The sequence below is a fragment of the Telopea speciosissima genome, chromosome 6 (assembly GCF_018873765.1).
Source record: "Telopea speciosissima isolate NSW1024214 ecotype Mountain lineage chromosome 6, Tspe_v1, whole genome shotgun sequence".
Lineage (NCBI taxonomy): Eukaryota > Viridiplantae > Streptophyta > Magnoliopsida > Proteales > Proteaceae > Telopea > Telopea speciosissima.
This window is the reverse complement of record NC_057921.1, coordinates 64199757-64341899: the sequence shown is the minus strand read 5'-3', so window position 1 is coordinate 64341899 and position 142143 is coordinate 64199757. Positions and strand designations below refer to the sequence as shown.

Here is a 142143-nt window from a genome sequence, read left to right as displayed (position 1 = left end):
GGATCCATTGTTTCAAGAATTGAAAACCGATCCATCGATCGAATCGGCCGAAATCAATTTAAAATTCCTCTTTTACCTTTTGAAATTTGGTTTTGATTGTTTTCCATCCTACAATGTTTGAACCTGCACTTTTAAGTGTGAGAACTTTAATCCTACATCTTTTTTAATGAGAATTGTAATCCTACATTGGAAGTGAAAGAGTAAGAAGGGTTGGTTCCTTGAATAGAAGGCTTTATTTCCTGTCTTTGGAAGTCCAAGGTTTGTATTCACACACGCAAGCACGGAGCCAAGGCCAGTGTGGCTTGTTGAATGCCTGACAGAAAGCATAAGGTGTCAGGGTCAGTCATAACTCAGGACCCCTTCTGATACCCCTAGTCTCTGTCTGATGCTGGACTGGGTGTTGGCAGTTCGCTGGCGTGTCCCAATGTCGGTGGTGCCTCTTCTCGCCACTGGATTTTTAGTGTGGTTGATTTAGCACAACTTGAGAATGTCCCGGGGCCAGTAAATGAGTGCAATAACTACAGGAAGGCATGCAGGATAGTTTCATAAGATACAAGTACGATCTTAATAAGAGTGATCAGTGGCACGACTCAGCCCCACCAAACATTGTTCATGACTTAATTCTATTGTTTGTGGTTGCTTCATACAAGAGGATTAAGCATACAAGATAATTTCTATATCTCAGTTTCATTCCAACACTGATTCCAGCATTGGCACTCCTAAAATCCCATCACAAATCAAAATAAATGAGATAGGGTTCCCTAAAAGGCAACTGTGTGTGGGTTTTTTTTTGGGGGGGGATTTTGGAGAATGGTATCATCTACATGGAGCCCACCCACATGGTGTCAGAGCAGAGACAGAAAATAATAAATAACTCCATGGGAGATGAAAATAGTACCCTGGCATTGTGGGAAACTTTTTCCCAGACTAAATAGATGCAATGGTTGTCTTCTAATTTCAAGCCAGTCCCTAACTTGGTTATCAAAGCTCCAAAGGTACAATTAACCCCCACTCTCTGCAGGAAAGCAATTCATTCAAATGGTTAGGATTCAACCAAACAAGCAATCTGAATTCAGCAGGCCAATCCAAGGGCTGACTAAATACCTTGAAACTCCAAATTGATGACCATGTACATGTACAATGTCTGTAACAATGTGCATCAAATGGAATACAAAAAATATAGAATCAAAAGGCCTATGTTGTGATGTGATGCTAAGCAAATATTTACCTCTGGTAAAATTGCAGGAATTAAATACAGCACTTTTAAGCTTCATTGCCTTTTGGCCAGAAAACTAGTGATACACCTTGCAGTTGCCATCTGCATACTTGATTCTGGCCAAAACTTATTGACTTCAACCTCTTATGAGCATCAGGCCAGCGGCAGCGACAATGAGTGTTAAGGGAAGACCAATCCATAAAGATACTGTGTATGCAGAACTTGACTTGCGAACCTGTTCATACAAAATCAAGTTTGCAGTTGAGCTCAAAAGGGAGAGGTTTCCAGCTACATACAGTGCTAACCCATGCCAAGATAAGCCATGCCTTCTTCCATCAGCTGATCTGCTGATGCTGCCACACGTGCTCCAAGCAAAAGAACTGAGACAAAATGCACATGCAATCAAATTACACAACTAAATATGGTTTAAGCCATCAAATTCTTCATATTCAGACACACATGGAGGTAAACTCACCCATGGGACATACAACATTGGTGAACTGAGGTAATGAAAACAAGCTACAATCAAGGAACTTTATAGTGAAGGGAGAGCTTCTGATATTCATCCACCAGAATAGCTCATTTCCCATATTTTACAAATTTAATTTCTATTGAATTAATGTGTACTTCAAATTCCTCAATTTAAGATTGAACACATGTCAATCAGATCAGTAGTCCTTACATTAAACTACAAATGAGGCAAAAACATCAAAACTGTAAAACTTGAAAGTTGGAATGTATCAGCTGATCCAAGTTGCTCCAGTTATAATGAACCAGTGCTATGAATGGTAACAATATACATCCTTTAGGAGTAGAAAATGTCTCAGATTTTCTGCGCAACATATGGCAATGACACCCTGATTGCCAAACTTCATTTAGGCTGTTCTTTTCCATGAAATGCAAGATGTCTCATCTTTCTTGACAAGGTAAACTAACCACAATATTGTTAGACTGATATAGGTGAAGCCCTTCAGAGAAAATAGGAATGTCAAGATAGTCATCTTCCACCCTGCTTTTGCAGTTAAAAATCAGTGTCACCCATTTCCTGCCTTCCATATAATCTCTCAAAATGTTTCTGCAAAGGCTTCTTGGATGATCCTTGTGGGAAGGATATGAAGCATTCAGATGCAAACTATTGAATATTGTCAAATTAGGAAACTATAGTGCAAGGCAAGCAAGACTTGGGCAAGATGGTTGGTAGTGGTACTCTCATAATTTAACACTTTGAATAATAAAGAATAGAGTCTCACAAATTGTATTTAAAAAATGACAACATTTTATTCTTTCCTTTGTGATCCCTCCTCTTCTCTCTTTAATATACCATGGGTAAGGGAAAATTGCAGGATCTTTTTTTTTGAAGGGGGGGGGGGGGGGAAGGGGGTGGTAGACAATTAGCAAGCAAATTGGTATCAGCATTCACAGAACTTATCAATTAGCAAGCAAGCATCCATCTTCAAAGCATACCAATCATGTGTAACCTATGCTGAATGTACTATTCTAATTGAATAGAATACCTGTTTAGGGTGCATGGTAGATTTTCAGAGTGTGATATAGCAAATATAAGAAATATATTTGGTGTGGGTAATAAGAATCTTAATCAACAAAATATAAGAAAAATCATTTTCATCACAGAATTTTTTTTTACTAATATCAACAACCAATAGGTTTCGAATAATTATCCTGGAAAGATTGCTGTGAAACTTGTTCTGCATACAGAAATATAGCACCATTTTTAATACTAAATGAAGATGTAGGAAGTCACAGGCTTGTTAACAATGCATAACATGCAACAAGCAGCAAAGAACTATCAAACTATAGATATTTCATCTCAGGCGTCTGATTTAATAGGATTAAATGCATGCCTTCAGCCAGCCATACACAAAGCCAAAAGTGCAAAACCAAGATATAGAATTAAACAGTGAAAGCCTTAGAAAAGATTACAGATTAATGAACTCAAAATCCCAAATTGAATTTTTTCAGTAGAAGAATGTCTCAAGAGTCTCAGGAAGTTTCAAACGACGCTAATCACAAATTACAATCTTGAATTGGCATGAAATTGAAGCCAGGACTCGAATATTTTTTGGGTCTCTACAATTTATCATTAGAAATAAGAAAAAGGTAAGAAATAGAAATCTCCAACTGTTGTTGTTTTATTGGGTGGATGGGGAGATGAAACAAAGAGCTAGATATTTTATTTCATATGTACAGTTTACAACCACAGCATTCTTGTTGATGAGATCAAAGATAGAATGGTTGATCAAATCTGTTTCTCTCAACCTTGCATCTCAATTTAGGAGTCACTAATGGTTTATTCTTCCAGCCACTTTATCCTTAATCTAGATATTCAGATTGCATCATCCTTTGTACTGGCATTCACCTCTGAGGAAATAAAATTACTCTGTTCCTTCTTAAACCAAAGTGTGAACCAAATTCCAGAAAAAAAAAACTTCTTTTTTGAAATATCCTCATTCAGTGCTAAATTTAAAAAACAGTCTGTGAAAGAGCCTCCACAACAATACATAATTTAAGACTGTGGTTCCAAACAAAAGGTGTGAAGCAAAAGAATGCTCCAAGAAGATGTGGTATGCTAACTCATATTCATATTGCACCATAACCACAGTGCCTTTTTTTACTTTGGGTGATATCCAATAGGTAGAGCACATTGTGTAACGCTTTCCAAAGAATGTTTTGAAGTGGGTAATGCTTGAGCCTTCCAAGTAGCTTCCACTTAGGTTTGTACATGGAAGTATGGCCTTCTGGGGTGAAATAGGTCATAGGATATGCATTTTATTTTTGAGGAAAAAGTAGGATATGGATTTGTTAGTTAACTACCAGAACTTGCATGAGGACAAAACCAGTTGCAAGATTGTTATATCGGAAATCTTGTTGACTATATAATAGGGAAAAAACTGATGATGAATCCCTATTATTGATTGGTTTCTAGGGATATCTTGAGGAATCTTGAAATTATCCAATAAAGGGACCCATGGATCATCCTAACCTGTGTGTGTTATTCAATTGCCATTGCAAAGTCAGATTTCTTGTTTCTCCCCCTTGATTGGGGAAGACCAAGATATACATATATAATCATAGATCTCATGTAAAGGTAATTTCCTAATGAATCCGGAATTTTAGCATCTGTACTTAAACTGAAAAGGATCCCACTTTTCTGAATGCTATCTAAAGATTGCCTTGAGATGTTCAAGAGAAGATGAAGCAATCATCCAGGGATGATCAAAGAAGAAGATCAAAGATCTTGAAACCACTGATAAGACTTAAAAATCTTGACCCTGCATTAGTAGTTTTGGATGGTTTATTTATTTACTCTGAGGTCTGAGCATCTGGTGGCATTGTGAAATTGTGAAACTGTGATGTGGGTCACCAAACACACCACACCTAACCAACCACACACCCTTGCCCACTCAAATCTCATCAAATCCCAATAGAAAAAACGAAAAAAATAAGAACTCTGGAATCTTGAATAAGGCAGAAATGAAGATCTTAAGTGATACTGAAGGTACCCATTATTAAAGGTTTTATTCTGTTTGAATGTGACCAACTCTTAAATCTCAAGAGTGGTTTGGTCCCCACAAGTCAATGAACGAGCCAACATGCCTTGGCAAGCAACAACTTTACGTGCTTGTGAGTTGTGCTTTGTGAGCTGTATAGCTACAGCTCATAAGAATCGTAATCCGAGATAGCCCACATGGTTCTTTGAATGACCTTAATTGGTTCTTATGCCGTCCTAATATGCAGCAAAGGTTGGGGAGGACTAGAGTACCTATAAACTATAACCAGCCTCGTGTGGGTCACGTAGGGAGCATTTCTTAAGGAAATATGAAGAAAACATTAGTCCTACAGTAGTTCCTACATCATTGCCTTGCCACATAGCATCTTATTTAGAGTTGAAACAGAAATTTGAGTCTTCCAAACTGAGCGGCTAAGCCTCCTGCTGATCCACATTAAAATTTGTTTTCATATCATGTTGGCAAATTATTTTCTAATTGAAATCAGTATCCATAAGACAAAATCCTCCAGAAATCACCATTGGAGTAGTTAGTTAGAAGAAACCATGTAGTGTAAATGTGTAATGGTGTCTCCCTTGCCAGTTCCCATCCACAAGTGAAATGCAGTTTTGAAGCTTCAAAAATGCATCCCAAAATGCATCCCATGTCCTCCTCTTGGATGTTTTTCTCTCATAATCTCATATGCTCCACTCATACCACTAAGGCTCAAAAGGAAAACAGAATTTTAGATCATAAACAATCCCTGTAAGTTCTCATTGACCATTTACAACCTCATTAAACAAGAACAGATCAATCATGTTGAGATCCCAGGAATCAATCTTGCTACCCATTACACCAATGCAGGAAAGGCGACTCCAGACATCTTACTGCATTATATGTAACAAATACATTTCAATTCTGCTTTGACCATTACAAAAAGATCAGAAAAAAAAAAATAATACAATTCTTTACTAAGTACCCACTTATCATTGATCACCAACAATCCACAAATCACAAAGAATCAAATAACTATCACAAATTGTGAAGAAAAATAAATGGATTTTTCTTCCCTATTTGGGATGAAATATATGAATTTGTATCTATCAACTAAACCATTTAAGTACGGCATGTACATACAGAGTTTTTACTTTGATACTCCCAACATCAGAATTCAGAACCCCCTTACGGGACTCTGCCATACCTCCACAGATTGCTGGTCCTTTCTTGTAACAATCATTTTGTTACCTCCAAAAGCCAAGTTGGTAATCCTGCATCCTCCCATATCATTGGTCCTCCCCATTAAATTCCTCCTGAAAACCCTTTCGTCTGGTCCATCTTCACTGCTTCTTGTTCCAATTAAAACCTCAGACCACAACTCCATATCTCCTCCTCTACTGCAAAACACCTGATTTCCATGGCTTTCAATCTTACAACGGGCACCTTCTTTCTTCCCTTTAGTCCCCATTCTTCCTTCTCCAAGACAAATCCATGGATTGTCAACATCAAGCTTCCTCATATCAGCGAAAAACACATCGCCCGATTTCACTCCCACCTTGAAAATTGCAGAGAGATTATCCGAGACCGTGACATCAGAAAAGCAATCTTCTTTTTCCTTTACTTCCCATGTAACGTTACCAGACCGGATATCCCATAACTTGATGTTGCCAAGCACCCCCGAAGGCCCTGAATGAGACCCAGATGCCATAAGCACATTGTAACCTGAAACCCACTTCAATTTGGTGGCTGGGATGGCGGAGTCAAGATCGGCACCGTAAATCTCAGAGTGACCAATCTCTGCAACAGGACGAAAGCTCCCTTGGAGATCAAAAACCATAATTGAATTCGAATTCCGACGCCCAGATTCAAAGCTGGTGAAGAGAAATTCGGGGGAAGAACCAATCGCCTGGACAGTGGAACTGGATTTGGTTGGATTCTCCCAATTTAACGTTTCTCGCACAAAACCCTTGTGAAGGTCAAGAATCTGGAGGCCAGAGATGTCGGTGGCACCGGCGGCTGCGACGGAAGGCGATAGGGCGAGGATTGAATCAACGGCATTGAAGCGGGTGAGAATGGTAGATTTCCGCCGTAACGACCAATCAAAAGAAGTAATCTTGCTGCCATGCGCGACGTGAACCGACCCATCTGTGGTGGTGGATATGGCAGAGGGAGGATCCCTACCACCAAGAGGCAAGATCAGAGACTTTTCAAGATTGAAGGCATCGAACTGAGATGGGTTCGAGAGAGAGGAGACGAGGAGATTCTCGAGACCGTAGAATTGGGCTTCGAATACCAAGTCCTGAAGATCAAAATCCTTAGCCTTGGATGGAAGATTACCTGTTCTGAGAAGGGATAGGAAGATGGAAAAGATCTCTGGGTCTCTGTCCACGAATCGAACACCTGATGGAACTGCAGATCCATCAGAAAGCATGGAAAGAAGGGATTTAGAACCAGCTTGAGCGAGGGTTTGTCTGGTGGTTTGAAAGAGCTGTCCACCAATGTCGAGAGTAACGATGCTAGACTCTGATTTCTTAGGAAGAAACCCATAAGACCGATGAAGATGTTCTCCTGCCAAAGGAGGCATTATTCTGAGCCGTCCCTGCACAACCCTCTTGAAAATTTTTTCTCAAGAACACACAGGAAACAATTCCAAGAGAAACGGGAAGAAAACTGAGACGAGATCCCAAAATTGATACAAAAGAAAGGGTAACCAAGTCCAGAGTCAAAGACGGCTTCTTTTATAAGAGAAAAAGAAGCAGCCGCTGTTGAAGGAAGAGAGTGGAAAATTGAGGAAGGCTCTTCGGTGTCTTCGCCTCTTTCCCTTCTAGAGTTGTTCTGCTTCTAGAAAGAAGGCCACCATTGACCAAAGCTTTTTTTGGTTTCTGTTTTTTTAATTCTCTGGCCAGTTAAGCAACAATATAAGCCAGGGATTTAAAGGTACTTAGGCCTGTGGGAGAAAAATATATGATTTAAGCTGGAAAAAAATATGAGATTTGACAGATCATCAATCTCGAACACCCATTTCATATATAGAAATCAATAAATCTGGGAGATGTAATTGTCATTAAAAGTTAAAAATTTGAATTTTTTTAGGGAACTTTTCCCTTTTTTTAATTCCTAAAAGAAAATTTTGAATTTTATTGTAGGCTTTGATATAATTTTCTATCTACATTTTGACATTTTCTCATATTTCTAACCAACTGAGCATAGCCTAAAAGAACATTATGAGACTCAAGGGCCCAAGGCCAAGATCCAAATACTAAGATAAGCATCTTTGGATGAAGGATTCATTGACTGGCAAACCTTAAAACATGAATTATTTAAGAAGCATGACATTAGCACATCCATACATGTAATCACAAAGGAGAATTATGCTATTATTTTTTTTTTTTTGGGATTATTAAAATTAATATTCATTAAAGAAAAAATCATCTTAAAGATTGAATTTCCCTTCACCCGCTGAAGACTTAAGATGTATCATTATTTTTTTGATCGAATTTTCCTTAAGTCACAGTGTATGAGAATTCATCCACCTTAGGGCTTTGGATGCACACGAGAGGGTATCAAGAGGGTACTTTAAAGAACATATAAAAACCCAATGGCGGTTTGTGAATCCCTAGGATGTTGAAGTGAACTTTCACCACATAGGGAAAGAAAACTTTTTTTTTTTTTTTTTTTTTGGTATTCATCAAAATTAATATTCATTGAACGAAAAAAAAAAATCTTATTAAAGTTGAGTTTCTCTTCATCCATGGTGGAGAGAAAACATCGTTGGTATTTGACTATTTGATTGAAAGGTTGATTTAATGATAACCAACCTAACTCATCTGTCTAAGAATCCAATCATAGAATCACATCACAGTGGATGAAGAATCCATTCATGACTTTTGGATTTATGTTCTAGTCCGGCCATGAGTGTACATGAATTTCAATAAATCATGAAACTTGGCATGGGAGAGACCTTATCTCATGTCATATTAATTTCCTTCTTCCTACCAAAAAACAAAAATTACATTTCGGTGGATGAAGAGATTTTTTTTTTCTATTTGTTAGCAATTTTTTCATCGAAGGGTATTCCATGAAGGGGAAAAGAACCATTAAAGGGTATCAATTAAATTAATCTATAGGGAATATCTATTACACGATCTATAAGAAAACTTCATCAATATGTGTGAGAATAGTGTTCTACAATATATCTTTCTTTTGGAAGATTTAAGTATAGGGAATCGCCACTTAAAATAGGAGTTAGATTCCACAAATAAAACATGACTTCAAATGAATCAATCAAATTTAAAGATTGGGTTCAAGTCAAATTGCAAACCAAGAAAGATGTTAAGCACTCCAGTCCTTGTGGTTAAATCTTTCTTCCCTATTTGCATAAATATTCCCAAAATAAAACCTAAAATATCACAAACTCACGAAATAAAGAAAGGAAATAGTAGCGCCACACCTTGTGCAATTGGCTACAAAAATCAATATAAATAACCGATAGACTAAAAACAAAATACACTAATACAAAAACCCTAGGCCACAAACGAGATATATTTACAAAAAATGCCAGTAGAGATTGAACATACAATACCTTAACTAAATACATGAAATAATAAGAATATAATACGAATTAAAAATGAGATTGTCCAAAAAACAAATGAAGGGGTATACATCACATACCAATCCCAATCCTAGTCAAACCAAACAAAAATGCAAAGGAAATAAGAACCATCACCATGGTTTTAAAATTTGGGAATCTAATCAAAGAATTGATTGCGATCGATTCCTATTGATTACAATTTGTATTCAATTGATTCCGGAATTGATCGATTTTCGATTCCGTTTCTTAAAACCATGATTGTTCTATTAAAAACCTTAGACACCAAACGAGATATATTTACAAAAATATCAGTAGAGGTTAAACATACAACAGTATCTTAACTAAATGCATGAAATAATAAGAAAATATTACGAATTAAAAGTGAGATTGTCCAAAAAATAAACGATAAAACATGTCACATACCATAATCACAGTCAAACCAAACAAAGATGCAAATGAAATAAGAATCGTCACCATGGTTTAAAAATTCGGGAATTGAATCAATAAATCGATTGCGATCGATTCCTACCGATTACAATCTATTGTCACCTGATTCTGACCAATACTAACCCCGATTCGATTTTTTATTCTATTTTTAGAAAACCATGATTATCTTTTTTTTGATAAATAAAAAAAAAAAAATACCCGCAGGCCTCTACAAATCCATCCTAGACTTCCAATGCTACACCAACTAACCCTACTCTACACTTAATTTAAGTAATAAAAATGAGCGTAATTACTACTGGAGAGGGAGAAAAAAAAAGACAAATAAAGGAGCTTTGTGTTAAGCTCGGAAGTTGCCAGGGTTGCCAATTTAGACCTTTGACTCTGAAGAAGAAGAAAAATAGATAGACATCTTCAACGTCACTTAGACTTCTTACACTAGCAACCAAAAAATTCGTATTATTTTTTGTTCTAGATGTATAAATACTACACTTCGTCTTCTTAACTAGAATGAATAGAAAGGCAATCCAAAAGGAGAGGAGAGGAGGGGAGGGGGACCTCAGTTATGGACTCTCGCCCTAAGAAGAGGAAGTTCTACTTCACTCTTTCCAACCTATACGGCATTTTTTTTTTTTTTTTTTGGGTAAAAAACCTTTAGGGCTTTATATAAACAAGGTTTCATGATTCATATACATAAATATTTTTTGTGCCAAGGTGGGCCTACCACTATGGTGGCCCGGAGGGAGATTGAAATAATTATCACCTCCAATTTGCGGGCATCTCCAATTATTCCAATTCCTCTAATAGGGGGGAGTGGACTCCACCTTGGGCAGTGTTTTTGGGCAGGGGGTAGGGTGATCATTTCCACCCCATGTGAGAAATTGGAGGAATTGGAGGGGACAGCGAATTGTAGGGTACAACGATTCAGGGGGATTGGGTGCCCAATGGGACCCTAGAGTGATCAAGATAGGGGTGTCTCGGTGTGGGAGGGGACTCGAACTGAGGACAAGCCTCGACCTTGCAAGGCACAAACCGATTTTTTGCCCATGATTCACATGAGTCTTGACTTCATGGGAGGTTCATGTTTAAACCCAGATAAACCCTTTTGGCAGAAATGCAAGGGAGAGAGAGAGAGAGAGAATCCAAAGGGTGTGGGAGGGGACTACTGGAGGGGTGTGAAGGGGAGAGGATGAGGGGTAAATTAGGAATGTTAAATTAACACTGCAGAAAGAGTAGTAGTTTGCTTTCATGGGGTAATAAAAAAGAAAGGGAAAAATATCTCTACGTGGTGGTGTTTCCTACGCCCTCTCACAGGGCACCGTGAGATGATGAATCTGTCCCCTGGGTAGATACCCAGGCGTGCTCACCCATTGGTCCAAATGTTTGTATAGAGACCATGCGACCAAGTAGAGTTCTCTTTCCCATAAAATAAATAGTTTGAGGAATGGGAGTTCGAGCAAATATAAAACAAGTATAGAGGAGTAAAAGTAATCAACCATTTATTTCTATTACAGTCCACATGGTAATAAAGGAAAAGATTATGCTTATGTCACCTACATTACTTAATAAGAGTTTGAAAAAGGGGAGTGGTTCACGTGCACCCCTTTATTTTTTTATTTGGGGAAGAGAAGGCCACCTGATCGTGCAACGCATGCCACCCCTGTGCCCTGACACAGGAGGCACGTGAAATGACCATCACATCCCCTGGAGCACCTCCTGGAATTTCAGAAATTATCAGGGGTGTGGCAGTCATTTCACGTGCCCCTATGTCAAGGTGCGGGGGAGGCATTCAAACCAAGACCTTAAGACATTAGGTGAAGATAAACCAAATGTGTATTAAAATACATCCACGGTCCAAGAGATAACCAATGTGGAAGTATACCTCCATTATACCTTCCAACATTTCAACATAAGAAGAGTGAGAGAAGGGAAATGAACCTTATGTTGCCCATTGCCTACACCCAAATGTTGTTCTCAGTTGGAAACTCTGACTTCTTGGAGAAACTTGGAATCAAAGATTGCTTCTCTTCGCCAATAGGAATCGAGGCAAAGAAGAATCTGATCACAAATCTTAAATTTTCTTAAAACGAACTAGTTGCATACGGTTCTTTTCGCTTCCATTTCAAAAATCTTACTGGAATTATCTCTACTTGGTGGTGTCTCATAAGGCACCGTAAGATGATGTCTCTACCTCCTGGATAGATATCTAAGCATACTCACACATTGGTCCAGACGCTTGTGTAGAGACCATGCGACTAAGTACAGATCTCTTGCTCACTTGTTTTCAATAGTTGATCTTAACACTTTGGGCTTCCGCTTTCTCTTGGGTTAGTCAGGTATAGGTCAAATCGGTTAAAAAGGTGCTAATTTCTGAATTTTCAATTGATACCAGCAACATTTATCGGTATCGATCACGGTTGATAGCTATACGGCCGATCGAATACTAATACTTAAAACCATGGTCAAAACCATAATTGATCATGTTTTTAACCCATCTAACTTGTATCACACTTGATTACTTAATTCAATTCAATTCAATCTTATTATAACTAAATAGGGTCAACTAGGTGAATCTTTCTTCTCCGGCCAATTGGTTCTATTCAAAACAAAATTTTCAAGGCGTCACCCAGGCGCCTTGTTGATGTTGTTTTGACGTCCAAGCCCCCACCAACATCTCAAACCGATCCTAAGCTATGCACGCCTTTTGTCACCAGTTATATACTCATTTTAGACATACTTCTGACTTTGTTAGCTCCGTCAATTTTAATTAAATCAACTTTCTATATTAGAGCATTCAAAGGTCTTTGTTACACATGCTTATGTCACTTTAAACGATTCTTTTCGCAACTTATCATATACCAAAACTACTCTTAAAGTATTTATAATTTATTCCATTCTTATTTCCTTACATTTTATTAGAATTACTCTTATATTTCGTGTAGTGATTTACTTAGCTTATGCTTAAATTAGGGTTTATTATTTATTTATGGGGTAAGCAATTAGGGCTTAGTATGGGGTATTGCTCTATCGTGTCTTGTTCATTTTAAGCTATTGTGTCATTAATTTTAGGTCGATTTAATAGTGTCTTCAAAAGTCATGAACCATTGCCACCATGGCCGAGAGATTGATGAACTTATGCACCGAAATGAGGTTTTGTAAACCCAATTAACCCGTTCACCTCAAAAAAATATATTTCAAATCAAACAATTTCAGAGAGTACAACCATGAAACTGTTGGGAGTTGGTCCATGTGGAGTCCAGTACCACTCCCATGTGTTGGCAAGCCCCAGTTTTCTTTACTGAGTTGAAGAAAACAAAGAGACACTTTGAAAGAGTATAGAATTCTCAAGAAGGAAAAAAATAGAGGTCTTGGGAAGGCCAAGAGGCAAACTTGTTGGAGAAGAGGACAAAATAAGAGTTTTGAATCTCTGTTGGGTACAGAAATTCTGTAGGAGATTTTATCTCACATTTGGGTTATTCTTGAGGCTATTTTTTTTAGGGAGAATGTTCTTTGTTCCACAGCGCAGGCTGCACCCAGGCACATAGGTCACAGAGAACAGCGCCCCTTTATATCTTTCACGCTCTTGATAAAGTTGGGTAATCTAAACTAGTGTTTGTGTTTTCGATTGGTTCTTCAAACTATTTGAGAGATATACTCAGGACTTTTAGAGGTGAAGTACATAGTGACATCTAATTGGTGCTTGTGATGTAAACTTGTATTTCTTTTAAGTGTTATTGTTCTTCTCTCATTCTTGTTGTAATCTCTAGTTTCTTTGCTTCCAGTATTTGCATATACGTTTTTGTGTTGCCCGTCTTTCTGTAAGCTATATTTTGATTCACACATTTGGGAAGGTCTCTTTGCTTCCCGACAGAAACTTCCAAAATCGCAATTTAAAATATAAACACCACAGCCCAAGGTTGCATTTTTGTAATGGCAAACAGTCCCTGAGAGGCTTTTTTAACCGACGGAAACTCAAGCAGGCCAACCCTAATCGAACTCAACCATCTCTGTAGACGAAAATGAGTGTCCTGCTGCTCCTGCATTAAAGAGGCAAAAGAAAATCAGTTCTGAATTACCAACAATAAAACACTAAAATCTGGAGTAGAGGAGCCTCGGCTGTTGCTGGCACTAGATGGAGTACTGAATTCCATAGCTTAAGAGGAGATCATGTCTTCGACAGATATACAGGTTAGAAGCTTGACATAAAAGAAGAAAATGTTTGTCCTCTGGCCATATTACATATATGAAACTATAAACAAAGACGTTATTTTTAAGTTTCAGGTTTGAAATTGAGGAAAAGAAAATTTATACATTATCTCATGCTACAAATCCTTTGTATTCATAGATCATTCCATTTTGTATAATCTATCTGGTGGGGATGCACAAAAACAACCCTCCAGTTTCAGACACTTGGGTTACGTGGTAAATAAAAGCAGTTATTAGTAGGAAGTTCCTCCCCTTCTCCCCCAACCTCCTCTGGTGAGGATCTCACAATTGCTATTGCTCACTTTGTATTATCTTTGACTTTGACTTCCATTGGAGCTGCTGACTCAGCTTCGTATCCCTTCTGCCACTTTGGCAAACTCCTGTTATCCACAAATGCCGGAATTGATGACTGGACATGTTTATATAGATTAGCTGACTCCTGGCTGCATCATACGGAAGAAGGCCCACTTAGGACAGGGGCCAGACTCTTTGCCAACAACCTTCTCATTGACCCACCAGTCTGATCCAATGGTGGGCTTGTTAGACACCCCTCCATCTGCATTAGAAAACTTGAATTCTTTCAGAGACCCTTGTGCGAGAGAAGCGTGCTTCTGCTTCTCCTGTTGCTCCTCTTCTTCATCCCCTGAAGCTCTCTCAGGCATGTCATTAGATGTTTCCCCAATACGGCACTCAAAATCCTCCTCTGCTTCACTGGAAACACCATCCCTTTGAGATGTGGGCGTTGCTGCTGCTGCTGCTGCATCTGGTAGAGCTTCTGTTGCACATTCAACCAATGTTCCAGGGGCCTTCTCCACACAGCCTGGAACCCTTGCAACCTCAACATCTTCAGCAGTTAACTCAAATGAAACTCTCTGACCAATCACAACATCACCATTTTGGGATCCGTTTTCTGAGTTTGCAAGAGATGCAACCTCTGACATCCGACTGTCAAGAATAAAACTGTCTCGAGAGGTTGGTCCAGCAGCATCCGGTGTTAAAGAGCCGGAGCCTCGTCCTGGCCCCCAGTAGCGGTTAGAAAGCCTATCAATGCTTAAGATCTTGGGGGCCTCCCCTGTGCCAAAATGAAGAAAAGGGTGTCCTCCAGCAAAGAACTCGCAATCAGGGTACGGAGATGAGGTTCCAGAACCTGAGATTGCTGAGCTAGGCGATATGAGGTGCCCAACTGGACTCCCAGGGTACAAATGATATGATTGGAATTCATAGTTGGAAAATGGGAATTTCTGACACGTCTCGCTAGTTTTGTGATTGGGATCTAATGATGAGGTTAGCAGATGAGCAAATGGCACCTCCGGCGATGAAGGCGTTGTCATCTGCACAGTTTCAGGAGGAGGAGTGAGGGGAGCAGTGGACGGTTCAGTTGTGAAGGTTGAGAAGACAGGGGGCGATACTAACTGAGCCTCATGTGCATACGGCCCAATGGCAAAAATATTGGCGGGCCCATTTGGAGAGTAAGAAAAGGTGGTGAGAGATAGTAAACCAGTTGGTGACTGGGTAGCAGAAGGAGGTTCTGATTGAAGAAAAGAAGCAGGAGACGATGGAGGAGCAACAAAAGGTAACATTATGGTGGGTTGTTGGTGCATTGGGTTTTCGGTGGCAGGAGCAGCAGTTCCTGGAAATGTTCGTTCAGGAACGAGGACAGCATCGCTAATTCGCTTGCCATGTCTCTGAGATCCAAAACACCAGTACAGACTCCAGCAGCTACCCCACCTTCTCTTCTGCATATGCAATAACATACATGAGGTTTTAAGAAAAGTAAAATTTGTTGAACGAAGCAATATGTAGTTTCTTCTGCAGCCGACATAAAATCAAGTAATTCAGAAGGCAATTGAATACGAGAAAATTTTAATTACAGCTTCAGGAAATCATTCACAAAATTAAACTGAGGTAAGGATAATTCATTAAGCGGTGCATAAGCTCAAGTGACGAAGGTAACAGATTTAATAAAAGAAAATAAATAGGCTAGCAACCAAGCAAACCAATAAAAGGTTGCAAGGAAAATTTTCATGACGTTTTCATTCACCTGTAAAAATACTCAAGTTATCACATATGTGCCTACAGTTCAAGAATGGCTGAACAAATTGAGTGGACGAGTGCATAGTGATATGCATACAAAAGACATTCTCACAACAATAATATTCAAAAATTCTTTCAAAAAATTATTGCTCAAATATAATTCATACTCTAATTGACTTATCATTTCTCATATACAAATGTTAATATATTTTTTGACTGACCATATATAGCTGGGCTTGAAAAAACTTATTACTCATAAATGATTCATACTCTAACTGACTTACCATTTTTCATATACGAAAGTTCATATATTTTATGAAATGGCCATATATATTGTATAGCAAATATATAAATGGACTGGGCTGGGCCCGCCCTAACATGAGCTCTAAATGGCCTTTGGAACTGGAAAGGTGGGCCAGGCCTGAAATTGCCACCTCAGATTTGACCAATAAAAAGCAACACAGAGGAATTGATGGTCTTCGAGAAGTGCAGAGCCAAGTTCTGAGCAATACAGCACTCTTTTCTCCAACATCAAATGGCATAAAGAGCGAACACTACTTCATAAATTCCCCTATGATATTTATGAAACCCTGTGGGTAGATCGATAGAATAAACATAAAATGCCCCTTTTCACCAGTGAGAACGCCTACAAGTTACAATAGCAGACAATGAGATTCTCCTAAACAGTGTCATTTCATCCAAGGAAAAACATAAACAGTAGCCAATAAAATAAAAGAACAAACCAAAAATCAAATTCAACTGAACAATCCCTTGGAACATTCTCATTTAGTGTTTTTCTGCTGAATAAATCCAGAGTGATCATTTGTTTAATTCATAAACCTGTCAAGTTTAGCTCAATTCATGCTCTGTCACTATTTAGTTCAGGGAAAGAATATGAATGGCTTCCCCCCAGCCCCAAAAGGGCGTACCCAGAGCATGAGAATCCTGCCACTGTGGGGTCTGGGGAGGGTCAGAATGTATGCAGCTTTCCCCCTGCTCCAAGTTGTAATAGTCCCCTCACCCCCCCCCCCCCCCCCCCCACCCAAAAAAGAAAAGAAAAGAGGGAAACTACTCCATATCTCCATATTTTGACATCATAGCCTTGTGATTAGATATTTTAGGCTTCCCTTTGCTTGAGACAGCCATAACTCTTAAAATGTATACCACATATGCTTTCAGAAATGGTTCCTACCTTATCTATGTGGATTACTGCAATTTTCATGGAAATAACTCTCTACAGACACTAGATATAAGCTGAAGGTATAACTCATTCAACTCTATTCCAAAAGCCATTCCATTAAGTTGAAGGTATACCTTATTATTTTAAGAAGGTAAAACTGTCATGTTAAACATACTGAAGCTCGAAATTGGGGATTATAGCAGGCTGACACAATAACTAATGCTAAAAAATTACTTCTGAAAGTTAAAAGAGAGTCAAGAGATGGTGCCCATAAGAAGTGTCAATGCCCACCTCACCATCCATGATCTGCAACCATGTTGGATCCAAAATCCATTGATTCTGATCAGGAAAGAAAAGAAGAGAAACCCAGCGCACGAGGCTTACCTACTGCTTCGCAGGAGAAGCTGTTTCCAAGTTTTGAACCCGCAACCAACAGATTGAAATAGCACAACTTAACCATTGTGCCAAAGCTCGCCCACTTATACACAACCTTGATTCTTTTTAAAATTGTTATTCATTTTAAAAAACAAAAAAAAAAGACTGGACATTTTATCAGTCCACATGCTTTGACAAAGGTGTGACCTCAAGAAGGTTCCTACAGTTAGAAGGGGAACTATGCCAGCATGCTTTGACAAAGGTGTGACCTCAAGAAGGTTCCTACAGTTAGAAGGGGAACTATCCCCTGGCAATTTCCCCATCTCCCAACCACAACCGTCACCGCCCAAGGAGAAAAAAAAAATCCCAGCTCTCCAAAACCTTGGTTTTCCCATTGAATAAATAAAGTTGGTTTTCTCTTACAAAAGGAAATAAAGTTGGCATTTTCAAATACCATAGGAAGGACTACGATTTGCCAGCCAAATTCCAACTCTCCAAAACCTTGGTTTTCCCATGCATTTTCTAAGCTGCGGCCCTCTTTGAGTGTTGACTTGAAAGCAATGTGTAGTGCAACTAAAAACTAACAAAGAAATGCATCTGTGTGAAAGTTGTATTCAGACCTAATGAAAAGCCAACACGTATAAAACTTACCGAGATTAAATTTGATCAACGTTATTATCTGAAAACATGAAGAAGAAGTGATCCCTCAAAAACACTATCAGTTTCTGTGGCACAGTGAGAGCTTTACACCTTACAAGACAGACTCTCAAAAGTATTAAAATCTACTTCATAAAGTTCTTCAAGAGAAAAAAAAGAAAACTTTATTGCATACACAAAATATCCAATCAGTAAGATATTTATGTACATAAAGACACATACAGGTTCAAAGATAAGTTCATATTTATATAATCTAGAATGTGAAGTGAGGCATGAACCCTAAACAACAGTCAAACATTCAAAATATTGAGCCCTTTATATCTATCTATCTTCCAAAGAAAAAATATTTAGCCCTTTAATATAACAGTAACTTTACACGGAAAAAGAACAGGCATTGATGGAGTTTAGAATTTCCACGGTAAAACAAAACAGCCATTCGTATTTCAAATTCGAATAGAAAATATGTGGCTTGACATAGCATGTCTCTTTCTATTTCAAATTTCGCAATATAAACTATGCTTTGAAAAGAAAGTCTTTGTTCTATGCACCAAAAATATGGCTTCTTCAATTACACAAACAAAGAAGTGAGTTTGTAATTACATTTTTTTTTTCTTTTTTCTTTTTTTTTTTTTTTGGGGGGTGGGGGAAGGAAAAGGTTTGAGGCCTAGAAATCATTTCAATCATCAAGGTTTTGCTAGAAATTCAAATGACAAGGCACCTCAAGCTAAAACACTCATTGGAAGTAGTATCCATTGAATTATCAAGTGCGCAAGGTTCTGTTTTTCTCTCTTAGCTATGCTCAAGATGGTGATGGGCACAATTTAAGATTTGATTGATTTTACTCAGGGGAGAAAAGGAGGTATAACCATAGAATTTCCAAATAATCCTTCACCAACCTAAATATGACAAATCCCAATCGATTCCCTTTCAGAAAAAGAATTATAGATTAAATTTTCCATCATCATGGCAAAACAGACTACAACCTACTGACAGGGAACATTCCATTAGAGTACGAGAACCTACCTTGAGGGGAGGGGGTGTTGGGATAAAGCACCGGACAGTTATTGTGCGAAGCCAGAGATCCAACAAAACCCTTTTTTTTTGGTCGACACCAAGATTCATTCTGGGATTCCAAAAAATAGTTTCATATACTAAAGCATACGAACTACTTCTAAACTACGTCTACTACCCAGGAACCAGAGTACGCAAAAGGAAAACTGCTGAAACTCCAAATCCACCGCAGCCCAAACCCATATCAGTCCTCTAAATATAAGTCAACCCTCGTCAAAAAATCACAGAAAACAGAGGAAAATTATCGAAACAACCGTCAAAGACGAAACATATTAATCCAAACCAAGCCCTTGAGCTACCTGCAGTCAATTATCAGATCACAAAGCAAAAGCAGAGCAAGAAAGAGACGAAGACAATCATTCCAATAACGAGCATAAGCTGAGTAATTCAACAGATCTTAAATTTTGGAACATATTAAGATACACCTTCAACTAGAAGTGCACAAAAGCAAAAGGAATTAAGTTGAAAACCAAAAAAAAATAAGATCAAATGAATGAAAGAAGCGATTTACCTGAACCGTGGTCTGCTGAACTCGACTCTCTGCGGCGGCGATCGCATTGGCGGCAGCATTTATAGTCTCCATACTGTTATTTACACCTCTCATCGCTCCTTCTCTTGATCGAATAGACCTAATTCTCGAAAATTAATTCTTTCTTCAATCTCCACGACCGTCTCCGTTCAAAAACTCACCGGAAATGTGTTAGCAATACAAGTCGGAACGAAAGAGAGGCAAGAAAGACCAGAGGAGAAGAAAGTAAGAAATTGGTGACACATAAAAGGTCCAAAAAATCTAAACACCGTCTCTCTCTCTCTCTCTCTCTCTCTCTCTCTCTCACAGTTATTTTGTAATGATCGACCCTGAGGTCAAACACGCAAAGATGTAAACTTTGATTTCTAAATAATTGTTATTAACTTAATCCACTGTTTAAGGACATTATCTTTTCTAGATTTTAGTAGTGGTACCTTAATTAATCATTTGCTATTAATAGGCTTATGACAGCAATTTATCCATTAATTTACTTATGTACCCCTTACGTTACTCTTAATATATTGACTGAGGGTATTAAGGTAAGAACATGTGTCCACTTGCATAATATACATAAGGTTGGATTTTAATCTTCTCCTATTCTTAAAGCTGGGCAATACAGTAGTGCTAGATGGAGATGTCGACACCTGATAGGCCGGACATCCAACGGTCCGAGCTCACCATAAGTCAATGAGTTTGGACAGTTGGATGTTCGAACTGCCATGTGTCGACATCTCCACCTAACACTGTCGCACCGCACAACTTTAGGGAATTGAAGAGGATAATTTTTCAGGTTCTCTCCTATGCTCGTGTGCAATTTCGAGCATTGAAGGGGGTATTACAAGAAACCTGTGAAAATAGGGGGGATATTTATGATATTTTACAGGGGTTGCTACAGTAATATGGGTGAAGGCACGCAATTTGGATTTTAGGCCGGTGTTGTGGTAAACTTAAACCCTTTATATATAAAGTCTTAGTTTTCTTCACCAATGGTGAAGAGAGAATCTCTTAACCCATGAGATCAAATCATCTTTTTCGATCAAAGAAGGATATTTAACGATGAGACTGACTGTTCCAAGGGTCCAATCACAACATAACCATGGTGGATGAAGATATTCTCTCTTCACCTGGGAGTATGGGGAAAGTTTTTCTTTGCTCATAAAATTTCTTAAGGGACATGTATGATCTCATTTTATTTCTTACGTCTGAAATGTCTTTTTCACTATTCCAGGAATTCTATCCAAACACAATGAACGAAGAAATTCTTGCTATCATGAATGAAGGAAAAGTTGATTATGAAAGTATTAAATGATGCACATTAGATTCTTTCCCTTTAATTGGCCAAGGGGGATGCATACGGCACAACACATGATTGATTTGTTTGTTTTTTTGTTTGTTTGTTTCTTTAAAGTGAACAAATCATTCTAATTGTTAGAGTTGAGTTGTGAGGATGTGCTTATCCACAAACATGTCTACAACTACAATTTTATATGTTTCTGTTTGGGCTTTGGATGCATAGGAGTTGTGGACCCAAAACCAATATTGAGTGGGTTGCTTGGCCTTGATGTCTCCAAAAAATATATATAAAAAGCACGGACTAAGTTTCCCTCCACCCATAGAGGACAGTTCACCCATCATCATAGGGTTCATAAACCCCTCGTAGAGTTTTTGTTTGTTCCAAAATACCTCTTGATACTCTTTCCCGCCCCCATTCACCATGGGTGGAGGGAAACTCGGTCCAAAAAGTATTATTGAATGGGAAAGTTCAATGTGATATGGTAAATTAAAGTCACCTTAAGGGGTAATTTAGGAACAACAAGTGGAGACATAAGAATTATATATTTTTAATTAAGATTATATTAGTCATAATAAAAATATTTAAAAGTGTCATTAGTGATTTAGGTGCTTTTTCGTCAGACAAAAATAAAAAAGAAAAAGAGTGCACGTGTGGTGGTCCATTTGTTGATGGCGTTGATGGGTACGCCCAGTAGTGCGTAAGATTAGGGTAGAGATGGGACCCACTTTCCATCTATAAATTCTCTCTCTATTTTTTTAACTAACTTTGCACGGTTGGGTTTGTTCATCCGTTCATCTGCTTTTTTCTGACTCTTTTTGGTCTCTTTTTTTGACAACTGATGTGTAAACCCCAACTCCCTCTCTCTCTCTCTAATCTCTATATAGGAATGAACCAAAAGGGGTATCAGGTAATAACTTTTTTAACCTTTACATATCTTTCGTTAGGGTTTCAATAAAGCATAGCCTTTTTTATTCAGCTTTTGTATGTCTTTTATTAGATTTCATCAAAGTTTATAACTTTCAAGGTTCCACTGGGTGGGTCCTCATATCCTGTCCCACGTGGCTAAAAAAGTTATGCCTAATCTCATGATTGCACGTTGTATAAAGTTATAATCTTTTGAGAGAGATCGAGGGATTTTCATATTCTTTAGTGTATCTTTAAAGTGTATCGGAGGATGAACATTGTACTGAAAAGATTAAAATCTAATGCACAAGTGAGGCGCATCGTCCAATACATTTTTAAAATATATTAAACAATACATCGTATTTGAAATGATAAAAAAATCAAAAAACAGATGGTAGCTTATAAGGATGGGGGGTGGCAGGTGGCATAACAAAGGTAAGCTCCTACCAGATGAGCCATTGCAGCATTACACGTGTGTCTCAAGTTGGTGGGTGGGTGGTTGTTCTGAAATAAATTAAAATAATTAAGAATTGTCCGGATAAACACTAAAGGCATTTACATTTAACTTGCCAAAGGCCTATTATGATTTAGGTTTTTAATGAAGAGTCATCATAACCATCTATCGTATATGGATTGTCTCTACTTCATTACAAAAAAATATTTATGGGTGTGTTTAACTATTTAGATTTTCTTTTGAGTTGACTCGTCTGGTGTGACTCAGGTGATGACTCGGTGATTCTTCTTCAAACTCATGATTTTCGAGTTGTGGTATGGATCGGCTGTGACCGATAATAGTTCTTAATCGTTATCAACCAAATACCATATCGGTCATATAACAAACAAGGTAATGACGGTTAAAAAAAAAGAGAGCAAGGAATCGATATTTTGAGGGGCCAAAACAGTCTAATCGGACCTGATATTGATATCGATCAAGGCAGATATGGGTACCGATATCTAAGTCCATGGTATGGATGGATGGATTGGACTATGATCAATGAATAATGGAAGGTGTTAATATTAGTACCCAATTTAAGTTATGTTGTACATTTATGGAGAAAGATCCCCACAATACTTTTTTTTTTTTTTTGATAAAAGATCCCTACAATACTGAAGAGGATATTCTTCTCATGCTTTCTCATATAATGGGTTCTGGGGTTCATATTGATACTCTCTCTTTCTCTCTCTCTCCCTCTCTTTTCAGACAAAATGTACATCTTCTACTAAACGAATTCTTATCATTGATTTTGAGTTCGCATACATAAATATATACTATTTATACCAAATTTCTTACTTAAATAGAATTGAATACCTACCATATACGACCATGCATCTTGTTTCTTTAGCCATATGTGTATGCACAAACACCTTCTCATAGTCTCTCGATTTCTAAAGTTTTATTTTATCACTTGACAAACTCTAATTGAATAAAATCTTGACATATATAGACAATGGATGTTCAAATCTACCTTCCACAAAATTTGACCCTCATTGCAAACAAAGTCCACCAATCCCAATGTGGAAAAAGATTTCATTGTTGACCTCCACCTTTTTTAAAAAAAATTTGGGGGTAGGGTGGGTATTTTTATCGGCTCCATTTTCCCAAGTTCCTCTAATAGAGGGGGTGGATCCCACTCGGGTAGTGTGTTTAGGTAAGCGTAAGATGGTCATTTCCACCTCCTCTATTAGATGAACTCAAGAAAATGGACCTGTCCAGGAAATAAAGCAGATAAAATATGGGGTGGGGTGGGGTGGAATTCATGGAGGAACTCTGCTTCTAAGCCATGGCTTTTAAACTTCTTATATATTCCTTTTATTTTTCTCCATTAATCATAAGGTTTTACACTTTTACCTTCCCTTTTGAGAGAGAGAGAGACAGAGTAAAATCAAGGTCAATGGTGGAGAATTTTCAAAGATCTAATGTTGGCTTGAAGAAGAAGATAGTTTGCGTTGAACTAAGAAAGTCATGGAAAATAAAAAGCAGCCACTAAATTAAGCCCATTACCTCTATCTATGGTTACATTTTTCCACTTATTATATATTTCTGGTTTTTGCCGTGTTTGAGGATTCAAGTTATCTCCATGAGCAGGAGTTAGCTGAAACACAAATTCGGGTTTTAGGAGGATTTAATAAAATCTAATGGTGTGGGCCCTTCGCTTAGCTGTAGTGGGCTTCAGAGTAAGTTCAAACTACAGCTAACTCAAGGCCCATCCATATCTATCGAGGTTGTCCATGTCAAAGGGCGGTGGGCCGGTGGGTTCAAGGTTGTTCCAACCTTGATTTTAGGAGGGAGTCATATGTTGATTCCACCATTATAGTTTATACTTTATAGTGCTCTATCAACATCATACACTTGTGAGTGAATTGTGATTAGAACTAGCCAGATTTTTATATATATGATGAGCCCATTAAGAGAGTATTTTTTTTTTTTTGGGCAACAGATTGCTGCCTGGTTGTGTAGCCCCTGTCCTAGCACAGGGAGCCAATGAGAGTGCACAGAGGAACATCTACCTGGATGAATATTTTATTTTTTTGTTTGGCTGAATAAATAGTTCACATCGTCTTGTGTCTGGGCGTAGAAACCACGCGAGTAGGAAGAGTTCTTTTTCCCTTTTAGGCAACAGATCGTTGATTGGTTGTGTATCTTCTACACTAGCGCAGAGGCCAATGAGAGTGCGTGCAAGAGCATTTATCTGGATGAGATTTTTTATTTCATTGGAGGTTGAATGATGTCATTCTACGTCATCTTGTATCTGGACACAAGAACCACGCGACCAGTCTTCGTTCTTTTTTTCCTTTTAGGACAAGAGATCGTTGTTTGATCGTGTAACCCATGCACCAGCACGGGGGGCCAATAAGAGTGTGTGTAGGAGCATCTGTGTGTGTATGTGATTTTTTATTTTACTGGGGGTTGAATGTTCATTCCGTGCCTCACACCCTTCGGTGTCAAGGTGCAAGAGCCACACGACCTAGCATAGGATTATTGTAATTTGTGACAACGTTAAGCTAATATTAGTTCCAAGTTCTAACTACTTAAGGAGCCAAAAAAAAAACACAAAAAAACCTACTTAAGAAGTTTATTTTAATTAAATTAATGGATTAGTAGGAAATAAAATTTAATGAAGTAATTAAAAATGCATTAATTAGGTTTTTCTCTAATTCTCGTGTTTATGATTTCTATGCTTTGTCGTGTATGATAATAATGATGACGTATTAATAGGGACAAAGCAAGCAAGGAAATAGACAAATAGTCAAATGGGCTGATGTGCAGTGAATCATTTCACAGGGGTGTCTATGTGTTGTTCTGTTCCGTTAATGCTGCAGAGAGTTGGGAGCTCTGGTTCACCTACCCGTATGTGTATCCTTGTCCTACAGTTAGGTGTTGACATGTGTCCTCTTTCTTCTATAAATATGACCTTTATCCGACAAGCCAACAACACGTAATATGCGTATACGACAAACGTACACATATGGGGTAGGTGATCTCGGCTCCAATGTAAGAATTTTGAAAGTGAGAGTCGACCTAATTGAGCCAAACTATAACTAATCATTTGAATTAAATTTTTTTAAAAAAAATTAAAATTAAAACAACTCAATAAATTCAATATGTTTTAGGGAAAAAGATCTCTCCTGATGGTGTTTCCTACACCCTCTCATAGGGCACTGTGAGATGCCGTTTCTGTAGTCTGCCCTCAACTAGGTAGATACCTAGGCGTGCTCACCCATTGGCCCAGACGTTTGTGTAGAGACCGTACAACCAAGTAGAGATCTCTTGTCTATGTTTTTATATATGAAAAAACGAAACTATATATAAAACTGAACAAAGGTCCAAAACCAACCATGTGACACCCTTGCCTCAATCCATTCACTATTAGGTCTACATTCGGTAACGAATTCCTCTTAATTCCATCACTATTATGGCTTGTAGACGTACAAGAATGTTCTCTTCCTTCCATGGCCTTGTTTCAATTATTAAATCATAATTTTTTTTTAAAAAAAAATTCCATGAAAGGAAGAAAGTTGATTGTAAAATTTAAAAGGGGTGGGGAATAAAAAAAAGTATCAATAAATCTTAAAACTTTTGGAATTTTTTTCATTACCCAATCAAATCCGTATTGCAAATTCTCAAACCCCCTAATATGTTGAAAGGTTGTTAATAGTGTTACAATAGTTTGTGACGTTTCTAGAAATCATGTGACAGGCTTGAACTGTCCATTTTCATAGTTTTTTCAATCTAGACCGTGTATTCCTAAATTAGATCATGTTTTCTCTATTCAACCGTCAGAATGGATACATAATCTGTTTTTTTTTTTTTTTTGGATAGGCGATACATAATCTGTTAACATGACAGAATAAATATCTTGACAAGTTTGAAAAATTTATCAATCCACGTGACAATATTATTTTACCTATTTTGAGACAGAACATAAAAAATCCTGTATGAATTATTCTTATTTCAATGACATCATAATATTCAGGTTGGAACCCTCAATTGAACTTATTTGTCAATGGTATCATCTAGGTAGGTTCTTTGGATTGAGTTCCTCTTCAAGGAGCCCAGCACACTCAGGGGGCATCCAGTCGTTGGGCTGTGCCACACACATCCCTAGGCGTGCACCAAGATGTGTGCAGTACACCCCAACCCTTGGATGCCCCTTGGGCACTCCCTGAGTGCTGAGCTCCCTAGAGAAGAGCCGGATCCGTTCGTGATTCCAACTAAAAGTATGCACAAGTTATACTACACGTGTTGCACATGGGTGTGAGAGAGAGAGAGTTCTTACATACGCCAAAGGGATGAGATTGTATCACCATTTGATCAATCTCAAGTAGTTACAGTAATCTTGAAATTACATTACTGCCCTTTAAATCGAATTAAAATCTTCTCCAATTCCATGATCGCCGAGTGCAGTGCAGTTCGAGGTTGAGAGATCGACACCTGGCAAGCACGGCATCCAATGGTCTGAGGTTGATTGAATCAAAATTTTTTTTTTCTTTCTTCTCGAGCTCGGCTAGATGTCGATCTCTCAGCCCCGAACTGCACAGCACTAAATTTTAGGGAATTGGAGGGGATATTTTCCCCTTTAAATCCTTTCTAAAACAATTTATTTAAATTAAATCAAGACTCAAGATTCTCATTAGAAGAAAAAAGAAGCTAGATTCACATAAACGCGGGATGTAAGAACCAGGGGTTTCCCTATATTATTATACGGGAGAGGGTTCTTTGAGCAAGCGGCATAGAGAAGCCCATCTATCAGGTGTGGTAAAATTGTATCGTACATTAGAGGGCAGCAAGGACATTTCATGTGAGAAAGAGAGAGATAGGCATAGAAATGCTAGTGTACTATACACCAATGGCTTAGAAAACCTTTTCCCTTATTAGATACACATGGGAGAGGGTTCTCTAAGCAAACAGTATAGAGGAGCACACCAATGAGGTGTGGCAGAATTGTTTTGTACATAGGAGGGCAGCAAGGTCATTTCATGTGAGAGAGAGACCTTATAATATGTAGATGATAAGATGATCATGTTTGATGCTTTATATGCATTTAGTGGATGGCTTGCTTCAACACTAGCACAAATTGGCTTACATAAGTATAATTTGACCTCAGGTTTTAGATTTTGCAACCTATACTCTCTTTTTTTCCTTTTCCTATTAACTTCAACCCTGATGTGTCAATATAACCAAATTTTATGAAATTTTGACGCAGCTAGAACATCTAGAACATCTGATATTATTCCTAAAAATGATTTAAATAAGGGTTCAAAAAGAGTTTTCAAAATAATTTGAAAATTACTCACCATCATATCATTTTCAAGAATTATCATTGGCTTGCACGAATTTTTGAGTACACATATGAAATGATAGTATTTTTTAATCGTAAGATAAAAAAAATTTAAAAATTAAAAATTAGGGATATGAATCCACACGACATCTGAGTTTTGTTTCCCACCAATGAGAGGGTGGAAAATCGAATCATCCAATATGAAGTTTTAATGAAGAGAGTGTAAGGCACATGAAAGATGTGAGAAGGTGTGTAGTTATTGCACACCTACACGATGGAACTTCTTGTTACTAAAGTGGTAAATCAAGAAGTTGTAACATTCTTTTAATTTATCATTATATTATTCTCAAAAGTTATCTAGTGCGGTATTTAATATAAAGTTTAAAAAAAAAATAAATAAATAACTAATACAATATTTACTTGAAATGATAGGATTTACCCTAAAATAAAAACTAAAATTATAGCTTTCAAAATTCACCAATTTAGATTTTCCCAATCCTAAAAAATAGACATGGTATATGAGATTCGAGTTCAAGCTGGGCCAAGTTTAAACCAAAGTTCTCAATAATAAACCAGGCCGGCCCGGCCCACATTAGTGTTGGCTGCTGTGAGCCCCAATCCAACCTCGGGTTATCCACTTCCGGGGCAAGCTAACGCCGGGCTATAGAGAATCCTAATCCCTACCTCTTCAGACTTCAAAGTTCAAAGCGAGTGAGTGACAACAAATTCATGGCTTCCATGACTTCTACTGCTGCATTTTTGTGTTCTTCAACAAACGGGCGATCACCCATCTTCTCTTTCTCTTCATCTGTAGTTCTATCTCCCCAAAACTCCAAGTCTCGTTTCTCCACATCGGTTCCTCAATTGGGTTTTGGTTTATTTCCGCCATGGAGTGGCTTGAAACTTCTGGGTTTATCAGTCACACAAAAATCCTTGAAAATTGGTACTTTTTCCCATTTTGGTCGTAGTTAGAACTTTTTTTTTTTCCCCATTTATGTTTTCCCCATATTGAATGAATTATTGGTTACCACCCCAGTCACGACCCCACGAATTCTAGCTTAATTTCGATGAAATTCGATTCAAGTTAGAATTTTTTTTTTTTTGGGTGTCTAGTTTTGTTTGGTTACTGTGTTGGTATCTCTGAAATACTGTGTTTCAGGAGTAAATAGAAGAAGCAGAGGCAAGCTTGTCTATGCGTCTTTGTTTGGAGTTGGTGCTCCTGAAGCGCTTGTAATTGGAGTCGTGGCTTTGTTGGTATTTGGACCCAAAGGACTTGCAGAGGTGAGGTTCTTCATTTATTTATTCGCTTGCTCAGTTTTCACTTTTTTGGAGAAAAACGTAAAGAAAACTTTTGTTTCAGGAGAAAAATATGTTTATATTTCGAGTTATGTATTGAGTTATCTACTTTCAGGTAGCTCGGAACCTGGGAAAAACTTTGCGTGCTTTTCAACCTACAATCAAGGAACTTCAGGTAATGGGGCAAGTTTATCCTTCGATTGTAATTTCTTGCTCCTGCGGGAGATAACTTAGTAATATGGTTGATCTCCGTTTTTAATATTAGGAAGTCTCAAGAGAATTCAAAAGCACCCTTGAACGGGAGATTGGTCTTGATGACATCCCTACGCAGAATGCATACAGGTCTACCAACACCAACGCTACCTCAACCTCATCGCCATATGCAGACACTGAGAATGCAGAGACCATGACTGACGAAAGTGAGTATGGATATACAGTAGAAAATATTGAGTTTATTAAAAGAAGTTAGTAGCATCTAATCTTAAAATGTTTCTGGGAAATTTTTGGTTGTTAATTAGAATTTATAATTGAAATACATTGATCCAAAGGTTAGATTTGCAGTTCCAGTTTTGTCTAACTATCTTGATTTTTCATTATTTCTACATTATGTAAGCATATGAAAGCTTTTGGGTGTAAGCTCATGATCATCATTCTTAAACTTGGCTACCCATTTTCTTTTATATATAAACATTGTTTGACGTCTTTATGTGAAATGATAGCGTAAAAGAGGATCTGCTTGGTGTGAAAGAACAGATTTATAGGCACCCCCCCCCCCCCCCCAAAAAAAAAGAAAAGAAAAGAAAAGAAAAGAATGTAGATGTTAAGATTTAGTTTCCCTGATTAACTTTGTTATATCATGGATGCTAAGCATCTAATATGGTTGCATGTATTCCAATGGATGGATGAGCCTCTTTATGGACTCAAAGGCGTGGTTCCTTCAATTTAATCTTTCTGATGATAAGAATGAACACAGCTCTCCAAGAGCCCTAAATGAGCCTTGATATACCAAACCAAAACATAGAAGTGCACATTTGTTCCCCTTTCCCCCCTCCCAAGGATGCGAGTAAGCGGATTAAACACAAAAGATGATGGTTGTGTTGAACACTTGCAATGTGCTACCTGGGGTATAGGCTTTGAACATAATATTGGAGGATCTTTAATCTTTATAGCCAAGTTGAATCAAACAGTGGTTTCAAAAACTCAATTAGAAGAAAATAAAGAAGTTACCCGAGTTTCTACCTAAAAATATCACATTGTGCAAAATGCTCGGGCAAGTCATGATGGATTAGGTTTTTAATTCATGTCACAATTTAGTTAGGCAAGGCTCTGTTCTATAAGAGGGAATTTAAAAGAGTTATGGAATTATGCCAGCATCTGGATCTGTTCCTGTGCCCTTACCGATTTTGGCTTCTGATTTTTCATGCGTATTGGAAGATGGTAGATCAAAGTAGATTGCTATCAGTTAGGCAAGGCTCTGTTCTATCAGAGAGAATTTAAAAGAATTATGGAATTATGCCAGCATCTCCATCTGGTCCTGTGCCCTTAAAACCAATTTTGGCTTCTGATTTTTATGCGTACTGACCCACTGGAAGATGGTAGATCTTTCTGTTTATTCAGTTGTCCTCCTTGTTGATGAGTAATGTCCACTTTTCTTGCAGTGATAAGTCTTTATGGACTTCCAAAATTCAAGAAACGTAATTTAAACTTCACTTAGGTCTTCCTGAAATTACTCTAGTGCCACCCTGCTTTGGATGTTAGATGCATACTTCTCCCCTGATGGTGATAGAGAGCATGCATGTGACTTAAATGTTCCTTTCTTGACAATGGAGATTTTTTAGACGGTTTATGTCGATAACTTCGCTTCTTCAATTTTCAGCCTTTTCTTTCTATTTTATTGGGGTTGGTGGTGTTTTCAAAGTAAAATCCTTAACAAATCGACTATAAGTGATCAGAGGAGGCTCATGTAAGGGTGCAGTGAACTCCTGAAGTTGAATGACCTTCAAACCCTTCATGATCAATGTCCAGAAAAAGGGCAAGCTGAATATATTTCTATGACACGCTCTTCCATATGAGCTGTGTCAGTGGGAATTCTGCTGCTCCTTTCCAGAAGTCGCACCGGATTGTAGGAGAACAAAGATTAGTTGCTGGGTGTGAACCTTCTCTGTGGAAACAACTCCAAACTGAGGAAGAAAACAAAAAAGGAATGATGCTGACTCATTGGATTGTTACACAGCTACACCTGCTGGGAGTTTTCCACCTCCTAGAAATTAAGTGGTCAACAGTGATGAACTTGTCAAGGTACGGGTCGACTTTGCAATAGATTTTGGAGGTGACATGGGGTCTCAACAAAATTAATCCATTAACCCAAGTCACTGGCTTCGCTTGCTAGCGTTGTTATCTGATATAAGCTTTTCCACACTTGTGTGTGTGCTTTGCTATGATTTTTGGCAGTAAATCTTTTAACTACTATTTGATCATATGATCATTTGGTTGCTGAGTATGGTGACCACTCAATGGCATAAATTTGCCCCAAATGGTGGCAATTGGCTATGACATATCAAAGGTCTTCATATAATTGATGCACCCAAAATCCTTAGATACAATAATCAGATCACTGTTCTATTCAAGGCCTTCCTACTCCCATGGCTATAGAAGGGAGAAATTGTGTCGCTAACAGCATATTGTGAAATTACTCCTGCAGCGGTAAAAATTTTCAAAATTGCATGATATGATATAGTAAACATTTTCAAATTACAGTAGAGGCCCATCTTATGCATTAGGCCTTGTATTTGGATGCTTAAATGCTCCTCGTTAAGAGCCTTTAATCATTGCCATCACTTGATTGTTAATTAGTAATAGGAAATAATAATCTAGCTGCACATATATCATTGTTTGTTTGCCTTTGTTAGATCTATGAATTTTGCATCTAAAACATGTCAGAAAATAGAAGAGGAAAACTGAAAGTCTGAATATGATGGCAATGTCATTTTCCACTATAAACAGATGGTGCTCCATCTACAAAAATAGCGTACTCTACTGAAGATTACTTGAAGGTTACAGAGAAGCAGCTAAAAGCATCTGCCGCCCAACAGCAAGGCCAAACACCACTTCTAGAAGAGTTGTCTCAACCCGAAGCTCAGGCCCAAGGTTTGGGATTCGAACTCTTATTTCCATTGAGCTCTTGTTTGTTTCTTTGGTTCTTATTATACAATGCAATTTGTAACAGCTCTTACTCCTGAAGTTGCCACTACAGCACAGCAAAGCTCCAAGAAAGAGACATGAAACTTCTCTAGGTAAAATGAAACAAAGTGATGAAATGCTTCATCCATCAACTGACTTGGTTATTACCAAATTATGTGGAGGAGTTCTGAGACCACCTGTTTGATGGGGATTGAAAGACTCGAGCAACTTAATGAATTTTGCAGGGGCATGTAGAACAGATATATTTGTATAGTAGGAATCGCTTCAAGAGAGAAGAGGTGATGATCTTTGGTTTTTGAGTAAAATTTCGAGTGCTCAATGTATTGGGTTTATGAGCCTTATGCTTTTATTTACTGTGAAATAAATATGCACTATATTTATTTTTTGTTCCCTCAGTGAGTTTGAGTGTACAAATGAGTCACAGAAATACAGTATTTTGATGTAAAATAAGTTTGTTCAAAATCAACTGAAAATATCCTAAACAAGACAAAAATCCATAAAGAATTTAAAGAATGTGGGTAATATTAATGAAATGCAAGCAAAAAGTTGAGGAAAACAATTTAGAATCAATTTTTTTGGATGTTTCCAAAGAGGAAAAAGTGGTGGTACGGTTGATCAATATACAATTGCCACACGTGGAGATGGAGCATGAGGGTGTAAGTTCCATGAGGTGATCGGACTTGAAAAACTCAGCCAGATTTCCACTTTAAAAAATTGAGAAGGTTCACTGAGGGTTCAGTACGTTCTTTTATCCTTCATTGTCATCTGTTTGCTGCTGAAATCTGAATTGTAATGCTGAGGGAACACCTACACATCACAGACCAAGAACTGAGCAAGAAAAAGGGTCAAAGCAGACTCTGAGGTGAACTCTCCAGCACTTAAATCAGAACTCCGAGCAACAGTTAATAATCTTCTCTCTCTGCATTTGAAGAATCGGTCACTGTATCAAGTTTAGCAGTAAGAAGGTAAAAGATGAGTGATTTCCCGTATAAATGCCTTGCATTCCACTATTTGAACTGTGTGATACAAGATACTGTAAATTTGACATTGACATTATGAGGATGATGAACAGGATATCAAAAATATTTCCTTCCTTTTATATATTATGAAGAAAGAATTACAAGCCGCACATAACACCTTTTGGTGCTTTGAATTTCATTGGGTTCGGTGAGACTCGAACTCTAGATGGTGTCTACTACTTTTTTTCCCTGTCATGGATGGTCTCCACTTGAAAGCCCAGAGGCATTGTATCCATAATTATCAAAAAACTTGTCGTCCAAAGCGCCGTTCCCAGCATCAGGTCCTTTCAAGCTCGGCACCGGTGAAGCCCAGGGAGTAGGTGTTTGAGGGTTGGAACTGGAAGCTTCTTGATTCAGTCCAAGGGCCGCTGGGTTTTGTGGTGAGTTTCCAGATGGCCTTTTGATCGTAGAATTGGCTGGTGTAGAGAGGGAGGTTGACTGTTGCTGCTGCAGCTGCTGCTGATTCTTCTGAGGTGGTGACTTGGGTCGAAGGGCCTCAATCTCAGGAGTTGTCAAGACAAGATGAGGTGAATCAGGTGGGGGGTTCCGTCCTCCCCCTCCTTGCCAAACTTTTCCATCTTTATCAGCAAAACTCCTAACATATGCCTGCAAAGGTAGTTAGCATTTAGAATCCATTGAGCCATAAAATAAAATTAAAGAAAATATTAATAGGATTAGCCAGTATTGTTAGCCCATTGGTGTGTTTAAAATGAATGTCAACTAGTTTTATTTATGGGATTTGGTACCTCGGTATTAAAATTTGAGGATGATAACTCTTTGCCAACAGTAAGCCAGCCTGATCGAATGTTATGATCTTCACCAAAGAGTTCAATCCTCCTACGTCCAAGGGAAAAATGCTCGATGATCTGGTATAGATCTTCAGGTTTTGTTGTTGAACCTGCAATTGAATTAGAGAGAAGTTGGTCACAAATTTAGTGTATGAAACAAAAAAATAAGCAAGATACCTGAATCTTTATTCCCAACAAGATGGCAAGTTAACATAAAATGATAAAATGGAGGGATACATTGGCATATGGTGCAGCTCCACACTGATATTTTTCACAAACTAATTATATACACAGCAAGCAAATGAGGCATAACAAGCCAAGATTGTGAAATTCAAATATGAATCATGGATACTAACCATATGGAGGTTCTTCAGCGATAACTATATCTGTGTCAATATTGGCATGGATTATATGACCATCAGTGCTACGGCGAACAGTTCCTTTTATGCCCATCAAACAGTGTTCCTTCATCGCAGAAAAAGGGAACCAAAGTCAGGAAAAAACCACCAAGGAATTGAGACAGTTTGGGGAAATCTGATGTGGTAGAACAATTAAAAGCAGGAGCAACGTGACAGAGAAACATTACCAACCTTTGAATGCTGAAACAGAGTATGAGAATCATGCCGCAAGCCTGGCATAGCATTTGTTTTGTTTGTCTTCACCCAGCATATATCCTCACACCTTCGGAATCCCCACTGCACAAATGGAACAATTATGATATAAAATACCAGACAGAGCATTTAAGAAGTTAAGAATCACTGCACTCAACCAACTTACACATTGTAAGATACAATAGAAATACTAGTCCTAGAGAAAGAAGTTTGGAAGAATTGTGCCCCCCCCCCCCCCTGGAGGAATATCTAATCTTTTAAAAGAAACATACATGTAGTTAAAAAAGGAAGGGGGGGGGGGGGGAGGGAGAAAGAACATCCACATACGTATCCAGAAAACATAATCATAAAAACCTTGTAAATGCAATTGATACTTTCATCTGTTTTCCAGAAAACGAGACAAACAACTGTTCTACCAAAGAAGATGAACAACTGTAGTTATCGGCATGATACAAATGTCCCAAAACTATCAGCTTTACCTTTCCTTTTGTTTTATTTTCAAATCTTGCAATTAATAATGAGAAAATAATTGGTGATATTGAAATGTAAATTTTCATTAAAGGGCTTCCCAGACAAACAATAAGGTCGGGTTGTCTGTCATCATTGTAGAGAGAGAGGACTCCTAAGGAAGTACATTCATGCAAGAAGACAAATAAATAACTTAAAGGACTACATGTACATGGTAAAAGAGAGCATTTTGGTAAAAATGCATTTTTTGGGGCCACAAATGATGTTCCCTGCAACCAAAAATATGCTACATCATAACAGCTTAACTGCTAAAAAAAAATCCTAGATCTTAAGAACAATGTCCAGCTGCATTAAGAATACAATAGAATCAAAGGGAATGAGGCTGAAGGCCATCTGTCATTTTGTAAACCTTTAAGCAGTAAGATTGACCCAACAGAATTAACTTTGAGGTCCCCAGCAGGTTCTAGAAAGAGCTAAAAACAGAAAACAGTTCTCTCCAGCTTCAATTTCTATTCCCTTTAATAGCTTATTACTTCTTCAATTTTAAGCACTTCCAGAAACACACTACAAACACATCCCATATCCATAATGGCCCTTTTCCAGCCAAAAGTATACATAGCAATTCCAAACACAGATGCCAAAACACAGCCTAGGTGGTAACAAGTTAATGAAATATTAAGCCTTATGGTTCTCAACTAATATAGATACCTTCTTTAGACATTGACGGCCCTGCTCAAGACCAACACCATCACCAACCCATAGGAAGATAAATGAAGGTGTATCTGCAATTGCCTGTAAATATGAACGACGAAGGTTTAGACTTTATATCTGTGTGCACAATGAAGGTGACTGATGTCAGGGAAAAAATTAGAAATTAAATAAAAAAATAAAAGAACAGTTAACCATCAGAAGTTTTGACCCCATATCCCTTAATATTCAATGTCTGGATCTTGATGCAAGGGAAGGGATGGGCATAAAATGTACCTCAATTTTAAGGTTCAGTATCTCCTCAAATGTCCAATACTCCATATGGTCAGCAACACCAGGAGCTCGATGAACATACTCCTCCCAAGGAGGGTCAACAAGAATGACATCAAACTTAGTTCCAAAAAACTCAGGGGACAACACAAACTCATGCAGGTCACATTTGTAATACATAGGAGGGGAAGCCGATTTAGCTACAATTTCATCCTTCTTCTGGATAAGTTCCCGCAGCTTTGGGTAGTCTTCAACAACACTGGTAAGCTCCAGCTCCCTGATGAAATTCTGGGGTCGCATACCAGTATCAACAAAATTTTGGGAGTAGTCATTTTGTTCTCCTCTGGAAGGAGCTTTACCAGGAGGTCCGCTGCTTCTAGGAGGAACCCAGGTCCCAGGAGCCTTATCATGAGGTGCTCCTCGTCCCATTGTTCCCACAATATTAAAACCAGGGCCAGGCAGGCTTGGAGGTGCTCCTCTTACAGGACCTGGTTGATTAAAATACATGGCAGGGTTTGGGCCAGCCCCCATATTGGGGGCAAATCTAGGTCCTGATGCTCCAGAAGGAAGAGGAGATAGGCCAGGTGCGACAGCTAACATGTTCATATCAACGCCTCGAGGTCCAGGCCAAACAACAGGTCCTGGAAACGAAGGAATAAATACACCAGGGGCAATGGGTGCACCTGGGCCCGGGGACATACTAGGTCCCAGAGGCTGCAGGGGTGCTGGTGGCAATCCAATAGGCCCAAAGGGACTTCCCATCATGGGTAGTGGCATTCCAACCCGCTGCCCATCCCTTCCTGTTGGCCTTCCCCTCCCTCCTCTTCCAAGTCTATTCCATTTTACTCCTTGTGGAACAGCTCTATTAAAAGAACCAGACCCCTGGTTATTTCCAAATGGGGGTTGTGAACCATTACTGGAACTCTGGACACCACCATTGCGATTAAAACCCATAGAACCCTTCTGTACTCTTCCCTTCCCACCTTGCATGTCAATGTTATTCCTCCCCAAATTCTGATCCAACATAGGCAATCCATCATCTGGATATCTCTCCTGCATATCATCTCCAGGGCCATAAATATCAGCAATTCTTCCTCTATCATCAGGCTGATGCCCCCAATCCTCGTCACTTGTGGCTGAAGTAAAATCAGGATACTGTCCAGAATCATTTCTTCTCCCAATAAATGTAGGTCCGGACTCTTCTCTCTCATAATCAATAGACTTGGTTCGGATCTCTATCACATCAGAATTCTCATTGGGAGTACCAAAGTTTGATGAAATTTTTGCACCTTCAGCCCTACTTCTATCTTTCCTAAACCCAGGCCGACCAACAAGCTTTTCATTTTCAGCCCTCTCTCGTTCACGCCTCTGCAAGTCCCAGTCCTTGTCATGATCGAAATCAACATCTCCATCCCTCGTCTCTTTATCATTACCACTGTAATGCTTCTTTTTCCAATTATCTTTGGAACTTTCCCAATCCCTGTTCCTGTCACTCCAGCTACCATTTCGGCCTTTAATCTTGTCATCCCTGTAACCATCTTTTTCCCGTTCCTTCCCCTTCAGGCTAACACTTCTTTCATTATCTGAATCAGAGTCATCTGATTCAAGGCGGCGCCTCCCACTCCTATCAGGACTATGGGACCTTTTAGAGTGCCTCAGATCCCTACCACTTCTGTCTTTTGCCCGTGCATGCCCATCCTCATCTATATTAACAGATCTCTCCCTGCTTTCAGCTATTTCACGGCTGATCTGTGCAGGATCACGCTGATGTCTGTGCTTCTCGATTTTCTCTGAATGACTCCTTGAGCTAGACCTATGGGCACCAGACTCCACATCCTCCACCAGACCAACCAATTTCTCCCCACCTCTCCGCTGCTTATCATCCCTGATATCGCCTGATCTTTCTTCACGAGTAGTAGAACTTGGCCTAGTCTCTTCATTTTGAGTCTCAGTCCGGCCTCTGCTCTTGCTCCTCTCCCCATCAACCCTTTTCTCCTCCCTGCTGCTGGCTTTGATGCCCTTATCAATGTGGAAATCCAGAACCTTGCTTTTCAGCTCACTGGATTCATCCCTTGCATCTATTGTTCTGTCTCTCGTACTCCCATGCTTAAGATCAGAATGTTTCCCACTCTTTGAATCAGATTTATCCATGTAACTGCCCTCATCTGTTTTTCTGATGGAGTCAGATTCATCCCATCTTCTCCTTGGATTTCTCTCTTGCTCACGAGATCCACGGTTTTTCTCACTGTAGTTTTCTTTTCTATCTGAAAACCTGGAACCTCTATCCTGCATCTTTTCAAGCTCACCATCATTGAGACTTTCCACCTTGCTTCTACTTTTGCTCTGGGAGTCCTCGTGAACTGAAGACTTTGAACTTGTTTTTCTTGATGAGCTCCTCTCACTTTCATCAGCCAGAGGATGACCTTTGCTGCCTGAAGTATCTCTACCCTTTCTACTGCTTTCTGATTCTTTATCTGGATGTCCATTGCTTGATTTCTTCTCAGTCCTGTCCTCTTGGATTTTTTTCATCTGCTTGGAGCGTTGTTCCTTTCTTGTATCATTATTATCTTCATCCCCGCTACCTGCTCTACTCGACCCATCTGACCGCTTTCGACTTTCATTTCTGTCACCTAGGCTCTTCCTTCTACCACCATTATCCCATTCATCAGCTTCTTCTGCATTGCTATGCTTTTTCGACTTGCTTGATCGGTGTTTCCTTTTATCATTGCCCTCCCAGTCTTCCTCATCTCCAGCTCTATCAACCTTCATATCTGAATTCTCCTCAATATCCCATTTCGTATAACTCCAACTGGGTTCCGGCATATCCATTTCAACCACAGGCACACACCAAAATTTAGAAGCCCTATGTCAACCTCCAGTACAGACTAGAGGAACACAAAAAGAAAATTTCCTGAATCTTCTAAAGGAAAGATGTAATGTAGTATAAATCAATCAATCAACCATCCTGAAACCAGAAAAGGATGGGGTCAGAAAAGGGAGTTCAGCATCTCTTTTATAACTAATAATTAGATAAATTCATTCACCAAGAACTCCTCGTGTATAGAAGACAAGTAGTAAACCAGACTCGGATCCTACAAGTTTCCGGCAAAACTCCATGGGATATCACGTAAGCTAAAGATCTTAAGTACACAGTTTTATGGTATCCACATTCTCCACAGGCTCCAAGTCAAAACCCTAAAACTTCAATCAAAAGACAAACATAGACATAAACAGAGGGAGCGGGCGGGCGTGCGAGTGTGCAAAAAAACCAAAACCCAACTATCCAAATCGGCCTGCTTTACATCGAAACTCAATAAACCCACGAAAATTCAGATGGTAAACAATGAAATCGAATTACGCAAAAGGCCAACAAACAAACAAGTCTAATCGGAACTAGAAAAATACAAAAAATAAAGGAAGAGAAATGGAATTACATAAATCCATGAATACCAGAGCCATTAACTCAAATAACAGGAAGAATAAAAGTATAATATCGGATCATCCAGTAGAGCTAAAAGGCAAAAGCATAAGACGAAAGGACATATTAATAGGGAGATTACTTACACAAATAGAAATCGAAGAAAAGAAGCGTACCTGCTGGGCTTATGTTGGGGATGCATAGGCTATACTCTATAGTAGAAGCCCCAGAAAACCCTAGAAAGGGTTTCCAGGTTAGAATCCTCCACGAGGATGAAGAGGAGGACTGTTCAGTGTTCACTGGACAAAGAGATACCAGAAATGCTTCTTCTTCTTCTTCTCATACTTTTATTGTGTTCGAACATAGGGATTAACGGGAAAAAGGATATATGATGCCAGAAATGACACAAAACACCAAGATGGCCTGCGCCGGGGTGTGTATTGCTGTGGGACCCATATTTTTACCCCAAAAAAAAAGAAAAAAGAATTGACCCATTTTAAACTTAAATGCAGTTCTACGTTTGAACAGTTTCTTACAATTGTTTTATTACCCTTTGGTTTCTTGGATCGGATCCCTCTACGGTGCGGGCTTTCCAACTGCCTTGCTGCACAGAGACAGGGCCGCACACAATGTCTGTCTTACTCCTGCCTGAGTGCCTTGCCTGAGTGTGGGTAAGACAGTCATTGCACACGGCCCTATGTCTGTGCAGCACGGTGCAATTGGGGCAACGGCTAGTAGAGGATCCGGATCCTGGTTTCTTAATTAGTACAACCAAATATTAACTTGAAAATTTGTCATATTCTTCCACTTCATTGTACTTTCCTATACTCATGTATTCTTTCCCTATACATTCCCTCACTTTCTGGGCAACTTAAGGCTATGTTTGGAAGCCAAGAAAAAATTCAAAAAAAAAAATTGATGAGAGGTATAGACACAAATCAATGATTGTGTCATCATATTTTTTGTTTTATAATGTTTTTTCTTTTATTTTCTTGGCTTCCAAACTTAACTTAATAGATTATCTCCCCCCCCCCCACAAAAAAAGGGTAACCCAGCCAAGTCATGATTCAACATTTTGGAACCAAGCTAATTTTGGAGAAGTTTTGTGATAATGGAACTAACCAAAAAAAACATTAACGCTGCAAAGATCTATGTACCAATCGTAGTAGAGTGAAGGTATAATTTACTAGTTATGTTATCATTAAAATTGATTAACACATAATCTATACCAAAAAAAAAAAAAGTCACTTCTTAATCGTAAAAAACTTGTGCAAAATACAAATAGTTATACCAAAGAAGAGTTTCAGGGAAGGTTTTTCTCCGACGCCACTGTGAGAAAATCTACACTTTTTCTTTTTTTTTTGGTAAAGGGGAAGTTTATTGATGAAAAAGGGGAGTACAACCAATAACTTCATTCCCACAGAGGTCCTGAAACCACCGAATGGAAATGCAGATAATGATATCATCCACGTAGAACCCACATGAATCAAAATAAGAGTAGACTATCAATGTAGGTCCCACCTCGGATTATCTCTGATAGCACCTGCTCCTGTAGAGATTTCTCGATTTCAAAATGTATCGAATCCTTGGGTAGTAAAAAAACACAGGATGCTATATTTTCAGAATTGAATTTCATATTTGACTGAACCTCGTAATCATAAGAAAATAGAGTTTTTAGCTATGATCCTAGTAAATGAAAAATTGGGATAGGTTCATATAGGATCTCCCCCCCCCCCCCCCCTCTTTCAAAATCGGATGTGAAGGTTTCCTCTCATCCGGCTCAAGTAGTTGCACCAAATAAAGTTAATGCACCCTAGCGTTGTGCACTTATTTCCACCATTTTTTTTATAGAGGGATGTATTTCTTGTTCTAGGGATAAAATCAACGGTCATTACCACATGAGAAAATGATCCACACACTGACGGTTGTACATAAGTCATAACTACATCATCTTATCCCCTTATTGATCACATTAGATGTTTGAACGCTTAAAAGAGTTTGTGTGGGCCATTGGAAGTGATCCCTTAGATTCATCTTCTTTGCTGTGTGCAAGAGTTCAGACTTCAGACTATTAGATTATTAAGAAGGGGGCACTAAATGGTAAGGGCCTGCGCCCATGACTAGTTGTAGTCGGATCTTGGGATCAAAATCATCAAACCCCGTTTTTGTGGATGATAAGTTGAGAGGTTTAAATATAAAATAAGAAAAAGAAACTGTTTAGGAGCGTGAAGTGAATCAGACAAGAATGGGATGAAATGACCATCCTACCCCCATTAAAGATGAAAATCCCATCCCTGTTAATGATTCTACGTGCATTCCCATTAACCACTACAACACTCCCCAGACTCTGAACTCTTCCTCATTTACCAAAAAAAAACCTCTTCCCATATAATATATGCATGTAGGTAACCAAACAGGCAGATTGAGTGATACACTTAAATGGATGCAATCATCACCAGAGCATGGTTTGAGGAACTGATATCGGATCAACAATATTGGCTGATTCGTATTGATATCGGTGGAAACCTATACCAATTCCTGGCCAATCCCATATCAGTGGAATGATACAGACAAGGGAAAATTGTGAATAAATCAATTTTTTTTTAAAGAAAACGTGACCAGACACCAATACCAATATTGATTACTAACCCTGCACCAGAGGGGATATAAATTTTTATGTAAAGCTTTCACTTGGAACATTCTAAGAAAAAAGAACCATAAATGGACATAGGTCTCACAAATACATATGCCAAATGTATTCATCTAAAGCAAGGTACATTAAAACAGAGAATGAAAATTTTACACTACGGTCAAATTATGCTTAAAATTTTTCAGAGCAAAATTTGCAAAACATATGATCCACCCACAAAATTTTGGGAAAATTACCTAGATCTAAGAAAAAAATATTACAAAACAATTCAAATTTTCCCCATGTGATATTTGATACAGTCAAGTCTGAGCCTTAGTTCCAATCCCAACCAGTTGAAGATCAAGAATCTGGGCGTGAAAAATGAAACACAGCATGTGATCAATAGGATATTCCGGGAAGGCAACAAAGCCTTGGTGGTTACACACACACATCCCTGATCCCCCCCCCCCCTCCCCTCCCCTTTTCAAAAAAAAAAGCTTTTTGATGATGTAAATACATCTTCCTCCAATTTAATTTTAACAGCCTAAGACAACTAACACAAGTACTGCTATATGTCACAACCACTACCTCATAAAATAAGTAATCAAACCTGGAATATTGACTGTCACAGGCAAATAGTTTGTATCTTACACTCCAAACAAACATATAACATACCATCTCTCCCTTCCCTCACCTCTTTTGCACTCTACAGTTTTTTCGTCATCATCTTTTAATGCTCAGTACTGCCTCTGATAGTAGAACCTCGGCGGTGGCCACCCACAATCACATCTTTTAACCGAGAAATTGGACCCAGCATCCGGTTCATCTTCTGTCCACCACCAAAAAAACAAAATATGAGGGGGAGAAAAGAGTAAAAACTTATAGAAAGACTAACAGAAGGTAGAGGATATCTACATTTATCATCACAGAACCACAAATAGTAGCTCAGAGATCACGGCACTTGGCCCTCAGTATCCTCCTGAGCTCATCAGTTCGAACACCAAAATTACTCCCAATATATAAGTCTGATCAACTCCAAATTAACAGCAGTAATAGACCTCCCTAGGTTCTTCACTATCCCCAAATGTGATCTCAATCCAACAGTAGGACATAGAGATATTGTATGAATGCGTAAGTAAATTCCAGAATTAGAAACAAACCAAGCCTGATGTAATCCAATGGACAGGACTGAACTTACAGCAGTGTCCCAATTAGTAACTAATGATGATCTGACAACAGCAGCCAATTGGTATCATGGATGGGATTGAGGACCTGTAGAAAACTTCAATAACTCAACCACATCTGATGGCTAGATCACCACAGTTATGAAGGTGAATCAAAATTAGAAACCTCAACTCAGATTTAGCAACTTACTGGCACAAAAGTTTCTAGCAATTGGATGGTCTTGAAATTGCTGTAGAAGAAAGGCAGTGATAGTCTCCAACAGAACACAGTTGAAGGTATTAAAAAAGAAACTCAAAAAGAAGAGAAGGTAGAGAAGAAAGGATATAAAAGAGAGAGGCAAGAACAAGGGGGATATGACCAAGGCCTCTCACCTATCCCCTTGGTCAGTCTCTCACTAACCACTCCACCATGACTGTCTCACACAGCAACAAGCAACAAGCTTTCTTTCTTCAATACTCGAATCGTCGGGTGTAGTGTACACAGCCCCCTCTTTTATTAATAACAGAAACTGGATCCCTCCTTGCGTGGGAAAGGAGATCTCCTTACAAAATGCAATCTAATCAATTAGAAACTATCCTAATCGTAGGGTGTTGTGTAGACAGCCTCCTCTTTGGGACCTTCGCACATCTTATGGTCTTGGTTTAAAGGTTTTTGGAGAATCATAGAAGTGTTCTTTAACTTGCTTTCAGATGTTTTATTCTTGTGCTTTCAATTATATATTTTGCCTTATAGAGGCTTTGAATCTTGAGTGGAAACACTTAAAGACTCTTCAAAGAGTTGTAGTAGGAAATAAGGTATCTTGGGCTTGTTATGAACTGGGAAACGGAAGATTTGTAGTGAGTCATGTGGAAAACTGTATGTAAGGGTTAATTTTGATCCAGGGAAAACAATTGTAAGAAGGATTGATCAATGTCATTTGGAAATGGATCATATAGTGGAAAGTCCAAGTGTGTGAGTATCCCTTAATAGTGGATGTAGACAAGGTTGTCAAACCACTCTGAATTATATTTTTTTTATCTGTGTCTCTTTCCCTCTTCTCACTTTTGTTACTTGTAATTCCTTACAACAATTTCATTCATCCTTTGATTTGGGTAAAAGATTTATCATATCATTCCACATCACCCAATTCACCCCCTCTAGGATTGCCTACCGATCCAACACAATCAACTTTTAAGATGGTGACTGCTGAATCGAATAGTGCTGTCTCACTAATACTTCTACCCACAGCATGTCACTGTAGCACCCATTCATGAAACTGAACAATACAATAATTTCCACAGGAGCAGGAGGTGATACACAAACCGAAGTGCTAAACTTTACTCATGGCTTTACTCATGGCATCCATAGAGTTCATTCTTTTCTGCACATCAACTGATCATCAGGGTTTTGCTCTACAATGATAACATAGCATTCATGCAATCACAAATACAATGGTCAATTTTCGGACTGGAATGCAAAAAGTTCCATTGTGGTAGAACATACATGGACAGTTTTCTACTCTCCAACCTCATGGCAACATAAGAAGAGGACTTGAAAAGCCTAAGATACAAAGTTAAAAGATAATGATTGTTTCCTGGATTATCATCACAGCCATTAGCTCAAATTTCAAAATCATCATACACAAATAACAAACAAGACTCGAGACAATGACTCAAATACCATATTAGATTAATTGCCTGTTTCAATGAGAAGTACTTCTATAAGGATAGACATCGGCATACCTCGTCCTTGATGCTGAATTGCGACTTAAGTTGTTGATCCTGCCACCGCTGCCCAATAATTACCAGGCCCATCAAGGCTGCAGCGACAAAGATAGACCAAAATGCATTTGCCTCCTTTGCATGAGCGTACAAAGAAGCAGCCCCTCTCTTCCACCAGGCTTCACAAGGAAGGTCACGCCCATTATACTCATCCTTTTTGTTGTCACTTGTTGACTTTGACAAATCTGACGTAGAATTTAAGCTTTGCTGAGAAAGATCACAGGGTTCGTCAACGACATTGTGCTCATCATACACATTTGATCCACTATCATTTGCTTCAGCATGAAAAGAACTGAATTTAGCAGCACTATATATACTACTATCATCATCAACCAGATTAAGCCCTTGCAAACCTACGCCTTCTTCAAACTCTGTATTACCATCAGACAACCTATTACCTTTTTCATCAAAGTACTGCATTCCAGGCAACTCCTCAGGCACGGTCAATCCTTTCATATCCCAATTTTCATCATTTTTCTTGTCAGATTTGTCCCCTACCTCCATCTCCAATCCGAGCACCTTGTTTGAAGCAATAGGCACATCCTTTGTTTCATTATCAATCTCACTGTTATCTTGCTCACTTGGTGGGAACACAAAGTGACCAGACATGAACATTGCACGAGAGGTTTCGTGTTCATCCTCAACAAACTCATGGCCCTTATCATCATTAGATTCAAATCCTTCTGGACCAGGAGCAGCAGCATACGTTGAGGCCGTGAGTGACACAACTTCCCATTCATTTCCACGGGAATAAGTTTCCTCCCCCTTTTCATTATCTGCCATTTTCCAAAATTCGGATTCCCTGCATGATCAACAACAATGACCGAAATTGGCCTAGTCATACCCCCCAACAAAATTTAGAATCAATGTTGAGTCATTATATCCTTTCACACATTTTGACTGGGTAAAAAAAACACTGAACAATAGCAAATAAACATAAAACAACGTAAAAGATGGAAATTTTCATAAAACAAAAACCAAAGTGGTGTGAATAAAGGGTTTAACTAAATAAGTATGAAACACCTTCAAATTTTGAAGCACAAAATTGTAAAATTCAAAACTTATCCAACGGAAATATGAGTCCATATAAACGTTCAGATGAATAGGAAATGAAAAAGAAAACAATAAACAACAAGGAAAACCAAATATGCTACCTTCCAAGTATACTCCCAAAGGCAAAGTCTTAGTTCACTAATTCAATACTAAATCATAAGAATGAAATTTATGAACCAATTATCACCGAAAGAAATAAAATACAGAGACAACTGAAGCGATTATTTCATTTCTAGCACCAACAAGGACTTCACAAACATTTAAAATGATAAATTCAAAGAACGAGAAATCAATCAGTTACTAAAATTTTCTGAATCATGGAAACAAACAACAAAAGAAATAAGTTAGAGATTAAAAAGGAGAAATGGATAGAATTGGGAGTTGGGACTCCCCCCCCCCCCCCCACCCCAACCCCCAGAATTTCCCTTCCAAATACAAGCAAATTCAAGGAGGAGGCATAAACATATCAAGTCAAACCCTACACAATAACTAACCCACAGTGTTCATTTCGTTCATGTCAAAGACGCTTGCTTTTGCATCAAAGCAGGAGGAAAGTAGAATTTAAATATCATTAAACGCCTCAAAAGGAAACGGAAATCGGAAGGATTTCAATTAGAAAGGGAAACTAATACCTGCAACGAATCAGAGTCAACAACTTTTATAGATCCGATCTGCAAAAACAACAATCAAAACGGCGTTTTTCGACTGAATTACCTAACGTGCAACCAGCGACAATCTCCGATAAGATTTAGACAAGGAAGTTCGAGCCCACTGTGCACACTTCAGGCAGGAAAGAAATCGGAATCCCAAAGAAAACGGTAAGGGAAGAAGCATGACTTTATAGTGGACTCCACGGCAAGAGATAAAAGGAAACCGGTTTCACCGGTAACATATGCGTCGTTTAATCGATTTTACCGGCTATTGTAAGTCAATGCTTTCGTGGACTCCTCAGAAGGGGAAGGAAAGAAGGATAATATCTGCAGTTTCGTTCATCGAGGATTACTTCTTGCTTTGAGCGTAACATGTCTTTGGCGTACGGGAGAGTCTGGAGACAAGGAAACATATCTGGTGTTGCGCGATCCATCTTTGTTTCACTGGTCCGGAGGAGCATCCAATAAAAAAGTCTTATAGATTGGCATCAAACATAATAGTGTTTACGAGGGTGTCAAATCGGACGGTTATGAGCAATGGATACGGTTCCTAACTAGTTTCGGTTCCAACTTCCAAAGGAATGCTTCGTTTACTAATCAGTTCCAACTTCCAAAAGAATGCTTCGTTTACTAAACGGTTCCAAAATTAGGATCCAGCCATGGACGGGGCCGGTAAACAATCGGTTCCAATCAATTCCTAGAACTATCCTATTTAGTAATGAGACGGGTAGATTCCAGGTTTTAGCAAGTTGGTTTCAAGACGGTTCTTAGTTGTAGACCCAAATTGATACTCTTAGGTTTTATTGGTTCGATTCTAATGTTTTATTTTCACCTAGATTCACACTAATAAGTATAAATGGAAGCCAAAATCGAACCAAATAGTATTTGGTTCGATTTACCCAGGTTGATTTTACTTCGCTTAAATGCTAAATCAACAGTTAATATATTCAACACCGTGTTAGCGAAATCGAAGAGTTTTACAGGTGTAATGATTTTGGATTGGTCCAATCAAGGTTCAATTTTTAGTTTCTATTTGGTTCATCAGTTTTCAGTTTTGTTCAATGTATCAAAAAGCGAGAATGTTCTTCAGCAGAGGCTGCATCCAAACACATGGGCCTGCTACTCAGGGGGGCAAGGTGATCATTGTGCCCACCCCTATGTGCCTAGGTGCAGCCTGTGCTGTGGCACAGAGAACAACACCCCATAATTTTAATTGGTTAGATGATTAATTGGTTTAGAGCTGATGTAGCACATGAAGATTTAGGGCATCTAGGGTTGGTTCAAGCCTAATAAAACTTGCCCAACACACAACTTTTGGTTTGGATTTTGTGCTTGGGCTTAGAAATCATAACCCAACCTTTATGGATTGGGCTGGTCTTATGAAATGAAACCCAAATAAATCTCCGTGAGTAAATTGATGTAGTAGTAGTATTTGGATTTTCATTTTCTTTCCTTCCTGTGTACTATTCCCACAGTGACTGTGATATCACCATTCAATCACATGCCAACTAAACTGCTATATATTTGGGAAAAATCATTAAAAACTCTAAGAAATTGGATAGTTTCATATACCAGTTGGCCTCTCCACTTAATAGCTTTCAGCAGAATGAACTCAAATGTCTTGTTTTGTTTCAAGTATTCATGTTTGAAATGGAGTGTGAAGCCAATGCAATGATACAACAACAACTAATTAGCCTTATCCCAACTATATGGGTCGGTTACATGGATCCATGGAAAGCCAAAGAAAATTCAATAGGGAAAGAGAACATTACATGGGCGTGTGTGGTGTATTGCCCCTGCACCCAATAATAGGGTGCACGAAATGATCACAGCACCCTCACAAAATTCCATCCTTTTATAGGGGCATGGTGGTCATTTTATGCATCCCTGTGTTTGAACACATTTACACTGCATGCGCCCCGTTAGCATTCATTCTCTTGAATAAATAGTACAAGTACGAAGAAAGGAACACAACAACATCTACAACTACTTAGTAATATCTCATCTAAATATGGGGGCCGGTTACATAAGTCATTGCCCTCCATTCAGTTCTATTCAATGTCATACTTGATACAAGAATTAAGTTATGCATTTATTTCCTCATTACTTCTCCTAAGGTCATTTTCGGCTTGCCCTATCTATAGTTACAGTTACTTCACATATTGAAAAGGACTCCACATTTTGACAAATTACTATAACCATTTATAAATGAAAACTTATTCCATTTCTCTCCATTCCTCTTAAGCTTAAATTTTCCACATACAGTTTATCATCTAAAATAGTTTTCTAAAAGTCTTATACGAAATTAACCAGAAACAGTAGTAAGCAGTAGACACTGAAGAAGACACACAAGCATACAAGCATACAAGAGAAACAGAGACTAGAACTACTACTCCATTAGAAACTCCTTATCTTTCTCCAAATTCTCCATAGCCTGAGCTTCCAAGCTGATCTCTACATCAATACTCCTTCCCCCACCCTTTCCCTGGTAAAGGTAAACCATTCCATCAAACTTATTGTTCCTCCCACTCCTCACCGTCTCCGGCTTCCCCCACCCAAAATCGATATCGTAAACCTGAAACCTCGGCGAGCTCCCCACCGCCACACAATTGATTCCCGCATCTTTCCACTGGAACAGCTTCGGTGACGCTTCCCACTCTTTGTTCCGACCCTCGATCGTCTTCGAATCGTGCATCTCTATCATTTTCTGCACCATCGACGCCCCAAAAGCTGGCGAGTTCTCTAGCAACGCTCCGGTGGCCGTCACGGTGAAAATCGCCTGAATTAGGTTACCGAAGTAGCTTTCCGGCATAGGTGGTTCCAACCTCTTCCTGCAGTCGGCGAAGACGGTGAAGACCGTGTAGTCTTCCACGTTGAGGTGGCGTGCACGAGTGACGGCTCTCCATATGTGGACCCCAAGCGATTGGAAAGTTGAGAATGACTTGGAACCGTTTGATAAAGAAGAGTTGAGATCAGATTTGATCTTGTCAATGACGGAGCCGGAGAGTCGGAATATCTTCTCTCTCATTAGGGGTGACGTGGCTTCCTCCTTTGATTTGATGACGTCAGCATCCAGTTGGGATGGGTCCGATGGAAGGTCGAGCTTCACACGTGTGTTTCTGGCTTTAGAACGGTCGTGGAAAGGTAGGATCGAGATTGAACTGGATCCACGGCAGATCTCCGCCCAGGAGTTCATGAAGTGCCACGTGGAGTGACCGTCTAGGATAGCGTGGTTGAATGCGCACCCGATTGCTAGTCCGTCTCTCACTTTGGTGAGCTGCACCCACCCAAGAAAAAAGACAAAAAAAAAAAAAAATTTGGAGAGAGACAAAAATAAAAAATAAATTTTTTTTTTAAATATTAAATATTAAAAATTTACTTTGTACTTTGTTGAGGACTTAGTTAATGAACTGCCGACTGTGACTTCACACATTTATTCCACTCTTCTGTGTGTGGATATTGGTGCCCACGTAAAATAATGGATCTGGCTCAGATGAGAATTTTCTCTGACTTGTGGCGGGAGCTGGAGATTCAGCCCCGCAAGCGACCACAAAAATAGAGGTGGGTTGATCAATTCATAGATGGGTCTCATCTGTGAAATAATCAACCTCTATTATTTTGAGCGGAGGAGAGCCAGACCCTCCACTCCTCTCCTACAAGGGAGTGCCTATCTCATGCAAATTAAAGGATGATGTTGACCAAAAGCAAATCGGATGGATTACCTGAACAGCTAACAATGGGCGGCGGAAACCTTCCAAATTAAGAACTCCGGTGTAAGGAACGATCTCCTGCAACAACAAGGAAGACTCATCTTCTCCGAGCTCGGCAATGCCGACATCATCAGCCACCGCCTCCACCACCTCAACACCAACATTGTCGGCATCACAGACAACCCTCAACACACCTTCCTCATCCATCTCCAATCTACCCGCCAATGGATAAAAATCTACAAGTATTTCACCAAGAGCTTCCTTCATCTTTCCAACCATCTCTTCCCAATAATCAAAATTACTATTCTGACCCTTGTACAGCAACAATTTCTGGTTGTAATAGAAGGTCACATAAGGAAGATCGAATGTAACCAGAGGACATTCTCGTCTACCCAAATCTTTACTTGGACGAACCATATCCTTTTTCATCACCTTCACCATCTTATCTTTCTCTGCAACTTCCACCTTCTTCCCATTCTCAATTGCCATGATATGAGCTTTTCTCAATTTTTCAAATACAAAGAAAACAAAGAGAGAATTGTAACCTGCTTATTCAACCTGCAAAAGGAGAGGAAGGAGGTGAAGTTTACTTATAGAAGATGAAGATCGAGTTTCTTTGATAAGAGATGGTTGAAGTGATCATTAATGAAACCACGAGAGTAGATGTGATCCAATAAATGCAATTTTATTTTTTCTTTATCTCTTTATCTATGTTTGTTGTTGGGTTTTGGGATGGGATTTCGATGTTGGAGTCAATTCTTGGGCCCTCCTTGAACCAGAAAAGGCAGCAAATATTACTCTGCATCTCTATGTTTGTGTCTCTGCCCGGCACCCTCGGCCAACTGCTTTTTACACTAATAAAGAGATATTTAGGTTCTTTAAGAATTTACTTAATTAGTCCGAAAGCCTTTTGACTTTCTGAGACCTTAGGTTGGCTAGATCCTTTCAAATTATATATTTTTGGTAAAAGGGTGGGTATGATAGTGATACACTGTAAACTAACACCCTCTATATATGTCAGATTTTTATCCTCTCAGTCCGGTGCATCATATTTGAGAATCCAACCGTAAAAACATAGACAGTGGTGTCTTTTTATCTTCTCAAGTGTTGAGTGGATGGTTGGATTCTCAAGTGTGATGCACTGGGCAGTGCAACGCACTTGAGAGGATAAAAATCCATTTGTGTTTATTTCTCTCTTTCTCCCTTTGAGGGATAAGGGAATCATTTCAAGGGGGAGGGGGGGGGGAGAAAGTTAGACACATAGGCTGCTAGCTTACGATATACCACTAGCATACCCATCCCCTCTCCCTTATCTTTGTTATCTACCTTATTATGCTTTATGAAAGCTACAGTAGGGAGATAACCTCAAAATAGTTCTGGAGAAAAAAGTTACTAAAGAACTAGATCGGGCAATTTAGATTGGAGTCGATCGTGATCTATTTTAATTCTAAGCATCTTGGAGTGGTCGATTCTAAGGTTTTTGAGATTAGATCGTTAGATTTTCATACTAGAGAAGTCGATTCTAGGGTTTTTGGGATCGAAATAAGTCAATTTTAATCTAAATTGATCATGACTGATCTTGAGTTTAGACATTCTGAAGCAACCAATTCCAAGGTTTTTGGGGATGAAACACTAGATTTTCAGGTTTTAGAAGCCGATTCTAAGATTTTTGGGACTGGTTACGATCAATTCAAATCCAACCGAATTCAGTTTATAAAATTTGGAAACAATAGAGTTTTTTTTCTTTGGTCTGGAGGGGGGGGGGGGGGAGGGCATAATTTTCTTTACCCAAACAAGCCTTTCATCCTGTCTTGGGGACCATGTCCTAGGTTGACTGGTTTTATCAAACAATGTATAAAATGAACTTAACCAAACCAAACGGCTGGTTTTATTATCAATCAATGAAATGTATTTAACCAAACCACATGGGCTGGTTTTATCAATCAATGTAATGTACTTACCAACAGCCTCATTCTTCACATCCGATCAGTGGATCCATCAGGTCCATCTTTGTGTGTTGGAAGATTCATTAAAAAGAACAAAAAAATATATGGAAATCGTAAATAATCACACAATGCACACTAGGATTTACATGGTTTGGCAAGATTACTTACGTCCAATTTGTTCTCACACCTCTCTTAGATTGCATCATAAGAATAAAAACTCTCGTTACAAAATTTATAATAAAACCCTACATAAGAATTTTGCCAAAATACCCATATAACCCTGGATTTTTCAAACCCTAAAATTTCTCGTATTGAAGTTATATGGCATTTAAAATTGATTAAAAAAAAAAAAGGGTTTCAATCAATCAATTAATTATGATGGTTATGTTGAAGGGCATTAAATTGGAATCTCACGCTCACACGGTCCAGCCAGCCTTTCTTGGTTTCAAACGGCTTTCGCATGCATTGAGTAGTTAAGTTGTTGAATAGGTGATAGGTCCCCCCTACGAACTTCCTTTTTTCAATCAAAGAGTCCGAGTACCACGAGGGAGTGAGTCCTATGGATTGGACATTAGTGGAACAGACTTCATTAGCTTAACAAGTTTGGTAATAGTTGGTTGGTGAGGACAAAACCTCCCCAACACTTCACTAGTGTAGTAGTGTGACATGTTGCCATCTAACTTTAATCATCCAGACCTTATTTGGGAATTATGAAGAAGAGAAAGTTAATGTGAAGATTGTTGTTTTTTTTGGTGGAGAATGTGAGGATTGTTAAGGTCATAGTTAGTTAATAAGGATTGGGGGAAGTTTTCATACACAGTCGTGTAAGCATACTGAGTCATGTTCCCTCTCACAAAGAGTTGGAAAAGTTATAAATTCCCACCAATTAATTAATGCCTTGAAACTCTCATCCTTTCATATCATATACACAGTATGAAAACTTTCTTCAAAAGGATTTTATCAAAAAAAAAAAGTTAATCAAAAAGGGAAATTTTTTTTAAAAATTTATTCGATATAACATGTTTAAAATGGCTCAGAATTCTATCAAGATAGTTAAAATAGGGAAAAGAAATGCTAACCGGTTCAATGCCTCAGTGTATATTAATGCCTAGGCATAACTGAGCGGGAAATGATCGGCAAACCCCTTGGAAATGCGGAAAGAACTAGGGGTGCATCTCTCATTTTGTGTGCAGTTGTGCTTGGGTGCAGGTACATGCCGAGGCATATCACTGCTTAGCGTTCTTTCTTTCATTAAAAATACAATCAAACATTTTGAGAATGGTAAAAAATAGAGATAGGAGTTTTCAACGTTTAAATTTGAAAAGGGGAAAAGAACGCTACCTGGTCGCGTAGGCCCACGTGGCTCCTACACCTAGACATAGAAGCATGTGATAGTACAGCATTGCCCCCAATGAAAAGGTGGAAATCCTGCCCATTGGCCAGCGCACGCGTGCAGACTCTAGAGGCCCAAGCAGCGGTCTCTTTCCCATTTGAAAAATACACAACAAAAAAATGATATAACACAAACTCATGTCTTATTAATTAAATATTAATATTTGATGTAATAATTATAAGTGTATCTAATATTAATTTATTTTTTGGGTATTTTTTGTTGTATAATTGGGATCATCAATTCAGAAAATGGCAACAACCAAAAAAGGACGACAAGGAAATGGCGTTTAAAACGTGTTTTAACTAACTATGATTAAGACACGAGATACCTTGGAAAGAAAATTAATGGAAAAAAGGTTTTTTGAGGTGTGTGTCTCTTTGCTTCACACATGAAATGATCTCGTTGCTCTCGTTTGCACGATTCTATTTTACTACACCTCATTGGTCTGATCCTCCTGTGTTGCTTTCTCAAGGAACCTTCCAATAAATATATAAATAAAAGAGTCAAGCAAAGATGATTCCAGTCTGACCATAGTTCAAAGAATCAAAACCTGGTCTGATAGGATCAGATTGGCTGGATTCTATTTTGATTCCGGTTTATTCAAATCGGCCGATTCATATATTGGATTTCTAGGGTTTAGGCCAATTCCAACTGAAACGGGATAGAGATCAACAAAAAGTTGATACCGCTACCAAATCCACGTACCTGAACCTTGATTCAAACAGAGTCATAATCTATTAAGCACCGACAAGTGGTTAGTGCCACGAGAAACACAAATGACCCATGTTTGAACTGGTCATTCATAGGTTTAAATCCTTGAGTTGAATTATTAGATGGAGTAAGGGACCGGTTTTTTGGATCCACCATTTCGGTCCTTCATGGGTATAAGTATGTGATTGATCATATACATCCCACCCATTAATGACAGCAATTAAATAACTTGATAGTATTAAACCAACCCAGTCCCAATCCCAATCTCTATCTTTTTTCTTCAAAAAGTGGTTTATATTCCTACCCCCAGACATAGGACCGCGTGAATTAAAAAATTTCATTCAAGTAGATCCTTCTTGCACGTGCTCTCATTGGCCCCGCACTGATGCAGACGCTACATGACTGGACAACGATCTCCTGCCCATATATATAGTAGCTCATACTATTTAAAATAAATAAGTGAAATATATGGAACAGTAAAAATTCTTCACTTGCATTAATACATAATTTGGTTTTGGTAATGTTGAGATGTTGGGGTGAAATAGAGCTATAGTCTTTCTTATCATTGAGCAGCTCTCTTCATTTAATGCCTTTTTTATTTTTGGTTGGACCCTTTAACAAGTAATGAGTTAAAATTTGATCAAAAAATCAGGTATTGATAGATTAATTACTTCCACCACTGAGTTTGTTTGTATCTCTTATTGTTTGCTTCTTCATTTATTTATTCTCTATGCTCATGTTTATTCCTTAACCACCATCAATTATAGGTTAAATTTGCGCCCAACGTTTGCCTCCACAAATTGGCTCTTCTCTAGCCGTGCAGGAGTTGGAGGATTCAGCCCAGCTAAAATAGGGGTGTTTGGGTCATTGCACAGCTGGACCCCAATCCTTGCCAGCAAGGGGGCTAGTGACAAGAACGTCTCCCTAAACTTGAATAGAATTGGAGGAATCCCTAAAGAGAGACCAATCCTAAGCTTCGACATACTTAGTTCTACATGTAGACAGACAAATTAGGCGCAAACTTTCATATCATGTTGGAAAAAGTATACGCTAGTATTAGGTGGAGATGACCCAAAAGGTATATAAAGATAATGAAGGTCCTTGCTTAACCAATGTAAGACTGCAACCCTATAACTCCTAATATTTCAACACTTTTGGTGACTAACTTAACATTCAAGATCTACTACTAAATCCCAAATTCTTGTTAAAAGACTTCAATCTTTGAATGGAATAATGGGTCCTGGTTAAATTTCATTCAAATGACTTTGCGCACACACCCGATCACCCAAGTTAGCTATTACTTCATAACCACCAGTTTACAGGACAGAGCCAATGGTTCTTCTTTCTCTCTGAGAAGAAGAGAGGATTAAAAAGATGGTTTAAGTTCGTTCTCGGGAGAAACACTAAATTTAAGGAGAAATGTTTTCAGTGAAAGGTGGTAATGACCCCCCCCCCCCCCAACAGAGAACTCTGGCCCTAAATTTAAAAGAAACATGGAACACAAGCCTCGCCAGCCTAAGGTTTGAGGTTGGGCCAAAGTGAAGTTTTCAACTTGGTTGTGTGGGTTCTGGGTCTGGAACCAGCCCAGAATAATGCATTCTGAGATTGGTGGCATTGCAGTTCCCTATTCGAAAACTTTCAATTGTGAAAGATGAACTGTTTGCTGATGAATTATTGCTTAAGCTGGTCTCTGTTTCAATGGAAATTTCAGTCAGAGCTGTGTATTGTGTCCCCTAAACATGGCTTCTCGAAACTTTTTTTTTACAGTTCCAAAGCAGGAGTGTTGAAGCAGGTTCAAGCCAAACCAGTGCACCAGGGTCTAACATTCCAGTAAGATTCATCACTCTTCAACAACAAATCAACAATGGATTTTTATGCTTCAATGAATTTATTTGAAATTTAGTTAGTCTTTATGATGCCCTTCCAGTCAATATCCTGGCAGCACCGGAAGCTGCTCAGTTAGGCTTCCTGCACTTAATTTGAAACCCAATTCTTGAAAGGAAATTAAATTGAAAGGGAAACCAATTCTGTGATTTCTTTGAGCAGTTTGATTGAGGATTAACTTCAAAATTATCATAAAACAGGTGGCTTTCATGATCTTTTGAATCACATGAAGTTTCCGATACATCAACTACCAAATTGAATCAAACTGACAAAGAATAATCAAAATGAACGCGCTAAGCTGGAAAGTTTTAATTTGATTCATCAAAAGCACTATAGCTCGTCCGATTTCAGTTGCTCTGCTGACTCTGTAGAACTATAATCATAGGCTTTACTCTTCTCAGTGTGGAGCTTCTCGAGAACTTCCTCTAGAGGAGGATCTCCAGGTCTCCGGAAGACATTATCACCTATCTTTATCTCATATGCCTCCGGTTGATCCAGTACAAATTCTTTCAACTAGCAAACATAGACGACAAACAAGTGTGATTTGAGTCCATAAACAAACCCAAATGAAATTAAAGCAAAAAATGGAAACAAATACTTATCTAATATCATAATTCTTTAGAACTAAATTTTACTTCACTTTCTAGTCTCAAATTCTTAAGAAAATACTAATTAGAATACTAGAAACGCATTCACTGCTGCTAAAGATTAAAAGAAAAAATTCCTTTTATTTTCGAATTTAGTTCGTTTCCCTAAACTTTTCTGAAGTTATGAACTGATATAAGAAGATCTTAAAAAGTAGCCTACCTCTGTTGTGTCCTTCCCTCTTTGCATTGTGAACATTATGGTACTGGTATCAACAGTCATGAACTTGACCTCAATTGATCCGGTCTTGAGAACCTTGGTCCATTTCATAGCAATCTCCGAGACCACATCCTAAACAAACCCATTTCAGATTCTCAGATTTGGAAGGAAACCCACAAGTCAACATTATCAAGAAGAGGAAGGAATTGACTATGAGCACAGGAGAAATTAGGGGAAAAGAAAGAGTTTTTTTAGGGTTACCGGCGAACGTCGAACACCTAATCGAAGCTTGACGAAACCAAAAGAGGGGCCAGACTGCTGCTTCATCATTTCGGCCTGAATCTGTGATGGATCCATCTTACTGAAATCCGGAGGAGGATCGAATTCGGAATCTTGCGATGGGCTGGATTTTTGGCCCCATTGCCTCCAAGCATCGTCCTCTTCATCATCGATCACGTCTTCCAGCTCGTCTGGGATAGAAACCCTTCTCTTCCCTCCCTCTGCAACTCTAACAATGCCACCATCCTTAGCTACAAACAACAGAGTGAGAAGCAGGAGAAGATGAACCAGAGGTAAAGCGGAGGAAGGGCTGGTCTGCTTCCTCATAATCTTTCTTTTCTTTCTCTTCCCTAGAATGACAAGAACTACGGAGCAAGGATAAATGGAAAAACACTCGGAAGGTCGGAGGCCTGAGCACAGAAAGAGGCCAGGGTGTCGTGACTCGTGAGTCGTGCTCAGACGTGAATGGTTTTCAGATGGAGAATCTGGAGACACGGAATTAAAAATCGGTAGAACCGACCTAAGTCTTCCCGGCGAACCAGGTTTTTTTTTTTGTTTTGTTTTTTTCCATTCTTTTGCTCTTTCAAATCTACATCTACCAAAAAAAAAAAAAACTCTGGAAACAAAAAATAAAGGGGTTGTGTTCTGTGCCGCAGCGCAGACTTGTGGGCAGGATGGTCATTGCACCTACCCCATATGCCTGGGTGCAGTCTAATCCAACACAAGTCTTTATATATATATATAGATAAAATATAAAATATTTTTTTTTTGTTATATTGACAATAGTGTATCGAAGAAATATAATTTGATCGGGGATAAATAGATCTATTTATCCCTGTCTCATATTCATAAGTTTGGATGTTTATTTTACAAGAAGTAACTGTTTTTTGTATAGATCATGTATTAATCGATTATAACTATAGAATACCCTTTTTTCACGAATTATTACATTTATCCGAGTGATCCACAAACGATGAAAATCTCTCTTTTGCTTGCTCCTATCCTGATGAGCCGAAACCAAAGCTCTCATTTTTTGTTGAGTAGTTGTTCGAGTAAGTCTTGAATGAGCCATTGCTTTTGCCAATTAGAATTGAAGGATGATATCAAATCGGTCTATTTTCGGCGTCATATACATAGTTAACGCATTCGTCATAGTTAGCAACTTCGTATCAAGGTCATCATCGATATCGTCACTATCATCAATATTGATATCATTGAACATTCTCCCAAAAATAACTTTATCAGTTCAAATTGGATCATTTTGTATTTTCAAAAGATCGATACCTAGGTTTTGATACCACTAATACGCTATCGATTATTGATATCATTTGCAATCGATATCGATACAAATCAACTAATACAACCAATCTAATATCGATACCTGAAACCATACCCTTTGCCTCATATGATTTGAGGAATCAGAGTGGAATCAAGCCTATTCAATCGGATTCGCTTAGCTCCCTTCGCAGCTCAATTTGAGTGATTCAGGAATCCACTTTTGAGTAAGGGTGTCAATGTGTACTATGTATCGTATATTGATACCGTTTCTGTATCAAATAAGTTCGATATGGTATTAATATGAGATTCTTGTACCAAGTTGATTTTTGGTACAGTATCGACATGGACATAATGCTGAAACTACACCATACCCTTTGCTCCATGTGCAATTATGTTATTTTTTGACAAACCCATGTGCAATCCTTACGTTCTAAGAAGTTATCTCATTGAGAGTTTATTGAAGTGTCTTAGGAGTGAAACAGGGCTAACCCAGTTCAAACCTGAGTCGTCTTAAGCCTAAGCTCAACTCGGCAGGTTGAGACTTTAGACATTTTAGCTCAGGCCCAATCCTGTTGAACTCAGTCCAGCCCAGCTCGAACCTAATTGACCCTGATCAAGTGAGGTTGGCCATGATAGACTGACCCAGATTTTTTTGGTGAAAAAAAAAAAAAAATACTCCTAAAATACTCTTAAAAGTTTAAAGCTTTAAACGTAATACGTACTGCATAGTCATATAAAAATCAGGATCAGGCCGGGCTCATACTGAGCCTTCAGCCAAGGCCCAGCCCAGGCCCGCCTTGCAGGCTGAAAAGCCCAACCCAGGCAGGTCCTATCCGAGCTCAGGTGGGCTGGAGTTTACAGGGCCAAACTTACTAGCTGGGATCTCTTGCTATTTGCTAAGAGTATAAAACTTCAATTGCCATTAATTTAGACTTAAGATTAAATAAAGCGAACTTAAGAGAGAGAGAGAGAGAGAGAGAGAAATGGAGCCTACTGCCTATATTGTCTCCCTTATTTCTCCTACACAAAGACAGAGAGAGAGAACTGATGCAAACAGCCCACCCGCCCAGGAATACTAGTTGTAGTAGTAAAAGACCCGAACCGACCCGAAACAACAGGTTAAGAAATTAGAAGTCATCACCACCGTATCCACCATCATCATCGCCATAACCACCGTTATCTGAGTCATCATCATCCTCGACTCTCTCCGCCACATTGTCGGCGATCTTGTCCTCCACGTAATCAGCACCTTCCGCTAACGCTAGCCCACCTAACACCCCTGCAACCGCACCTACGGCCAACCCCGTTCCCATCCCGTACTTACTCTTACTCTTTTCACTCTTCTCCACCCTCTCCGCATATCCACTTCCACCCTGCCCGTAGGATCCATAGTCGTAGGATGGGTATCCTGCTCCCGCAACAGCATAGGGCTGCGGCTGTGGGGGATATGAGTACCCGTAAGCTGGCACAGAAGGAGGAACCGCATAGGGTGCAGCACGGTACGGATCTGGCTCACCATAGCGAGGATCACGGACGGTAATAGTGGCATCGAGTTTCCCCTGCGGACGGCCTGATGGCCGAGTGAGCCGCAGAGTGCGGTGGTGTGGCTGTCCAAAACCCACATCATCGATTATCTCCTTGAGACGGAGACGTGCGGAACCGATCAAGGGTTTGGTATCGCGTGGTGCATTGACGTGGACGATGTCGATGAAGAGTGTGGTGGAGTCGTCGAGAGGAGAGAGGAGAGAGATGAGAAGTGTCTCGTCCCATTCTGGAGAGGTGTCGCCGCTGGGGTCGACGCGGGTGGATAATTTGGTGTTTGGGTCTACCCAAACGACGGCGTAAGGCTGGAGGGGACCGTAACGCCAGTTGACGTTCTTGAGGTCCTTTGCTGAGGAAATGCTCACTTTCACCTCTAATGGACCTCTCGACACCATCTTCTGCTGCTGCTCTGCGACACAGGGACTTTAGAGAGAGAGAAAGAAGCCTTAAAATCAAAGACCAGAGGAAAGAGACACAACGTGGTGGTAGTGGTGATCACGACTATCCAACGAGGGCAGGGTCGGTGATGGCTCTGGCTTCTACGTATTAATATAGACTTCTATGTGAACAAGAGACCTGGATACTCCTGAACCGGGTGGCACCACAGTCGAGTCTCAACCAGTCCAGTTCAGCCCAGCCCATGTGGTTGGTGATATCCGGTTTCGGAAGTCGGGCCTTAATTGATTTTATATATGTCATAGCCCATTGCGTGAAAGAAAAAGGTTATATACCGTTGGAGATTGGCTGTGTTTGGGAGGATAGAAATCAGTAGAAAAGAAACGTATCAACGGACATCAAATTCCTTTTGTATCTGATGTGAGATCAGCCCACCATATGGTTGATATTAGGGATGTAAATGGATCGGATTCAGTTTGGATAGTGCAATATTATTATCCGCATTCGTTTAGTTTTCGGACAGATTCAGATAGTGCTAAACGGATATGGATACGGACATGGATGCGGATCGGATATTTTATCCGTTATATGTAAATATAGCTTTTCGAATAGCTATAGCCTATCCGTATCCATATTCATTTAGCTTTTGGATGGATTCGGATAGTGCTAAACGGATACGGTAACGGATTTCGGCTATTCATTTACATCCCTAGTTGATATGGGATCGTAACATACTACCACATTTTTAAATCGACGTCTACGTAAGTCTACTACAGATTAGGCAGCATTTTTTAAGTGGTTCCATTTTATTTTAGAATTTTTGTCTAGTAGCACGTAGCTCTTTACTAACAGTTTTACTCTGGCACTAGGTTGTCCCTTTTGTGTGAGGGTTAGAGACCTAAGATTAGCTAGTCTAATATTACTGATACAAATCTTTAAGAGAACTCAACCCCATAAACTGGCTTACAAGATGAGGAAACTCAATATCATATCAACGACCAACGCCAAATTCCTTTTATAATCAATGTAAAATCAGCCCCCATATAACTAATATGGAATCATAACATAATCCATTCTGGTTTAATGCAAAACCCAATCTCAAATGATGAAAGTCTAAACCTAGATCATTTTATTCCGAGACCATCGATCGTTACCCACACATTGGGCTCAAGTTGTGATTTCCTCGTCCACCTATCATAGTATATTAGTATTTGGCGGGTTTGGAACTTTGGATTGATCTGCCTGCCCGGACCCCTAGTTTTTTATTTTTTATTTTATTTTTTTAATAGATAGTGATGAGTCATCTTTTCGTATATGCTACTAAATAATCATAATCATTTACAGCTTAATGGGTTATCCTTTATTTAAAATAGTAGCAATTGGCCATATTGATCTGTTAACTTCTTCTCCAACAATTCAATTTTTTAATCAGGATTTTCTGCCAGCACTTTAGTCATTATATATTGCTTTGTGCGCTTGAGGTTGGCCGGTTGGCCCGGCAGTGACCAAGCAACTACTGAAAGATTAAATTAATGGGAAGCAGTTTTCTGCTCCCATGTGTTTATCTCTCTATTCTTCAAAACAAGGGAGCAGAGATATCTGTTTATATGAGGAAGAGAGAGATAGACTCATGGGAGTACTCGTGTAGGCCACACTCCCGTACAGGGTTCTTTTTCTCATAAGAAAAAAGTTTTTCATGCAAGTAATGTACCTATGGTTTTAGGTATCGTTTTTGGTTTGGTATGGACAGTATCAATTTGTATCAGTATACGTACCCGTATCAGTGACCTATATCAAACTCATTATATTATTTCCAAATATTCTTAAACGACACTAAAATATTGAAATGGAAATGTGGGGCATTGCATCACTGGACATTCTCGCTATCAGGGGAAAACATAACTAGTCGTGTCAGAATGAATCACCATCACACGCTTGGGGTCTACTCGATCACCGAAGCGGCTGTACTGACATGTATATGTTACCCATTGGTATATAACTATGGGAAAAGGTTCTCTAAAGCATCAGAGAAGAGTACTCCTGGTGAGTATGGGCATGAAGCGCACCACAACTCACCAACTGTACTAGACAACTATTGTTCATTTTATTGCACCTTATGCCACTAGGTCAAAGAATCATTTTGTGGAGTTCATCTATTAGCTCAAGTACGGGGAAGTTTAATCCTAGGCATATTATTATTAATAAATAAATCCATAATTCTACCCCCAAAAAAAAAAAAATTCCATAATTTCACATTTCTAAATCACCAATACCAACGGAAAATCTCAAATCATTCAAATTAACATCCCAAATCACCAAAAAACCATCTATTATTATGCTTATCGCTAATTCAGTACAAATTATTTCTAGTCTAGCTAAAAAAGTAAAAATTGAAATTATTCTGAGTCAAGTTGATGGGATATGTAGTTCCACTTCCAGGTGCTCCCTTATTAGTGAGCCGCGCCTGGGCGGAAGGAAGAGCAGCCGCACGCGCAGAGGATGCACCAAGGTGGTGGCGAACGGCAGTAGTAGAAGTGGAGCAGCCGAGAGTCCCCTTGAGATTGGCTGAAGAAGGGCTGATGAGACTAGGACGACATTCGTAAATACTCTGCTTCTGCCTATTCTTCACCAAGTTAGGTGGGGCAGGGGGAGCAACAACTGCAGGCACAGAGGGTGAAGCGCAGCGGCGGACGACAATAGTGACGTTGAGTTTCCCCGTCGAATTGCCGGATGGATCATAGAGCTGCAGAGTACGGTAATGGAGGGGTTTTCCAAATCCCACATCATCGACAATCTCCTTGAGAGGGAGGTTTGCGTTACCGATTCTGGGATTGTTGAGGTTGGATGAATTGGACTGGTGGTAGATACCGATATTGAGTATGGTGGAGTCGTTCAGAGAGGAAGAGAGAGGGAGAACAAGATTCTGGTTCCACACGGGACTGGTGTCGCCACTGCGGTCGACCTTGGTGGCTAAACGGTTTCGCCCCACGCAGACGATGGCGAAAGGCTTGAGGGGACCGTGCCCCCAATTGACGTTCACGAGGTCTTTTGCAGAGGTGATGCTCACCTTCACCTCCAACAGACCATTCGAAGCCATTTGCAGGACTGCACGAGAGAATTGAAGAGCCCGGAACCGAGAGAGGGAGAGAGAGGGGCGTTGGACGAGGTGGTGGTTTCTGTTTAATGTAGACTTCGAAAGTTGGAAGCTAGTGAAGTAGAAGGTTGATTACGGCAAGATTTTTTCAATAGAAAAAGAAGACTTGAGTATAACCCAAGTCTTCTTTTTTTTTTTTTTTGGGGTAAAAATTACCCTAGTCTTTTAATATGCTAAATAAGAACGGATTATTAGGTTTAGGTAATTTGTATTTGATATACATTTAAGCATAAGATTGACAAAGATTTTTGGTACGTGCATGGATAATCGAAAATAAAATAAAAAAAAACAAAAGAGATAATAGGGACAGAGAAAAAGAGAAAATAGGAAAAAAAAAATAGAAATTAAGGGTGGAAGAGAAGAAATATGAGAGAAGATAGAGGGCTTAATGAAGAAGTCGGGCGTCTCGCTTGTTTGAGAGGTAGGGGGCGCTCGTGAGGATTCTCTAGGCCAGGAACATAGAATGTTAGTCGGGCTGTCCAAGGACTGGTATGTTGGGTCGGCTAGTCTTCTCGGACAACTAAATGAGTGTATCGCGGAAAAGGGTTAGGAGCCTGCACCAGGGATACATGTATTGGGAATTGTAGTAGTACTAATGAACCTCCTGATTTAGGCATTTGCTCAAGAATAATATAAGAAGAGGAGTATGGCCTACATCAGCACTTCCTTGTGTCTATCTCTCTCCTCCTCAAAACAAGGGGTGGAATCGTAGAGGTATCTTTTCATATGGGGATGAGAGAGATAGACTCATGGGAGTGTTGGCATAGGCCACACTCCTTGACAAAATTCTTTTTTTCATTTTATATTTTCAATTTTCATTAAAAGAATGAAACGACAGGGTATGCTAGCAATATACCGTATACTTGCACCCTTTCAAATTGACATCTATTGGTCTACTTCAGATTAGGAAGCTCTTTTTAAGTGATTCCATTCTACTATAGTCTCTCTCTAGCGGCAAGTAGTCCTTTCCTAATGACTTCACTCTGTCACTAGGTGGCCCCTTCTCCATGAGGATTATGATCTAAGAAGCTTCTCTAATACTACTGATACAAAGCTTAGGAGAACCAACCTCATAAATCGACTTACAAGATGAAGGAACCCAAGACCATATCAACCCATGCCAAATTCCTTGTATAACCAATATGGAATCAGCCTCCCAAAAAACTGATATGGGATCCGTTTCCACTATTTTCGGCACTGATGGCATGATTTAACAAAATGCATGTGTCATAAAATGAATTGAATCGTACTTTTGATCCTCCTGATCAAAATAGAATCTTTTTAATGCATCAATTGCTCCCAGGACTTTTAAATATAAAAATTATAATGCCAAGAAGGAAGGAGGAAACCAAAAAAAATTAAAAATGAAAAAAAAGAAGGAAAAATCAACATTTCATTCGACGACGACACATCACTACCTCTCTCCCCTATAACCGCCCACATAAATCTGAATCGACATCCTCTACTTCCGCCTGCCCCTACTTCCATATGTGCCCTCCACACAATGAGGCACGTAAAAATCGCCTTATCCCTGCTCGGGCAAGATGCTCAGGCAAGGGTAAGGCGGTCTTTGCGCACCTCATGTGTAGGGCGCACATGGAAGTAGGGGCAGGCGGAAGTAGAGGATCCATAAATCTTCCCACTTTCAATTTAAAGAAAACTAAATAAATGGAAAGCGATCGAACCAGAGCATGCAATAATATATATATCTCATGTATCAGTGATAGCACGCTCCAGGGATAAGGATGGTTAGGCTGACATGGACTCTTACCTAATAAGGTCGGAGCTCTCCTCCACTCTAGAGCCTTCAAAAGGACTCCTACCATACTAGGACTCTCCAACCGCCTCATCTCATCCTCACTTTATAAATACCGATGAGTAGATCTCACTTTTACTAGCGACGTCGAGATCTAACCCTTGTGCTCTCATTTGCTCATCGTCGAACAAGCACGGAGATTTCCACAGAATCAATGATGAGCTAGGTTGGTTAGGAGGTGGGCCGAGTTCCTTGAGCTGAAGAAGTTCGGTAATGGAGGGGCTGTCCAAGACCCACAGATTCAAGGATCTCTTTGAGACGGAGTTGTGGTTTACCTATTTTGATATTCTTGATCACACCCGAGGAATTAATGGATTGGTGGTAGGTGCCGATATTGAGTATTGTGGATCTGTTGAGAGGGGAAGGGATTGGGACAACAAGATCCTTCTTCCACACTGGACGGGTATTCCCTCTTTGATCCACCTGGGTCACTAAACGGTTTGGACCCAATTTTATGGCCGTGAAAGCCTTGAAGTGGGGGGCCGAGCCACCCATTGACGTTCACCAAATCTTTTGCCGAGTCCACGTTCACCTTCACCTCCAACGCCATTTGCTGCTACTACTTGCTGCTTCGCTTCTGTTCTGTTCTGTTCTGTTCTGTGAGGCAGAGGAAGAGAGAGAGAGAGACAGAGACAGAGAATTACAGGCATTGGACGAGGTATTTATTTATTAAGAGTAGGTCATGATGACTGGCCCACTTGAGAGGATAAAAATACTGATTAGAAGAAGGTTGCTTAGAAGCAACACGATTCCGCTCTACTTATGGCGGGAGCTGGAGGATCCAGCCACGCCACCCCAGATAAAACAAGAGGGTTTTTGTCACTTTATAGGGAGATATGTCTGTGAAATGACCCAAACACCTCTATTTTTGCTTGGTTGGAGGAGAACCGAATGAATGCTACCCAAACAAAAAAAAATAAGCACAATGACGAAACTTTTGTTTCGACCCGGATCTTTATCATCTAGTAGGTAGCATTCAGTCAAATCAAAAAAATAGAAAACTTCAAACGGCTAAATATTGTAACCAAAAATACTTTCAGCACGACGTGTTCAATTTCCCTTATACTTAAATTTTTTAAGGCAATTGTTCTCTGCTTGGGAGGGCAGGCTTTTCTTTATTATATTGAAACATTACCCATTATAATTTATCATTTACTATGCATGAGAACAAATAAGTGTTAGTATTGTTGAATTGGGTTTCTCTTCAACCTACGGTGGTTGCTTAATTGACTAATTTATGGAAAAAAGTTTTCTGTTCAAGAGTCATCAACTAGATTTGGTCCCTTGTGATCTTATGTGAGTCATCAACTAGATGACGTGTCTTTTTTTTTTTGGGTGTTTGTGGGAGGGGAGTTGGTACAAAGCAGAGAAGCCCAGAATCATTTATTATTAAAAGGGAATTGTGGATGATATTTTTAGTTATTGTTTGACCATCAAATCCATAAGACATCTATATTACAAGATGTAAGGAACAAACAGAAAAAATTAAAGACTCCAAGGTGAGGGAGGAGGAAATCATAATTAAAAAAAAATATCATCCACAATGCCCTTTTAGTTTAGATTAGATTGTATTAAAAAACTAGATTTGGCTATATATTTTAAAAGTTGATAATACGAGTTTGGTGTTGGGGTTATAGATTGGGGGGGTTATGTTTTAGAATCAGGATGCATTAATGGTCCAGTCAATTGGACCAAATCCACTGATTTCCCAAATTCGACTTTACATATCAAAAAATATATTTTTCTTTTTCTTTTTTCGTGTCAAAAATAAATTATGCATTAAGCCCAAAAGCAATGATCAAGTTCAAGTAGGAGATGGGCAAAGGAGTTGACGTCCTCAAAACATGCTTAATAATAGAAGACTTGAGTTTAGCTTTCATACATTTGGCCCAAATGGAAGAATGATTTGTAAGCAAATTCCAAGTTTGCTTTGCAAGAAACGCCAGGATGTCATTTAAACATACAAAAAGTGTTTAAATGACAATAATGGCCTAATTCCATTAAAAAATCCACATTGCAAAATCGATGGATTTATTATTCGAGGTTTTTTTTTTGGAAATGCTTTCTCTATCTAGGAGTGGGGGCTCTACACAACTACACCGGCACAAGGCAAATGGAAACGTGCAGAAGCATCAATAGGAGCAGGATTTTTAGGGGGTGGGACATTCAATTCAGTTCATCTTGCATCTGGGTTGTGCATTGGCCACACTCACGTACAGATGTTTTATTTTTTTTGGGGATGGGCGAGGGGTTCCGTCAACGGATAGTCGAAAATCTGTATTCGATCAATATTCATATTCATTTAGGAGAATTCGTATTCGAAAAAAATACTATTTGGAAACTATCCGAATTCGTTCGGAAACTAATCGGATATTAATATGATAATCCTAGTTGAGGACCGATTTTTATCCGATTTGTTTAGCTCTCTGATAGTAATAGCAGAATCCATATTCGAAAAAAATACTATTCGGAAACTATCCAAATCCATCCAGAAACTAATCGGATACGAAAATGATAATCCTAGTTGATGACCGATTTTTATCCAATTTATTTAGCTATCCAATGGTAATAAAATATATATATGTTTTTGGTAAAATAATAATAAAATATTCACAATATTGGATATCAAGTTTTGAGAATATTAATTTTATTACATTAATAGCGTAGAGCATGTGATACATCATTCATGTCAATTTGTTTCTTTTTGCCAATCTCAAGACCAAATTTAAAGGTTAAATTTGAACCGTAGGATAAAAAGAAGTAAAGAAAAGAGTAAAGACCTCAAGTGCTCAACCCTAATTACGCACTAAGATAATTTAACATTTAGAAAAACCAATGGATTGGAGATAGTGGACGACAGCTTTAGAATTTTTAGTTAATTCATTCGTTTTGATCTCTGTTGTTCACTGTTCCAAATAAAGATGAATCTCTCGCAGGCCGGGGAAGGAGCTCTCTCTCTCTCTCTCTCTCTCTCTCTCTCTCTCTCTCATTATCAAAAAAAGACCAGCAGAATTCACCAGGAAAAAGAGGAGCCAACCAGCTAAGACATCCAGCAGCTACATCCCCTTTCTTCTCTGCAACTGCAATTTTTGAAACGGATATCTAAATATATCAAATATCCGTTACAAAAATGAATTCAAATTCGAAAATTATATTTACTTCTCCGACGGATACAGAAACAAATTCGGATACCAACTCAATTATCGAAATAGAAACAAATTCGGATAATAACTTAATTATCGATATCGAATACGGATAGTGGCATAGCCGTACCGAATTCGATCCGTTTACATCTCTAGAGAGAGACATGGGAGCTGTGTAAACTTGTTTGAAGAGTTTATTTATTTTGGGTAAAGGGTTTGAAGAGTTGGTATGACAGTAACCAGGAGAGGTGCATCTATTAACTGCCTCTTTTAGAATTTAATTAAAACAATCAGGTAGCAACTACGAGAGATTAAATTAATATCTGACGGTGGCAACCGCTCCAAAATTTTATGGAGATGTTGTGGATTCATCCACAAGAATACTGTTTTGCCATTAAGCTCTTTTCACTTTTGCCCAAAGAATCGAATAGAGCTTGGAAGGGAAGCTAGGTCATGGTCAAGCTCAGAAATCAATCTCTCTGGTGTCTGAAGCACACCCACAACGGTTGTCTATAGATTTGGTCTATTAAATTATCGTGGCCAAATTGTTAGCAAAATATAACTCTCAAAATTATCTTAACAAAAAATATAAAGTCGAGACGTCAATATATGTGGGGTGGGGGGGGAATTGATGGAATAGCAAGGAAAACCAGTTTCCATAGTGCAATCAAGCGGCTAAGCTTTTTGACGCAATCTCAAATACGTTCTCTGATAATCCATTGGTGGACATTATCATCTCTAGTTGTGCCTGCACAGGAAAGGAACATGCTTTAAACATGAAAACTTCAGATTTTCCTCCCTTCCTAGAAGCTAACCAATTAAACATTTAACATTGTAGTAATACTAACCCCTTCCAAGATAAAAATCACTTCTACTTTTGAATAACGTTGTCTTGTAAGTTAAAACACAGATAAAGGATGAGATCAAGTAGAAGAAATCTCACCTTGGCAAAGTTTTGCCTGGTCTCATCGTAACGCCTCCATCTTGAGAACGCTGATACCAGGCGGGAGGCCACCTTTAATCCATGGAAAATAGAGAGTGAATAAACACAGTTTGTATTTAACTCAAGTGCACATCTTCAAGGAGGTGTCTCATGATTCAAGAGTATTTATTATCTTTCGCCAATACCTGTGGGTTTAATTTGTCCAGCCGCACCACAATATCTCCCAAAAATTGGTAGCCTGATCCATCCTTAGCATGGAAATTCACAGGAGATCCGCAAAATCCTCCAATCAGTGAGTACACCTGATTCATGAACAGAATGCCAAATTAAGAACAAGTGCGAGAGGGTTTCCTTGACGGGCATCTATTTTTGCCGTATGAAGAGCATGTGGCCATCTAATGATGAAGTCATGTGGTTCTCTCCATTAGCCTCATGACTAATTGTGGTCCTATTTCAACTGCATAATACACTGTATTGGACTACTGCATCATAATCTTCAATCCATTGTTCAGAATTATTAACCTCTTTCCAACCCCCCCCCCCCCAATCAAAGTATGACTTTCTCATCTGACAATGGAAACTGTTTCTGTTATGGTGAGTGGTGACCACCCGCTGAGTTCTGCAACTTCTGCTTTGATTCGTGCCGTTGAGTAATTAACGATCAAATATAACATACATATATATACATAAAAATACTAGCCCTCAGATTATTGGTCACCTTGTTTGGATTGCGCAAGTCGAATGCAGGATGCTCCAAGAGTTTCCGGACATTCTCAACATTTCCAGGAATATCTGATGTGGCTTGTAGCGCAAACCATTTATTCACAACCTGAAGATAAAGATGAAAAATGTTACAAGCTTGCTTGCTTTTTCCTACTTCTGTGGTAACAACAACCATCACAACCAGGAGGATAAATTGTGATGTATGCAAGGTATAAAACCTCATCCTAATGATAATGGGCTATATTCAAGGCATTTGAATACAACTCTCACAAAGAACCGTACATCAGCATTTTTAGAAACCAGCATTTATATCGGGTTTGCAAAAAATAAAAGAAAGTATTACATGAGCTTATGTAGCTGAAAAAAATATACAGGACTTCAAGCTATAAGTGCAGAAAATATAATCGACTTATGTGGGATAATGAGTATAACACCAGTAGTGGTGTCTAGAACATGCATAATAGTAAATTCAAGAAACAAGAAGTTTTCGGCTAGCTCAGTTGACAAGGACCTATGCTGGTTATAGCTAGGTCCCAGGATTGTATCCCACTTTACTCATTTTTCTATATATGCTCCCTTAGGTACATACCTACATGGGCCACCCAAAAGATTACATTCCCAAAGAGAATAAAATAAAATCACACAGAGAGAACTTAATAGGATAGAAGATTTATGCAATTTTCATCATTTGTATATATTTAACATATTGCCGCATCCATTTGGTAAGCCAACCACAAAGGAAGGCTTCTCAAGGATAGTACATAATTATAGGACTACTTCTAAAGAGGTATCGATTCAAGGATACTTCTGCTCTTTATACCAACAAATGGGTCACACAAGTTGGGACGGTCTCAAAGAATTAGCACGCACCAATTACAGAGAACAAACCTCAATGCTACTACTAAAATTTTTTTTGGGGCCAGGAGGGGAGAAGGACCCAAAAAAGAGAAAGATAACTTGCAAAGCACTAGGATAATTCTAATAATGTTGGAACTGGGTCTGAACTCACCAAAAAGTCATTCTCCCACTTGCTATAGAAATCAGCAAGCACATCATCACGGGTTTTACTAGGACTCTGGGCAATAGCTGCCAAAGCTGCAAACTGTTCAGTCATGTTCGTAGCAGAGTTGTACTCGTACAAAGCAAGCTCGGTGGTTTCTGGATCTTCAAGTGATGCGAGGTAGGCTACACAAAGTAAAATAATAAATTAGCAAAAATAAATAAAAAAGAAAAAGCACAAACGCATAAACAGCAGAATAAGTGTGTAGAAAGAAGTCCATCTTGGACAGTTAAATTTCCAATGACACACACCCAGAGCAATGTTCTTCAGAGCTCGCCTGGCCATATTATGATGGTCAAATACATAGGGCTCTAAACTTCTGCTTCCCTCAACCTGTTAATATACATGTGCAAGTTAATTGATGTAAAGACATCAAACATGAAAAAGTAATGAACACTATCGCCAACTTACTGTGCTGAGAAACTCTGCTTTTAGTTCTGAAGCGAGTTTCTTCTTAATGAAAGTCCGAACGGCATGCACAGAATCAGGATCTGCGACTTCCATCATGTCCATTATCTCCCCTTCCCCTGGCAGAGTTATCGCCTTGGCAATAAATTCCTAGAAGATTTAAAAAAAAATTAAAGTGAATGGTAGATTCAATTTTGGATTCAATGGAAACTCAAAATTCCGAAACAAAACAACTGGGCTTTTCTTTCTCCCTCCATGTACTTTATCCAAGCTTGAATCAGAAAGTATGCTTTTGATCCCTTGCACAAATTTCGGATTAAGAACCAACTCTTTGCTTTGCTGGTAATCAGCCACCAAGCTGAGCATCAGCTTTCTTGCCAATATCTGACCTGCTTCCCAACTGAAGAAAGAAAAAAAAAATTAATTATTATTATAGCACACCGACAACTGATCATGTTGTCACCAAAAAAAAAAAGATTCTTCCCTCCAAAAATAGCAAAGGGAAAAAAATCTAGAAAAGACATACCGGTTGAATTCATCCGAATCATGAGCAAGCAGGAAAAACAGGTCACTATTAGTAAGATCAGAATCAAGACGGATAGGAGCGCTGTAACCCCGTAAAAGAGATGGAGTTGGATGCTCAGGTATATCAGAGAATATGAATTCTTCTTCCTTCTGCTTATTAACAAAACACAAGATAAATTAACACCACAGGAAAAATCATTTTAGGTATTAATGAGGACCAGAAGAAGTTCCACAATTCGACATAGTTTAATAGCAATGCACAAATTCAATCAATGCCATAGAGAATACTACATATGTAACTTCAGTCTCTGATCGCCAATGAAAATCAAAAGCATATTCACCATTTTCTATCGCAAGTAGTATTGATCCTTCAAATCTCCTAAATGGACAAGTGATTCTAACCATTTATGTTGAAGGATGGGGGTATCAGTGGCATTTCACATATATTACATATCCCTCTCCTCCCCACTTCCAAGCAGTGACCATGAGAATATGAGACAAGGCATGAGCGATGCTGAACATGCTAGTCAGAGACATATCTCACACATGCAACCATGCCTAGGCACAGAGTTTCAAATTATGAACCTTTAACATATAGAGCAGACACAGCATGCCATCTAGAGAACATAGCGCTAACCTTTTTCACTTGGAGTACTGTAGTGAAAACAGGTTGACTATTCTTTTCAACTGACTGCAGCATCCCTTCATGATACACAGAAATGAGTGGCATATCCTTCCCATTTTTATCTAGGAGGCCTACTGCCACCGGAATGAACATAGGTTCTTTCACTGGCTGCCCTGGAGTTGATGGCACCTCTTGACTGTGACAAATTCCATTCAAAAGCAAGTGATTAATGATTTCATGAGCCAAATAACTGAGAAAATAACTGAGAAACAGACATTTGCAACAAAAGCCTTCATATTTGTACCTGAATTTTAGAGAATAAGTCCGTGCTTCAGCATTGTAGGATGAAGTAACTTTCACAAGGGGTGTCCCCGCTTGAGAGTACCTGTAATGCATTTTAATCCACCCACAACCATAAGCTGCCAGATAACTCATGAAGTAACAGCATAACAAGACTGGTCGTATCCATACCATAATAAGAAATTAGAGAAGTCTGCACAATTGGCATCTCGCATGGCAGCAAAGAAATCTTCACATGTTACAGCTTGACCGTCATGTCTTCTAAAATAAAGATCCATGCCCTTAAACATCATAAAAGTATTGTCAACTCCTAACAAATTCCCATGAGATAAAATAAGCTGAATTATGTAGAGAGAATAAATCAGCATTAAAATGCTGACAATGTAACAAAAACAGAGGTATAGATATACTTGTATTGTTCTCCATCACAGATGATTAAGAAATAGCTTTAAAAAGACAAACTCATAAACTGTATTTATATATTAAATAATATGTTTCTAAAAGAATTTTGTCCAGCTAAAAGTGCACAATTAAAGAATGCAGTTACAGTAAGTGATGCATGTGAGAGAATATTATAAATGGATTATAGGCAATGTCTGGAATGGCGTAGGCTACTAACTAAAATAAATTATAACATTTCAAAAGGCAATACTGTTTTTTTTATATATATTTACCCTTCAAGGATTCATCCTGTCAGACAGGTATTCCACTACTCAAAAGGGCGAAGCTACCCTAGAAGAAAGGATTTACCTTCTCACAACCCTTAAATGATAAAAGTTCACTTAATAAGATGGTAATAAATGTTTCTTCAATAGAACCCACCCAAAAACACTTGTCTTCTTCAACTCTAATCTCATGTTCGGTTTGAGATAAATTAAATATTCAAACTTCACAAAAATCCAGATAATATGCCACAAAGGGTGTCGAACCAATGTTTGTGTCTCAGGCAACACCATTTTGAGACTTTGCAATGAACTATTATCAGGCTATGACTAACCCCCCCCCCCTTCTTTCCACTTGAATTTAAGAGTCTGATTTAGACATTTGTTTGTCTGTTAACAGTATATTGAATGAGATATCAGTGAAGTTAATCAGAAAATGAATGAGGATGTAAAGGTGTGAGGACCGGCCATCCTAAAGGACACTACCCTACTGTAGAAGAACATATCCTAGGCTCCTAGCGACATTTTCATTGTTTAATAAGTGGAAATCTTTACTTGTGACAATAAGACCTGCAATGGTCCTGCTATATCTCTAGCATAGACGTTAAGAAATGTCCCCACATAAGAACTCATTTGAGGAAAAGTCCAGATAATCAAACATTGCAACAAGACCTCTTGAAAGCCTTCATGCGGAAAAAATTATTTTCCCATTGAAACCCCTGCATTGGCCGGAAGAAGGACAATGTTACAAATGGTCTAATAACTTGGGCCCGGCAACCTCTGAACTGGGTCCAAGTTGGAATGGGTCAAGATACTCTGTATGCATATATGTGGTCTAAAATTATTGAACTACATGTCTTTGGTGTAATAATATAATAACACTTCCATCTTAAATGTTAACTGCACCGCTCTAATGCTTCAATTACCTTTAGACAATCATTTCCCGATTATTTTCAGCGGACTTTTCTCAACTCAGATCAGAAATTCCACCCCACCCCACCCCTCCAAAAAAATAAAAAGAATCAGAATCTCTGAAGGATACATGCTTTTGGAGTGTTGGCTCTATGGTACCACAAAATCTATTATCTTCTAAAAAAGCCTCATCGAAAATAATACACATACAGACTTAAATAACAAAAAAAATTAAGTTCTTTTTAATTAAAAATATAGGCATTTGTGCAGTTAATAATATAATAGAGGAGAGGGGGAAGAGAGAGAGAACTGTTGATTAGTCTTGAGATCAGGTAAATTCATGTCTTACTTTTCTGAACCCTTCACTACCCAGCAATGTTTTGTACATCCTGACGACTTCAGCTCCCTGAGAAGTAGAACAACATAATTCATCAAAATTAATAGAAATTCATTGTAAAACATGTGTATATATGTGTTTGTGTGTGCTAGAGAAAGAGAATGATGAGACATGAGATTTGAAGTTAAGAGATGAAAACCTTCTCATAGACCTGTAAGAAAGAAAACAGCAAACAGCAGAAAAGAAAGGCATGTCAGACATTTACAAAATGAGAAGAAACAAGAAAAATATGACCTAGCTTGCATGGACTCTTAATGAATGAAATCTTCATACTAGACTCATCTTCAAACTGTCACCCCAATTAGAATTACCTATGCCATTTGTACTTTATACGCAACACATAAGTAAGAACAAGTACTATGATGTACTATAGTAACAAGTTTTCTTTGCTAGAAATCTATAAGTGTCAAGAATCACTAGTCTCCAGGTCCATTATTAAAAATGTAAGATATCCTAAAGTTTGATCCCAGATAATATTCATGAAACCTAAACTTTAGGTTTTCAAAATCCAATGTGTAGCCATATGGCCCATATCACATATAAACACTAAACCAATCCCAGTGAATGATGAGGCTGGATCAGGTTCTCATCCGTACGGGATACTGCCGCACAGATGGAATAAACACTCACTTCCTGCATTCCATCTGTGTGGCAAATCCCGTACGAGAATCTGAACCATTCTCATTAATGATCATGCATAACAGACAAAAAATACATCTACAAGAGATAAGGCATTCTGAAGCATACCGTTACTGCAAGTTGGAAGTACGTGAGGCCCCAGTAAGATCAAATTACAGCATCATCCAGAGTATATAAACACATCAATGTTTATAAAAACTTTAAAATAAATAAATAACAGAGAGAGAGAATCACTGCCACCTTATAAAAAATTTCACGTAAAGATAGAAAATGCTCATACTCACCAGTGTAGAAGTTGTCCATCTGTTCAGATACAGATAAAGCAACAGTCAGTACAAATTATGGTTGATGGCTACAAAATTACAATGTTATACAGCTGAGAACTCAGTAAGAGGAATTGTAGAGAGTGGGATGGTAAAAAGGAAAAAGAAAAGAGGGATGATGCACTTACCTTGATATATGAATGTGGTCGAACTGGATGAGCCATAGGACCAGCATCCTGAAGAACCAAAAAAAAGTAAAAATTTTGTCATTTTAGAAACAGCCATCTTAAGGTATTAAGTCTGTTTATATACAGTCATACAGCAATAGCGCTTTTTTAGTAATAAAATGGAATTAAATAGTAAGTACAGAAAATGGGCAAGAATAACCCAAGAATCATAATCAACCAGAATACAGGAGGTACAAAATGCAAAAGCAGCACTAACGATTTTCTGGGTTCTGAACCAGTCCCCACTGTGCAATTTTACCTTTGGAAAAGAAATCCTTAGACCAACTATGGGCCATATTAGGCTAGCAAGTAGGAAAACATAGACATAAAAGAAGTCCCCACACGTTTGTTGATGTATACATTGACGCTGCCCTTCCCTAACAGTTCAAGTTTTAAGGTGAAACGGTAGCAAACAATGTTAGCAAAATAGGGCACGACAGAAGGAACTAACCAACCTCTGCAGCCCCTTTCATTGATATTCCCAAATTCCATCTAATTCATCAAATGTACCTACTTTTCAAATTATTTTGCTGATTCGGGAAACATAAATCATGAAAATACACCACTAACATGCATCATAATAATCCACTAATCCAGCAAGATTCCTCATAGTTCTATAATGCTCCCACAACAGCTAACAATATCATAATAGTGCAGTGCTGTGTAGAAAGACAGTTCATTCAAAATGCCTACATGTTAGACACTCTATGTCCATTTCTGCATCTGGCATCAAAACTTTATACATATATATATATATGTGTGTGTGTGTGTGTGTACTGTAGTCAATTATTAGGTGAACTAACAAGATTGTAACCTCACTTTTTTGCCTCTTGTCTTATTCCCAAAAGTTATTTTATGCAAAGGTAATCTTGTCATTTCACATGAACAATGACACACTCTCTCTCTCTCTCTCTCTCTCTCTCTCTCTCTCTCTCTCTCGTAAGATATGGGTAGCACCATTTCCCACTTGAAGGGCTTGAAGGGTTGATTTAGTCATTTTCACAATTGAAAAACATCATTACAGATTGAACATGTCCAATTTAACGGCCCCTCTAAAGTCTAAGCAATGTGATACATAAAGTACTGGAAATATGGCTGAATCCGGATTTAGCTTGGGACACAAACAAGTACACCAAAGAAATAGAAATCCTGTACGAAATGCAATAAAAAACAATAGGGGGCTAAAAAAACATACAGAACCAATGAATTGAAGTAAGCATGGTCTCTATTTCAAGGTTTTTGTATTACACACATCTCTCTCTCCCCCCCCCCCCTCTCTCTCCCTCCCTCCCTCCCTCACCCAACAACATATGACCACACGTGCACATAGCCACATACACACATTCATGTTTTTGCTACCTATGCTGCAATGTAACAGAACTTGGCCAGAGATATCCATTAAAAATTACTAAATAAGCAAAGGACAATGACCAAAGAGAAGTGATCCAACAAAATAAAATGAAATAACGTATAGATCATTGACAGTAGAACCTGTGGGAACTGATAATTGCGAAGCCTTGAAACATCGGCAATCCGTTTAACTGTATGGCTCCCCATGTCAGAAGAAAATTCCTGCCCATTGCAATACACTTTTAGGAAAAAGCTCAATGCAGAAAGGATTCAGCGGATATGATGATGCTCCCTAAAAGGATTCAAGCACTACAAAACCTAATGGGAAACACAAAAAAGATTTATCATAATTAATATACTATCCATTGTACCTGATCCCTGAAGACAGTGAGACCTTCCTTCAAGCTAAGCTGGAACCAATCACGACAAGTCACTCTGCCACACATGTTAAGCATAACACTTAGCTGAAGCTAAAAATGAAGGGTAATCATGTATCATTCATACAAACTAAAGCAAAAATTAGAAACCACTAGGTTTCTAAGTAGTGGTACAAGAGAGACAGACAGGCTTAAAAGGTTCTCAAACAAGTAAGAGAATTAAGTGAACCTGTTTCCAGTCCAATTGTGGAAATACTGCAACAAAACAAGGGCAGAAAATTTTAATCAGTGTGAATTATGGTCATCTAAAACCAGAATAGAAAACCAAAAACATCAAACAGTCCAAAATCCTCAATGCATGATGCATCGGAACAGACCTCATGACCGATAACTCCTAAAATTGCAGCATAATCTGCATCCGAAGCAGTTTCCGGTGATGCCAAGACAAGCTTTGAATTAAATATCTATTGGGAAAATTTTCAAATATAACTTTCAGAAGATCAATAGCAAGACCACGAAGGAAATAAGTTACTCATATTCAAAATGTTTTGAACAATTAGACATACATTCAAACTCTTGTTTTCCATGGCTCCCCTGAAAATCAATCAAAAAAAATTAACATTAACATTAACATCGAATGCATTATCATTAAAAAGGTGTATACAACCAAAAGAAACGTGCATTCACCAAACTCTGAGAATTCATTAAATGAATTGTATCTTACATGTTAAAATCTGGGACAGCCACAATATTAAAGAGATCCAGGTCATACTCAAGACCGAAAACCTGTTACCAGTGAAGCAAAGAGAGAGAGATAGAGGCATGCTTTCAGAATCTATTCCACTTAGTCAGCTTCAAGATCGTTTGATAAAAAAAAAAGTGAACGAATATGAATAACTAACATCCTCATCCCATTTCATGGCTGCCTTAAGAGAATACATAGCATGGACCGTCTTTGGTATATCTTGTGCTGGGGTCCAGATACTCAAGGACACCTTCCGCCCTGAGCGAGTAATGAATGAATCGTCTCTGCTCTCCAACTGTCCAGCGACAAGTGCAAACAGGTAACTTGGCTTCTTGAATGGATCCTCCCAAAGGACAAAGTGCCTGTCACCCTGCAATTCAAAGAAACAGACTTCATTATAAGAGAAATAGTATATAATGGTAATCATTAATTTCAATGTCCCCTAGCTATTAAAGAAGTGAACTTTACCTCAAGGTCCCCTTGTTCTATAAGATTCCCATTAGATAACAATACAGGATATAGGGTCTTATCAGCTTCAATGCGACAAGTAAATTTGGCCATGATATCAGGTCGGTCCTGATAATAAAAGGTACAAATTACAAATTTCAAAAACATGTGTCGTAAATATCGCATAATAAATCCACAAATGACAGAACCAATCGGAAGAGAAAATTAACCTGGAAAAATGTGATCTTCCGAAAACCCTCAGCTTCACATTGTGTGCAGAAGTTCCCAGAGGACTTATAAAGGCCCTGCAACAAGGGAAGAATAATAACTAAGGGACAAGAAAATAGACCTGCAAATTACAGCACACCTATAGACATTGAGGACAAGGAATAGGATTGTAAATTGCAAACACCTAATATACATATAAAGTCAGATTATGCGGTGTATTGTGCCCTTAACTACTAGTGACCTATTTGGAAGGAGCACAAAAGGCATGTTTTAAAAATCGAAGCTCAACAACTTAACCAAAGAAACTTTTCTTAATGAACTTTTTCCTTATTCTTTGTGGAGAGAGGGGTAGGGGGTATCTAGATAGTAGTTTGATAAGGAATCCAAATAGCATATCCTACAGTATTCTTCAACTTTTCTGGTTTCGTGCTCTCTACGGTATTGCTGGACTCTTAGCTTGCCCTTGCATGCACTGTAGAGCAGTTTTGCCACTTCCCTCTTGCCGTTTGCTGATTAGTTATCTTTATCTATAGGGCTGAGCTGTAAGCCGGTATGATCCCCATTCTCACAGGGCACCGGAGGGGTGGACTGGAATTCGTCCAAATCTTCAGCATTTTCCCAAAAAGTAGCTGCCCTCACCCAAACATGTGTCTACATGCTGGCAGCCTAAGTTCTTCCTATCACACCTACCAATGGACCCTAAAAGGGGGGGGGGGTTTGGGGGGTCCATGTAGATATTAGAAAGACAATTTCACCTCTAAAGATGTGTTGCTCTGAGGATATATTTCAGTAACTATTTCCAGAGTGAATCTAGCACTTGGAAGTGATGGGAGAATAAGATGGCGTGAATCCAAGTGGAAATCCCCTTCCTGCAAGACAATAACAAATTACAATTAGGGAAACCTTGGCTTGATATAATTATGATAAACCATTTTTTGAAAAGCAAGATACCAACTTGCCTGGACACATAATCTAACGACTGAAGTTTAAGCCTCAAAAGGCCTACAAATTAAGTAAATTTAATAATCTCACTATTACACAACGATTGTCCGTTTTGAAGAACACAATTTTTGAGGAATCATTATTAGTATTGCCAGTTCCCACTTTCCGGCTCAGGATCGTCTCCAAGGAGCAGGGAACACCCAGGGCACTGCCAGCTCAACCGCTTGATGCCCCCTGGCAGCACCCTGGACGCACGCCTCCCTGGAGACGAGCTAAATTCCCACTTTCCATTAATTTATTTTCCAAGTTTATCCTCATTTTTAAAATGGATTCCAATTTTGAATTAATGTCATAATGGGTAAGATGCAAGAAAAAACAAAATCCATGTATTAAATTCTTGAAGTATACTAAACTTTGAAACAACTAAAATGCCCACAGTGGACAGTCTTTAAGGAACTGAAGGAGCAGTTGAAAAAGGAATCAATCAAAAAGGGCCAAGAAATACCAGTGGGGTCTACATTCATTTGTCCTTTTTCTCTCCCTTCAGACAGCTCATACCAATTTAAAATGGTTTTGCAAGCATTAAATTTAACTAGAAGATACTCCTGTGTCTATGAGTTCAACCCGTCGATTTTTGGGATAATTTTACTTAATTTCACTGATAATAGGAAAGAATACATCAGAAATAGATTAAAAGGTTAGACCACTTCTACGTGCAAATTAAGTTACATGAATACTGTATTTATGCAATAGATCTGTGAAATCATAGGTCAACCTAAGAAGAAGCCATGAATGACCTGAAACACCTACCATGTTCTACCCCTTTCCTCCCAACAAATGTATGCAAAAAATATCACCAAAGTATCTTTCAATATTTTCTAAAAGGGTCCATTTCCCACTAAAGAATAAATATAATATGCCACAAGAAGCACTCAAACACACAATAGAAACCACAAAAGATTGAAGAAGTAATGGCATATCATTCATGCCACTCAATAGGGAAAATATGGATTACCAAGTTACCATCTCACATACAGGAAAATTCATTCAAGACATAATGGTCAACGTTCTTTCCATGTAGAGGAAAGAATATCCAAACAGATGAAGCTTTGACCCCCAGAGAAGGCCAGGAGACCAAAACATATCATGAGGGAAGCAATGAGAGTAAAACTGAGGGAAAATACGAGACCAATAAATAGAGAAGTGGAAATAGAACCCTTAAACTCAATACCTTAAAACCTTCACTAATACTAAACATGTTTTCCATCCCCCAATTTTAAGAAATGAGCAATAAAAAATTATGATTTTTAGCATTGGTTTCACTAATAGAAATTGGGGCTTGATGTTGCATAAGTTCATACCCCTGGCTTTTTGTTATCATCACAAATATGTTACTTCATATTTTTTAATTAGCAGAACCATCAAAGTAAACTTGCTTTCTCATTGGTACCTAAAAGTTGAAGATATTCAGATTTGGTCTTTGCAGTTATTAGATCCATTATTCATCATAATCATACAGATGACTACATGCAGCCCAAGCCCAGCCCACCATTGGATCAATAAATGCTGTTCATCCAAAACCAAAATGGAAAATCTTTCGACCCAAGATCTAACAGATTATCTATGGCAAACCTCTTCTTTATACATATGTAAACAGGCTGTGGGAAGGCCCAGCACTATTGGGACTGGAATTCTTGGGCCAGCCCGGATAGCCTAAAATCCCATCCAACAACATGCCAGGCAGCCCAAAGCAAACCCTCCCTTTTACACCCAAAGACATTCCTGCATACCCAGATATCAAAGAAATCGCATCGCCTCCTGAACAGTAAACATCAGATTGAAGTCATAGAGGTAGAATCTCAAGAATTAATCACAGAAAGATATGAGGAGAGTAAAAGCAAACACAGAATTAATGCTTTCAAATTTGCCATCAACCTTTAACAATAATCCAGGGGGAGGTTCATTGAAAAGCTTTAAGAAGACAAGAAGGTTAAAAGAATGCAAATGATGGATCACAAATTCATGCAAAAACACTGCCACAGTGACTTAAAGAACGAACAGTATATACCTTCAATTCTTTGCCATTAACTTTAATTGATAACAGCTTCAGATCTTGCCCATCCAAGACCAATGGAGAAGAAGCACCTATTGCCAAACAAATCAATCAGCCAAACATCATTAAAATATAGGCCAAAACTACTTAGAGTACTTGCAAAACTATACTATAACGTGAAAGAGAAACATAGATCAAACTTTATTAATTTGCATGTATAGATGATTAAAAAGGCAAGAGATTCTTCCCATAGATTAATATTTTGAACATAAGAATAGAAGAAAATAACACAACCAAACAACAGTTCTTTTAACAAGTCAACAAACTGCAAATCACCTTCGACTCTGGGGAAAACAGTAATTTGTGAATGAACAATTGTTTTTTCCTCTCCCAGAGAAAACTTTAAATCCACCTGATCCACAAACCAAAAATTAAAAAGATGAACTTAACACAATGAAGTGGAAATAATTGACTTGAGACAATATTGGAATGAAATTTGAGTTGCTCATCACAAGACCATCCATGAAAACGAATACAGATGTAGAACGAAATGGCCAATAAAATATTGCAACATGCTCTATTTTCTGCCATAGAACATACATAAACACAAACTCAGTAAAATTTCAGGTATAAAATTCATAAAATTCAAATTAATCAGACATACCGAGTCAAAGTAGTACTCGGGCACCTTGTAATCTTTCAGAAAGATCTCTTTTGGGGTGTCCATTTTGGACTCTTCAACCTGGGTAGGTAGGGCTTCTGTTGCAACTGAACAAATCAACCTCCTGCCTGTTTGCTTAGACCTCTGAAATAAGGTCGAGGCACCCAATCAATAAAATTAACCAAAAAGTGATAAACTACAAATCATGACAAGAAAATCACAAAGGTACAATGACTATATGGATCATTTATAAAGTAATACGTTTATTATATGTTTCCAAATCCAAACCAAAAAAAATCTTCTACTGGAAAAATAAAGTTTTCTCAGGAAGCTAATTATGTGAAATGAGATCAGATTTTTCTTTTTAATCTTGGGATAAGCAACGAAATGCAAATTGGTACCCTAAAGCAACTCACATATGATGACAAATGGTGAAACTGTTGACCTCTCCAACAAGTAACCTACAAAAATCAATTGATTGTTTTAAAGTAAGAACAACAACAAGAATTCTCCTTCAGATTTAAACTATGTGAATTACAAATTTCTGTGAAGTAAGGATATATGAACCACAATAAAACCTAGGCAATCCAGTTGATTCTACGCTCTACAAGCTCCCCCCACCCACTCTTTCAAATATCTAAGTACTGCCAAAACTCCACTGGAAAATTACTAACCTCTGAACAAAAGTATTGCCTATTTCTAGAGAAATTCTTCACTGAGCTATGAAAGCAACTACCACGACGAGTTGTGTTGAGCTGCAAAAAAGACAAACACAGATACATTAATTATCAGGAGAAGGCATCAAAATAAACCAATGCTTCCAGAGCGCTGAAAAGAGAGAACCTCGATGCAGTTCATGAGAAAATTGCCTCAAGAATTGCTAAAAACACTCTACACACAGAATACAAGACAGCAGCTGCTACTACTACTACTACTACTAGTACTACTAATAACCCAAATGGGATTAATAAAGCATGCAGTAGTGAGACCAAACCCAAAGTAAAACCCATTCTTAATGGGGGCATTGCAATCACTGTTTCAGTCACTAAGCAAAAATACTATAGATCAACTTGGAAGTGTCCACTGAACAGTCAATTACTAAGTAATTACCAAACGGATATAAGGAAGCCCTTCATCGAAACAAGGGGGAAAAAAATTAACGAAGAACACCATCAGAAAACTGAAGACCAACTACAACAACCAACCAAAGCAAAATGAATCAGCCGCTTGATAGAATATGAATCATCGCCATCAATATGATGGATTGAGAGACAATTAACCCTCATACGAGATTTCATCAGAAACATAATCGTATAGAAAGAGATGAGGTCGGAAAATCACATTAACGGAGGACAGTAAGCCCAAGAGACCCGTCTTCGTCAAATTCGAGCCTTTGGATTGAAGAACCAACCGAGCCATTTAATTGAACTTATACTCCACTATTATTGAAGCAAAACTGAATAAGTCAATCAGATCAACTAAAAAAAACTATATTTTTTCAAAAACTAAGTCGATACGAATGAAACAAAACGAAACCTCCAGCTCTTTTAAAACGCCAAAGAGACGTAGATGATCTCCGCCGAGCAAAACAGAATAAAGCACGTATGTGCCGTTCTTATAAATATATGGATAATTCTAAATTACAGAAAATAAAACTCACTAAAATGAAATTTAAAAATAAAAAAAAAAAAACAAAAAACAAAACGAAATAGGACTAGTTTCGAACACAAATATCCATCAGAATAGATGTGACAAATGAAAGGTTTATAGAGAAGTTCGATTGAAGTTCATCCTCTCACCTTGCTTTCTCTGACCAGAAGAAGAACGAAGAGATAACACAGAAGATCTCCCTAAAACCTTAGATGGAACAAAAGATAGGACCCCACGAAAGATATTTCTTCTAGCTTTGGAGTTTGGAGTATAAAAAGTAGTCAAAAAAAAGGCTGGAATGAATTAAATAAATTGGGCGGGATATTTTGGGGTTTTCACACAGCGTCTTTCTTAAAATGGAGAAAATGCCTCTTATCTTCTAGCTGGTTGGAAGTTCATTTGAAGAAAAAAAATGATACTAAGCCAACGTTATCGCCGATCATTAATATAGGCCGCCATTTGATAGATTTTTTTACTTTCAATTATTAATTATTAAAAAAAAAAAACAGTTATCACTTCAAAAAAATTTAAATTCAAAATCATGATCAGAAAGTTAGTGATCTAGTCCCAAAAACCCTAGAATTAACCATTGCCCCAAATCATTCAAAATCAAGATTAGTTGTTATCAATTTTGATCTTACTCAATCTATTCAATTATGATTTTTTAAACCATGATCACGCCCTAACCCATAAATATACCAGCATGTCTTTTATATTTTATCATGTCGAAGGGTGATTTAGAACTTAAAAGTTCTACCCATTGCATGTTTAATAATTGATGTCCATTTTTATTTTTTTTTATGAAAAACAAAAGAACTATAAATTGAAAATAAAAGAAAGTTTGTACATCGTATAAGAAGGGGTGTATAGTGGTTCTATTTCTAAGGCAAAAACAGGGCTAAGGATTATAGTGACTTAGACCATTGGGTTTTTTTATACACAAAATTTATAGATGAGAAGTTTGAAGTTATTTCAGCTAATTCAACCATATTTCTTTGAGATGGATTCCATCGGTCCAAACGTGTAAAGGCATACTTTATTGTGTATATGAAATCCACTATTTTTTCTTTTTCTTTTTGAAAGATAAGTGGTGAATATTAATAAATAAATAAAAAGTAAGTGCATGATAGACAAACAAGGTCCACCTCAGATGAGAAAAAAATTGATGAGGAAATCTAGCAAAATTAACCATTGTCGACATCACCATTAGTAATCAATATTGCTAAAGTCTAACAAAATTTGTATCGAGGTCCATACATGCGTCCCATATTAAATCAATTGCAGCTGACGAAGGAGATGATGCCCAATAGAAAATCTACTAGTGGAGTAACACCCTGATAGATGATCTACTATAACATTGATGTTATCAAGGGATCTTCTAAGAACAATACTAAAAATAAAATTAAATATTCAACCATTGCTGAAAAAAATTCCAAGGAAAAATTTAGTAGATTTACTATGACAAAAACGAGATTGGAGAATTAGTTTGAAACTATTTTGTCAAATCTACTTTGTTGTGTATTTTCTAATGCTTTAAAGAACGATGCAATCTCTATTGAGAAGTTTTCTCAATATTGGATTTAACATTTTAACCAATTGGAGTTTGGAGTGACCCTTTTAGATGCATATTTAACCATGAGTCTAATGGAAAATTTTGAGTCTATATTGTTTGCGCCTATAGCAAACCTACTGTAATATTAAGACTAATGGAAAATTTTCCATATGGTCACTTGATTATCTTCTTCTTGAGTAGTGTGCCCACATCCTGGATCAGATATGCTCTCTAATAGTCCAGGATTTTTTTCAATACCTCATTTGACCACTTGCATATTGTGCTTTTTTCTTTCTCATTATTAAAAAAAATAAAAAAATAATAAAAAAAAAAAAACCATAAAGGGCTGAAACTTGAGAGGTGAATAAGTGGGACCTTTATCCGCTTCAGTATTGAAGGCGCTGCTGCGTCGCACAGTGGCACAACAACGCTACAATGCACAGCAGTTGATAAAAATTCGAATAAGTGCCATAGAATTCCACTTATAGAAAACAATTTCAGCCACATTTAAACTTTCATGTGATAGTTATTGGATGGTGTGTTACTCTACTTTGAGGTGAGTAGGGGTGTCCACGGGCCGGTTCGGGCTTTTCATTTTCGGTGTGACTTTTATAGAAACCGAAACCAAACCATTAAGAAATATTCGATTTCGGTGCAATTTCGGTTTCGGTGCGGTTTGGTTTCGTGTCGTTTCGATTTATGATAACGGGTTGATATCGGTTTGGTACCGATTTTATATAACTAGTAAGGTCCGGTTAGTGCTAATTTTTCTTCTCTTTATCTTTTAAGTACATAAAATATTTCAAATACAATGCATCTTTGTATCCTATGTCCTATGGCCTATGGATACAATTGGTTGGGTAATCACTAACAAAGGATATGAGATAAAGTGAGAAACTATCACAACACATTTAGGGGGCAATGGGGCATTAGGCATTTACTGATATACTCATTTATCGGGTTAGGTCGGTTCGATTTGGGTTCGGGCCTAACGATTCGGGCTACCGGTGCACCGTCGGGCTAGCCCAAACCAAACCAAACCAAACCATTTGCCTTTCTGGATCCACAAGCCAAACCGAACCATTAAGAGTTCGGTCCGGTGTGGTCCGGGCTGGTTCGGGCCGGTTTCATCGGTTCGGGTTGGGTATTGACATCCCTAGAGGTGAGGGTGTGTAGAGCTCTTGCTCTCAATTGTTATTGTTCATCTCTCATCTGACCTGTATGGCCGTATGTTTGCAATAGTGGAAGGGGTGAAATAATAATGGGATGTGGCTACGTTGAGCATTTGAAAACACAAAATAATATATTTATATTGTTCATCTTCTTCGCAGAGGGTTGCGGATGCTGTAATAAAAGGTGGGAGTAAAAAGGGAATAAACAAATGGAAAGGAAAATGGTTTCGAGTGTTGACAAAATGGGGGAGGTTGGAACAGTGGGCGGTGGATGCTATCAACAATCAACAGGGATTGCAATGGATAACAATAAGGCTGGAAAGTAAAAAAAGGGCGAAGGAATGGAGAGAGGGAAGACGACATTGAGCAGGGTTGAGTTGCAAATAACCTGGGAGGAAGTTCACCAAGTGAGTGGAGGTGCCAGTAACAAAAAGGGTTGCAAGTTGAGACAAATGGTGACCTACAGATTTCAAGTCCAAGAAGGCATGGTCGACTGCTAATGGTGGTGGTGGAGACAACAACGGAGATGGAGACTTGTGGGAACAGAGTCATGCAATAGGGGCATCAACAAACTGTGTAAAATCAAATCCATCAGGGGGCATCAACTTGTGGCGATGGAGCATGGGAGGATGTTATAGTGTTTGGTGGTGGCAGTAGCGCTAATAGAGGTGGTAGTGCTTGGTGGTGGTGGATAGTGGAGCGAATGCTATTTGTGAAAGGATTTTTGGCGGTGGCACAAGACTACTGCCCTTGCAAAATCCTTAGAATTTCGGGAAAGTCCTGTCAAATGGATTGCACAATGGGGGTGGGATGGGATATATGATAGGCCACGTGGGCCAACAAGAAAAGTTTGGTGATATACCCAAATTCTCACCCGAAAAAACCAAACGCTTCAAAATCCTATTGAGGTATGAAAGTTCGTACAACAATTCCACCCCATCAATCAAACGGGCCCTCAAGGATGATATCATTTGGATTGGAATCTTGATGAAAGATAAGATTTCACAATAATACTAAGGTTATGATGAAAGGAAGAATCTTTTCACTACAAATGTGAATTTTTAATTCAATATATATTTAAATCATGGCATGGTAGGATTAGGTGTGATTTAAGTCATGCCATAATAGTGTTTTAGGGGATTGACTAATTAGCAAGTAATCAATCTATCTCACTCTCACTCTCTCCACGTTTTGCACTCACCCTCTCCATCTCTCCCCTTGTGAGTTTGTGAGAAGAGATTAAGGTTTGTGAAACCCTTGTGTAAGAGAGGCCGTTGTAGTGATGGCCGATAGGGGTGCAATTTTGGTACTGTCGACCCGAAGCGCCTTGGCCTGCCTTGAGCCTGAATAGGGCCTGGCCTAAGATACCCTAGTCTTGAGGACCAGTTACGTCTAGAAATTTTGGCCTTGAGTCAGTGTCGGAATGGGCCAAGGTTGAGGCCTAAAGCTGAGCCCGACCCTGTTTTAAGTTATATTATAAAATATATATTGATTTAATATATAAATTATAAACTTTAAACATCACCCAGCATAGGGGCCAACCAATGAGAGCGTGCGTGCTAACATCTCGGGGGTGATCGGTCATTTATCCCCATTATGTCTGGGCATGGCCTGCGCCCCCCCATAAAGAACATTTTCCCTATAATATATTAAATATGAAGATAATAAGAGATATAATATATTTTATATAAAATTGATAGTTTTCTCTCCAACCTAGCCCAGCCCATGCACCTCCCTTCCCACTCCCCATGATCAAGGCCAATCAGGGTCAGCCAAGCTCGACCCTAAGGATGGGTTAGGGTCGGGTCGGGCTTGGGCCTAGCTAAGGGGACTCAGGATTGCACTAGGGTTTTAAAAAGCTCGGCCCAACCTGACCCTGTTGCAACCCTAATGGTTGACATTGATGGGAACAAAAAATTACATGGTAGGAAGAACCGTTAGTGGAAGGGTTAGAAATCAGTGGAGGCCTTGCACTTGTGAGGCTACATGTAACCTTGATCTCCATCTTGTTTGTTAAAAGTTTTGATAGGCCATTCTCACTGGTTGGACGACCTCCATCTCCAATAAGGGGTGCAGGAGGTAACAAAGGCCGGCAACCGACCATTGGGGGAGATAGTAAGGAGGCTCGACAATGCTATGCTCTTTGGATGAAATAACTATAGCAACGCATCTCACTCTCTCCAACTGAAAGCACATCCATTTTGTCATCGTGGAAGGTGGTGGGAGGATAAGTTTTGGAGGTAATTGTACGGATAAAATTGAAAATATAAAAAAGATATCACAAATATAATATATCAAATTTGATGTGCCTTAGGCATACACCAATCGTAATTTACCCCCTTTTTTTTATTGAATTTATTGAAATACCTAAGTTTTCTAATATGCATGTTAAGTTGGAAATGTAATCCATTGATGGGTCACAATATCATTTTTCAATCTAAAATGCCATGTGAGTATCCAAAAAATTAAAAAAATCAAACTTCGATGTCTTAGTTTTAAGATTTGGAAGGACGACTGACGACATATCATGTTTCATTAGGGCAACATATGACTAAGTTCATGCATAATAAAAACTAGGGCAAGAGTTCTTTGTGGGGGGAGTGTGGGTCTCTGTGCATGTGGGCCAACGAGAGTGCGTCTGGAAGCATCATGGAGGTGGGATTTTCGCATTTCATTAGGGTGGGGGTTGATCAGTTCACCCACTTGTCTTTGGGCATGGGCGATAACTCCCCCCAACATGAAACTTTTCTCATAAGAAGGGTGTCAAAATGGAATTGGATCCGTGCGATTATAATTGAAACAAACCAAATTAAGACGGTTCAATTATAATTTCAAGAATGTAAACATAATAAAAATCGCAAACCGTATTGAATAGAACCACATGGGGCCAGATTGAATGCAACACGACGGAAAATAGAGGAAGAATGGTTGAAACCGAACCTAATAGTCGAACTGATTCGAACCAAATTAAAACAATCTGATTACGATTTCAATTAATGTAACACGGTTTGGTTTTGGTTTATATGTTGCCATTACGAACCAAACCGGATGGTCAGAACTCAACCGATTGGCACCCTAAAAACTTCTCCTCAGCCCTAAACTCTCTCCAAAACCCTGAGAACAGAGCAGAGGAAGGATATATAAGTATAACTTATCGTAGACCTCACCTCATTCTCAAAGGTTCGAACTTTCCTTTCTTTTCCCTCTTCCTCAAATCTTTGTTCTGCAACTTCTGCTTATCCACTCGAAGTCGCAGTGATGAGACCGCCAAGGGGTAAACCTATTACATTCAACTGTTTTGTCTCTGTATTACGGTTTATAGAGTGTTCAAAGTAAATCGAGGAAGATAATGTCTAGCTTTTTAACTTTCTGCATTTAAGTAGTAATAATTCGAATCTCACCATTTCCACTGACTTGCAGGCCGAGGTGGGGGTGGATTCAGAGGACGAAGTGATGGAGGACGGGGAAGAGGAAGAGGATTCGGGGGAAGAGGTGGAGACGGCGGTGGTAGAGGCCGTGGCGGCGGCGGCCGCGGTGGTGGCCGTGGTGGTGGAAGGGGCCGTGGTGGTCGCGGTGGTGGAATGAAAGGGGGAAATAGGGTAGTTGTCGAGCCCCACAGACACCAAGGAGTGTTTATTGCTAAGGGGAAAGAAGATGCTCTCGTCACTAAAAACATGGTTCCCGGGGAGGCAGTCTACAATGAGAAGAGGATTTCCGTGCAGGTGATTTTTCTATTTCCTACATGTTTTCAATATTTTATTTAACCGGGTAAAGTAAGGTAATGACTTAGCTGTTCAATATTCAGTTTATATATCCTTAGTGTTTATTTCATGGCAATAAGGGGGGGGGGGGGAGATGGGTATAACTTTCATGGCAAGAAGGTTGGCTGATTATCAGATTTTATCCTGTTGGGTGTTTCGAGGGTTAGTATGTACAACCATAGTGTCTATTGTCGAGCTTTTGTTCGATTAAGCGTTCTAGAAAGCTAAAGTTTCAGCCTTGCAGCATCATCCATATCTGCTACTAAAACTTAGCTTTCTTAATGCACCTTGCTTGAAGTAAATCTGTAGGTTAGTAAATAAACCCGTAAGGCTTTATCACACTTGCTTCATGAGATGGCCATGTATGGTTGTATGGGTTTATTTACTTACCTACAGATTTACTTCAGGCAAGGGAGTTGCTGCCTTTCAATTTCCCACGGACGGTAGTTATGGAAAACAGCATTGTCTGTCATTTGATTTAGTTACAGTTCGCTATTTTTGAACCCTCTTCCTTCAGTGATGTTAGGTAATGGAAAAAGTGAATTTCCTGTGGAAAATTGATTGCTGACTTGACTTATCCGCTTTGTTTTTTCCATTGGTAAATCTTAAATTTCTGGGTTCCCTAGGCAGCCTAATAAATGGAAGCTCTGCAATCTTTTGTGAACTTATTAAAGTTCTTTGATCTATGTTGTTAACAATCCAGATTTGTTACAATTATGAATCTGTGATTTATGGCAGTTAGTCACGTTGCTGCTGTTTGATTTTTCCCTGCATATTTTTTTAACAGTACAAATGCTTCACATGTATATTATCTAGATTTGTCTTGGTTTGCTGTGTTTGATTAGCTTGTCTTATTCTTTGGTTGGGTTTCTAGAACGAAGATGGAACGAAAGTTGAATATAGGATTTGGAACCCCTTCCGCTCGAAGCTGGCAGCTGCCATTCTTGGTGGTGTTGATAATATCTGGATTGTGAGTGCAATCACTTAATGCATACTTTGGTTCTCTGAGTGCAATGTGGAACCTCACTCCCTCTCTTATTATTTTTGTTCTTTTTATTTTGTTGGGCTTCATTTTATTCACAGTTTCAGCTATTCCTTGTGAAGATTTTGCTTTTCATTGTTTGTTTATAATTTCTTATAAAAGGTTCCTGGAGCTCGTGTTCTCTACCTTGGAGCTGCTTCAGGGACAACAGTTTCTCATGTGTCTGACATCGTCGGACCTGTAAGTGAACCTTGTGATTACCATTTAGTTCTTTTATTTGGGAAATTGTTATTGTTGATAACTGCTCTTAATGTGCTTAATGTTTTCTCTTCCCCCCCACATTTCAATTTGTTTTCATTCCATGCTTTATAGACAGGGGTGGTCTATGCGGTGGAATTTTCTCATAGAAGTGGGAGGGACTTAGTTAACATGGCTAAGAAGCGCACAAATGTTATACCCATCATTGAAGATGCTAGACATCCTGCAAAGTACCGTATGTTGGTAGGCATGGTGGATGTTGTATTCTCTGATGTTGCTCAACCTGATCAGGTATGTTTTGATCTTAATGGATGAGAAATTCTTGTCAATACTTCTTATTAAGAATAGTGAATATTTTAGTGTGTGTTCTGTACAATATTTTCTGGTTTTCATTGTTGCTGGAGCAACATATTCCCTGTTTTCTGTTGGTTATTTATGCTGCTGTTCGCATATTCATCCAATTGTATTTTATTTCCATTTTGTTTCCTTTATTTCTTATTATGTTACAGTAATTGGATACCATATATGGATTTTAAATACTATAATAGTAAAGATATGACCTTGCTTCTTGCTCTGTTTTGTTTGTTTTCTCTCTTACCCCTGTTTTATTCTTTCCTGCTGTCTCTGGACTCATCAGGGTCACAGCGCCTCTAGTTTATTTTTCTCTATAGTTTAATCGTTATGTAATATTTTCCTCTCCTTTTTTCCCAGACTATTATCATCGTATATTTTTTTATTTTCATTTTAGACATATGCTTAATTTCTCATACTATTTATTAGTATGGTTTCATGTTATTTATTTTTTCTATGTTAAATATTTTTGTCAAATTTGGACTTATTATTTCATTCTCAACTTTGTTAACCTTCTTAATCATATGGGGAGGTGTATACATGAAGATCAGTGATGTGGGTTGTAGTCTTTGTGGTTCATTTTGATAATGATTTCATATCTTTTTTTTTATCTTTAAAGGTTTTTCTTGCACTGGGATCTTGATGACACAGCTTGTGTTCTGGTTCTTTTGGAATACAATGCTTTGAGATCCCAATGATTGTTATTTCTTTGAAATAATTTACGTGCATTTATTTCACTCAGTTTTTGAGAGCTAGCAGATGATGAGTAACTCGGATTCCCCTTCAAGACCTTGTGTGTGATGTAATCCCGAGCTTCTGATGCAAATGCCTATTATAAATTATAAATATAAATTTTGTTTAATTTTTCTTTTGTATTTACGATATTCTTGTACTGTATTTTTTAATTGTCAAAGCTTGAGTAGTAAATCAGAAGGGACTTTTTGTTCTTTTCCAATTTCCAATTTTTGATCAGCCTCTCTCTGTCTTTTTTGTGTGTAAATGATGTGTATCTATTATAAGGTTCAAATGTAAGCCTGTTTTTTTCTTCATAGGTTCAATTATAGTTCTTCCATCTACTCCTGTTATTGTTGCAGTGGAGAACTTAGAAAGATGTAACTGTCACTATATTCCCTCTTCCCTTATTCCCCTGCATGCCAACCGCAGTGAGTTCTTTTATTGTTGGGGTGAGCTAATTGTCACCCAATACCAGCCTTTTAATTCCTGTTGGATTGCATGGGACATAGTCTTTTTGTTGCCTTGCTTGATTTTGCAGGTATTTAATGCTTTTGTTTCAGCTTGTATTGGCGATTCATTTCCATTCCCATTATATAGACTCCTGGCACCTTGGAGATAGTCAATTATGTGCAACCAATTGGACCTGTCATGTTTTATACCGCTCTGAGTCTATCTGATGACATTTATTTATTTATTTTGGCAGGCAAGGATTTTATCTCTGAATGCTTCGTATTTCCTGAAAAATGGAGGACATTTTATTATATCGATTAAGGTTTGTTCATTGAAATTATTTCTATGTTTTTGAATTTGAGAAAAAGAACTGCATGGGGAGAGCCTTTTCGTTGTGCCCAGACATGGGGCCGAAATGACCACCCTACCCCCATGAACGGTGGAAATGCCGTCACCCATGATTCTTCCGCATGCGGAGGAGCCACGTTCCTCCACAAGAAACACTTCTCCTTTTTATTTATTTCAGGCATAGTATGCTTCAATTTTTACTAAATGGACTTGGTTGTTGGATGCTTTTTCTCCAACATTGGTGAAGTCATCTGAAATCAGATGTGAGGTTTCTGCTAATGCATCCATAGTTTGTCATAAAATTACATATTGTAGTTCTTTGTTTTCAGGCAAACTGCATAGATTCTACTGTTCCTGCTGAAGCGGTGTTTGCTCAAGAAGTGAAGAAATTGCAGGAGAATCAGTTCAAACCATCCGAACAGGTTACACTTGAGCCATTCGAGCGAGATCATGCTTGTGTGGTTGGTGGATACAGGATGCCTAAGAAACAGAAAGTTGTGTCGTAGAATTCGGCATTGATGACCACTTGTAATTTTGGTAGAGAATATTTTTCTTTGCCATTGTTTTTTTAGTTCGAATTGGAATGCCAGAGACATAATTGAAGAAACAATGTTGTTTTACTTTATGATAATTCTATGCTGTTAGTTTGAAGCAGTAGTAATTTTGCCATGAGATTTCAATTTGTTGCTACTTGCAACCCCATCATTATCTTCTTAATGGTAAATGCTTCTTACACTGCATTGTGCCTTCATAATCCCAGATAAAACTATTTGGGGTGTTTATCTGATTAATGGGAAGGCATTATTAACTATAGAAGTATAACTGACAACACCTTTTCAACATTCGGAGTTGTTTCATTAGTAGGTACATGAATTCTGTTCTTGGATGATCTGTCCATCATGGACTAGTTAAGCCATGTGGGAGATTGATTTGGCATGTCTGACATTGACAGAATGATTTGGATGGATCACTTGTTAAATCTCAGACCCAAATTCAATCATAAAGGTCTTAGCTGTGTTAAATTATTGTGGATTTTTCAGATCATAGGATTGTCCAAGAGACTGAATCTCAAGTAGCTCTTCCAGGAAATCTCTCTCCAGTGCAGAGGTAAGCAAACTTATTCCTGTGTGAACCTTTCTTGCTGGTCGTGTAATTGCTGCATCACAGGAAATTGCCTTTCATTTGGATGATCTCTTGGTTTGGCTTGAAGGATTACAGGGAATTTGGATTTGCTGACATGCTTTACTATGTTTACGTTGTCTTGTGATCAAACCTATGTATTGCCTTGTGTTAGCTAGTGATGGATAACACTTCACTATGCCTAGTGACACTAAGCTTTGTGACACAATAATGGTTGATAAAAGGTTAACGGCAACGGCCAACCTCTGTCCCCGATCGCAATATCACTTGATTATGGAGAAATATTACCTAATGTGGTCTTGCGTATGCAAGTCTTTCAGGGTTTAGTAACCGACTCAATATAATTTTTCAATCTTAAATGCCAAATTAGTATCAAAAAGATTTAAAAGACTTATGCGTGTGAGCTCCAATGGGAGCGTGCAGAAGCATCAATAGGGATGTCATTTCCCATTTCATGGAGTGTTGTCTGGGTGCAATGTGTACGCTCTAGGACATAGTTCTTTTTTTAGAACTTGAATTTTAAGTATCCTTCATACAATGAACAATGGAGTGAAATGCTTCAATATTTTTTGTTTTCTACTAAATGTTGTTTTCACTTAGGGCATTAATTACAAGATGGGTTTTCTACCCGGCAAAAAAAAAAGGATGAGTAATTTTTATTTGGGAAGCAGTTTTTTGTATGGGAGTGTGGCCTACGCCAGCACTCCCATGTGTCTATCTCTCTCCCCCTTAAAATAAGGAAGCAGAAGTGTCTTTTCACATGGGGAGGAGTGAGATAGACTCATGAAAGTGGTGGTGGAGGCCACATTCTCGGATAGAACTTTTTCCCTTTTTATTTTTTATGAAAGTGTAATCACACAAACCATACATTAATCCCAAACGGTTAACTAACTTTTAGGCAGCGTTTGGTAAATGTCTGAACAGCGTTCAGAACAGGTTTTTCGTTCTTTAAGAACAAAAAAACGTGAAATTGCGTTTGGCTTGACGGTTCGTTTTTTTGTTCTTTAAGAACAAATCGGAGGAATCTTTGAGGTAAAGAACGAGAACGACTAGACGAAGGCAAAAATCGACCAAAACCCGTGAAAACCCGTGAAGGTCTTGGTTTGGAGATACAACCTTGCGATCAAATGTTGGGAAGAGAAGGAGAAGAGAAGAAGCAGAGGAGGAGACCTCTACCTGCAATCCGGCCTTCAAGGTAAGAACAACAAACTACGATCTCATCTCTTTCTGGCTCTCTTTCCCTCTCTCTCTCTCGCGCTCTATCTCGTTGTTTCATTCTCTCTCTCTCTCTCGCCCTCTCACTCTCTTTGTCTTGTTCTCTCTCTCTACCCTGTTGTAGATCCTCTAGTGTTAGGTTGAAGAAGTCGGATGAAAAGGTATGGATTTCAGAAGAAATTGAGCAATTTTAGGGCTTTTGGATAATGTAGCATTCTCTCAGTGTAATGTATTGATTTAGAAATTCTTCATGTTTAAAATTTCTAGGGTTCTTTATTGAGTAGATAATCTGTGCCTCAATATGTAATCAGTGCTTCAAATTTTTTTAGGGTTCTTTCTCTATTTCACTATTTAATAAAACCCTTGAGATGTTTTGTGTCCTAGATGGGTTGTGATTCTTTGTAGGTGGATGTGTGATAGAGAAAGATAACTGAATTAGGTTTTGAATATGTCGAAAACTTAAAAGTCATACGGAATATCCATCTCACAGGAATATCCCAGTTTCCTGCTGAATACGATGGATGAAATTCATTTTGCAGGAATATCTCCTAACACTACTAAATAGGACGGGTGAAAAGCTGCTATGGTTCAACCAAGAAAACAGAAAAAAGAAAATCTGCTATGGGAAACAGTACCTCCATGTAAAGTACAAGTAGCAGCAAATGGACAAGATAAGCTAAAGTTCTTAGCAGTCCAAATTGAGTGTAAATTGTAAAACACACAAAATGCAAGTTTTGTTAGTATGTCTTGGAAAGTGTCTGTAAAACCAGTAATTTTAAGCAAGTCTTATCAGGTACTGTTTATTCTAAATTTTGTTGATCTCATCTAGTATCATTCTATTGAATGGGTACCACCAAGCCTGCTGCACACTTGACAATTATATACGTTTATATACATGAAAAATTATATAGGAACTTTCCTCTTTTTTAAACAAAATAGTGAAATGATTCAAGTCCACATTATAAGCTTGGTAATCGTTGGATGTTCATGTCTCCCATTCTCCCCACTATTTTGCTTAAGCTTTGAGGGCTTCTAGTACTAGTGTGAATAGGGTTTTGTGGTTACAAAGCCCCCTTAGATACATGCTAGTAGGCAATTAATTTTAACTCCCTTAATACTTGTCATTGACACAAACAGGCTATGCCCTGTTTTTTTAAGACAATCTTTTTTTTCCATTTCTAGAGGATCGGCCTGTAGTGGTACAGAAGCAATCCCCAATACCCATTTATTGGCTGCCAAATGGGGCTTCATAAGGCTGCCATGTGGGCTGTTGAGTCCCTTCCAAGTTATGTTTCAAAGTGTTGTTGCAATAGTAGCACAAAGTGGAGGGAAATGATGAGGAAGAAATCCATTAGACTGTGATGGGGTGAAAGGTGCACTCACTCTATGTGGAGTGTCTGAACTATGAAGTCCCAGGTAAATTTTCAAAGGGAATATGGGAATCTGGAGTTTCATCTCTTTTCCTTCTCTTTTTCTAGTTATGCCGGTCTTTTTATTTTCTCCCTTCCTAGTCTCTCTACCCTAACTATATATGATAATAGATCTATCAAGGGTCTTTCCCTTTGAACAATTGTTGCCTTCAAACCTACATAGCTTTGGGGAAGATATGGAAGATGAGATCTCTGTTCCTTCTTGTGAATGGATGTATTCATAACTTCCCTCCTGAATTATCATTTTCCTTTGTTTTTTTTTTTTCAAGTTAGATGCATTCATGTTGACTCTATTTATTTCCCATTTTGATGAGATCATAACTCACTTGCTGAATTTCTATTTAGAAATCTTGCTTATTAATTTTCTCATGCAAATATTCATTTCAATGCGACTCTCTTGCTGTATTCCTATTTTAGACCTTTGCTCATTTCATTCATCACGTGAAGATTCATGCTAATGTGACTTTTTTTTGTTGTATTTCTGTTTTTGGATCTCTACTTAATGTGTCTTTAGCTCAAATTGGTAAAGCACTTGGAACATGAGCATGTTCCAAGGGGATGGTGGTTCGAATCCACCAAGGCCCAATTTTTATTCAACTATTCATAGCATTGTCAATTATGACACTAATCCACACAAGAACACAATTTTAATGGCAGTTTCTGAATTTGGCATATTTTTATAATTACTTTGGTTATGTTAATGAGATATTTTAATATGCTAAGGTTGGTAAGAGAGAAATGAATTTTACAAGTAATTTGTGGTGTAATTTAGAAGGAAATGGCAGTATTGTAATTAACATCAAATAGGGAAGAACAGGTTTTACAAACACCATTTTCGTTCTGAACGGCGTTCTTGAGACCGTTACCAAACAGTCATTTTTTGTCTCAGAACGCCGTTCTAAACAAAGAACGCAAAAGAACGTTCTAAACAAAAAACGCCCGTTTTTTGTTCAGACATTTACCTAACGTAGCCTTAGGACCGTGAAAATAGATGGGTAATTATATAACACATACCCTAAAACCTTTTTCTTTCTGGCTTTGGCTCAACTTCCAACTTCGCCTCCCTTCTGGCTCTATCCCCTCTTTCCATTCTCTTTTGGTTGTAATGGAACAACAACGACATCTTCTCATCTCTTGCTCGGTCTTCCCCACTCCCAAGTCCAAACAACAACGATAGGGATCCTCTCCAATAAGTGAGGATGTCAACGGATATTTGAAAATTTGTATTCGATCCGTAATCGTATTTGTTTAGAAGAATCCGTATCCGTCCTCAAATTAATAAGACGCGGCCTTCTGGCTGGTCTTTCAATGAAAACATACTCGAATCCAGCAAAATGATTAAGTTCGTTTCAAAATGAAAGAGAGGGTAAATGCAGAGTTTACCACGAGAAACAGAGATGGATCCTTCCAATGTTCCAGAAACGAGAGAGAGAGAGAGAGAATTTGATCGAAAATGGAGAAAAATAGGTAGGTAAGAGAATCCTCGTAGTTACAACCATATGCATTGATAGAAATGCCACTTTACATTGTTCATCATAGGATTCTATTAAAAATAAACAAAATGTCTATATTGCCCCATCAGATAGATCTTTCAATGTCCTGCTCTTCACATATTGGTCTTTTCACTTTACCGTTTTGTTAATTTTGCAAATGTAACGCACCCTTGTCACATGACAAACAATCCTTTAAAAAAAATAGGGGGAAAGGTTTTGTACCGTGTACGAAACCTTTCCCCTTTTTTTGTTTTTGGCTAAAAGTTTAATGCATGGTCGTGTATAAAAAGAATCTTTTACACTGATTTTTAGTAACTTAAAGTGTTTTAATCTGAACCATCCAAGAATAAAGTAATTGTAGATAACTCCTATACAGTTACGGTTACCTTTCAATACTTTTTCAAATACTTGTAAAAGACTTTTGTATTTATCAATAATGATTAAAAAAATACAATAATCTAAAAAAAAAAAATCGAAACAACTTCCTTCTTCCTTTGTTTCGTTCTCTGCAACTATTTTGGCTTTCCTTTTTCAAATATGTTGTCTCTTCAAACAACTTCCTTTTGTTTCTTCTGCAACTCCTTTTTTCAAATACGTGGAAGATGCAAGCTAAGAAGGTGAGGAAGGTTGAAGCAGCGGAACCCACACACAAAGAAGAACCAGCAGGGTTTGACAATGCCCACCACGTTGACGAACCCCATGGCCGTTGCTGTTGTTTCTGATGTTTGATGCTCTTCGGGAATAGCTTTCGTCGCCGATGCTGACCCTGTTGATTGCGTTGAAGCGAGGAAACTTGTGGCAGGAAGAGGGAGAATCAATGGGAAAGGATAAATCACAGAGAGGTTTGCCTCTCCCCCAACCCCTCCCATTTTCCACTGCCTATTGATCTTAAAAGAGGGGCGGCCGTCATTGTGGAGGTGAGAGAGAAAAGATGGATTGAGTGGAGAGGATTCACAAAAAAAAAAAAAAAAAAAAAGGGGAAAATCGGATATAAGAAGAGAAAAAAAATAACGGAGTGAGAGAGAAAAATGAAAAAACAGAGAGAGTTTGGTCTGAGACAGTTCATCGCAGGCCCTTTTTGAGCCGAGGAAGAACCAAGCTTGTTGCTGCTGCCGCTGACGCTGACCAGTGCTGCTGCCTCCTTTTCATCCTCTCTTATTTTTCCTTTTGAACTAAACCCCACAAATCTCTTCTTGTTCTTCTTCCATTCAACTGAAACCCACCTTCCATTAGTCTATCATCAAAACCATCCATTAATCCCACTTCTACCATTTTTGTTTTACCCCACCAACATCAATCATCGATCCATTTCCCCATTCATTTTCTAATCTTCTTTCATCTTTCCTATCTTCTAAAATCCCAACCCAAATCCATCGAGCCACTTTCTCTTCCATTTCTGTATTTGATTTCTTGTCTTTGGAATTCAAAATACCCCCACTTCTCCACTTCCATTTCCGGTTCTTGTCATTCCATTTGGGAGGTATCTTCAACATTTGTGAAAAAGGCAATGGAGCAGTTCGTGAAGTTTGTTGTTGTTTAAGCGGTTCTGCTAGCTTCACTTGAAGTCTCAGTTTCCATTTTTGTTTGGTTTTTATTTGTTCAAATCAGTTTGTAATAATCCTTTCTCTGTTTTGATTCCCTGGCTTGTAATAAATCCCTATACCCTGCTTCGAAAGTTCATTAATCGATTGCATCGTGGAGCTACAAGTACCTTTCATGTGGTCGATTGAGAGTTGAGATGGAAATGAAAGAAACCGGTGTTTGAAGAAGTGTTGCAGGCCAAAAATAAAGTATTTGAAAAAAAAAGAGTTGTAGAGAGCAAAACAACTTTCCCGCTTTTTTTTTCTCTAATCGTTCGAGTTCTCTTATTTTTTTATTTATTGTTGATATATACAAACGTATTTGAAAGAGTAACCGTATAGGAAAAGCATATATCATTACTTTATTCTTGGACGGTTCAGATTAAAACAATTCAATTTGACGGTTACTAAAATCTAGTGTAAAAGATTCTTCTTATACACGACCGTGCATGAAAACCGCCTCCTAAAAAAATAGTCAACCCATATATTTATCTTGTAATTCTTTTTTAATTCTCGAACATGTAAAGAAATTCTTCTTATTCTTGATCACTGTTGTGTGTAGCGTGAGATACAGTAGCGGCCATGTATGCATAATGAGACCCATTGTGCACATATGGCCGCTGCTGCGTCGGACGATGCGCACAGCAGCGGATAAAAATTTCCTATCAAGATTGCATAAAACATTGTCCGGAGGTTTAAAAAAATCCGGTTTAGTCAACTACCTTTCGGATGGCCTATAGTGGGTTTTCAAGACTGCATAAAGCATTTTTCGGAGGTTGAGATAACTAGCTTTTGGATCCCCTACAGAACTGCATGAAAAATTTTCCGGAGGTTTACACAATTACACCTCTACCTTTTTGGTCGTTATTTCACTCCCCTATCGATCAGAGGAACCGGAGCACCTGACCGGACAGGGAGTTAGAGAAGATAACGATTCGTCTCTCTTCGCCTTCTGTGTAGTCGGACGACTCGGACCTAGCTCTCGTCTCCCAAGTCCTACGCTACCTCACAGAGAATGGCGTGGGAGGTGCATGTGAGAGTCTTCTCTGCAAAGGAGCTCAACGACGTCAATAGGCAGAAGCAGGGCTCCTTTTGGGCTAAAACCGTCTGCTGGGTGGATCAAAAGTCCAGAGTCACCACCAGAATCGCAGCCAGTGGACACCACACCAGTATCCGGTGGGACGAGACACTTGTCATCCCTGTTCGCTCCCCTCTCGACGAGTCCACCACCCTCTTCGTCCACATCGTCGTCGATCCTAATTCATCCGGCGAAATCAATCCCTCGATCGGTTTCGCAAAGCTTCCACTCGAGGAGATCCTCGATGCCGTAGGTTATGGAACGTACCACTTTCGCACCCTGCAGCTCATCGGGTCATCAGGTGCTAAAAATTCTCCGCAGGGGAAACTTGACGTCTCTATTGCCATTTGCTAGTCTTGCTATAGTTGGGAGGACCGGTACCATGATGCATTTCGTGTTCGTTCCAATGAGCTGCTTGCTACCCCACAGGAGCAGTCCCATGCGTCGGCAAAGTACTCGTCCAACAACTCTGCGCCCTCCGCGGGGCAACCTGGAACTGCATATGCGGGTGGTGGGGTGGAGAATGTTAGTCAGAATGAGAAGAAGAGGAAGTGGTTGGCTGCAGTTGCTATTGCACTACTAGTTGTGTGCCTGGGTAAGTCACTTCATCCCAAGTCTAAATAAATTATAGAAACTGTTCCAATTCTCTGCTTATCTTTTTTACTTCTGGTCTTTCTAAATTATAGAAACTGTTTGTTCCCAAGTCGATCACTAATCTCTCTCTCTCTGTAGTCTGGGTTCTCTTCTCTTACGTCGCAGCGCAGCAGCAGAAGATGGCTGTCGGTTTTGGACAGCCCCTCCAACTCACTCTGCAGCTCAGCCACCCATCATCAGGCGACGTTACTATTGTCGTCGGTGGTGCTCGCTATTGTGCGTTGGAACCCTACCGTGATGCACACTATGCGGTAAGAGGGTATCCGGCCTACGGCCATCCTGCAGGAACTGGAAATGCGGTGAATGTGGTTAATAGTCAGAAGGAGAAGAAGATTACGATCCACTTTGATGGGTGGTGGATAGCCGTAATTGTGATTGTAGCGATGTTGATTTATCCGGTGTTATCGAAACGGATTTTGTCCGGTGGTGACGACTTCTAAACTTGCGGGCGGATTTTTATCATCCATACCATCATGGCGCATCCTTCACCTTCATGGGTTGAGTTGTTGCAGATTAGGAACGTTGATGCAAAATTTTTATGTAGAGTGAAATTTATTTTTCGGGGGAAATAATACTGGGCTTTGTTTGGTTGCAAGGGGTATGTAAAGGGTATGTAAATATTTTATGTAAAATGAAATTTATTTGTGAGGGGAAATAATTCTAGGCTTTGTTTGGTTGCAAAGGGTATATTAATTTTTGATGTAAAGTGAAATTTATTTTCAAGGAAAATAATTTTAAGTGTTTGGTTGTAAGGGGATTATTTTTACTTGCTCCCTTCAATGCTCCTCTTCAGTAACCTTGCTATCTCCAATAGAAACTTGTAGATATCTTCAGTTAATTTTTCAATCTTTCAATTTGAATAAGTTTGTTTCCCATCTGGTGTCTATTGGGATAGTGGTTAAATTTGATGGTGAACATTTAGCAACTAATACATGTATTATGTTTTGGGATTTCAACTTTTTCTTGTATCCCAACTAGTTTCGTTACGAATCAATGACATCTTTAGCTCATTTTTCATTTGGCATTGGTCATTAAGATATGCACTCATCTTTTGAATTTAAAAAATTTAGTGTATGTTTATTATTATTTTTTAAATAAATTATTAAGAAAGAATCTTAATAAGTGCAAATTAGTGAAGTAGGTTGGATTATAAATTTTTACAAAATTTACATTGATTTTATATCGATTTTACATCAATTTTACAACCAATCAAACAACTTAGATAAATATATTTTACTTCACCTTTGTTACAATCAAACGACTTAAAAGGAAGAAAAAAAATTCCCTTTACTTCCCTATCCCATTTCCATTGCAGTCAAACGCAGCCTTAGTTCATATGTTGTGAAAGTATTTTTCTATTATTTTTAGGGTAAATTACATATGCCTCCCTGTACTTTGCCCTAATTACACGTTCCTCCCCTTGATTTTCCACCTTACATTTTGACCGCTTATGGTGATTGTTAGTTTGCAAGTTAATGATTTGAAAAGACAATATTACCCTTGTTCTAAAACACCACAAGTTGAATTACAATGACACCCTTTTCATCATCTGAAGGTTGGGATTCTGTATTTAAATTTTCTTTTTGTTTTATTTGTTTATCGGGTTTTGAATTTTTATCTGTCAATAGATGAGATAAGATGAAAGATCGATTATTTTCTTTCTGCTTCTTATTTCGACAGTGCTTTTATGTCTTTCCTTCTTGAATTCTAACGAGGCATTTTCGCTGTTTGATTCCCTTCTCACCCAAAATAGCACCAAAGATTCACTTCCACCAACATAATTGGTAGTTTTTTTATCACTCTTTTCAATGGAATTTTTGTTTCCTTTACTGCTGGTAATTCATAAATCCAGGCTTTTTCAAGGTGTCGAAATCACACACAAAGAGAGCATACCTTGTGCAGAGAACCGTATGGAATGAAGAGAAGTTGGTGAAATTGAGGCTGAAGGTGGGAATGGGTTTCGATAGCGAGAAGAAGAAGAAGTAACTCCATTCTCTCTCTCTCTCTCCTGCGTTAACAAGCCACAAATACAAAAATGGGGGCTGGCTGCCCTGAAACTTAAAACTAGAAACTGAATCCTATAATACAAGAATGGAGAAGGGCTTCTAATAATTGTAAAAGAAAAAAAAGAACCGGTTTGGGAAGGAATCTTTTAGAACCGAAACAATCGAATGCAATGTCCGTGAGCATAACTACTCGGCCTGTAGGGGTATCGTTGCGATCACAAGGTTGAGGTTGAAGATGAAGTTGGGAGAGGAGAAGGGCAAATTTTTCCTTCTTATTTTGGTTTTATCAAAGGGTAAATGGGTCATCTCACAATGACCAGGGTTAGTTGGGCATTATAAAAATCTAATTATGCCATTCGCTTACGACGGATGCTAACGAGGAGGAATTAGTAACTTTTGAAAACTATAGGGAATCGTATGCAAGGTGGGAAAATCAAGGACAATGTAATTAGGACAAAGGGAGGCATATGTAATTTACCTATTTTTATTATCATTATGCTTCTTAATATATTAGAGCCTGTGGGGTATATTTGGTATGATCTGTATTTATATTTTTGTGACGAATTTCTATTTTTTCAAGTGTTTGGTATAATGTATAATATTTAAAAATTAAAAAAAATTAAAAATAACAAATAGTTCTTGAGCTGTTTGTGATTTATGGCCACAAATCATTTATTATGATTTATACATTTATCGGGAATTTCAAACTCTCAAACCTGTGTCTCTCTCTCGCGTTCTCGCTCTTGATTGCTCATGTGAAGGTGAAAACCTTCTGGCTCCGTCGATCTCACGAGTTCCATTCGTCTTCCTCGATTGAATCTCCTTCACCTGTTCTTCGTCGATGCCATCATTCGTTCGTTCCTTGACAACCCAACTCTTTCTTCTGGAGCTGCCACGGATTTGCCCGGTGAGGTCTGTTGTGTCTTCTCCGCCTGCTTCATAGTCGTTTGCACCTAGACTTTCCGGTGAATGAAGAGAACAGTTTTGGTTCTGCAACTTTCCGTCTCTCGGTGGCGACCATACGACCCAAAGCCATTAATGCTAAGTTCTTCAAGAGAGAAGGAACTGAGAACTGCTATCTTATCCTTCTCCGCTTGACGGCAAAAAAAAAAAAAGGGGATGAAGAATTAGGGCTTTGCGCTTTGCCATCTGTTCCAGTCGTAGATTGCTGGTAAGAGAACTGATATCCGGCCTCTCTTCAATTTCTAAAATTTTAGTTGTTGCTTTGGATCCTGTGGTAATTTTATTGAATTCTCTGTTGTACTTTCTGGGAGTGTTTGAAAACGTTTTTCTTGCATCTCTTTGTTTGGCTGTTGTGAGAATTGGTATCCTAACCAAAACAATATGAGATTAACTAACCCAGACAATTCTGATCTATGCCTGCAAAGGATCAGAACAAAAAATGTTCTCTTCTAACTCTCTTCTAAATCTAGGTATGTAGTGAATGAAGGTTTGAGAGATTCAAAAGAAGAGAAGCTGTTCTGTTCCTGCTCTTGCTCCTCCACTCATCATCAAGGTCTTTTCGCCCTTTTTCATCATTGCCCCCCAGATCCTTGTCCAGAGAGACAACATGTAAAACTGATATAAAACCATTTTGCTCTGTTTCTTGAGTTTGAGAATATGGGTGAGGAACTGAGAATTATGAGATGGGAGAGGAAGAGGAGAGGAGGAGAGAGAAAATTTGAGATGGAGAACCACAAAAACCTACCAAACAGAAGGGAAGGGAAGGAAATATTTTTAAGTGGTTGAGGAAAACGAAAGAGGTCAAATCACTGTGGGTTGGAGAGCTGAATGGGTTTGCTTTGTTTGTTTGTTTCTATTTGGTTATCTACTTCCACTCCTGTTTCCTATAGTTCCAGACCAAACATTCCATCTCAATAATGAGCTTCAACCAGTGCTTTCAATGTCCCTCAAATTCTTATCCAATCAAAAGTTGAAAATTGCAGGAAAAATCATGATAGTGAAATGAAGTAACCTTCCTTATGATAGTGAAATGAGTTAACCTTTCTTATGTTCAGAAATGGGTGCCATTATACATAGAAATAGGCTGAAGTTAAAGTTACCTTAAATGGTGAGGTTGAAGTTGTTGATGATCTGATTTGTGGCAGAGCAAGTAGTCTTCTTGTAGGTGAAGAACCGCTTCTCAATGTTTTTCTTTTCATATGTAACAACAGTGGAGATGATGACAGGGTCCTTCATGAGCTCCATTAAAATGGGGCACCTGAAATATCGAGGAATCTCCATTGAAGGATTTGGTTTCTTATCTTTTTCCATTGTATTTGAAGAAAGAAAGAGGGAAAGACATGAATAGGGAAGAGTAATAACTTATTATAAATTGATGGATGGGGGAAGTGGTAGTCGTTGCACTGTTGCACCGATTGTAGAGGCCAGAATTGGCTTTATTCTCGTTTCTGCAGTTCCCTCAGAGAGCTACTTTTTCGCAAAAACTTGGGCAAAGATCTTGTTTCTCTTTACCACTCCCTTTGTTAATTAAGAACTTTGATCTTATTATGTAGTCATAAACTGATTTCTGTCACAATGTAGTTTTTTATGCTGTGATTGGAGTTTCTTGATGATGTGATTGGGGTTTCTTTTAAATCCTTGCATTTTATTCTGTGTTTGATCTATCAATTGCTAGTCTTAAACCTACGTAGCCAGCCCCAAGTTTCACAATCATAAACTGTTATACCTGGCCCTGTCAGCAGCCTGATTAATCCTAAATTCTGATTTTGGGAACTTGGTGGTCAAGAACTGTCGTTCAGCCTTTTAAGAATCTTCCCGTGTTACATATCAAACTGTGGAAAATTGTTTTGGCTTTATTTTTTTTGTTCCATTTTGGTGGTAGCAGGATGAGGTATTTGATGAGGAGTGAGCTGTCTAAGAGGGAGGTAGCATCCATGACCCGTAGATTCTCTCCACTACTGAGCTACTGCATTGAGGAGGTGTTGAGACCAAAGCTTGAATTTCTTGTGAACACTATGGAGAAGCCTGTTAGGGATGTGGTGGAATACCCTAGGTACTTCAGCTACTCCTTGGATAAGTAGATAAAAACCCAGGTTTTGGGTGCTCAAGAGCAGGAATGTAGACTGTAGTTTGAAAGAAATGTTGTGGAAGAATGATGAGGACTTTGCAACGGATTACATGGGTATTGGAAGGATGCTTGTCCCTCCTCCCTCTTCTCATGAATGACAGTAGGGTGAGAGTGAATGGGAAGGGGGTGTTTGAATTTATATCTGTGACTATCAAGTATCTTGTAATGAAATTATGTATCATACGGGGGTTTAAGTTAAATATCTTCTTAGGGGTTGTTTCAATTTATATTTGTGGCTGTTATGTATCTTTAATGAAATTATGTATCATAAAGGGGTATTGATGATAAAAAAAAATGTTAAACCCATTTCAAGTTTTGCAGACATGTGACAAATAAAGTTATAGTTTTTCTTTTCCAGCTGTGATGTGTATGATTGCTCACAAATCCATATAATTTGCCATAAGGTTTTCATTGTACTGACAAAGTTATTTCTCTTTGTACTCCATGATATGTGCTTGTAAAAGGCCCAAGAGAAGTGGGAGTAGGGTTGGGGGATGAGGATGACTAATAATCTTTTGTTCAAATATTTTATAGAGTCTAATAAAAGGTTTAGGGTTATATAATATATGAGAGAGGGTTCCTTGAAAGGTAGTGAAACCCTTGTATTAGTGAAACGCTTGTATTAGTGCGGGGGCAAATGGGAGTGCTCGCAAAAGCATCAACAGGGTGGATTTTCACCTTTCATGGGGGGTGGGGTGGCAATTTTGTTCTCATGTGTGTCTGGGCGCAAGGGCCACGCTACCTTTTAAATTTCTTTTTCCCATAATATATTATGTACATAGCCATACGGCCCATACCAGTTCTTTTTCCCATAATATATTATGCACATAGACATACCAAACCTATTTCTAATTATATAACAAATTATACAAATAATAACCAAATGATTATAATTTGTAGATCATAATTTATTGTCATAAATGATTTCTCAAAATTAGGTAATAAATACAAACACAAATCATACCAAAGAGACCCTAAGATAATTTGATTCTTTTTCTACATTTTTTTATTGATTTATATATATAGTCTTATGTATTGTGATATTTGGAATAACATAGTATAACCATGCATTGTTATATTAAAAAAATCTCTTATTATTTCAATTAAGGTCCCGTTTGTTTGACGGGAGGATAGGATGAGAATGTTGTGGGATTAGATCACACACTGTAGTGGGTTGGGAAACAAAGGTAGCATTTTTTATTTTTCCCATGAACAATAATCAAAGATCTTTGTTTTTTTGTGAGACTTACGATAATATATGAGTGAGATTTTCAAATGCCTCAGCAACAAATAAAACATTTAATGTTGTTTCTTAAGTTTTTGTAAATTCTTCATTTCAAGTTAAACAACACACGATTAGAATGGTATTTTGAAATACCACATCAACACTTTCCTACCTTACCTAAGTCCAGTAAAAAAATCCGGGCCTTAAAAGATGACATAGATGCTGGAGGAAAATTTTCGTTTTTCCTTTCACCATAGGAGAGAAAAAATCCTTTCACCTCTGCATGTTAAGGTTAGTAAAAAAACCGTTTATATTTTAACGATTGAAGATGGACGGTTGTCATTAGTCATTACCATAGGATCCAAATGTGGACCCCATACATGACTCGACACCAGTAGAGTTGTTGTGCAGTGTATCTGTCTTATCCTACATTGAGAATACACGTGTGACACTTTAGCGCAGATACTGGCCCACAATCATGACCCCGCAAAAGCTCTCTCGCCCTGACAAACTGTACCAAATCTGTATGGTAATGCCACGTGTCCATCCAAGGGAGAGGACGGTTAACTATTCTCCATCCTGTCTTGGTATCTTGAGTCTATCATCCACGTCATGCCCTTAGGGGTAGTATCGTAACATGACCTTGAAAAGGTCACGCACGCAATACGCTTCACGGAACTTTCGTCTGTACAATGGGCTTTCTTTTTGTCTTCAACATCATCATAGAAATTTGTTTTAAATGACCGATATAACCTTTACCTTTCTTCCTATTGTAAGGGTAGTTTCGTAGAATTATCGATATTCAAGGGTACTTTTATCTTCTTCCCCTATTCCCATCAAACACGTTTACTCAACTACTACTTTAATTAAAATTAATGAAAAAGAAATTTCCAATTAAGGAGAAAAACAGGGCAATGAGAGATGAAGGCGGTTTCCCGTCACCGGTTTATTACTTGTTAGTCACTGGCTGTACCGACGAAGTCAAAAAGCGGAGGTCCCAGAAAGGACCAATTAATGTGCTGCGTAAGAAATTTGTCCTCGTCTTTTAAAATATTTACGGTTATATGTCGGCTATTATCGTAATTATGTGTAGTTCCAAAGGGTAATCTTTACTATCCATATCGAAGTTCCATCTTGATGCGGTCACACTGGAGTCGTGCTTTCGATTGTAGAATTTTAGACCGGAGTTAACGGACCCAACCACGGGATTTGTATAAAAGGTTAGTTTATCAACCAGAGTCCTGAAAGCAGTGGAGAAAAAATAAAATGGGAAAAAAAATTCCAAAACGCTTAGGGTTTGACTGGAAACGCAAATCGGGTTAAATTTTCGGAATCCAGCTTGTTCACGGGATTCCGGTGGAAGACCAAGCAACGATCTGCGAAACTGGTTTTCTAAAACCAGGAATCGATCGAGTATTGGAGGAGAAATCGGCGGGAATTTGAAATTGCGTTAAAAACCCTAAAGCCAGCCAAGCCACTCAACAAGTGCAGCGAAAATGTTGGAGACTGAGAGGAGGAGAAGGAGGAGAGAGAGTGTGTGAAAGGGGGTTTTGATTGTCGGGATCGGTGGGCAAAAAAAGGCGTTAAGCTAAGTTTCGTAAAAGTGGTTTTGGATAGCGGTTTATCGAACCACGTTTTGGGGGAGGGGCTGTAAATTCGTTTGTTTTTTTTTTCTCTATTTTTGAATTATTTGCATGCAATCTGGTGACGCGCAGCGGGGCGTTGGCGCCGCCGGTCGGCCGCCTGGCCGGTCAACGTCCTCTGCTTCAGCTTCGCCTTCTTCTTCTTCTTCGGCTGTGTCTGCCCCCCATCCAGGGTTTGATGCAATCCAACAGCAGCAACAACACCACCATCAGCAGCAACAGCAACTACAACTGCAACAACAGCAGCTGGCATTTAGGCAGGTAGGTGTTTGCTTAAGTCACGTAATTATTCTGTGGCTTGGGGTGGACTACTGCGTAATCTGAGAAAGTTCTCTATCTGATTGCAATGTTTGATGGGTTTTGCGATCCAGTGATTTTTGTTTTACTCAATTAGTGGTTCTGTATTGGGTATTGTATAATTATTGGCTTTTCATTAGCCTATTTTGAATTTTCTTTTTGTTGTAACATTGAGGGAGCCACTGATTCAGCTGAGCGTTCAGTTTCGTAGCTCAATAAATTCTGCTGTGAACCAAATTATTGACTTTGATAGGTCAAACTAGCCTATTTGTCACCTACGGTCCTACCTCCCCAATAAAACCAGGGCACTTGCTCAGAGAGCCTTTCCCCATAAAACATTTGGCGGGATTTTGTCGACAGTGTCTCAAAGGAACTTTGCACCTAGTAATCATAACTGGGTGTATCTGTCTGATTTGCTTACTCATTCAGTGTGTCCAGTTTATTTATTTATTTATATTTTGCCTCCCTCTCTCTCTCTCTCTTCATTTCGAGTTACAACGATTTGTTGGAGTCTGGTTTGGAATTCCTCGATTCCTACTTACTTGAGCTATGCAGCTCTCCTTGTTTCTCAATTGTGTTGCTTTGACGTCTTGAGTTGCCCTATTTGAGTTGGGATTTTCTTGTTTTTAGATCCACAGTCAGAGTTTGGTTGAGTTTAATGTAAGGGGTTTGATGCAATCTCTGTTTGGGGAAAGTTAATTAGGAACCTTCTGCATGATGGGAGTGGGCGACTTGAATTCTTAATTGTGTTTCTTTTGCTGCCCTGTTTTGGAATTTTAAATCTCTTTTTGTGCCAAGCTTACTGCATCTTGTTTTCCATTTTTTGAAACTCTGGTTATATATATTGACTTGAGTTTGCGGAACCTGGTTAGTTTAACTATATGGTTATTTTCCAGTAGCTTGCAGTTCGTCCTTTTGGCTATAATGCTTTCCTCTTTGGGTCTTTTTTCATGAATTCAAGCTGGTTCACGGGATGGTTTTGATGATTAGGCTCATTTACAACAACAACAACAACAAAAACAACAACAAACTCAGCCTTATCCCAACTTAATGGGGGTCGGCTACATGGATCCAAACAAACAAAGTAGGGAAAACCGAGTCCTAACAAAAAAGGAGAGAGATGAGAAATGAAAAATGAAAAAAGACCAGTGAAAGTTGGGAAATAAATAGAAAAATGATAGATGAAAGATAGTAAGAGGAAAGAGGCACAGCCAGCATGTCAAGAGAATCTCAGCTAAATTGGTCTGCTAAATGATTAGGCTCATTTACATGGAATTAAAAGTTTTAGTTTTTGCAAAATTTTGCATTTCACTTGGCCTGTTCTTCAGCTGATGACACTTTGTTTGAAGATTTAAATAGTTTTCTTACCATGTGACTGCCACAGTTATAGGTCTTTTGTTTTATACTGCAGTCTACTTACAATGCTTTTGACAGAAATTTGGACTGAAATAAGCTTTTCTATATTTTTTCCAGTACGTGTTAGATCTTTGTGTGCTGGTGCTATTTATCTTTGAAGCTGTGATTGTCTTCTTTAGATACCTATTAGTCTCTTCCTCATGTTCAATTTATTATACGCTTTATATGAATGGATGGTGATTGGTTGATTAATATTTTGATTTATTATTGTTCATCTAGTCATTACAACAGCTTAGAAAGCCTGAAGGAGATGAGGCACTCCTGTCTTATCAAGCTGGTGGTATTCATGGAGTCATGGGTGGCAGCAACTTTCCTTCTTCGTCTGGCTCCATGCTCTTGCCCCAACAGTCTAGGAAGTTTATCGATTTGTCTCAACAACATGGAGGCTCTCAAACTCGTGAGGAGAGTCAGAATAAGGGTCAGGGCTCGGAGCAACACATGCAAAATCCGATGCATCAAGCATATGTTCAATATGCTTTGCAGGCCGCTCAGCAGAAGTCAGTTCTTGGAAATATGCAGCAACATCAACAAGGTAAATTGGGTATGGTTGGTCCACCAACTGGGAAAGATCAGGATATGCGCATGGGAAATATGAAAATGCAAAACATCGCTGCTATCCAAGCAGCTAACCAGGCACAGGCTTCTGCATCCAAGAAGTCAGTTGAACATTTTGTACATGGTGAGAGGCAGGTGGAGCAGGGTCCTCAGCCAACCTCTGATCAAAGGGGTGAATCGAAGGCTCTCTCTCAAGGGACATTGGTTGGGCAGTTAATGTCACCAAACGTGATAAGACCTGTTCAAGCATCACAGACCCAACCGAGCATTCAAAACATTGCAAACAACCAATTTGCAATGGCTCAGTTGCAAGCTATGCAGGCGTGGGCATTGGAAAACAATATTGATCTTTCTCAACCCAACAACGCCCAGCTAATAGCTCAACTCCTTCCGATTTGGCAATCGAGAATGGCTGGGCTTCAGAAGACAACTGAAAGCAATGCAGGTGCTCCATCTTCACGGCAGCAAACATCGAAGCAACAAATCATTTCTTCTCCACCAATCGTTGGTGAGAGTTCTGTGCATGCGAACTCATCAAGTGATGTATCTGGCCAATCTGGCTCTGTGAAACCAAGGCAGATGGTTCCATCTGGTGCTTTCTCAAATTCTGCAACTGCTGTAATGGGAAATGCTAATAACATTCAGATGCAACAGCTTGGTGTTCACAACAGGCAAAACCAGTCGCCTAGACAGCAGATCGCATATGGAAATGGGATGCCCCCACCGCATCCTCCACAGTCATCTGTGAACACGAGCCAGGGTTTGGATAATCCTCATACAAAGAGTACCTCTCCTGGTGCGGAAAATCTGCAGATGCAATACTTAAGGCAGTTGCCACAGTTGAACAGATCCTCTCCGCAATCTGTAATATCCTCTAATGATAATAGCGCGGTAACCCACTCCCCATCTCAGGGTGGTGCTGCCCAGATGCCACATCCTCGTCTTGGGTTTACTAAACAGCAACTGCATGTCCTTAAAGCACAAATTCTTGCATTCAGGCGTTTGAAGGTATGCAAAGTTTCTTTCTTTTCTCTGTGGGAATTTGACTGTATGTTATTGAATTCCATGTTTTTTTTACTTGACAGCGTGGGGAAGGCAGTCTTCCACAAGAAGTTCTTCGAGCTATTGCTCCGCCACCCCTTGAGTTGCAACTGCAGCAGGTATTGGTTCCCCCCCAAGGGACAACTAATAATGACAGATCTCTTGCGACGAATGTCGAAGAACATGCAAGAAATTTGGAGTCGAATGACAAGGCTGCACAGGCTATACCTTCTACCAGAGGGCTGAGTCTGCCGAAAGAGGAATCTAGCACGGAAGAGAAAGCTACTACATCTGCAGGTCATGTTCAAGGAGTGACAACTGTGATGAAGGAGACCATGCGGATGAGTTCTGTTGGAAAGGAAGAGCTGCAAAACACATCATTAGTTGTTAAGCCTGAGCAGGAAGTTGAACGGGGTACTTTCAAGATTGCTGCTAAAAATGATCACACAGCAGATAAAGGAAAGGCTGTTCCATCTCAGGTTGCTGTATCAGATGCGGGCCAGATTAAGAAACCAGTCCAAGCAAGCACTGTACCCCAGCCAAAAGAGGTTGGCCCTACAAGAAAGTATCATGGGCCGCTCTTTGATTTTCCTTTCTTTACTAAGAAACATGACTCCTTTGGCTCAGCAATGGGTGTTAACAACATGCATAATTTAACACTGGCATATGATGTGAAGGATCTGCTTTTTGAGGAAGGCATAGAGGTGCTTAACAAGAAAAGGACAGAGAATCTAAAAAAGATTGGTGGTTTATTAGCTGTGAATTTAGAGAGGAAGAGGATCAGGCCAGATCTTGTTTTAAGGTTGCAAATTGAGGAAAGAAAACTTAGACTTTTAGATCTTCAAGCACGGGTGAGAGATGAGGTTGACCAACAACAGCAGGAGATAATGGCAATGCCTGATAGGCCATATCGGAAGTTTGTTCGATTATGTGAACGTCAGCGCATGGATCTTGCTAGGCAAGTGCAGCTTTCTCAGAAGATGATGAGAGAGAAGCAACTAAAATCCATTTTTCAATGGCGGAAGAAGCTTCTTGAGGCACATTGGGCTATTCGTGATGCGAGGACTGCTCGCAATAGGGGAGTTGCTAAATATCATGAGAGAATGCTCAGGGAATTTTCAAAAAGAAAGGATGATGATCGAAATAAAAGGATGGAGGCATTGAAGAATAATGATGTTGACAGGTATCGTGAAATGTTGTTGGAGCAGCAGACCAGCATACAGGGTGATGCTGCTCAGAGATATGCTGTCCTCTCATCATTTCTTTCTCAGACAGAAGAATATCTTCATAAACTGGGAGGAAAGATAACAGCTACCAAGAATCAGCAAGAGGCAGTGGAGGCAGCTGCAGCTGCTGCAGCCGCTGCACGCGCTCAGGCATGCAATATTTTTTTTTTTTTTAAAATTTAGAATATTTTCTCATTCTTTTATTCTCATCACATTTATTACTATGCAGTGGTTTACTGTAATCATAATTGTTTTCATTTTTGGTTGATTGCTCACCAAATGTTTCCTCTCACATCCTCTCTCTCACAGGGTCTTTCAGAAGAAGAAGTTAAGAATGCGGCAGCTTGTGCTGGAGAAGAAGTGATGATAAGGAACCGGTTCTCAAAAATGAATGCACCTAAGGATAGTTCTTCTGTTAACAAGTAAGTTTCTTGCAAACCAGTTCCCTCATCTTTTAGTTCATGATGTAACCTGTTTCATGAAAGAAGAAGGGCCAATCTGAGAGCTTGTTATAATTTTTCTTAGGTACATTCTATTACTTTTCTTCATGATGGATGGATTGGTGAACTTCTATAGTTCTAAGAGACTCTGCTTGAAGAGATCACTTACAACTTTCCTTTTGGGAATGTCATTGGTTCCTTTGATGAACATTATGGAATAGTATGGCGCTTCAGACCTAGCGCTTCATCCTTAGTCTCTTTGTTGCCAATAATTGATAACCTAAACCTAGTTAGAAAAGCCAAGAATTCTTCCCATTCAATAATTTGTGGAAAATTCAGTCTCTCTAAAGTGGGATACTATAGTTTATAGAATTTTCACTGGAAAGGGAATACTTGTAAACATTGTTGTCACAGCGTCTAGGCGGCCCAAGGTGTTGGAGGGGCTTTTACGTAAGGCAACCAAGGTGCCTGCCTAGGCGACACTGTTAGGTACTTGACCGATACGCTAAAAGCTCCGAAGCTGATGGAACGCGTTAAATCAACCCCTTTAACCTATCCTATACTAGGCTGGTCCAATCTAGCACCCATACACTATAGTGGGCCCATTAGGCACATAACAGACCACCACGCTTCCGCAATCGTCGTTCTCGATGGCTCTCACTCTAGGCAGCTTTCACTCTGGCGGTAGGTAGCCCTGTTCAAGCGACTCCACTCTGCTCCAGGGTTTTTGCCTGGCGGCAGGTAGCCCTTTCTTGACGGCTTTCACTCTACTCTAGGTAGCCCTTTCCGTGACTCGAACCCTTGACGTGGTGCCCAACTTTGATACCAAATGTTAGGTACTTGACCGATACGCCAAAAGCTCCGAAGCTGATGGAACGTGTTAAAGCAAGCCCTTTAACCATCCTATACTAGGCTGGCCCAATTTAGCACCCATACACCATATACTAGAGTGGGCCCCATTAGGCACATAACAGACACATTGACAACTATACTTATGAAATTGTCTCAAGGGGAAGGAAGAATTATACTCCGCTTTGTCGTAGTTTCGAGTGAAACTATTAATTATTTGTTTAACCACTAGGATTTTGTAACGAAACTCTGGTACCATTTCATTTGCCTATTTCACCTATTTGGTGTCTTTTGGGTTTTCCCAATCAATTATATTGCTTTTTTGTTGATTGCATATTTTCCCTTTTCGCAAATAGAAACTCTTTGGGAATCTGGATGTAGTGGGTATTGGATGATGTAGGGAGAGAGAACGAGCAAAATTTTCAGGGATTGTAGACATTATGATGTTGGTGGTTGCAAGATGGGCATCGACTTTGGACATCCTTATGACATAAAATAGAACAAGATAGAAGACAAATTTTTTTCATTTTTTAAGGGAACACTTGTACTTAATGTTTTGAGGAATAATATTGAAAGTAATCCACTTGTAGCTACCTCAAATTGAATCCTCCTTCCTGCAATTCTCTGGAGCTGGTCCAGGTTTGGCAAACAACAATGTAAGCCTTTTTTGAAATGCCCTAAATCGTGCAATGTTAGCCCAAGCTGCAGGCCATAATCAAGGTGTCAATTATAGGTATCGGGCAGTGTATCAGAAAACTAGTTTTTGAGACGTTTGGAGATGTATCGGAGAGACATTGTATACGCTTTGATTCACATGGATATGCTTATGATAGATGCACGTGTTTTTAAGCATTTTGCACCATAAGTAGGCATTAACTGATGATATCCAACCAATCAGGTTATCTTTGTATTAAGGATATCTTTATGATTCAAATTTTCCTTGGCAATTGTAATATTAAATCTATTAATAAATGATAAGAAACAGTATAGCGTAGCAGAGTTGAAAAATAATGTTCCTAGTATGACTTCAAATAGAGCTGATTGGAGAGCAAAGATCCATGTGGTCGACCCCATTTAGTTGGACTATGATGGTGTGATGCTGCTGTTGTAATACACTCCTATTTCGAGGCCTGGAGCAGAATGTTGGGCAGTTAAGAAGCGGTACGTAGCTTAGAAGGGTCGATGCACTAGAGTTTGTATCGATGTTGTATGGCATTTCCCTTTACTTCTATATTCTTAATATTCTGTCCTTACTAGGATCCATGTAGCCGATCATATTAAGTTGGGATAAGGCTGAGTTGTTGTTAGCCTAGAGTAACCCCTAACGGTCCAAACCAAGCAAGCAACGCGTAAGTATAAACCTGTAATAGGCATTGACATATGTTAAGTATATACACATTAACCATTTAATTACTTTACTAGTAGACAAATCTAGAGTAGTATGTAATTAGTAATAGTACTTTGCAACAAACACTATTATACATTAATCACAAACCATTTAAGATGATCCAAGTCTGGGTCAGTTTTCCAGTGCAGATGTGATACTTGGCAAAATCAAGCAAGAAAAACCAAGATTCAAGCAAAAAAATAAGATTTTTAACATACTTCAACACATGGCTTTGATGTTCGATCTCCATTTTGATGTGCTTTAATGCAAATATTTGCTTGTTTAATCACTCTGCCTAGGTCGTTTTTGGAATTTGGATGGGATCCACTTAGGTTTTGGCCAAAAAAATAATAGTAGGTAATGTAGGTCCGGTCCAAAAGTCTTATTTTGCTAGTACTTGGTGATGCAGATAAGTCTCTTAGAGGGTTTATTTTAGTGGAAATAAGACGTGGGATGGTTTATGTATGTATTGGGCCTTTGATTCTATCTGTTTATTTTGTAATTGGCCAATTTAATAAGCATAAAATATGGGTAGAAAGTAGGAAAACGGGATTTACTACATCAGTTTAGTTAGAATCCTATTTCGAGTATGTTTTCTTTATTATTTCACTTTCATAATTCATAGTCAATTTAGGGTACCTTAATAGTTAAGAATTGGGTTAGGCCTTTCCTTTTTAGCGTCTAAGTCTATTTTTGAGTCTTCCATATAAGTTTGTAAGGAGAGGCCAGTATTGTACACGAATTTGAATAATAGAAAAGTTTGCTTATGCAATGTTGAAGTCTTGAGATAGGATAGGTGAGAGGCCTAGGGTGAGATGCCCATTCCATTCCCCCATCCCCTTCCATAAAAAATGAACTCCAAGCCCTAATTATGTTCAACTCGATTTCAAGAGACTACCAAGACTACTGTGTTTTCTTTCTACAATATTCTTTCATCGACTCTCGAGGATTATCAATTACTGCCAGGGTGTACTTCCATCAGACGAACCATCAAGAGCATTTGTCACATCGTTTCAGGAGACTCTAGGGTTTTCCAAAAGCCAAAGTGCTGCTCGATCTCAGTTTCTCTTGTTCTGATTGGTTTCTTCTATTGGGTAGTTCAACTTAATTCTTCAAGAGAACATTCAACTTCAATTGCAGTTGCAACAGGTCACTGATTTGAAGGATTCTATTATTTACTTCTCTTGTTTACTTGTGGTTACCAATTTGAGATCCCATTGTTTTCTTTTTGACTTCTGGAGAATTTCTATTTGATCCTGCCTGGGTTTAGACTTATTCAGGTTCTAGTCTTCCATTACTTGGTCATGGGATTTTGTTTTAAGTGTTTTTACTTCTAATGAACCCTATTATAAGGCCCGAATTTTAGGTCCATAAGGGGTACATAAGATTAGTGTATTGGTCTATATCAGTACCGTATCCATTCTGTATATAATTTTTTTACTGAATCTTTATCGTATTGACATGGCCATGGCCAAGCTTGGTATGTATTGGACCAATACGTATCAATACTGGATATCATGGCCATAATTTTATGTGTAGTTATGTACTTGATGGCGGGGGTGGGGGCTGTCGTGCTGGTGATCGCTTCCTACCAGGTCAGCTGTCAAGTGATGTTTTATTCTTATTTTGCTCCAAAAAGGAGGTCAAATCCTATCCAAAAATCATTGATGGACCTGCGGGACCCTCCTTAAGGGACGGAACTTAAAAAGTTTTTGCCAAGTTAAGGGGTTTTAAGTAATTATTTCCTTTGGGTAAGTTTATAATTTCATTATTTATTGGTGAATGTTATTTCAAGATATATTCTTTGAAATAGGAAGATATGGTCAGTGGAACAGTTTTTTGGTTTCCTGTTTTTATCTGTTTTTGTTAAATTAGGGATCTTATTTGAAAGACCAATATAAGTCAATGGGAAAGTCTTCATGATCTTTTTTTCTCTCTTTAAAAAGGAGAACAAATCTGTTGAACAAGGTCTGGACTCACTCATCGTATTGAGTTTTGGTTTGTTATTTGATGAACTGAGTTAGGAGTGTTTCTCCTGAAGATAACGACCTTACTCATAGATCTTTGCCGCTACTATTGCTATATGAGTTTTTGTTTTTTTTGGGGGGTGGGGTTGGTTGTACTATTGATACTTTGCCAACCCTTGAGCTTGGTTTGACTCTTAACTGTTTCCCCTCTTGGGGTGACACGGTTAATTGTACTGGTTTTTGTATCCATTACAGTAGGCAATTAACTGTAGAATCCTCATTTATTGTCAGCTATCTGCCCCGTGAGTGTTAATTGTTCGGTTTCATAATAATAAGAGCCCATATTCCGTCAGGACATAGACAGAGTATTAATGCTCCTGCACCGGTGCTCAGCTGTTGAATAAGAAGGAAGAGACTGAAGATTGAGAATTGGTAGTATGAAATGCAGAGAAGTTTTTCGGATTTTTTTGGTTGATGCTTTCCATTAAAGGCCCGTACACCCACTGGATATAGGTGAAATGTTAATGCTCTTGCATTGATTCTTCAATCTTCAATGAGGGAGAGATTGAAGAAGGTGTTGTCTATACATTGAGAACTGGGTATAATAAATTGAGAAGAGTTTTTGGGATTTTACTGATTGATGCCTCCATTAAAACTAAATAGATATAAGACTAGTAATGCTTTAGGTAGCTGAATGTTAGGTGACCCAAAAAAAATGAAATATGCATAAAATGACTGTATAATACTATTATGTAGGGAGGTTGAAATAGATGGCTGGCACAACTAGGAATGGAATGAAAAGTATGCATTGTAAGATATTTTAGCAATATAATGAATAGGTGGGAAGGTGATAAACTGTTGTCTGAGATGGTTCAGCCTCGCATGATGAATATGTAGCTGCTGATTTTTATTTACATTTATGAGTTAGTTGGAGTTGAGAATCTCTTGCTCTGGTGCTCTCTTCTTTATCCTAAAAAATATGCGTAATACCATATCAAGATGTTAAATTGGCTCCCCCTTTGATTGATGCAGGTATTACAATCTTGCACATGCTGTGAATGAAAGGATCATGAGGCAGCCCTCGATGTTACGTGCTGGGACTTTGCGGGACTATCAACTTGTGGGTTGCTGCCTTGTGTTTTGGGATTATTTCATCACATCTTCCTTGACCATTTCTTCTGTCGCCAAATGAGCAATTTGATTTAGTTGCTTTATTTATTTTGCAGGTTGGTTTGCAATGGATGCTTTCTTTGTATAACAACAAATTAAATGGGATCTTGGCAGATGAGATGGGTCTTGGGAAGACTGTACAGGTTACTTTCTTTTAATTTGCGATTTTAGAAGTTGTGTGTTCTTTATCTGCCCCTCGTGGCTGTCCTCCTGCTGCTTTAATAATCTGATATGTGAAAACAAAAGCCTTTTAATTTGCTTTAGGTATTATTGTATATTTGTTATTACACATTAAATTAAGAGGCTTGTTCAGTGCCCTTACTTCTTTATGAGCTGTATATCTATTGAGTAAAAAATATTTGTCAGAAGAAACTGCTGAAATGGTTGCAATATTTTGATGAGTTATCCACCTAAACAGGTGATGGCATTGATTGCTTATTTGATGGAGTTCAAGGGGAACTATGGGCCACATCTTATTATTGTCCCAAATGCTGTTTTGGTTAATTGGAAGGTTAGATTCATCTCCCAGAAACTCAAAAATGAAAGAAAAAATGTAAAAAGATTTTTTAATACATTATTATTTCTTTCCACTTTCTCCATTTTTTAATTATTATTATTATTTTTTTAATTTTCAGAGTGAATTGCATAATTGGCTTCCATCTGTGTCATGCATTTTCTATGTTGGTGCGAAGGATCAAAGATCAAAGTTATTTTCTCAAGTAAGGGGCGCTTTTATGTTTCCTCCACTGATATTGAAGTAGTTGATAATTTGTTAAAATTTATCTTATTGACACTTCTTCTGTAGGAGGTTTGTGCGATGAAATTTAATGTACTTGTGACAACTTATGAGTTTATCATGTACGACCGCTCAAAGTTATCAAAAATTGATTGGAAGTATATCATAATTGATGAAGCCCAACGAATGAAGGATAGGGAGTCGGTTCTAGCACGTGACCTTGATAGATATCGTTGCCAAAGGCGTCTACTTCTTACAGGAACGCCATTACAGGTAAGTCAACCTCTTTCATGTGTGAAGATAGTTTTTCTTTGGTTTAAAAGCCAGTAGTTTGCTTTTCATTTTGTCTAATTTTCTTTCAACGGTATGTTAAAAATGTTCCACCCCCCCCCCCCCCCCCCCCCCCCCCCCAAAAAAAAAAAGAGAGAGAGAGAGAGAAAAAAAGGAATAGAACCTTCGGTAATTGTCATGCTTGAAGACAAGGTTTCAAAATCTCAAGATTTATGGGCTATGAGAGGGATCCACATTTGTGAGACCCCATTCTCTTCTTTTTACTCCTTAATTAATGCTTTCTATTCTTTTTTTTTTTTGCTGATTTTGACATCTGTGATCTTGGTTGGTTTCTTAATTCATCCAACTTTTGGACAACTACGTTTTAAATGGAAAATACTTGCTGGTGGTGGCTATTTAGATTGATTTGGAGTTCAATTGAATTGGAAGCAGTGCATGTTTTGCTCAAAAAGGTTCATTCTTTTCATTGTATAGATATAACAATAGTGCCTTTACATAAGTTGCCACTCTTTTAATATTTAATATTTTTTTTGTTGGGGGGGGGTGGTGACGTGAGAAAAGGAACATGGCAATACAAAATGAGCATCAAATTATAGGTGGCATATGATCCCAGTTGTATTCCAAAACATAAATAAAGCTACACTTCTTTTAAGGTCCCTTTGTTTATGCCCTCTTTCTGTGAGAGTTGTATTTGCTGTGAAAGGGCTGGAAACAGCTTTAAAGGGTAGATTGTACTAGGATATTTTTCCCGAGTATTTACAAACCTACTGAGATCCTTTTCCCACCTTTTCAAGGAGTCAGCAGGTGTGCACAAGGAGGCGGCTTGAACGGAATATCTAGATTGCATGTCAGGGTGATAGAGTTTTTTTTTGTTATCAATGTTCTCTAACATCATTTATTTCTGACTATTCTTCAAGTACAAATTTTTTAAATGGATGTGATATATTATTCATCTGAGTGAACCCAAGTTGGATTTCCTCACTAGCAAAAAAATCAGGAATGATTCTCAATATTTGTTTCAACATTATTATTTATTATGTTCAAAATAAATATGAATTTTTAATGTGGTTGTAAAGTTTTTATATTTCATATGTTTTAGTTCTTTAAGTACAGTACTCTGGACCAGTAAAGTCATCAGCCGGAAGGACCTCAAGCTTTAGAATGGTATTGTAGAGCTGGATCACGAAAGACCTAGCCTCAGGCAGGATCTTCTTGAACAAAGTTTAATACTATTTGGTCTTCATAATTGGGCAACAATTGATGAACTTGTAGCAGATATTCCTTGACGATTGTAGAACTTATAGCAGATCACACAATGAAAGCGAGTGAAATAGAAGCAAAGAAGAAAATAGAAAATAGAGAAAAGGATAGGATTGGATCGAGTATCCCACTCTCTTATGGGTCTCTCACCCACGGCCTCTCACCCTACCTGTCTCTCACAGCCTTTAATGGCTTTAACCGAGCTCATTCTTTTCTCCAACTTGATCTGGCTGTTTCAGTCCTTTTTTCTTTATTTAAATAGTAATCGATTAGAACAAGTCTTCTAGAAATAAAGTAAAATCCTATAGAAATCTAATTAACTAACAAATAAAGAGTCCTAAAAGGAGAAAGTATCCATTACATAAAACAAACCTATAAAATAGAAACTTCCTAGTCTAATAAAACCCCCATGCAAGGTATAACTGAATCCTAAAATTTCTCCTAATCCAGATCAGCTTGACAGCTGTTTTGACTAAAAAGAAGGCCTCAATGCACAACAATATTGCCTTTAGCTAGATCTTCACCAGCTGGTCATGGGGATTGATGCAGTATCACTTTTAGCTGGTTGGACGAACATGATAGGCTATGGAGACCCAAACCCAAACAGAACCGGTCCAATGGTTTTTGGTCCAACAAGGGTTGGAATTATTTTATTTTGTAGATTATTATTTTAAGTCTTTTATTTGTTTTGGGTTACCTACGTAGGAGTTGGAGTTAGTTTGAATTGCAAGTTGTTATTTTCAATTTCATAGTGTACCGAACGATAGACATAGTGAATTGAATTGAAGTTTGAGTTTTACTCTTTGAGAGTGTGTGATTGTGCGATCTTTTTCCCCTTCCCCTACAACTATTCCCTTCTTCCCTACCGGCCCTCCACCAATTTGGTATCAAAGCTGAAGGATCCAACTCCTTCCCTGTTAATCTCTCCCATCCCATTCTTATTCTTCTTCCCTATTCCCTCTTTTCCGTTTCTGTTCTGCCATATGACCAGCAGAAGTGAAAAAATGAAAAAAAGAATTAACTTGCATCAGTGAAGCCCCATCCCATTCCCGCAGAAACCCTCTGCCTCTCCCAACCCCGCTGTAACCTTCCCTTTCCCTCCCACAGAAAACCCTCTCCTCACTTGATTTCCAAAAAAAAAAAAAAAGAGATTGTGTTGAAACAGAAATCGAATCAAAACCCTAAACCCATTTCATCCCTATCCTTTGATTCCCCTGTGAAACTCCAACCCACATTCCTCTCCAAACCAGAAACCCAAAACCCACTTTGGTTTCTCCTAGTACCCTCATCCTTTCCATTACTACCACCCGACCCCACTCTCAGTTTGATCTCCAGCACCAACTCTCCCCTTCATCGTCCTCCTAGAGTTCCATCGAGTAAAAAATAAAAAAAAAGGAGAGAGAGAGAGGTGAGAATAGAGGAGATAGTGAAAGAAATAATCAAAAGAAAAGAAAAAAAAGATAGAAGAGAAGCAGAGTATTGAACTGAGAAGAAGAAGAAAATAGACGGAAGAGAGAGCATACCTGGTTTCAGGAGATTCCACTGCTGTTGGTTCAAAGCTCCATCGCAGGTGGATAGATCACTCATGCGCCCTGAAATCTTACATCGATCAGGACTTTCGGGTGTTTTATTGTCAAAGTCGAACTCCTTCATTCCGTTGTTCGCTGGGAAAATACACTTCGACTCGATTTCTACTCCTCTCCAAAGCTTAACGATAAGTCTATTTCATTCTAATCCCATTTTTTTCCAAGCTTGCCCCCAGTCTTTGCTCAACTTATATTTGCTTTTAATTTTGTCATTTCCTATAGTACCCCTGCCTCTAGCCTTTATTATTTTAAAACTTTTATTTGTTATCCCAAGAGTACCCTTACCCATCATACGTGTTATCCATTGCTGTTTGTATTTCTTGTTTTCACTATTTACCGCCATGCCATTCTCTCAAAAACTTCCACTTAATTACTGTTTTGCCATTCATCTTTGAGTCTTTGTTGTTTAGTTTAACCATGGTAGCCAACAGTGAACTCCTCCAACAGTTCAATTCTTATAAGGCTGAAAGCGATGCAAAATTTGGTACTCTCATTGCTGCTGTCAATTCCATTAAAATAATGATGAAATCTATGCAAGCTTCTATTGATCAACTAAAAGCTTCTGATAAAGGAAAGAGTCCCATCCTATCTGGGGATTCTTCCAACTCCGTCCCACAGGACTCACCTCATGATGCGCCGCAATTCCCACCGCCACACCCACCTTATGGAGTTGGTTGATATGATGATTATGGAGCTGAAAGAGCAGCAAAATTGGATGCCCTTGATTTTTATGGGGATAATAAACCAGAGCAGTACCTTGATTGGATACACAGTTTGGAGACCTTTTTCAGATGGTACGGCTTGATTGAGGCCAGGAAAGTTCTTTGCATAAGCTAAATTGAAATACACATCTCGAGTTTAGTGGGTCAAGCAACAACAACAGAATCGGACCCGAGGCATTGGTTTAGTTACCACTTGGGCTGAAATGCATGAAGTCATGAACAAAAGATTGCCTACTGACTATAAGCTGCACATGCACCTCAGGTTTGCATGATTGAAACAGGAAAACCTAATAGTTGAGGAGTTTATTGCTAGATTCTGTTATTACACCTCTTGATCCGATTTTGCTGGGATGAAGAAGTATTGGTGGCACAGTTCCGCAATGGTTTGCACCCTCAAATCAGTGCTGGACTCGCATCCAGTCAGCTGCGTACAATGGAAGATGTTGTAGTGGTTGCATATCAGGTAAAAGAAAGTCTGAAACGACCATATACTCAAAGGAATTTCCAAATGCTTTTCCTAGGGGTAACAATTACAATCGGCAACAATCTTCCCCCCAAGAAAAGTCATTCAGCAAACCACAAGCTATTGATTCATCTATTGCATCTTCACGCCCTAATCGGCCATATTCGCCATCGTGGCGTGATTTTGACCAGGCATTTTCCCAACCTGACCGACCATATTCTCCGCCTTGGCGTGGTTTTGACAACTCTTCTATAATGCCAAAGGCTGCCATTCAGTGTTTTGCATGTAAAGGATATGGACATGTCAGTGCTTAGTGCCCCCAACCGTTTGGTGGTTTATATTGATATGGATCATTTTATCCCTTATGTTCTAGAAGAACACCTTGATGTTGAGACAGTTGATTTACCACCAGAGCGTGCATTACTTGAAGTCAATGGCAATGATAGTGACGAGAAGCGACATCCTTGTTATGTTTTTCGTCCTGTTCTGACCACTTACAAAGTCTTTGAGGATGAAGATCGGCGCCGTAGTAATTTCTTTCAGACTCGTGTGAAGTGCAATGACCAATTATGTAGTTTGGTGATTAATGGAGGTAGTTGCACTAATGTAGTCTCTGAAGAAGCTGTTTGTAAACTAGGATTGCAGACAAAGCCTCATCCATCCTCCTTACAAGGTTGCATGGGTGAACAACACTAATCTCAAGGTTACAGATAAACTCACCTACTCTATTGGTGAATTCGTGGATATAGTACAATGTGATGTCCTCCCTCGGAAGGTATGTCATATCCTTCTTGGTCGCCCATGGTTGTTTGATTAGAAGGCACAACATTCCGGGTATGTGAATACCTACTCCTTCAAGCACGACAACAAAACCATGAAGTTTCTTCCCGCTAAGGATCTCCCTGAAATTAAACTCAAGAAAGTAGCGGGATCGTTCCTCCTCCAGTGTTTTCCTTCAGACAAGCTCCTTGGTCCTTTTCCAAACTCGATAGAGTCAAGTTCTTTTCAGAGGAGAATTGATGTAGTATCACGTTGCTGCTTGGACCAACATGATAGGTTTTGGAGACCCAAACTTAGACAGAACCAGTCCAATGGTTTTTGGTCCAACAAGGGCTGGAATTAGTTTATTTATTAGGTTATTATTTAAGTCTTTTATTTGTTTTGGGTTACCTACGTAGGAGATAGAGTTAAGAGTTGGAATTGCAAGTTGCTATTTTTCTTCTTTAAATACGTGCTTGTAACCCATCAATAGACATAGTGATTTAAATTGAAGTTTGAGTTTTACTCTTTGAGAGAGTGTGATTGTGCGACCTCTTTCCCTTTCCCCTGCAACTATTCCATTCTTCCCTACCGGCCCTCCACCAGGGCCCACCAAATCTGGTCATTTTCTCCTCCTTTAACTGCTGGTCGATATCCTCCCAAATAGGTAAGCTCGATAGCTAATGCGCAGCACTTGATTATGGAAATATCTTCTTGAAATCAGCAGGCTAGATGGCCATAAGATATGGAAAATATTTCTCCTCCCCCAAATAAGGCTGTCGATAGCTATCCTTGGGCAGAATATAGGCTGGGAAATTGGAATTAAATAACACCATAAAATGGACCAGGTGTGGACCCAATTTGAAACCCAATCGATGTACCAATTCTGCATCAAATGGTGGGCACAAAAAACAAAAAAAATAGTGCACTCAATCAATGCTTTCTGCTTTTAGTGGCTAGTGTTTCTGTTCTTGTTCTTGTTTTTTTTAGTAGATAGATGTAACTTTACACTAAAAAAAAGTAAACTGATTATATTCAATCAAAACTTGGCCATGATACATATCATACATGTGCACACATCTTCCAGAAAAAAAGACACATGCATGCACGTGCAGTATATATCAAGGGTCTCGCACCCAAATGCTTTAACACTTAAATAATACTGTATGCTGTAAGGAATTGTGAACTCCATTGAGATTAGGGTTGAATTCATTGGCACCGTTTTGACTTTGCTTTCTACTTTTTCCAGGGTTGTATTTATTTATTTTTAGTAAATTTATTAGTTTATGTCTTGTGTTTATCTCCAAAATATGATATTCCTTAAAATCCACTGTGGATGTAAAATGTCTGAAAAACCACCATATGAAAGTGGTTTACAATTTTTCCGCAATTTATTTCTTAACACTGCTTGGTTTTGTTTCAATCAATATTTTGAGTTTTCACTTGTGGTTAAACTGAACATGGATTAATTTCTTCTGCAGAATGATCTGAAGGAGCTTTGGTCACTTTTGAATCTGCTCCTTCCAGAAGTGTTTGATAATCGCAAAGCGTTCCATGATTGGTTCTCAAAGCCCTTTCAAAAGGATGTTCCTACACATGATGCGGAGGATGATTGGCTTGAGACTGAGAAGAAGGTGATCATTATCCACAGACTTCATCAAATTCTAGAGCCTTTTATGCTCAGACGTCGCGTTGAAGATGTGGAAGGGTCACTCCCACCCAAGGTATATTGTTTTTACATTCCTAGGTAGTTAAATGCTTGCACACAGTCGATAACTATATTTTGTCCCCAATTGCAGGTGTCCATTGTTTTGAGATGTAGAATGTCAGCTTTTCAAGGTGCCATTTATGATTGGATTAAATCCACTGGCACTCTTCGGGTTGATCCTGAGGATGAGCTGCGGAGAATTCAAAAAAATCCAAATTACCAGGCAAAAAAGTACAAGACTCTCAACAATAGATGCATGGAGCTTCGCAAAACTTGCAATCATCCTTTGCTTAATTATCCATATTTTCAAGACTTCTCTAAGGACTTCCTTATTAGATCATGTGGAAAACTTTGGATACTCGACAGGATTCTTATAAAACTTCAAAGAACAGGACACCGGGTATTGCTATTTAGTACCATGACTAAGCTTCTTGATATATTGGAGGAGTACTTGCAATGGCGGCGGCTAGTCTATAGGCGAATTGATGGGACAACCTGCTTAGATGATCGTGAATCAGCTATTGTTGACTTCAATAGCCCTAATTCCGATTGTTTCATCTTCTTGCTTAGTATCCGTGCTGCTGGACGAGGCTTAAATCTACAGTCTGCAGATACAGTTGTCATATATGATCCTGATCCAAATCCTAAAAATGAGGAACAGGCAGTGGCCAGGGCCCATCGTATTGGACAGAAGAGAGAGGTCAAAGTCATCTATATGGAAGCAGTTGTTGACAAAATCTCAAGCCATCAAAAAGAAGATGAATTACGGAGTGGAGGTACAGTTGACTTAGAGGATGACCTTGCAGGTAAAGATCGATATATGGGATCCATTGAGAGCCTTATACGCAATAATATTCAGCAATATAAGATTGATATGGCAGATGAGGTTATAAATGCTGGCCGTTTTGATCAGAGGACAACACATGAAGAAAGACGAATGACTTTAGAGACATTATTGCATGATGAAGAGAGATACCAAGAAACAGTGCATGATGTACCCTCCCTGCAGAAGGTTAATCGCATGATTGCTCGGAGTGAAGAAGAAGTTGAACTTTTTGACCAAATGGATGAGGAGCTGGATTGGAATGAGGAGATGACAAGGTATGACCAGGTGCCTGACTGGCTTCGAGCCAGCACCAAGGAAGTAAATGCTGCAGTTGCTAATTTATCTAAGAAGCCAACAAAGAACATCTTATCTGGCAGTATGGTTGTGGAATCCAGTGAAATGGTTTCAGATTTGTCACCTATTAAGACAGAGAGGAAAAGGGGCCGACCAAAGGGCTCAAATGGCAAAAAATTCACTAGTTACAGGGAGTTGGATGATGAAGGGGAATTTTCTGAAGCAAGTTCAGAAGAGAGGAACGGATATTCCTTGCGTGAAGAGGATGGAGAAATTGGGGAGTTCGAGGATGAAGAATGTAGCGGTGCTGTTGGTCCACTGCTGGCAAACAAGGACCAATCAGAAGAGGATGGGCCTGCTTGTGATGGTGGTTACGAGTACCCTCGTGCTTTGGAAGGCACCAGAAATAATCACATTTTTGAAGAAGCTGGTTCCTCAGGATCATCCTCAGAGAATCGAAGATTGACTCAGACGGTGTCTCCTTCTATATCTTCCCAGAAGTTTGGATCTCTTTCTGCCTTAGATGCTCGACCAGGTTCTGTTTCGAAAAGAATGGTATGTATTCTTCTTCATACATATGCCATATTATGTGTTGATGGATTTGTTAGGTTTGTGCATTCTTCTCAATTACCTTCTGTTCAATATTTGGCAGCCAGAGGAACTAGAGGAAGGAGAAATTGCTGTGTCCGGTGATTCCCACATGGATATTCAACAATCTGGAAGTTGGACTCATGATCGTGATGATGGAGAAGGTGAACAGGTTTTGCAACCAAAAATAAAGCGGAAACGGAGTATTCGTGTTCGGCCTAGACATACTTCAGAAAGGCTCGAAGAAAGGTCTAGCACTGAAAAGCCTTTTCTGCAGCGTGGGAATTCATCTCAGTTGGTTTTTCATGGGGAACATGACTATGAAGCACAACTAAGGACTGATCCTGAAGTTGAAACATGTGGAGAGCCTGCTGCTCCGAGGCAAGATCTGAGCGATTCAATTTCGAAAAAGAGGAATTTACCATCAAGGAGGGTTGGAAATTCTTCTAAACCACAGGCTGTGGCAAAATCCAGCAGATTGAATTGCATGGTGGGGCCTGCAGAGGATGCCACAGAACAATCTAGAGAAAATTGGGACGGTAAATCTATGAACACAATTGGGCCTGCTTGCTTTGGTGCAAAGATTCCTGACCTCACGCAAAGAAAGGTATGCATCTTTCAACTGATTTCTCTAATTTGTTCGTGGGTGACTAATTGTACGAAAATTTTATTTAAATGAAAGGATAGCCGGGTTAGTACATTCTCAGAATAGCTGGTGTAGTGCATCTTTGTTATAAGCATCTCCTTGCATCCTTTACATAATCTTGGATGGACCAAGCACTGAAGAAATCATGTTTCACATAATCAGTTCTTAAACTTTCTGCCAAGTGGCAGGTTACATCTGCTGAAACAAATAGAAGGTTGCATAAGTTTTGTCAAGTCCAGGCATTCAGTCTAGTCTGCTCCTACTTTCAGTGGCTGATTGAGGGGCTGGGTGCATTGTAACTTTTCAAATCCTGAATTAGTTTTCATGCTTATTTGCAGTTTAAGAATGTAATAAACAAGCTTCAAAGAAGAATAGATAAAGAAGGTCATCAAATTGTACCGCTGTTAACGGATTTTTGGAAGAGGAATGAGGGCTCCAATTACTTGAGCAATATGGCAGGGAGTAACCTTTTGGATCTACGGAGGATTGATCAGCGTGTGGACAGATTAGAGTATAGTGGGGTAATGGAGTTCGTTGCAGACATGCAGTCCATGTTGAAAAATGTGATTCAGTATACGGGTCTCTCTTATGAGGTATGTGCACTGTCTTCTCCTTTGGCTTTTATTAATGTTACTCTCAAATGACTGCCTCCCATTGCACTACCAAAATGCATTCAAGAACTGTACATCTTCGTGTTCTTTAATCTAGGGTGCAACTGGTCCTATATGAGCTTGTTAAACAGCCAAATACCCTGGTTTATTCCCCTAATAAAATTCTATGCGTCTGCCTTACTTTTGATGGGATGTCCACAAGTTTCCGTTCAATGGTGTTTGCTGCTCTTTATCTATACTAAGTGTAAAAATCTCAAGAAACTGTGGAATTGCTTTGCCAGGTGAGATCTGAAGCAAGGAAAGTACTAGAAATGTTCTTTGAAATTATGAGGATTGCTTTCCCTGACACAGATCTCAGAGAAGCTAGAAATGCAGTTTTGTTATCCCTCCAGGGAACAACCTCTATGCCATCCCCAAAACAGGGTTCCGTTGGCCAAAACAAACGGCACAAGCAGATCAATGATGTTGAGGTTGAACCCAGTCCTTCCGCAAGGTTATTGTCACGTGGTCCTGCCTCAGTTGACGAGGACTCAAAGACCCGAGGCCATATATCCAAGCTTCAGAAGGAATCTACAAGGTTGGGAAGCAGCAGCAGCAGCCGAGAACAGGGCCAACTGGATGAATCACCAATGCTTACTCATCCTGGTGAGTTAGTCATCTGCAAGAAGAAGAGAAAAGACAGAGACAAGGGCTCTCTGAAGTCCAGGACCAACAGCCCCGTTTCTCCTCCCAGTGTGGGCCGTGGTGTCAGAACACCTGGTCCTGGCCATGGCCCTGGCCCAGGTCCGGGCCCCATTATATCCCCAAAGGATATGAAGGTGAGTCAGTCAACACCTCATCATGGGTGGCCCCACCAGCCAACTCAACAGGCAAATGGTGTCGTTGGGGGTGGTGGTAGTTTGGGTTGGGCAAAGCCTGTAAAGAGAATGAGAACAGATACTGGTAAAAGGAGGCCAAGCCATTTGTGATTTAATAACAGTATTGTAAATACAATGAGAAGGTCTCGCTATTAATTCCAGGTGTAAGTTAGTGGCTCGTCTGACCTGTACAAGTGAAAGTTGGTTATAATGTTAATACAATTGTAGTTCTTCAGTTATTGTCTCTCTCTCATTGAAACACTTCTAAAATTAGATTTTGAATTGTGTTCTGGTTTTTTGGGGGGGGGGGGGAGTGGTGATCATGGCCTAGTGTTTTGGAGTTTGGAAGATAATGGTTGAAGCTAATTCTCAGGAATTAATCAGGGAAATCAATAATATAAATATTTATGTCAACAGAAGCTATACCATATATATTACTGACATTTGGTCTTTTGATTATTATTATTATTTTTTTAAGTATTGCATTTCCTCTTAGCTAGTAAATGCTGAACTGGATCTCCAGATTGGCTTAGGGAGGCCTTGTCTATTGACTCTTCTTTTCTCTGATATTTGTTTGTGTTGCCAGTAAAAGTGTAGATAAATTTGAGTGCCATCAGGCATCTTTATAGAAATTTTGAAGCTTGTTTTCTATTTTCCCTCTAGTCCCATGCATGCTTTTAAGTATCAGTATCATATCGGCATATCATCATAATGGTTTGAGGAATCGGTATTGGATCGGTCGATTCATATTGGTATCAGTATGGATCAAGGATAAAATTGTAAAAAAAATCTATTTAAAAAAAAAAAAGAAGAAAACAGTGGATTTCTTGAAAATCTTATTTTGGAAAAAAAAAAAAAAAAAAGAAGTTCGATCCAAATTGATTCGGGCTGATACTGTTACCGATTTTACTAAATCCCTGATCGTCATAGACTAAGACCAGTACGAATCAACTGTATCAGCTATAAAGTGGCTCAATTTTTAAAATTGCATTCGATATTGGACCAATATGGCCTTATGTCAGTCTATACGTATCGGTATTGTTAAGGGGTACATACATTAAGGGTGGCATTGAAAGGTGAGTAAAACACCAGAAACGGGGACTACCCGAGCTAATGATAGAGCCATAGAGGCAAGAATAGTTTCCTAATTTCCTTGTCATGTGGTTTTACATCAAATTTTGGAAATGTTGCAAAATTGAAATCGACCGTTAAGACCTATCGAAACCCTGACTTTTATCTGTTCCATTTTTCCAAGATCCTCTAATAGAAGGGGCGGAAATGACCATCCTACCCGTGTCCGAACACACTGCCCAGGTGGGGTCTACCCCCTTCTATTAAAAAAACTTAGAAAAATGGAACGGATAGGAAATGGAACAATAAAAAATACATCGACCCCCCCCCCCCCCCCAAAAAAAAAGAAGGGGACCAGAACCAGGTTGAACCAATTAAAAAAATCGATAAAAACCTGTTTTTCACTTTTATAAGGAAAACCGAAAAGATACTTACCTGATAACGGACTGCCAAACCACTAAGCCAACCCAATAAGAACCCAAAACCAATCTGAACCACTGTCTGTAATCTCGGTATTGGCTGGATCGGATCAAGATCGCCCAAACTCAGGCAAATATGACACTTTTGTGCCTGTTTTTTTTTGTAAAATATCTGGTTTTTTTTTACCTTTTAACCCTTGTCCGTACAGGTGGATCGGATAGGTCTCAACCGATACAAATCTGATCTAGCCAAAATCAGCCAATCCAATCCGAGATTATGAACATTGATCAAGCTAAATTTCACCTTGACAGTTCAACTTCAATTTGAACTGACCAAAACCAATCCAACCATTTGACACCCCCTCAATCCACACAAAATTTCAGTCCCACCTACACTACCACAAGAAGGCAGTTCACAAAGGTTCGTACTGCTTCCCGATGAGAGCACAGCATATAATGTAGCAAGTATTCTACACCTGTTTAAAACGTTTACATATCGTATACAAATTATCTTCTTTGAGTGGGTACCATTTCAAGTTTCTCGGATTGCAGGAAACACACGGGGCAGATCCTATCCCTCACCAGATAATCCAAACCAGAGTTTTAAAATCAGGATCAGATAGGCTGGATACGCCGATTTCATCAGAATCGGCCAGCCGAGTCCGATCCAGATTGACAAATCCCATTCCAAAATCTAGGTTTTACTGTTGAGGCAACTTTGGGCCGATTCGGACCGACTCTTCACCGACCCAAATCACAATTTCCAGTTTTTAAATACTGACCCACACTTCCCTCCATGTCAAATTCCCAACAACGAATGAAGGATTACAACATGAAGCTTGACTTTATTTACAGTGACAATTAAAACTAATAACAAGAAGAAACTGGACACTTTCTTCCCCAAATAAATAAAACTAGCCACTTAAAGATTAATTTACCCGGAACTATAAATGTCAATGTACAAATACAGCCAGTTAAATGTTTGCATGTCTTTATGCACTAGGGATCAGCATGGCCAGCTACTGCCTCATCACTGGAGTCATACTCATCTTCACTCAGTTCTTCATCACTGGATTTTTCCTCCTCTTTAGCCCCAATATCTTCAGGTTTGGCATACTTCTCACAATATTCTGGACCATAGATGAGCATGAACAACAGTAAACACACAAATTTTGATAAAAATGGCATCACAGAACCCATAGATTAAATAAAATAGGATTTTGATATATTGTGAGAACACTAGCACAAGGACCTAGCGGGACCTGCATCCAACCAAGGCCTGAGTTTGTGACGCAGATCTGAGGTATTTACAATGCAGGAACCAGGCAGGCTAAGAACAAGTCTACAGCTGTTCAAAACAAGCCTGGTTTTGGAAGTTATCTAGTTCTCTTAAAATCAGAATCGTGGGTCAGCTTTAGGAGTCATTTCTTTCCTTTCCTGTTGAGATCATTATTAGGTCCAATAATATAGGAGGTTGTTTGCAGCCTAACCCACGATTTGTCCAGTTGGTTGAGATTGGCTTCTGCCCTCTAAATTTTGTGTGATTCAGAATAGCTACTGTGAGATGTAACAGCAACCATTCATGAAATGCTAAGGCAAAGGTTTTTGGAATTCCAACCCAGGATCAAGTGGGAAGCTTGATTCATTTCTTCTTTTAGTGTTCTTCTTTTAAATCTTCCATTGGATCAGGTTAATATTCTCAAATTTCTGTTCATGCGCATAGTTCTATTTCTGTTATCTAATTGTTGCAGTCTGCTGGGTGTGTTTTGAGTTCTGAAATTTCAGATCTGAGTTCAATATGGTATTGTTAACTTCTGTTAAAGATCAGTTTTCAAAATCATATTTTAATGCTGATTTCAAAGAATCCTTCTCATCGTAGGATTTCTTGAGATCCTAAGTTTTTGAACTGAGTTTTGAATTCTGGTTTCAGATTAGGCAATTGGACCTATTACTTGGCTGATTCTTATTTTCAAAATCTGCTCTTTATAAAGATTCCTTAGAATCCTATTGATAGTCTAAAAGTCTTCTAATATGGTTTCAAAGCTCTGGTTCTTGACTTGTCTGCGATTCTGATTTCTGTGTGTTTCTGTTACTTAGTGATCCTAAGTGATTAGAAACCCATCAGTTTGAGTGCTGTGAAGACTAGTAGCACCGCCTAATTACAGTTTTAATAGAAATATGTATTGTATAAATGCGGGAGCCTATAACAAAGTTCGATTTCAGTATTGTCTATTCACGGTGAAGGATGTTGTGCGGGGTTCAAATTCCAGACTACCAAACCATTTGCGGGACAGTGAAACGGACACTTGATAAGTATGGTACCAACAAAATCAAATTGAAAGTGCACCAAACTATAAGTAACAGTTTTGGGAGATGATATTGGTATTGTTTCTCATTGAATTTTCATTTTATAATGGCCAGAAAGAAAATAACATGCACACACTAAATACACATTCTTAGAAATAAACATTGTGCTCTTATAACAAGCTTTCCCATCTCGGGAAAACAGGCTCAGAATCTCATTCTACATCGACCTTCTATAAGTAAACTGAAATGGAATCCCAAAATGGCTCAAATATTCTGCAAAACCACCTTCTTACTATAGAGCAAGTTCCAGTCCAAGAGCCCCCTGCTGACGAGGAGGGTAATACTTACCCTTGTTTGTTTGTAAAGATAAAAAAAAAAATCACATAGAGGGATATGGAATTGGTGCGGACAGGGAGACAATGCACATTAATAACACGGACTGTAATCAAATAAGATGGCAGGTCTGGTTTGCCATGTCAGCATTCCACATGGCCCAAAATCGCCTGTTAAAGACTCTGAAGCACTGAATACAAAAGTCAAAGTAGTCTCAGTAAACACACATATTGCATAACTGGTGTTATTAGTATACACATCCCACAAAGCAGGGAATGAAATGGAGCTGGCCAGGTGGGTTGCCCTCTGATTTCTACATAAGTGTAATTTTAAATGTTGCTCTGTTTCTGATCTTTACATAGACTTCATGTCAGATGTTGCAAGTCTCATATAATTTCATACCAGAAGCCTCCAGCTGATTATATAAAGCTCTTCACCTTCAGAAAAGGAATTCAGAAAGGTACCTCGCCTAAGGTACTACCAGGATTTTTTGGTTATCAAAAGGGATAAAGGCACGAGACTCCCACCACTGCAGGGTCTAGGGAGGGATGTACACAACCTTACCCCTGCTTTCGCAAAGAGGCTGTTTCCAGACTCGAACCTGTGACCACTTGATTATCTAAAGGGATTTTCTTTGGGCATACCCAGTGCATGAGGATCCCGCCACTGCGGGGCCTGGGGAGGTATGAAAGGGGTAAATAAAGAAATAGGCTTCAAACTTTCAATAACACCAGTTGTGCAAATAGATACCTCCTCTAACTGTTTTGGTCCCTTCCCCTAAATAAACAAAGGGGAAAACTCAGATTGCTAGCAGATCAAAAGAGTATAGGAGATAAGAACCATATTAGATTTATTTATTTAGACGAAACATTAGACATATTTTAATAAAAGTGGAATGACACAGCCAGTAGTTCGGAGGTCATACAGTTAAAATATGTCTAATGACAAACCAAAAAGGGGATAATTTAGCAAATTTCCTTAATCAACTATCATGTAATTTAATCTGGACAGAGTAAGAATTGCATAATATCATTAGACATGGGGGCTAGACTCAACAAGTTTTTCAAGTCCATGAGTAAGTTTAAGATTTTCCTAAGAAATTACCGCACATAAAAATTTCTATGGAGATAATGCATAAAATAATGGTTTACCATCTACGTACTTAATTATACTGCACAAACAGCACAGAATGAGACAACGGGTTTATAGTCCCAGCCTCTCATGTTCAGAAGAACCAATCACCATATCTGGTCTTATGCAGAACTGATCATTGTAATGATCCTAAATGACTACACATTCTCCATTTATATAGCAAAACATGGATCTGAATCAAGCTTACGGTACTAGGCATTATTCAGATTTTGCTACTCTTGGTGGAAAAACCACACATTGACATTTAAGAGAAAGGAAAATGGAACCAAATTCCCACATCGAACAATTAATACAAACATTAAGTCCAACATGATCATATTACAAAGGAATTAAAATTACAATCAATATCTGTAAGTAAAATATCTTTATGATGAGTAAAGAGGTTAGTGGACAATTTTGTATAGATGCCAGCAAACTATGCATAGTTAATGCTTCATCCAGTTCACAGGAACTTAGCACTTTAGCAGTATACATAAGCAGCATAAATGAACCATTGAGAAGGATTTGGTACCTTTCACTCTTTGTTCATAAGCAGCTCGATCACGCATCATCATAGCAGCAGCCTCTCCATTCAATGGGTCCGATGGGTTGGGATACAATAGAAGTTGTGGAAGGAACACTTCAAATACATTTACCAGATCTGTGAAACATGGAAGTCAACATCTGGAAACAATCAAACAAAACAATAAAGCTGAAAAATAGCATGAGTTCAAAGTACACGTTGCAGCATTATTAAAGCTGACAATATTACAAATGGATAATTGAATCGTAGAATAAGCTATTTTACCAAACATGGGGCTCCAGGTCTGATTGATTACGTCCAAGCAAACCGACCCTGACCTGATATTTAGAACTCATCAAGATGATAAGTTGTACAAAAACCAGTGAACATTAAATTAGCATATTTCTTAAGCTACACAGGAGTACTTAATAAACATAAAACAATGCCACTCATAGTAGCTAAGAAAAAACTTACATTTCATCAATATTTGGGTGGTATATCTTATTAACGAACCCAATTGACGGTGACTTATAAGGATAAGCATCTGGTAACTCCACCCTAATCCTCCACACACCACCATGGTAAGGACCTATCATAAACCACTAGACAATAAAGATAAAAAAAACACCCCCAAAATAAAACCTTTCTTTTGGAACTAACATTTCAATTTGCAATGTACAAGTAGATACAGGAAGCAATTGTGATGTACAAAAAAATAATGTGATATTGAGACATTAAGGGGAAATGGAACAGCTAATAGGAAATTCATGAATGAAAAAACAAATCTGTTCTGTTTTAGACTTTTGTTGTAAACTGATAGGTCTGGAGAACAAAAAGGAAGCCCAATGAGAGTTTGAACTTTCTTCTTCATAACAGTACAGAAGCAATACAGAGCTTTCACCATTTTGATGGTCAAAAAGATGGAATCAAACAATTCAGAATTAAGTTCCGACATCAAACAGTACTAAAAGGGAAGTAGAAACATTTACGGTAATAAAAAGGGAACGAATAGAACAGATATCGCCAAATACTGTCTTCTGAACATGGTCAACAAGATTGAAACAAAACCAGTAACACACAAAAAGATATACATAAAACCCCAACTTTAAAAAAAAAAAAAAAAGGCACGATTTAATCACTTCAAGAAGAATAAAAATCCAGAAACAAAGAGAACAAAAATATAAGGAAAGTAGAGATATACTGTCATTCGGTCCATGAAAATCTACATAAAACTCTTGCATGCCATCATTGATCATCTCCACCTTGTAATCGCTCATCATCCTAAGATGAAGAAAATAAGCCAAAATAAAGTAAAAATCATCTAAAAAAGTGGAGGAAATTTCAAAGAAAAAAAAAAAGGGATAGTCGAAGAATTTACAGTTTCATCAGGTCCATCTCTCGGCGTTTGCTTGGGGAAGACATGATTTTATTTCTGCTTTGGTAACAAGTTTGCGGCTTCAGAATTCAGTGACAGATGAACTCTCGCTGGTTGGAAGAAGAGTTGAAGAGACGAGTTCTTCACAACTACGACAACAGCTTAAAAGCGGTCTCCAGAGGACAAAGAGAGAAACTTATAACCAGTGATGAGGATATGCGTTATTAATTTTAAAATGGAATAAAAATTGAAATTAGGAGTAATTATTGATAATTAACATGGTTTAAAGAAATAGATAAAGAAAAGGGCAAATAGGGTAACCTGGTGATACCTAGACGATCGTGTAGGTGATAATTAATATACAAATGAACGACGCGGGAATCGTTGGAGTTGAGATGCTTTAAGAAGGCTCCACGCGTCTCCCGCGTTCCGTTACGTCACTACTCTTTCCGTTCTTCAAGGACCATGGAATCATTATCCTCCTGGGAGTGAGAGCCACCCAACGTAGGGATAGCCCTACACTAGTGCTGTGTTTGGTGTGCATTCTTAGAATGTATTCTAGGTCCTTTTCATGTTCTATGTGTGTCAAAAGTTTGCCTGAATCGAATGAAGAATGAGCATCAATGAAACCCCTTAAGTCCAATAAAATCAGCTTAAACCCCGGGTTGAGTTATGAGGACTCAAGGTTGGGTTAGGGTATTAAAAAACCTAGTCCAACCCGATCCTGTTTCACCCCTATTAAGAATACTAGAATGGAGCAGGTTTTAAAAACCCGAAATCAAGACCAGATCAGTTTTGATCAATTGTAATGCGGGTCAAGTTAGAACCGATCAAAATGAGACACATGTGATTGAGGATTAGTTTATTTCATATTTAATTGACAATTAGACTTTTTTTTGGGGTTAAAAAACTTAGTCTAATCTCAAAATTTTAAATATTTTCATTCAATAGATAATTTATTATTTATTTTTTTTCATAAATCAATAGATAATTAGATACTAAATAAAAATTGAAAAATGTAAACAATAAGTAGTAAAGCATAAGGCCTCAACCCTAGCCCAACTCCACCTTGACCCAAGACCTGAAAATTTCAACCCTAACCCCGACCTTCAAAGTTGAAAATCCAGCCAGGTCCTGTTCGGACGACAGGACCAAACTTACACCCCTAATTCTCACCACCAATCAACCATTGATAAATGCTGGTCTGCTTAGTTTAGGATTGCGGTGTTGATTAGGTTGGTGGTTGTCACTGTCACGTAGGATGATGGGCCGATGGGCTCCACCAAGTTTTAGAAAGTTATATGACCACCACCACTCTTTCACACACAGCGTGGGCTAAAGGAAAGGCGTTTGTCATGAATCATGATCTCATGGAAACCATGGTGGTGAGTGTTGACATTGTGACACCCCTCAGTCCCTCACCCTCGGTCCTTCATTACCGTTGGAGTGGAATAAATACTGGTCCCCACAATGACGCTTAGACCATTCCATCGTTCTTGGAAGTATCAGCATAGCCTCACCACACAATCATGGTTTTAGTGCACGGTATCGAAACGAGTATCGACAACACACCAAACTGATAAAATACCAATATGGTATCGCTTTGGATCGACTGTATTGAACAAAAGTACCCTTAAATTTCCTTTAAAAAATGAGTTTTTTGACTATTTTACCCCTTCTTCATACCGTGCTATTGATACGGTATCGGTATAATATCGGTATCAATGACTAGAAAAACCGATATATATCGCTCGATACGGGCGATATGATACCGATACTTAGAACCATGCACATAGCACTATACTTATTTTTAGGGGAACAAGTTCTCTGAGCTGAGTATCTTGAAATCTCTGTGTCTATCTATCTTTCTCAGACGAAATGATTTCCATACCTCTTATGTATGATATCATTTTATCATATCTTATTGGTACATTCTTTTACGTTGTTTGTTAGAAAACTTTTTTTTCAATTTAATTTTTAAAATTTAGGCATAAGTTTCTCACGTTACCAGTGCATGTGAAGAATCTTTCATATCACATCAATAAACGTATAGGAATCGATATCATCAATGGAGGGCTCACATGGTTAGGGAA

General features: G+C 38.7%; 12 protein-coding genes, 1 long non-coding RNA gene and 1 other non-coding gene across 24 annotated transcripts; 5 read left to right on the top strand and 9 right to left on the bottom strand.

The window, feature by feature from the left end:
• Positions 1-5761: 5761 nt before the first annotated feature.
• On the bottom strand, positions 5762-7447 carry LOC122666195 (BTB/POZ domain-containing protein At5g41330). The gene has a single exon (XM_043862341.1). It carries the CDS (start codon positions 7301-7303, stop codon positions 5894-5896), a length of 1410 nt encoding a protein of 469 aa, XP_043718276.1. The 5' UTR covers positions 7304-7447; the 3' UTR covers positions 5762-5893.
• Positions 7448-14046: 6599 nt separating this feature from the next.
• LOC122666158 lies at positions 14047-20070 on the bottom strand. Its single transcript, XM_043862288.1, has 2 exons — positions 19789-20070; positions 14047-15696 (listed from the first exon to the last, which is right to left on the bottom strand). Exons 1-2 carry the CDS (start codon positions 19879-19881, stop codon positions 14389-14391), a joined length of 1401 nt encoding a protein of 466 aa, XP_043718223.1. The 5' UTR covers positions 19882-20070; the 3' UTR covers positions 14047-14388.
• Positions 20071-26760: 6690 nt separating this feature from the next.
• LOC122663873 lies at positions 26761-49336 on the top strand. The gene is made up of 3 exons (XR_006333236.1): positions 26761-26773; positions 35120-35132; positions 49209-49336. It is a non-coding gene; the product is annotated as an uncharacterized LOC122663873 (long non-coding RNA).
• LOC122663871 (sec-independent protein translocase protein TATB, chloroplastic) lies at positions 28438-32742 on the top strand. The gene is made up of 6 exons (XM_043859534.1): positions 28438-28726; positions 28943-29064; positions 29195-29254; positions 29345-29498; positions 32083-32226; positions 32306-32742. Exons 1-6 carry the CDS (start codon positions 28513-28515, stop codon positions 32359-32361), a joined length of 750 nt encoding a protein of 249 aa, XP_043715469.1. The 5' UTR covers positions 28438-28512; the 3' UTR covers positions 32362-32742.
• LOC122663865 (N6-adenosine-methyltransferase non-catalytic subunit MTB-like) lies at positions 33261-39896 on the bottom strand. Its single transcript, XM_043859518.1, has 7 exons — positions 39739-39896; positions 36151-39109; positions 35875-35958; positions 34678-34782; positions 34444-34552; positions 34046-34197; positions 33261-33905 (listed from the first exon to the last, which is right to left on the bottom strand). The coding sequence occupies exons 2-7, from the start codon at positions 38971-38973 to the stop codon at positions 33492-33494; spliced, it is 3687 nt and encodes a 1228-aa protein (XP_043715453.1). The 5' UTR covers positions 38974-39109; positions 39739-39896; the 3' UTR covers positions 33261-33491.
• On the bottom strand, positions 42784-47005 carry LOC122663868 (ATG8-interacting protein 1-like). Of its 3 annotated transcripts, none has more exons than XM_043859532.1 (3): positions 46822-47005; positions 45098-45938; positions 42784-43017 (listed from the first exon to the last, which is right to left on the bottom strand). In XM_043859532.1, the coding sequence occupies exons 2-3, from the start codon at positions 45917-45919 to the stop codon at positions 42922-42924; spliced, it is 918 nt and encodes a 305-aa protein (XP_043715467.1). In that variant the 5' UTR covers positions 45920-45938; positions 46822-47005; the 3' UTR covers positions 42784-42921. The 3 variants fall into 3 exon arrangements, with proteins under 3 accessions (XP_043715467.1, XP_043715465.1, XP_043715466.1); XM_043859530.1 differs by having other exon boundaries at positions 42784-43020; positions 46822-47004; XM_043859531.1 differs by having other exon boundaries at positions 42784-43020; positions 46904-46941.
• On the bottom strand, positions 49229-51081 carry LOC122663867 (BAHD acyltransferase DCR-like). Of its 2 annotated transcripts, XM_043859529.1 has the most exons (3): positions 50562-51081; positions 49914-50116; positions 49229-49883 (listed from the first exon to the last, which is right to left on the bottom strand). In XM_043859529.1, the coding sequence occupies exons 1-3, from the start codon at positions 51036-51038 to the stop codon at positions 49229-49231; spliced, it is 1335 nt and encodes a 444-aa protein (XP_043715464.1). In that variant the 5' UTR covers positions 51039-51081. The 2 variants fall into 2 exon arrangements, with proteins under 2 accessions (XP_043715464.1, XP_043715463.1); XM_043859528.1 differs by having other exon boundaries at positions 49229-50116.
• Positions 51082-56672: 5591 nt separating this feature from the next.
• LOC122663872 lies at positions 56673-58062 on the bottom strand. Its single transcript, XM_043859536.1, has 4 exons — positions 57549-58062; positions 57291-57419; positions 56812-56996; positions 56673-56759 (listed from the first exon to the last, which is right to left on the bottom strand). The coding sequence occupies exons 1-3, from the start codon at positions 57891-57893 to the stop codon at positions 56814-56816; spliced, it is 657 nt and encodes a 218-aa protein (XP_043715471.1). The 5' UTR covers positions 57894-58062; the 3' UTR covers positions 56673-56759; positions 56812-56813.
• Positions 58063-59971: 1909 nt separating this feature from the next.
• On the bottom strand, positions 59972-60818 carry LOC122666048 (protein SRC2-like). Its single transcript, XM_043862162.1, has one exon. The coding sequence runs from the start codon at positions 60779-60781 to the stop codon at positions 59972-59974; it is 810 nt and encodes a 269-aa protein (XP_043718097.1). The 5' UTR covers positions 60782-60818.
• An 8698-nt stretch (positions 60819-69516) lies between these two features.
• On the bottom strand, positions 69517-85200 carry LOC122663866 (puromycin-sensitive aminopeptidase-like). Of its 8 annotated transcripts, none has more exons than XM_043859526.1 (33): positions 85182-85200; positions 84057-84137; positions 83799-83843; positions 83386-83526; positions 83058-83133; positions 82737-82813; positions 80482-80595; positions 79729-79803; positions 79520-79627; positions 79209-79421; positions 79031-79092; positions 78873-78900; positions 78684-78770; positions 78536-78561; positions 78301-78364; positions 78071-78151; positions 76541-76588; positions 76374-76392; positions 76198-76202; positions 75590-75601; positions 75403-75459; positions 73651-73760; positions 73484-73564; positions 73192-73375; positions 72556-72704; positions 72291-72429; positions 72033-72179; positions 71873-71954; positions 71571-71746; positions 70557-70667; positions 70024-70140; positions 69839-69910; positions 69517-69643 (listed from the first exon to the last, which is right to left on the bottom strand). In XM_043859526.1, the coding sequence occupies exons 4-33, from the start codon at positions 83446-83448 to the stop codon at positions 69563-69565; spliced, it is 2664 nt and encodes an 887-aa protein (XP_043715461.1). In that variant the 5' UTR covers positions 83449-83526; positions 83799-83843; positions 84057-84137; positions 85182-85200; the 3' UTR covers positions 69517-69562. The 8 variants fall into 8 exon arrangements, with proteins under 8 accessions (XP_043715461.1, XP_043715462.1, XP_043715457.1 ...); XM_043859527.1 differs by having other exon boundaries at positions 83784-83843; positions 85182-85199; XM_043859522.1 differs by lacking the exon at positions 85182-85200 and adding an exon at positions 84724-84886 and having other exon boundaries at positions 83784-83843.
• Positions 85201-90979: 5779 nt separating this feature from the next.
• Positions 90980-95264, top strand: LOC122663870 (rRNA 2'-O-methyltransferase fibrillarin 2-like). The gene is made up of 7 exons (XM_043859533.1): positions 90980-91030; positions 91177-91478; positions 92392-92487; positions 92662-92739; positions 92872-93048; positions 94547-94615; positions 94971-95264. The coding sequence occupies exons 1-7, from the start codon at positions 91015-91017 to the stop codon at positions 95145-95147; spliced, it is 915 nt and encodes a 304-aa protein (XP_043715468.1). The 5' UTR covers positions 90980-91014; the 3' UTR covers positions 95148-95264.
• Positions 93862-93932, top strand: LOC122666429. The gene has a single exon (XR_006333619.1). It is a non-coding gene; the product is annotated as a small nucleolar RNA snoR60 (small nucleolar RNA).
• Positions 95265-110786: 15522 nt separating the features above from the next.
• On the top strand, positions 110787-133121 carry LOC122663863 (ATP-dependent helicase BRM). Its single transcript, XM_043859517.1, has 14 exons — positions 110787-111457; positions 113129-114472; positions 114550-115881; positions 116041-116153; positions 121407-121494; positions 121601-121687; positions 121963-122055; positions 122180-122263; positions 122350-122553; positions 128843-129085; positions 129161-130744; positions 130842-131384; positions 131762-132016; positions 132316-133121. The coding sequence occupies exons 1-14, from the start codon at positions 111248-111250 to the stop codon at positions 133000-133002; spliced, it is 6867 nt and encodes a 2288-aa protein (XP_043715452.1). The 5' UTR covers positions 110787-111247; the 3' UTR covers positions 133003-133121.
• Positions 133122-135204: 2083 nt separating this feature from the next.
• On the bottom strand, positions 135205-140241 carry LOC122663647 (ubiquitin-conjugating enzyme E2-23 kDa-like). Its single transcript, XM_043859254.1, has 6 exons — positions 140054-140241; positions 139877-139956; positions 139150-139264; positions 138961-139013; positions 138685-138813; positions 135205-135511 (listed from the first exon to the last, which is right to left on the bottom strand). The coding sequence occupies exons 1-6, from the start codon at positions 140095-140097 to the stop codon at positions 135381-135383; spliced, it is 552 nt and encodes a 183-aa protein (XP_043715189.1). The 5' UTR covers positions 140098-140241; the 3' UTR covers positions 135205-135380.
• Between the last annotated feature and the right edge of the window lie 1902 nt (positions 140242-142143).

Coding starts and splice junctions, on each gene's coding strand:
- LOC122663866 (XM_043859522.1), bottom strand. CDS start 84,801: ATGGCTCGGTTGGTTCTTCAATCCAAAGGCTCGAATTTGACGAAGACG. Junction 79,804..80,481: donor AGAGCAACACATCTTTAGAG/GTGAAATTGTCT, acceptor CCCTTGTTGCAG/GGCCTTTATAAGTCCTCTGG. Junction 78,901..79,030: donor GCTGTCCCAGATTTTAACAT/GTAAGATACAAT, acceptor ATTGATTTTCAG/GGGAGCCATGGAAAACAAGA.
- LOC122666195 (XM_043862341.1), bottom strand. CDS start 7,303: ATGCCTCCTTTGGCAGGAGAACATCTTCATCGGTCTTATGGGTTTCTT.
- LOC122663872 (XM_043859536.1), bottom strand. CDS start 57,893: ATGAGGAAGCAGACCAGCCCTTCCTCCGCTTTACCTCTGGTTCATCTT. Junction 57,420..57,548: donor TAGGTGTTCGACGTTCGCCG/GTAACCCTAAAA, acceptor GGGTTTGTTTAG/GATGTGGTCTCGGAGATTGC. Junction 56,997..57,290: donor GAGGGAAGGACACAACAGAG/GTAGGCTACTTT, acceptor TATGTTTGCTAG/TTGAAAGAATTTGTACTGGA.
- LOC122666158 (XM_043862288.1), bottom strand. CDS start 19,881: ATGAGAGGTGTAAATAACAGTATGGAGACTATAAATGCTGCCGCCAAT. Junction 15,697..19,788: donor TTCAGCAGACCACGGTTCAG/GTAAATCGCTTC, acceptor TTGCATATGCAG/AAGAGAAGGTGGGGTAGCTG.
- LOC122663868 (XM_043859530.1), bottom strand. CDS start 45,919: ATGGCAGATAATGAAAAGGGGGAGGAAACTTATTCCCGTGGAAATGAA. Junction 43,021..45,097: donor AATTCAGCATCAAGGACGAG/GTATGCCGATGT, acceptor GGTGGTGGACAG/AAGATGAACCGGATGCTGGG.
- LOC122666048 (XM_043862162.1), bottom strand. CDS start 60,781: ATGGTGTCGAGAGGTCCATTAGAGGTGAAAGTGAGCATTTCCTCAGCA.
- LOC122663871 (XM_043859534.1), top strand. CDS start 28,513: ATGGCTTCCATGACTTCTACTGCTGCATTTTTGTGTTCTTCAACAAAC. Junction 29,255..29,344: donor CTACAATCAAGGAACTTCAG/GTAATGGGGCAA, acceptor TTTTAATATTAG/GAAGTCTCAAGAGAATTCAA. Junction 29,499..32,082: donor AGAGACCATGACTGACGAAA/GTGAGTATGGAT, acceptor CACTATAAACAG/ATGGTGCTCCATCTACAAAA.
- LOC122663867 (XM_043859528.1), bottom strand. CDS start 51,038: ATGGCAATTGAGAATGGGAAGAAGGTGGAAGTTGCAGAGAAAGATAAG. Junction 50,117..50,561: donor GCCCATTGTTAGCTGTTCAG/GTAATCCATCCG, acceptor GGGTGGGTGCAG/CTCACCAAAGTGAGAGACGG.
- LOC122663865 (XM_043859518.1), bottom strand. CDS start 38,973: ATGGATATGCCGGAACCCAGTTGGAGTTATACGAAATGGGATATTGAG. Junction 35,959..36,150: donor TACTGAACCTTAAAATTGAG/GTACATTTTATG, acceptor TCATATTTACAG/GCAATTGCAGATACACCTTC. Junction 34,783..35,874: donor GCCGTCAATGTCTAAAGAAG/GTATCTATATTA, acceptor CCATTTGTGCAG/TGGGGATTCCGAAGGTGTGA.
- LOC122663863 (XM_043859517.1), top strand. CDS start 111,248: ATGCAATCTGGTGACGCGCAGCGGGGCGTTGGCGCCGCCGGTCGGCCG. Junction 116,154..121,406: donor GATAGTTCTTCTGTTAACAA/GTAAGTTTCTTG, acceptor TGATTGATGCAG/GTATTACAATCTTGCACATG. Junction 121,495..121,600: donor CTTTGCGGGACTATCAACTT/GTGGGTTGCTGC, acceptor TTTATTTTGCAG/GTTGGTTTGCAATGGATGCT.
- LOC122663647 (XM_043859254.1), bottom strand. CDS start 140,097: ATGTCTTCCCCAAGCAAACGCCGAGAGATGGACCTGATGAAACT. Junction 138,814..138,960: donor GACCTGGAGCCCCATGTTTG/GTAAAATAGCTT, acceptor CATGTTTCACAG/ATCTGGTAAATGTATTTGAA. Junction 135,512..138,684: donor TTATGAACAAAGAGTGAAAG/GTACCAAATCCT, acceptor TCTATGGTCCAG/AATATTGTGAGAAGTATGCC.
- LOC122663870 (XM_043859533.1), top strand. Junction 91,479..92,391: donor AGAAGAGGATTTCCGTGCAG/GTGATTTTTCTA, acceptor TTGGGTTTCTAG/AACGAAGATGGAACGAAAGT. Junction 93,049..94,546: donor ATGTTGCTCAACCTGATCAG/GTATGTTTTGAT, acceptor TTATTTTGGCAG/GCAAGGATTTTATCTCTGAA.